Source organism: Panthera leo, chromosome D2 (assembly GCF_018350215.1).
Source record: "Panthera leo isolate Ple1 chromosome D2, P.leo_Ple1_pat1.1, whole genome shotgun sequence".
NCBI lineage: Eukaryota > Metazoa > Chordata > Mammalia > Carnivora > Felidae > Panthera > Panthera leo.
In genome coordinates this window covers 31057605-31199509 of record NC_056689.1, presented here as the reverse complement: position 1 = coordinate 31199509, position 141905 = coordinate 31057605, and the positions used below count along the sequence as shown (strand labels likewise).

The 141905-nt window shown below is 49.4% G+C and overlaps 3 protein-coding genes and 1 long non-coding RNA gene across 20 annotated transcripts; 2 read left to right on the top strand and 2 right to left on the bottom strand.

Annotated features, from left to right (window-relative positions):
* The first annotated feature begins 25179 nt into the window (after positions 1-25179).
* Positions 25180-29833, top strand: PCBD1 (pterin-4 alpha-carbinolamine dehydratase 1). Of its 2 annotated transcripts, none has more exons than XM_042908845.1 (4): positions 25180-25237; positions 27947-28078; positions 28604-28684; positions 29302-29833. In XM_042908845.1, the coding sequence occupies exons 1-4, from the start codon at positions 25235-25237 to the stop codon at positions 29398-29400; spliced, it is 315 nt and encodes a 104-aa protein (XP_042764779.1). In that variant the 5' UTR covers positions 25180-25234; the 3' UTR covers positions 29401-29833. The 2 variants fall into 2 exon arrangements, with proteins under 2 accessions (XP_042764779.1, XP_042764780.1); XM_042908846.1 differs by lacking the exon at positions 25180-25237 and adding an exon at positions 25342-25444.
* A 2634-nt stretch (positions 29834-32467) lies between these two features.
* On the bottom strand, positions 32468-107977 carry SGPL1 (sphingosine-1-phosphate lyase 1). Of its 6 annotated transcripts, none has more exons than XM_042908833.1 (15): positions 107576-107977; positions 90825-90886; positions 66177-66342; positions 59609-59676; positions 55947-56094; positions 52627-52703; positions 50411-50539; positions 43435-43523; positions 41914-42019; positions 40454-40552; positions 39676-39825; positions 38125-38363; positions 36655-36801; positions 35568-35688; positions 32468-35067 (listed from the first exon to the last, which is right to left on the bottom strand). In XM_042908833.1, the coding sequence occupies exons 1-15, from the start codon at positions 107847-107849 to the stop codon at positions 34927-34929; spliced, it is 2016 nt and encodes a 671-aa protein (XP_042764767.1). In that variant the 5' UTR covers positions 107850-107977; the 3' UTR covers positions 32468-34926. The 6 variants fall into 6 exon arrangements, with proteins under 6 accessions (XP_042764767.1, XP_042764763.1, XP_042764765.1 ...); XM_042908829.1 differs by lacking the exon at positions 107576-107977 and adding an exon at positions 91659-91732; XM_042908831.1 differs by lacking the exon at positions 107576-107977 and adding an exon at positions 91662-91724.
* LOC122202460 lies at positions 99306-107380 on the bottom strand. Its single transcript, XR_006194677.1, has 2 exons — positions 106985-107380; positions 99306-99489 (listed from the first exon to the last, which is right to left on the bottom strand). It is a non-coding gene; the product is annotated as an uncharacterized LOC122202460 (long non-coding RNA).
* On the top strand, positions 107493-120177 carry TBATA (thymus, brain and testes associated). 11 transcript variants are annotated; one of them, XM_042908837.1, is made up of 13 exons: positions 107493-107579; positions 108112-108160; positions 109169-109325; positions 109669-109848; positions 110683-110918; positions 111791-111946; positions 112677-112700; positions 112812-112888; positions 114342-114515; positions 116419-116500; positions 117273-117417; positions 118892-118944; positions 119958-120177. In XM_042908837.1, the coding sequence occupies exons 3-13, from the start codon at positions 109276-109278 to the stop codon at positions 120041-120043; spliced, it is 1263 nt and encodes a 420-aa protein (XP_042764771.1). In that variant the 5' UTR covers positions 107493-107579; positions 108112-108160; positions 109169-109275; the 3' UTR covers positions 120044-120177. The 11 variants fall into 11 exon arrangements, with proteins under 11 accessions (XP_042764771.1, XP_042764770.1, XP_042764768.1 ...); XM_042908836.1 differs by having other exon boundaries at positions 114339-114515; XM_042908834.1 differs by having other exon boundaries at positions 114324-114515.
* The last annotated feature ends 21728 nt before the right edge of the window (positions 120178-141905 follow it).

Genomic DNA, 141905 nt, shown 5'->3' with positions numbered 1-141905 from the left:
GGGCCCCTCCCTAGAAGACCATCCTCTACCCATGCTTTCCTTTAGAACCTATCTTAGCTCTCACCTCTAACAGGGAGCCCACCAGGATTTGTCCGCAAGACCTACCAACTGCACAGAACAACGGGAAACCTGTTTTTTAGGTCCGACCCAATGCTAACCTGCTCAGGGACTCAGGCAAGCCATCCCTCTACCCGGGACTCAGTTTCTCCATCTGTCACCCAGGAAGTCGGACAAGAGAGCCTGTGGGCCTCCAGCAGTGAGAACTCTCCTATCATGTGTGGAGGGGGTCAGGTGCCTGGCTGGCCGAGGGCCACGGGGCCATGTGTAGCCCATGCCCCGTGTCCCGCTGCACCCAGAGCCTCGCCCAGGTATTGCCCAGCAACCTGAGAAGGATCAGAGGCCCAGGACCTCGGATTTCTGTAGCTGGAGGAGACTTCAAGGACACTATGGTCCAAACTCTGCCTTTCCCAGATGGGCAATGGCGGCCCAGAGAGGGCAATGACTTGCCCGAGGCTGCGCAGCAAGCCAGCCACAGCCAGGACTCGTGCCTTAGTTGAGAACTTGCTTCGTATGTGGCTCATGGGTGCGAAGGCTATGCTTACTGTCCCATCCTTGCCACTCACAGAGAGTCCCCTGGGGTGATGGGGGGGTCACTGGACCCTGATTCGGGGGCGGGGGGTCCACAGAAAAAAGCAGAAGAGATAGCTCCCATCGGCCAAGAACCTGCAAATAAGACATGAAAAAGAGATTTTAGTGGAGAGTGTACTCTCTCATCTAAGGCTCTCCTATCAGCTTCCCCTTGCCTGTCATTCCACCGAAAGTGAAGTGTCGCCTTGGGTTAAAAACTGCCCTCTTTACAGAGGAAGTTAGAAAGTAATTTTCTAGCATCTCAGTATAAGTGAATTTGTCAGAAGTCCTTCTCTGGGGCAATAGAGGCCCAAGAGCGAATAAAGGACCCGAAGAGAAAGACCTCTGCTTCCTCTTGCGGCGCGGACAAAAGTTCCTAGAATTCTCTCCCCGCCAGCAATCCTGTAGCATCATATGCTCGTTTACAGCTCACCCCAGTGCAGACACACACACACACACACACACACACACACACACACACACACCGTACGGCCAAGGCCAGAGTGAAAGCATCAACCTAGCAAAGACCTTCTCGGTGTCAGAGCAGGCTTTCTCTGATCAGAGCAGGGGTGGGGAGCTGCCTGACGCTGGAGGCATCCAAGCCGCGGCAGTGGAATGATGAGGGGACCTTTCCATCCCAGAGATACCCGGACATCTGGTCACTCACGCTCCTTCTCTTCCTCCTCCATGAGCCCTCAAGTCCTGCCAGCCTCACCACAAGTCCACAACTGTCCTTCCTGCCCCTCCTCTGCCCTGCTGCCGGGGCCCCTGCAGTCCGGGTGCTCTCTGAGTGGCCATTGCAGGGGTGGCCCCTCCCAGGGGCTGCTCACAACGCTCCCGGGCCCCCAGAGCCCCTACTAATCAGGTGGCCGCCCACTCCTCAGTTGCGCCCCCGGGCTTCAGGACCCCTCGTCAGCACTCACGGGGGCATGGGAAGCTGTGGCCTTTGCCCAGGAAAACGACAGCCCCCAGAAACCCTCACTCATATGTCAACCTCCCACGTGCCCTGTGGGGAGTCACCCGCGCGGGGCACAGTAGGGCTCTCCTGTACCTACTTCTCTCCACGTGGTGCCTTTCTACACCTTTGTGCCTTCACGTCCTTCTCTGCCAGCCTCCCTCCAGCTCCCCTACCGTGTGTCCCATCTCCTCTCTTTCGGTCTCTCTCCCTCCTTGTCTCTGTGCCTTCTGCCCTTCATCCCCCGCCTCCTGCTCTCCCTGTCTCCCAGCCGGCCCCTGCCCTACGGAGCCTCACACTGGAGCCAGTGCAGCAATGGTGTTTCTGAGCCCTCCGGGGCCGGGATAGCCCTCACACCGCCCAGCAGAGCCCGCCCGCGGCCTCCTCCCACCACCTCCCCTCCCCTCCCCACCTCCTGGGTGCCAGGCCCTGAGCCAGGCCCGACGGCAGGCAGGGGAGGGGAGAGGCGGCCACCGGCCGGCCCAGGCACTCCCCACACGTTCTTAGGGTCGCCCTTTCCCCATTTTACATACAAGGAAACTGAAGCCCAGAGACACGAAGAGACCAAGCTGCGGGTCTGCCCGACTCCAAAGCCCATGGACTTTCTTCTCTCCGTTTCAATGAGCCCAGACAGCTGGGCTAATGGTGCAGCCAGGATTTGAACCCCTAGCCCTCATGGCACACAGGGACTCATTCTGAGCCAGGAGACACTCACAAGGGGGTAAAGTACCTCAAGGCCCACTGCTGTGGGCCACACCGAGCCGGGGCCCCAAACAAGAAGTCAAGGCTGAGGGCCCGGGGAGGCCCGGAGGTGGGCTCCTTGGGCTGGGGCCAGAGAAGCCTTCTCAGAGGTGGCTGTGTCCCAGCAGGGGAGAGAGCCCTGGGGCAGGAGGAAGGCAGGGAGTAAAGGCTGGAGGTGACCCCAGGAGCCGGCAGGGCCAGCTGGGGCTGGGCTGGGGGGGTCCCCCACAGCGTCAGACAGGAGAGTCCGGGGCTGTGGGCTGGAGAGGCGTGCTGGGCCGCACTGTCCTCCCCAGCTCCATTCCCCCCAGTGCTGGGCCATTAACGGGGGTGGGGGGGTGCGGCCTGGCTGGGGAGACTGCAGCAGGTTCTTAGGGGCAACGGCTGGGAGCCAGCGGCCAGCCGCGTCTCTTGGGGCAGCTTCTCTGGAAGGGAGGCCCGAGTGTGGACCTCCACAGTCGCCACACTGACTTCCAGATACGCCCCACACATAGGAAGGGGTCCCCCGCCCTCACCCCAGCCCCTCCCGGGGCAGCCCCAGCCCACACTCCACACCCCCCTCTCTTTCCCAGGGACGGGACAGCGGTGTTGGCCCAAGAGCAGTGCGGCTGGCTGGGGCTGGGACAGCCGGGTGACCCCAGCCCCACCTTCCCGGGCCTGCCCCGAGCCTCAGGCCGGTGTTCCCGCAGGTCCTCGCAGGGGGCGCCGGCCTCCCAGATGCTGTGGGCCACAAGATGGGCTCTAGTCTCTGCCCGCACCCCCCCCCCCCGCCGTGTGGCTTCCCGCGGTGCACCCGAAGACAGCCTCCTACCTGGGGGCAGCCACCCGGGGTGGGGGTGGGGACGGGCACTGAGAGCGCCCCGGGTTGAATCCGGGTGCTCAGCTGAGGGCTTGGAGATCTGCCCTCTCCTTCTATCGCATGGTTCCCTTTTCCTCCCTGCTGACCTCTTCCTCAGGCGGGTCTTCCCTGACGTGGGCGACAGGCCCCGGGCAGCTCTGAGTGGACGTCACGTCTTCATCCCACCAAGCGGAAAGACCCTCTTTCCTAATCCAGCAAAAACCCAGGAGGGGCTCCCGGTGGCCGGGCCTGGTCACGCGCATGGCCTGAAGCCAGGAGGGGGTCGGGGCCCACAAGGGCAATAAGGACTGAGGTGAGGTGGGTGGGTGAGGAGGGGGACTCAGGAAAATCCACAGGCTGGAAGCCAAAGACGGTGGAGGGGCTCCCGGAAGTCGTCCCCGCAGCCGCCTGACTCACTGGCCGACACCAGCAGCCGGTGGCGGGGACGGAGTGGCACCCAGAGGCTCGTCTAGCAAGATGGGAGGAGAGACCAGAACGAAGTCAGCTTTGCAGCAGGAGGACGTGGTCACCGGGTCAGCTGTGGCCACAAAGCGTCCACAAGATGGGCCACCAGCGGTCACAAGTGACTGACCTGCTGCCACTGAGGGGATGCCATCCTGGACAGGGGTGGGGCCGGGGGTCGGGGGGAGGACTGGGAGGAGGCAGCGGGAGGAGCGGGGCACCCTGACGGAGAGCGGGAGGCAGGGAGGGGACGAGTGGAGCCGAGGAGGAAGGACGGCAGGACAGGATGGGGAGGCAGGGGGAGCTGGGGGAGGGCCCAGGGAGCAGAGAGGACCCAGGAGCAAAAGACGAAGGAAAGGAGAGAGGAGAAACCATTGCCACGGAGCCCTTCCTCCCCTCCCCCAACGCTGAAAGTTAAAAATAGGTTGTGTGATGCAAGAGAGACAGAATGAGAGCAGGCGGCTGAAGCAAGCCGTCCGAAGCCGGACCAGGAGGAGTGTCCCCGCAGGCCTCAGCCAGGATGAGGCCGCGGTGCAGCCGTTCGGTTGGCTCGGAGCCAGGGACTGGGCACCCAGACCTGGCAGGGTGGTAGTTCCAACCCCACTGTACAGATGGGGAAACTGAGACTCAAGAGAGCCATCTCACAGGCCTGACTCCTGGGCACCACCGAGAGGACCTGGCCCCAGAGAGGACAGACGCCCTGTGGGAGGCCCCAGGCTCGGAATTAAAGATGCGGGGCCCCCCTCCGGCTGAGTGCCCTCCCTGTGGCAGCGCCCAGCTTCAAGGAGGGCAGAGAGACCAGTCGAAGGCGATCTGGCCTTTCTGCACTGGCAGCTCGGGCGGCAAAACTGAGGCCAGGAAAGGGCCAGCCGTCTGCCCTGGTGCTCACCGCAGCAGCAGAAGCAGGCGCTGAGAACCGGGAGATCTTTCTGTTCCCGGCCCGCCCTGCCCCTGAGCAGCTGGGTGGCCGGGCTGGACCCCCCCCCCCCCCTTCCCAAAGCTCGAGTTCCCTCCCAGCCCCATGCCCTTCCTGCCTACCTCCTGGGCACGCCCGTGGAGGAACTAATTAGCGGCTGGTTCGCAGAGGCAAAGCCCCACATGAACACAGAGGGTTATTAGCCCTCAGAGCCTGAGAGGAAGACCAGCGAGGAGCTGCCGTGCTGACAGGGCTGGTTTCTCTGCCCAACTTTAGGGCGTCATTACTTTTGTTAGCAGACAGCGTGATTATTGGATGTTGTTAATAATCTCTTAGGTTTATAAACAGTCTTTCTTCCAAGGATCCTCAAGCTCTTCCGCACTTAGCTTCGCCTGTAGCCAGGAGGTCGATACCACAGCGTGGAGAAGCATAGATCGCCGTGCTCTTCTGCGGAGGCACAGAGAGGTTAGGCCACCTGCCTAGGGCCACACAGCAAATCAGCGACAGAGCTAGAGTCAGCGCTCCCAGTCTTCTGGGGCCCAGAAAGAACCCAACTTCTGTATACTCACTGATTCTCTCGGTGTCCCTCTAGCCATCTCAGAATAAGCCCACCCCTTATACTTGTCTAGTGTTTCTCCCTTGATCAAGGCAGTGGAATTAATGCTACCATTGTGCAGGGGAGGCTCAGAGAAGCGAAGCAACTTACTAAAGATCACACAGCAATGGGCAGGGAGAGGACTCGAATCCAGGTCTCTGGCCTCCCCATCCAGCGCTCTAACCAGGGCGGGAGCTGAGTTGGGGAGGCTCCGGGGGAACAACGAGGTGGGTTCTACGACAGAGAGGGAGACTTGGTCCTGTTAGTTCCTGCAGGGCGCGGGGGGGAGGGCTGTCCAGCCCTCTCCCTTCCTTGGCCCACAGTTGCTTGTGAAGGAGGAAAAGGAAGAGGAATGAGAGGGCCCAGACGGAAGGGGAGCTCCCCAGTGGCCTGACTGAAGGCAGGTAGCTCCCCTCTTTGTGCCTCCATTTCCACAATTGCCATTTGAGGTTGGGGCTGGACAGGGTGAGCCCCCAGGTTCCCTCTGGTTCCGAGGTCTTGAGGAGCCTGAGGTCAGGCGCCAGAGTCGTGCCGGCCAGAGCCCCTCCGGGATGTTTGGGTGGGGGCGGGGCAAGCCTGGCCTGGCTCCAACATGTCTCGGGGGGGCCCACTGCAGAGGGGAGAACCCAGCCAGTGACGCAGGACCCCTGGCTTTCTATCACAGCTGGCAGTAACCTTGGGCAATTCCCTTACTCTCCGGTCATCTATCTTCTCATCTATCAAATAAGGGACCACGCTGCTGCCCCTTCTGGCCCTGGGGAGGCCACACCTGAGGCTCCCCGGGAGAGCAGCTCATAGTTGGCTGATTTGGGCATGCAGGAGTCTGAATCAGACATCGATAAACATCGGTCACCCAGCTTTCCTGGGTCATCAGGCAACAGACACCAACGAGGCCCTGTTCATCTTCCTCCAAAGCCACTGTCCCCAGAGCTCTGGCCCAGGGTGCCCAGGCCTTGGAGGCTCCTCCCAGGACCCAGCTTCCCACAGCACTAGTGGCCCAAATCCCTGGTTAATGAAGACAGACGGGCTCGTCTGGGCCGCAGGGGAGGTAGGTGTGCGGGGCCGGGACTGTGGCAGCTGTCAGATGGGCAGGGGCTGGAGGGGAGAAGTGATTCACGATCCAGAAAGATGAGGAGAGGGACTAACGCGGGCAGGAAGTCCCCGGGCCTCCTCCAGAGAAACTGCCCCTGGGGCACGCAGGGCTGCAGCTTTGTAGGCTTTCAGGGTGGGAGGGGCCGCATCCCCTGACTTTGGGGAGGGAAGGAACAGCAGAAATGATCTCAGCCACAAGGTCCAGAAGCGACGGGGAACAAAACTGGCCATGACGCCCTCTTCACCGGGCACAGTCCTTCGGTTTGCCAGAATTCCCCGAGACGGTCTCCCTAGAGTCTCCATGAGACAAGACACTTCATTTCACAGCTGAGACACGGAGGCCCAGGAAGGGCCGGAGACCCCTACCGCGTCACCCAGCATGGGCCTGAACTTGGCTGTGGCCTTGCTCCCACCACCTCGGGGCTCCCAATCTGAGCAAGCAGGAGGTCTGTGCTCACCTGCCCCGGACAAAAGGCCGCCCCTCCCCCTGGCTGCTGGCCCTGGGAAGAGGGATGCTTCCCAGAAGAGAAGTGGACAGCCCTCCGGCCCCCGTGTCGATTACAGACGGGAGATTCCGTGGGGTGAAGAATGGGGGGCGGGGAGCACAATCTTCTTCTAAGGATATGTTACAAGGACAATCAAAAGGGACTCTGTCAGCCCCGGCTTGACCAAGCTAGCACAGTGTTAAGTTGGATTCTGACAGATGAGGCCCCCCTGCCTCATTCACATGGAGAATGGGGATCGGCAGTCCGCTTGGGGGACCGGGAGAGGAAAGTAGGGAAAGGGCAGAGTGGGTTGGGATGTGTGGCGTGTCGTTGGTACAGGTTAGCAAAGGGGACCCTTCACCCACCACCAGCACCCGGACTCTCCACGGGCACCCGTGGGAATTGGAAAAGAGACAGCTCCCTCCCCCACCCCTCACCTGCCAGAAGCTCCGCTGACACCCCTGCACCTGAGCCCCCCCCACCCCCGGTTCTGTGGCCCCCATGCCCCAGGAAGGCATTGCCTTCGAGGTGAGGAACCAAGGCTTCGGGAATGATGCTCTCCAATTCAGTCCATCCGAGCCATGGTCTCCAACCTGCAAACAGGAGATAACAAGACGTCCCTCGTGGGCTTTGTGAGGATTAACACGACACGCGTAGCCTCTGGCAGCCGGTAAGCTCTCCACGGCTCCTACCTTTACGGCCTTGCCTTAGCCAAGTTCACGCGCTCATTGCTTTACCCCGGTCTCTCATAAAAGTCTCCTGGCTGATGCCTCGACACCAGCCCCTCGTCCCTCCATTTCGTCCCGCACTCTCCGCCACGGCGAGGATCCTGACACGCTAACCCAAGTCTGGCCATTTCTGGGCTTAAAATTCTGTCAGTCCTGGATAAGGGACGAAATTAAAGAATGACTCTAAACTTTGCTACAGTAGTGCAGTTATGTTTTTGTTTTTAGAGAGTTCTTAACTTTTAGAGATACATACTGAAATATTGATATATGAACTGATAGTGTGATTTGTTTCAAAATAATCTGAGGGTGTGGGTAGAGCTGAAACGAGCTTGGCAAATCATTCATTGTTGAGCCAGGCAGGTGGTGGTCTATGGGGGTTATTACACCAGCTCCCAGCTTTTCTGCGTATTTGAAATTTCCTACAATAAGAAGCTTTTATTTATTTTTTTAAATTTATTTTTGAGACAGAGACAGAGTGTGAGCGGGAGAGGGGCAGAGAGAGAGGGAGACACAGAATCCGAAGCAGGCTCCAGGCTCTGAGCCGTCAGCCCAGAGCCTGACGCGGGGCTCGAACTCATGGACCGCGAGATCATGACCTGGGCCAAAGTCGGACGCTCAACCGACTGAGCCACCCAGGCACCCCAGGAAGCTTTTAAAACGTGGAGGGAGAGTGGATGAAAACGTGGCAGGATGTGATCATTGGCGGTGGGCACAGGGGAGTCATTATACTACACACTTTGGGGTGTATTTGTACATTTTCACGACGAAAAGTTGTTTTCGATCTTGTGTTCTGAAAGGAAATTCTGTCTGCTCCTCCTTGCTGCCCCAGGACGGGGCTCCTTAGCGCGGCTCCAGGGTCCTTCACGAGCTGTCCCTTCAGCCGCACCTGCCACTGTCCCAGCTCTCTGGCCCCTGTACCTACCTGTACCTCACGCTCTGGGATCCAGGACTGCAGTCAGCAGCCAGGCACTCCAGTCTGTGTCTCACCCCCAATGCACCGGGCTCTGTCCCCTCGGTGGCACATCGTGAAACCCCGTCTGCCAAGAGGTCTTGGTTGAACCAAAGAGTGGCCTTCTCTAGGGAGCAGTTCCTACCTCTCCTCTGGCCTCTACCTTGATGGAACTGATCACTGCTTCCCTGCAGCCCCTACCAGCCCTCAGGGACACGGGCTGCAAGGGGCAGGGTTTGTCTTCGTGCACCCAGAGTCTAGCACCAAGCCTGAAGCTCGGTAATTGTCCACTGAGTACGGAGAGGTCTCACCTAACGCGGGTCTTCGTTTGGCTGCCCAAAGCCCGAAGAATGGGGATCATTTCCTGAGGTCGCCCTGCCCCCTGTTGGTGGAAAGTAGCCTTGCAAGGATGCCTGGAAGCAAAACTGGATTCCCCAGGCCCCCAAAGCCTAGGGCTGCCGTTCCACAGAGCTCTGAACCAGGCTCGGAGACGGGGAAGCCCGCCGCGGAAGCATGCACAGCCCATCACCGTCAGCCTCTCCTAACGCCTCGGGGCTCCCAGGTCAGCTCACTGAGGACTCGCCTGAGGAACAGGCCATGCCCTCCCTCAGGCCGGCTGACGTTTGCCAGGCCCCCCCTCCCCCCAACACATACCTTGTCTCTGCCTGGCCAGCTCCCGGGGAATCTTCAAGACCTGCGCCGGTCATGCCTCCATGTGGACGCTACACTGTCACCCACTTACGCTACGTTACTACGTAACGTAGTAGAGTTACGCTGTGTCACTCTACTACGGCCCCACCACATCCCTCTAGGATAGCACTTGTCACGTGTGTTACCGGTATAACTGTCTCCTTCCCTAGACCGGAGGGTCCTTGAGAGAGGACACTGGTCTCAGCATGGCAGAGACCCATTAAGAACTGAATTTGTGGAGCCGCCTGGGTGGCTCGGTCGGTCGAGCTTCCGACTCTTGATTTCAGCTCAGGTCATGATCTCACAGTTCATGGGATCGAGCCCTGCGTCGGGCTCTGTGCTGACAGTGCAGAGCCTGCTTGGGGTTTCTCTCTCCGCCCCACGCCCCGCCCCGCCCCGCCCCTGCCCCGCTTGCACACATGCATTCTGTCTCTCTCTCAAAACAAATTTAAAAATAGTAATAAACTTAAAAAAAAAAATTGAACTGGTGATTTTGGCTTCTACCGCTATTGCCAAAGTTCCCTGCTGTCCTTTGGAAGGAAGGCTGACTCATCAGCCAGGAGGATGTGGTGGTTTTTCTCTCCCTCAGGAAGAAACTGAGACTTTCTATTTCTGATGTCTAGACCTGTGCTGTCCAGGATGGCTGCCACCAGTCCCCAGTCCCACGTGGCCTTCAGACAGTGGAAAGCACCTGACCTACCACTCCCCCATCAGCAAGGACTTCTGCCCAGATGGCTGGAGCCATCCCAGAATGGAGTACGTCTAAGACAGTGAGTGTCCCGTGACTGGAGGCATTGAGCAACCCCAGGGAAATCTCTTCCTAAACACCAGTGGCCACCTCCAAGTGTCTCAGGACTCTTGGGTGGCTCCTAAGCTGTCTTTCAGACCTCATTTCATTCAACAACATTTAATGAGTGCCTATCGGAGCCAGGTGCCAAGCTGAGCATCAGACATGTGATGGGGAGGGACCAAATGATCTCGGCGGGGGGTGGGGGGGGGTGGGGGGCAAAATCATCACCGTCACCACCATCCTGATTGAGAACCACTGTTCCAGACCCTTCTGATAGGTAACCATGCTCCCTGTGAGAGATGAGTGGGAAAGAGCCATTTGTGTTGGGGGTGGAGGTGGGGAGCAGCTGCCCCGCGGGTGGCTCCGTGGGCCTAGGACAGGGCGCAAAGGTGACCAGGTTCAGAATTCCAGCCGGCAGGCCCTGCCATCCTTGCCTACTGGCTCTGAGGCTCTGCACCCCTGGAGAACTGCTGAGAGAGTCCCTGAGGAGCAGCCTCATTTGCTGAGAAAGGGGACACCCCCACTTGGGCCTCAGGGAAGGCCAGTTACCGGAACAGAAGCACAGACAACAGAGCAGGGTCCAGGATGGGAAAGCAGCGCCCCCTGCGGCAAACGTTGAGGCTCAAAGCCCGGAAGAGGAAGCAAGATTCTTCGCTCATGTGAAAACAGGCACGGCGACCAGAATTATGAACTCAGAGAAGCTTAGAACTGGAAGCGCTCTAGGGGCCATGAGTGGAAAGTTTTGCCCCAGGCAGCCCCACGGGGGTCAGTGCATCCAACCAGGTACAACAGAGACCTCCGCTTTGGAGGGGGGCCTGTCCCATGTGGCACAGGCACGGCTGGTTGAGAGTTGTGCTAATCCACAGGAAAACACTAAAACCAAATAGTGCATCGGTGTGGCTGCAGACAAGCTACTATCAAAATTCACACCCACCTGCACACCCAACCATGGCCAATTAGAAATGTAATGGGAAAAATATCCTATGCACAATGGCCAACCGAGACTATAAAATACCGAAGAGTAAACTTAATGAGAAATGTCCAAGTCCCGTACAAGGAACACAATAAAACTTTACTGAAGGACGTAAAGAAGGCCTGTATAAATGGAGTGGTATATCATACTCTGGACAGGAAGCCTCAATAATATGAAGATGTCAATTCTTCCCAAATTAAATCTATAAATTCAACGCATTTCCAATCGGAACCCTCACGGGATTTTTATAGAACTTGACAGAGGCTGGTTTTCAAGCTCGTCTGGAAGAGTAACATTTTGAAAAAAGAAAAAAAAAAGTGACATGAGACTCGACCTACCAAATATCAAAATGCCCTGTAAAGCTAGAGTAATTAAAACAGGGCAGAGTTGCTGCATCAAAGGAATTGAACAAAGACTCCAGAAGCCATGCTACGGGGATTATGGGAACTCGGGGAAAATGCGAGAGCAGCATCCAGATTGGGGGGGGGGGGGGGGCGGGGAAATAGACTAGTTGAGGTCTGAACAAATAGGGTGGGGTTCTTCCTTATCCATTTGGACAACAAACTGGTAAGTATCGCTGTTTTTGTTGATTTTGTTACTAGTATTATTTATTATGTCTCACACGCCACCCGAAAGTAAATTCCAGAGAGATTAATAATCTGAACACTTTACCAGCTGTCAAATATTTTTTCATCTTGGCGCGAGGAAGCCCTTTCTAAGCTAGACATGAGACCCTGCAACCACAAGGGAAGAGTCAGACAGACTTGACCCTCTAAAAATTTAACATTTCGCTGTACCACTAAGCTAAAAGGCAAATGAGATTCCGAGAACATATTTACAGCATCTGTAACAAACGAGGGGCTGTTATCCTACAAATCAACAGGAAAAGGACCATCTTGAATTAAGAAAAACAAAAGATAGCAGGTGGGAAGGTGGGGGAGGAAGGAGAATCAAGGGCATGTGCGTTGAAGAGCAGGACAGCACTGAGGGCAATGGGTTGAATCCGCTGGGGACCCTGAGAGACCCTGTAGAATATGCCAGGATTGCTCCCCCAAGGGGCAAGGAAGCGGACTGTACCCACTAAGTCCTGGTCCACGTTGGTGGGGAACAGGGTATTACCCTCCCTCTACATCTGTCTCTACGGAGCTTGTTCTAGGGGCCCAGAACGTCCTCAGGCAGAGGGAGGCAGATAGCATCAGTGGGCAGACAGACGGTGCAGGTGACCTTCATGTGGGGTTAACAGGACACAGGCACAATGCCAGGCACTTGTCATGGAATAGCCCATTTAGTCGTTGCAAAAACCCTATAAGGCAGCTAATTTTTTTTTTTAATGTTGTATTTATTTTTGAGAGAGAGAAAGAGAGAGCAAGGAAGGGGCAGAGAGAGGGAGACAGAGGATCCAAAGCAGGCTCTGCACTGACAGCAGAGAGCCCAATGCGGGGCTTGAACCCATGAACTACAAGATCATGACCTGAGCTGAGGTCAAGTCAGACGCTTAACTGACTGAGTCACCCAGGAGCCTCTACAAGGCAACTATTATTATTATTATCATTATCATCATCATCATCATCATCATCATCCCCATTTTACAGTTGAGTACACTGAGGCTCCAAAAGGTTAAGTAACTTGCTCAAGATCCCACAATTAGGCTGGGGGAGGAGCCAGACCTCAGCACAGACGCCAGCCCAGTTCCTGCGGTCGCCTCTGCGTGGTGACCCTGGGTGGGTACAAAGCAACGTGGAAAGACGGTTTTCACCCAGTTGTAATATCCACAATCTTTTTGTGATGTTTTGCCGTGTTGTTTGTTTTCTTACTATCAGTATGTGTTCCTTCTATAACTTTAAAAAAAAAAAAAAGGCTGTGTGTGTGACTTGTTCATTCACCATGTGTACGACCTGAAATTAATGTAGCGTCACCAAATGGCAAGTCTACCTCAATAAAAAAATTTTTTTTTAAATTTTTTCAAAGGTTGTGTGGGTTTGCGTTTGTTTTTTGTTTTAACTTCTAGATCCTTAGCCTCGGATCTGGCAAAAAAAAAAAAATTAGCGGTACGTAAATGTTGGTGACAGAGATGTCACCCTGAGAGAGCCCTTCTAGAATAGCTTATATGCTGTTCGGCGGCCATCTCAACCAGCATACGAACAGTACGTGAGCGCAGATCTGGGAAACATTTGTTGAGAGGGTATTAAGTACAGGACGTAGGGTCAGACACCGTGGGGAATTCAGAGATGCCATTTTTTCATCCCTCAGAGCAGGGGAAAGAAAGGAAAGAAGAAAGAGACCAAATAAAGCTCAGTCCGGAAGTGGGTGAAGTCCATGGGGAAGGCCACCTGGCAGGGCTTCATTTACTGGAGCAAACAGATTCTGAGTCTCGGGGCCTTCCCCTCCATGGGACCCATCCAAGGACCAACCCAGATGACGTACGTGTTTTTGTGAAAGTTGCAAAAGAAAGGTATTTGGGGGAGCGCCTGGGTGGCTCAGTTGGTGAAGCATCAGACTCTTGATTTTGGCTCAGGTCATGATCTCAAGTTTCACGGGTTCGGGCCCCATGTCGGGCTCTGCGCTACGGTGCGGAGTCTGCTTGGGATTCTCTCCCTCTCTCTGCCCCTCCCACACCTGCTTGCTCTCTCGCTCGTTCTCTCTCGCTCTCATTCTCTCTCTCTCTCTCTCTCTCAAAATATATAAATAAACTTTAAAAGAATAAAATTTATAAGAAAGATATTTTGGTAGTTTAAACCCAATAGGCTAAGCCCCCTTGTCTTTTGTCTCTCGGACTTTCCCACTTTCCTGGTGTTGCTCACCTCAGGTAGGGTTGTGTTAGACTAGATGTTGATGTGTTTGGGGATCTGGCTACGGGCAAGCTGAGTTAGGAACGCACTTAATTTGGGTTCAGAGGGATAGATACATGTAAGTAATTCTCAGTCACTGCCGTGTCTACGTTAGCTATTGCTGGCCATTCTGGTTGTAGGAACAGCTTCCAGAAATATTCCCGCCTCCTGCTATGCTAACACATCCGGCCAGCAACAGAAAGGTGCGGGGCAGACACTGCATGTGACCTGCATGTGTCTCTTGGACCCTGGCAAAAGGCAGGTGGGCCATATAGGAGGAAAAAGCCTCCCTAGGTACAGAGCCAGCACCGAACGTCTGGAAAATTCTTCCAGTTGTCAGTTGTGTAACATTTGTAAAACGCGTGTTTTCATTTTCATCAACACCTGGTCAAACAAGACATCTTCTCCTTTGTTAGCGAAATCCTCAATAATGTAACATATTCAGTTATTAATTATTAATTAATATTAACATATTCACTGCTGGTTTTTTTCCGTTTGTAGTGCACAGACAGAATGTATCAGCATTTCATCATCAGATCCAGATTGTACTGGCAAGCACGGATGTGTGAAGTCAGTTTATGCCTCGAAATTCTCAACAAAATAATCCTTTCTTTCTTTCTTCTAGCGTAGTTATCGAAATGAATCTTCCTATGCTCTCCTTACAAAAGGCTAATGAAAAACTACCATCATAGGAAGAGGTGATCAAAATGTAGATGAAATCGTAGGAAATAAATACTATTATAGGTGGCATGTCAGGCCCCCAATTAAAATATTATATTATTTCTCTGAACTCTGTGATGTTTATAGCAGTTCGTTTAAACTTGCAATTTGTTGCAACTGCCTTTCTCCTTCTGAGTAAATATTCGCGTTTGAGTTTAAATTTGAGGGAGGAGCCTTTTTCTGTACTTTGTGTTCTTTTTCTTAAAGAAAAGAGGGCTATTGGGGTGCCTGGGTGGCTCAGTGGGTTAAGCGTCTGACTTCAGCTCAGGTCACGATCTCGCGGTCCGTGAGTTCGAGCCCCGCGTCGGGCTCTGGGCTGATGGCTCAGAGCCTGGAGCCTGCTTCCGATTCTGTGTCTCCCTCTCTCTCTGCCCCTCCCCCGTTCATGCTCTGTCTCTCTCTGTCTCAAAAATAAATAAATAAATAAACATTAAAAAAAGAAAGAAAGAAAGAAAGAAAGAAAGAAAGAAAGAAAGAAAAAAGGGCCGCCACGGGGGTGCCTGGGTGGCTCAGTGGGTTAATCCACTGACCCTCGATTTGGGCTCATGTCATGATCTCGCAGTTCATGGGATCAAGCCCCACATCGGGCTCTGTGCTGACAGCATGTGGAGCCTGCCTAGGATTCTTTCTCTCCCTCTCTCTCTCTCTCTCTGCCCCTCCCTGCTGTGTGCAGGCTTGTGCATGTGCGCGTGCTCTCTCAAAATAAACCTTAAAAAAAATACATTAGGCTTATACAAAAATTCTGGATCTGTACCTGCTCCTTGGAAGAGGTCATTAAGTCATTTAATGGAGGGTGACATTTTAGGGGTAGAATGGGATAATCAGAAGATGGCCCAAACAAATCCAGACATTGTGAACCTCTAGACTCACCTAGGGGCCTCAGAAGTTTCCCTTGGGCAGACCGTGCCCCTGGGGCTATCCACATGCCTGACGCCCAGTCCCATGCTGTGCGGCCTAAAGGACAGCCTCTCTTTCCACCTGGGCCGGCATCCAACTTCTCCAGGGGCTCCGTCATAGGGGTCCTTCATGTAACTCATCAGATATTTCCAGCGTCCTTTCCCAGGCACGTGGTAGAATTGCACTTCCCCACTCCCTCTGAAGCTGGGCACAGCCCTGTGAGCTAAAACTTAAGATACAACCCTAATCCAGACGCCTGAGTGGCTCAGTCGGTTAAGCCTCCGACTTCCGCCCGGGTCATGATCTCTCGGTTCACGAGTTCGAGCCCCACGTCGGGCTCTGTGCTCACAGCTCGGAGCCTGGAGCCTGCCTCGGATTCGGTGTCTCCCTCTCCCTCTGCCCCTCCCCCCACCTCAAAAATAAATAAACATTTTTTAAAAATTCTTTGAAAGAAGATCCAACGTTAATCTACCACATCCCCATCCCAGCTTTGTAGTGATGGTGGAAACACAGAAGACATGGAATGTCCATTGGCCTAGGTCCCTGTGCAACAACAGTGGGTAGAAGTCACCTGTCAACATGCATTGGATATGTTGTGAGAGAAAGAAACTCTCGTTATGTTGAGCCGCTGAGGCTTGGGGGGTTACTTGTTTCTGCAGCGTAACCCCATCCTGACAGACAGAGGCATTAAATGGAGCAGTTGAGGCCGCTTAGCCCGATGTGAGGCCCCCAGACCCCTGGTTCGTTCATCTGTTCGTACTCCACCACAGAGAACATGGCTCATGAGTCAAAGCTTGCCCCACTGGGGAGAAAGGGGTGACAGGGAAATGACGCTTCCTATAGGAAGATGATAAGTCCTTTTCACTTTCACCAGAATATGGTTCTGCTTCAAACTTGCCCTCTTACCACCAGGGTTGTGGGATCGAGCCCCGCATCGGTCTCCACACCGAGCGTGGAGCCTGCTTGAGATTCTGTCTTCCTCTGCCCCTCTCCACTGCTCATGCTCACTTGCTCTCTCTCTCTCTCTTTCTCTCTCTCTAAAAATGGTGGTGGGGTGGGGGGGACAAAGAAGGGGCACGTGGTAGTCAGTGGGCCTTAGCAATTCTGAAATACATCACGGTATGATCATAGATCACATGATCCTGGATCCAGTCCTGCCCCTGGGAGTAAATCTTCATATCTATTGGCTTAGAACACTGAGTTCTTCTCTCTGAAATGAGGCTTTTTCTTCTTGATAAGAAATGCTCCGGGGCGCCTGGGTGGCGCAGTCGGTTAAGCGTCCGACTTCAGCCAGGTCACGATCTCACGGTCCGTGAGTTCGAGCCCCGCGTCAGGCTCTGGGCTGATGGCTCAGAGCCTGGAGCCTGTTTCCGATTCTGTGTCTCCCTCTCTCTCTGTCCCTCCCCCGTTCATGCTCTGTCTCTCTCTGTCCCAAAAATAAATAAACGTTGAAAAAAAAAAAAAAAAAAAAAAAAAAGAAATGCTCCTGTTTGAAGTGCAATAGCTTTTTCTGTCGGAATCCTACTCCTAGAAGGTAGGAAGTACAGTAGACTCTTTTCCTTGTGAATTGTCTCTATCTTTTCATTCCAAGTTGGTAGTGCTATTACCAATACAATTCTTTTAAAAAACATTTTTGAGGTTCCTATGAATCTTATGGAGGTTTATTCTATTAGACAAAAATTCCAGCCACAAATGTGCTCGAGAGAGGCCCCTCTCTACCTTGGCTGTGAGTCAGGGAACTGCAGAATAATGTCCTTAAGATTGTTAACAGCGATCTTGCTTGGTAAAGTTGTTCTAAGAGCCACATCCTAAAGATTTTTCTAGAAGACTGTTGTCTACCTGAAAGTTTCTATGAGACGCAGCCCAAATCTAAGGTCATAACAGAGAGTCTCACAATGACAGCCCTGACTTGATCTTTACTGTGAAGGCATGTCTTACTTTGAGAACCTTTTGCTAACTGGAAAAACTGTCCTGACTCCTCTCTGTTTCATCTAAATTCTGCTCAAAAAAACGAACAGCTCAGTGTGCCTGGCTGGCTCAGTTGGTAGAGCACGTGACTCTTGATCTCAGGGTCGTGAGTTCAAGCCCCACACTGGGTGGAGAGATTTCTTAAAACAAACCAACCAACCAACCCAACAGCTCACTGCCAGCTCACCATTCCCTCTTTTCTCAATGTCATCATAGACAGCTAGGAGCTAAGCACAAGTTCATTAGGTAGCCCCTTCTCTCTTGCAGGTGACTTGAAGAGACAATCTTCCTAATTGTTCTTAAGTCCTCTTTTTTTTCCAATAAGAATCTCATCACTGTCTTTTAAACGTTTCTTACTGAAGTATAATATACACCTAAAACAGTTCATAATTCATAGATGTATAGCTTGACGACTTTTCACCGACATACCCGCAAAGCCAACACGCAGGCTAAGATACAAAGCATTACCAGAAGCCCACTTGCCATCTTTCTGAACCTAACTATCCAATGGTTATGACTGTCCTGAGATTTCATACCCTAAATTTGTTTTTTAATTCAAGGTTACTGAGTTATAATTTACATTTTCATACTTTTTGGCGAAGGCATCCAGTCATTTGACACATCACAATCAGAATTCAAAATATTTTAATTGCCACCCCCAAAATTCCCTTGCACCCCTCTGGAGCCAGGTCCTTCCCCTCCAGCCCCTTGCAGTCAATCACTAATCTTTTCTCTGCGTAGAATAATGTATTTTTCAGAATATTATATAAATAATAATACAGTACAATTTGGGCTGCTGTCACTTAGCATAATGCATTTGGGATTCAGCCATTACATTGAATGAGCCCACAGCCCATTTTTTTACATTGCTGAGTAGTATTCCAATGTATGAATGCATATGTGTTTATTCATTCATCTGTTGATAGACATTTGGATTATTTCCAGATATAGCTGCTATGCACATTTGCACATAGGTTTTTGCATGGACCTATTTTCATTCTCTTGGAGTGAGATTGCCGATCTATAAGGCAAGTGTATGTGTAACTTCATAAAAAGTTGCCAAATTGCTTTCCAAAGTGGCTGAATTATTTTGGATTTCTACCGGCAATGTGTGAGAGCTCCAGCGGGCCCACATCCTCATCAACAGGTAGCTGACGTCTAAAAGTATTGGTATAGGATCCGGGCTCGGAACAGTTTCCTGCACCAAACCTGAGGGGCAGAGGGATTTTTTTTCTCCTACTGGAAATAAAGCCACGGTGGGTCTTTATCTGGGCTCTGGAAGTGAGAGTGTGTGGGTCCTCTCCGAGTGACTGAGGCTTTTGCTCCTTGGCGACCAGGGTCTGGAGGAGGGCGGGGTTTGGCACTTTCCCCACAGTAGCAGCCAATCCCCTCTGGTCCCTGCCCCGCTGAGGGGTCTCCCTCCCATCTTTCACCTCTGCACCTGCTGGAGTTCGGAAGGCAAACTGTCCCCGAGTCTGTGGCCCCAGCTCTTCTGGGCTGCTATTCCGGCATGCGCCCTGGCTCCCAACTACTTGTTAAGGTTTTAGCTGATTTCTTCTTGCCCACTGTTAGGGAAGCTGTGTGTGTCCCCCACCTCCCTCCTAAGTGCCAGAGCCAGTCTGCATTCCTCCCTTGGACTTCAGGCTCCTCGCCCTGAAAGCTCAGCTTCATGGCCAACAGAAGAAAAGTGATGATTTTGTAGTATATCCAGACTTCCCCATGGTAGTGTGGGAGCAACACTCTTTGTAGCTTTCTACCTCCTGAGTGCGAGGGCACCTTCCTTACTGTCTTTGCAGCCTTCCTTCTGCCTTCTCCCCACCCACCATTCCCAGGCAGCTGGTTTTTAGCACTCCACTTCCAGGTACTAAGTTTTGTTCGGGAATCTATGTGTCCTGTTCCCTATATTGCTGGATGGCAAGCCACCCCCAAATCTGGTGGCTTAAAATGAAAACGTACTACTAGTTTTCATAATTCCATGGGTTGACTGGTCTCTGCTGGGCAGTGTTCTTACCTGGGGTCTCACCTGGGACTGCAGGCAGATGTCTGCTGGGGCTGAAGTCATCTGAAGGTCTGGACGGCCACGGAGCCCCAGTCCCACACTGGCAGATGATGAGCAGAAGCCACGAGGCATGAACTCAGACAGTCAAGGTCCATTGGATGTGGTCTTTGGAGACTAGCTAACATCCTGCCTAACACTGCATATAAAAGGGGACCCTTTACATTTAGGTCTTACATTTATCTAACCATAGAGTTAACAAAAGAAAAGGAAGAATATTGTCATGGCAGGGAAATTATCAGATAAATCTTCAAAGGCACAAAGTTATAAGGCAGAGAAAAAAAAAAGAGATAAGCCTAGTACACCAAAACACAAAATTTCTCCCAACAAAGGACACCACGGAAGAAGTTAGTATGTCGATGGCCAAACGGGAGGACATATTTGCAATATCGAAAGTGGACAAAGCGATTAGTGTCTAGATATAAACTCTTGCAAATCAACTAAAAAAAAAGAGAGAGAGAACACTGTAAACTCTTTTAAAAATGGGAAGACTATTAAAAGGTAATTTACGGGGGGGGGGGGGGGGCCTGGCTGGCTCAGTCTGTGGAGCATGAGACTCTTGATCTCCGGGTTGTGAGTTTGAGATCCACGTTGGTGTAGAGATTACTTAAAGATAAAAAAAAAAAAAAATCTTTAAAATAAAAAAAAAAAAAAGGTAATTGACAAGCCATAAGCCCCAAGTGCTAACAAACATATGAAGAGGGGCTCAGAATCCTTAGTAATCAGAAAAACACAAAGTAAAGCAGTGAGCTATCGGCTTATATTTATTCACTTGGCAGAAATTAAAAAGCTGGAGAATGTCCAGTGTAGCCTTAGGTGTGATAGGAACCCTCACACGATGCGTGTGACATAAGGACCAGCATGGCCATTGTCCAGAGCATCGGAAGCTATTTTGCGATACGTACCCATGAGGGGATTGCTGGATTTATAGGCTACATATTTATATATTTATATTTATATATGTATATATATTTACATATTTATATATTTACATTGATATTTAAGTTGCCTGACTAACTTCCCAGAAGCCGGGGAGCCATAGGGTTGGAAGAGGTGCCGACTGCGACATCATTCTTTGTTGTTTTGCTATGTGTGTGTTGCACACTCACATGCTGGGGGGGGGGGGGGCGGGTGGTAGTGGTGGTGGTGGGAGCAGGGAGCTGGAAGCTACCTGAGTGTCCCTCCCTGGAGGAAGGATAACTTGGGACACTCAGCAGCAGTTAGAAGCTACAGACCAAGTACACAGATAGCAGACATGGGTGAAAGAAACTGAATGAGATACGGCACAGTGATCCATTTACAAAAATTAAAAATACCTACAGTTGGGGGCGCCTGGGTGGCTCAGTCGGTTGAGCACCCGACTGCGGCTCAGGTCACGATCTCACTGTTCGTGGGTTCAAGCCCCGTGTCGGGCTCTGTGCTGACAGCTCAGAGCCTGGAGACGGCTGCGGATTCTGTGTCTCCCTCTCTCTCTGTTCCTCTCCCACACATACCCAGTGTCTCTGTCTCTCAAAAATGAATAAATGTTAAAAAAATCATTTTTTTAAAAGATGGACAAACAGATCAATGGAACAGGATAGAGTCCACACGTATAGGTCAGTTATAAGTAAACCACACATATACCTTCAATTGAGGTTTTACAAAGGTATAAAAGCAATTCTGTGGAGAAAGGAAGAATTGAATATTCATATGCAAAAAGTGAATTCGGATTTATAACTCAAAGCACAGGAAAAATCAACTCGAAATGGATCACAGACCTAAATGCAAAACCAAAAACTATAAAACATGGGAGAAAACATCACAAAAAGGAAACATAACAGAAAAATCTTTGTGACATTGGGTTAGGTAAAGATTTCTTAGTTGCAGCACCAAAAAAACTAATCCATAAGAGAAACATTTGATAAATTGGAATTCATCAAAATTAAGAGCATTTTCTCTTTGAAAGACAGTGTGGAGCGCAAATTAAAAACTGGCATATCCGCAAAACATTCAATATGATTCATCACATCAACAGAAAGGACAAGAACCAGACGATCCTTTCAGTAGATGCAGAGAAAGCATTTGAGAAAATATAGCATCCTTTCTTGATAAAAACCTTCAAGAAAGTAGGGATAGAAAGATCATACCTCAAGATCATAAAAGTCATATATGAAAGACCCAATGTTAATGTCATCCTCAAAGGGGAAAAACCTGAGAGCTTTCCCCCTAAGGTCAGGAACACGACAGGGATGTCCACTCTCGTCACTGTTATTCAACGTAGTATTGGAAGTCCTAGCCTCAGCAATCAGACAACACAAAGGAATAAAAGGCATCCAAATCGACCAGAAGGAAGTCAGACTTTCACTCTTCACAGATGACATGATACTCTATATGGAAAACCCAAAAAATTCCACCAAAAAACTGCTAGAACTGATCCATGATTTCAGCTAAGTCGCAGGATATAGACTCAATGCACAGAAATTGGTTGCATTCCTATACACCAATAATGAAGTGACAGAAAGAGAAATCAAGGAATCTATCCCATTTACAATTGCACCAAAACCCATCAAATACCTAGGAATAAATCTAACCAAAGAGGTGAAAAAATCTATACACTGAAAACTATAGAAAGCTTATGAAAGAATGGAAAAACATTCCATGCTCCTGGATAGGAAGAAGAAATATTGTTAAAATATGAATACTACCCAAAGCAATCTACATATTCAATGCAATACCTATCAAAATAACACCAGCATTCTTCACATAACTAGAACAATCCTAAAATTTGTTTGGGAACAGAAAAGATCCTGAATAGCCAAAGCAACCTTGAAAAAGAAAACCAAAGCTGGAAGCATCACAATCCCAGACTTCAAGCTGTATTACAAAGCTGTATTCATCAAGACAGTACGGTACTGGCACAAAAACAGCCGCTCAGATCAATGGAACAAAATAGAGAACCCAGAAATGGACTCACAAACGTATGGCCAACTAATCTTTGACAAAGCAGGAAAGAATATTCAGTGGAATACAGACAGTCTCTTCAGCAAATGGTGCTGGGAAAACTGGACAGCGACATGCAGAAGAATGAACCTGGACCACTTTCTTACACCATACACAAAAGTAAACTCAAAATGGATGAAAGACCTCAATGTAAGACGGGAAGCCATCAAAATCCTCGAGGAGAAAGCAGGCAAAAACCTCTTTGACCTTGGCTGCAGCAACTTCTTACTCAACACATCTCTGGAGGCAAGGGAAACAAAAGCAAAAATGAACTATTGGGACCTCATCAAGATAAAAAGCTTCTGCACAGCGAAGGAAACAATCAACAAAACTAAAAGGCAATCTACAGAATGGGAGAAGATATTTGCAAATGACATATCAGATAAAGTGTTAGTATCCAAAATCTATAAAGAACTTATCAAACTCAACACCCAAAAAACAAATAATCCAGTGAAGAAATGGGCAAAAGACATGAATAGACACTTCTCCAAAGAAGACATCCAGATGGCCAACTGACACATGAAAAAATGCTCAACATCACTCATCATCACGGAAACACAAATCAAAACTACAATGAGATACCACCTCACACCTGTCAGAATGGCTAACATGAACAACTCAGGCAACAACAGATGTTGGCAAGGATGCAGAGAAAGAGGATCTCTTCTGCACTGCTGATGGGAATGCAAACTGGTGCAGCCACTTACTGGAGGGGTTGTGGGAGGGGGGATGGGCTAAATGGGTAAAGGGCATTGAGGAATCTACTCCTGAAATCATTGGTGCACTATATGCTAACATGGATGTAAATTTAAAAATAAACAATTTTTTTAAAAAATATGGTTAGTATATTAGACTGGGCATTTAAAATAATTGAATACACACTATGTTCCCTTAGAAAAAAGTTAAAAAGAAAGCACAAAAGTAGGTAGATTAAAATAGTTGTCGTTAGTTCTGGGAATCGGCATATGACCATGTACTTGTATTAGGACCATCTCCGGGTTTACATAACATGTTTGTATTATATAGATAATAAAAACATATATAACATTTTTAAAAAATGGCGAGCCAGATCTCTGATAAAGTGTTCGTATCCAGAATAAAGAACCCTCAAAACCCAATGAGAAAACAAACAGCTCAAAAACAAACAAACAAACAAATAAACAAAAAGGGCAAGAAATTTGAACAGGCAATTCACCAGATTTACCGATGGCAAATAAACACATGAAAAGGTGTTCAATATCATTAGCCATTACAGAAACTCAAAGGAAAACCACAGTGAGATACCATTACACACCAGTTAGAATGACTAAAATGAACAACATTGACCACTGGGGCTCCTGCGTGGCTCAGTCAGTTAAGTGCCTGACTCTTGATCTCGACTCAGGTCAGGATCTTGCAGTCCTGAGGTCAAGGCTCGGGATAGGCTCCACGCTGAGCTTGCCTGCCTGGGATTCTTTCTCTCTCTCTTTCTCTGCCCCTCCCCCGCTCATGAGTGTGCAAATGCTCTCTCTCCCTCTGTCTCTCTGTAAAAATGAATAAATAAGCTTAAAAAAAAAAAAAAAAGATTGACCATAATAAGCATTGGGGCATCTGCGAGGGTTTGTGAGCAAACAGCTAAGAAAGAATTCTTGAGACATCTTTGGTGCAAAAAGGTGATTTTATTACAGCACAGGGACAGGACCGACAGGACCCGGGGGGGCAGAAAGAGCTGCACTGGGGTTGTGAGGAGTGACTGCTTATATACTCTTAGGTTAGTGGGGCTTAGGGATAGTGTAAGTCTCTAAGGAATTTGGAAGCAAGGCTTTCAGGACCTTGAGGGGCTGGCTGCTATTAAGATAAGGTTACTTTTGGTCTTTAATCAAACAACATCAATGCAGTAAGGCAGCCATGAGTGCCTTGAGCAACGTCACACTCTGCATGTTTCAGGTGTCTCTCCGTGGGCTGCAAGCTGTACGCAGACGTAATTTAAGCTGCATTTCTCTTGCCTTTGTTTTCCTCATCATAGGGAAACTAGAACTCTCAGACACTGCTGGTGGGACATAAAACAGTACAACCGCTTTGGAAAGCAGTCTGGCAGTTTCCTAACAAGCTTATGAACACGTCTGCCATATGACCTAGTCATTCCACTCCTGGGCATTTACTCAAGAAAAATGAAAGCATGCATGTATACAGACTTGGATGGAAAAGTTCACAGCAGCTTTATTCGTTATAGTGAAAAACTGCCCACAACCCAAATCCCATCAACAAGAGAACGGATGAACAAATTGTGGTATATCCATACGATATCATACGATAAAATTTATTTTATCTTGGCCATAGAAAGGAAGAAACTATTGATACACGCAACCACATGGGTGAACCTCAAAGTAATTATGCTGAGAGATAAGAAGCCAGACACAAGTGTATGTACTGTATGATTTCCATTCACATAAAATTCTAGGAAATGCAACCTAACATATTGTGACCAGAAGCATATCAATGGCTGAGAAAGGGGGAAACTTGTAGGCATGATGTATATATGTTCATGAACTTGGTTGCAGCGATGCTTGCACGAGAGCACACATACCTCAAAACGCAGCAAACTGTACCCTTTGGTTACGTGCAGTTTCTTGTAGGTCAATACCTCAATCAGTTGTCTTTAAAAAAGGAAGAGGTAATCTCGCGCCCAGAGTGACAGGGCTGGTTAAGTGGCACAGAGCGATCCAGACGCAGAAGTCCGCACCTAGAGCCCCACGTTCTCAGTCCCTGAGCTCCCGGTGACTAGAGCCCTGAAGAAAGTGCTGGAACGGGGCAGAGGCCCAGCGCGGATCTAGGCCGAGTTAACGATTACCGGTGGGCGGGCCCTCGCGGTCCCGCCCCGCCCGCTGCCCCGAGCGCCCGGCGCCGCCCTGTCGCCCCGCCGCCACCTGCCGCTCGGCCGCGTCCGCACCTGCGTCGCGCCCGCCATGGTGAGGGGGGTCGCGCGCCCGCCGCCCGTGGGGGCCGGGGCGCGCGGGAGGGCGGAGGAGAGGAAAGGGTCCGACCGCGGGGGCGCGGCGGGGGGCGACGAGGGTGGAGTACGGTGCCTGCGAGCTCTGCGCCCGCTGGCCGCGCGCGGGCTCGGAGAGCCGGGGTCTCCGCCCCGCGGCCACCCGCACCCCTGGTAGTATCCCAGGGTGAGCCGAGACCGGGAGAGGGGCGGTGGCGGGTCCGTGTGACAGCGAGGCGGGAGCCCAGGCCTGGTCCTGCTCCCAGGCCCGTATAACCCGGCCCCCTCGCTGCCGCGGGCGGGGCGTGGGCGGTGGGCCCAGGGCGGTCAGGGGAGTGGGGAGAGGCATCTAGTGAGCCCGCAGACCTCTTCCCCCTCGGTCGCCAGTCCTCTTCCGTATTGAGGGAAGGGGGAGTGTGAGTGTGAGAAGGAGGGAGGCTGGTTCTGTGTTCTGCGCGCCTGTTTACCGCCTTTCTCTCCTGCACTTTTGGCACAGGGTCCGGCCAAGTCCTCTGTGGACCCTGTGCTGCCCCCTGGCCTCAGAGCCAGCCCCTGGTGCCTAGCTCCAGGACTGTGCTCAGCAATAGGGACCTGATTGCTCAGGATCAGCCCTCCTCCAGGCTGGGTTTCCCCCCAGGAGGGCCCTGGCCCTGTGCTCAGCTCTTGGGCAGGTGAAGGTGGGCCCTGGCAGGGGAGGAGAGCCTAGCCTGGGGAAGCTTTACTAAACAGCCCCTTTGTGGTCCCAAAGCCTCCGGAGCAGGGGGGACTGTGGTAACAGCTGAGAGGGCATTTGGAAAGCTGTGGCTTGGAGGGAGGGGCGGTGGGGAGTGAGGCTGATTGTGTGGTGCACTGAGGCCCCAAAGATGCAGGGCAGGGCGGGTAATCAGTAACCCGACAGCACACTCCCCCACAAGGCAGAGGCCAGGCCTGACCTGTGATTTACCGAGCAAACACTGCCCCTTCCCCCCACCCAATCCCAGATCTGGGAGCAGCTTGTCATTTCAGCCCCAGGCTGTGACACTTGGGGGTCCCCAGAAGACTCTCGAGGAAGGGGTGCCTCCCAGGGGACAAGGGTACCCATCCACTTATTTCTGGGCCAAAGAACTAAGCAGTGGGTTCTGATGCCTGGGCTGACATCAGTTAATCCAGTTGCCTGGATACGTGGACCAGGCTTATCAGCCACTGAGAAAGGGCCAGCTCTGGGAAGGGAGCAGGGGTGGGGCACTGGATGCAGACCTCTCAGAGCTGAGGAAAGGAGCCTGACGAAGCCAGGTCAGTCCAGAGAAAACAAGTGTTTTCAGGAGGCAGAAAAAGATGGACCTCGAGGAGGCTGCAATCCTTTTCCAGATCTACCCCCACACCGGAGAGGCCCATCAGGCCCGCCAGCCCCAGGGGCCTCCTTTTATAAATGCAGGTGCCGTGCCCTTGGTAACAGTGGAGTCTACTAAAAGTGTCCCACTGGCTCCTCTTGCTGATCTGACAGTGGAAGTTCTTGGCCCCTTCTGCCCTTGAAGCCAAGGGAGGTGAGGGCCACAGGGTCGCCTGGCTGGAGGATGGCAGGACTGGGGCTTGAACCGGCCCTGCCAACTCGGCCCACGCCTACCGGCTGCCTCAGGAAAGCTAAACTAACCTCCCTCACGTTCTCTCCCCTGATCTCATTGATTCACTTCTCCTTTAGCACTCTGTATTCTGTCCTGGGGGAGTGCTTTTCAGAAGTCTCGATTCTGGGATCCCTGGTGCCAGGCCTGGATCCTCCTAGGGAGTGGAACTGACCTTGGCTTCCTTCTGTCTCTGAGGGTTCCACCCATGGCTGTGCCAGTTTGGGCTGCCTTGAGGGCACTTTGCACAATAGGTAAATAGGATGAGGCCCAAGGTTTGCCAGTCGCCCTTGGCCAAGTTACTTCCACTTTGGGACTGAGCTCTGTTGGCTCAGACTCCCCAAGCTGACAGAATAGAAAAGAAGGTGGGAGTCTGAAACCCCTAGGCCCGGCAGCCAGTACTCAGAGGCTACATGGGACCACGATGAATACCCACTGGGAGGTAGGGCCAGTGGATGTCAACTGTGCTGTGGCTAAGAGTCATCTGGAAGGTGTTTTAGGTGCTGGCTCCTCTGCCCAGCCCCAGGAGGCAGACTCAGAACCCCTTTGAGAACAATGCCTGTGTTCTCTTGGACCGAGGGGAAAGTAGGGGGAGGAGCACAGTGGTCATTTTGCCTTTCTAGGCCTCAGGTTCCTTGAGTAACAACAGCACTGGCATAGGGTGAACTAGATGAAGTCCAGAACAGAAAAAGGTTGGAGAATCCTGGGTACTCTTTTTCTGAAAGGTGGTGTACATTCGAATCTGGGCTTGATCTGTCTCATTAACTTAAGAGACCTATTTGGTGTGTGTGCGGGGGGGAGGGGGGAATCTGTCAGGCTTTGGGGTGGGGTGAGGGGGGAGTATTGCTCAACCCCAGGGACTTGCATCACACCTCAGGATTTTCTGTTCTTAGAGAGAAGTGTCCAAATCTAAGAAAGGATCAGTGCCTGAGCCAGGGTCCCACCTCCAGGGCAGGGCGCCACCCTCAACACCTCCCTGTCAATTGCTTTAGAACAGCCCTCCCAGGCTGGCTACATTTATTTCCCCAGGGATGGGGCACTCTCCTGGATCGCAAAAAGAAATGCCCTTGGGCCTCGATTTCCTCTCCTAGGCTGGCAAAGCACACAGGCTAAGTGCCGAGGAGAGGGACCAGCTGCTGCCAAACCTGAGGGCCGTGGGGTGGAATGAGCTGGAAGGCCGCGATGCCATCTTCAAGCAGTTCCACTTCAAAGACTTCAATCGGGTATGGCACCGGGTGGGACAGAGTGTCTGAGACTGGGGCGACGGGGTCCCATTCCGGGACCTGTTGTCTCCCTTAAAGCCCTCCTACCCGAGACCCTCAGACACTACCCTGGTCCGGATGACTTGGGAGTGTCATCCTTGGGGACTGGAGAGGGGGGGAGATGGGTCTTGGGCCCTCCATACCTGGAACTTTTAGAAACAATCCTTAGAGGAAACGGGTCAAGTAGGAAACAAGACATCTCAGTAGATAACCAAGTTAAGACTGGCCAGAACTAAATAGCTCTGTGGTGTTTCCACCTAGTTAGGTAGGGGCCCTAGGAACCAGACTTTCTTCCCACTTCGGAAGGACCGCCTCAAACTCCGGCGCAGAACCAGCCGCAGGGTGCCAGGGGGGTGACTAAAGCTGGACGGGTCTCCTTGTGGGGAGCCGGTCCATCCTGCACCTAGGTCTCACACCAGCTCGAAAAGGGGCCTAGCAGCCCTCTGTCTCTCAGAGCACTAACTCGGGTCTCACTTCACTACATAGGCTTTTGGCTTCATGACGAGGGTGGCCCTACAGGCGGAGAAACTGGACCACCACCCCGAATGGTTTAACGTGTACAACAAGGTGAGCGATGCCTGCCTGCTGGGTCCAGCCCAGCCTGTTCTGAAGGCCCTTCCCTGGGCTTCCTTAGGGGCCTCACCACCCAGAGGCTGCCTGTCCACTCCTCCTGGTCCTTTCAGCTCGTTCCTGGAATCAGCGTGAACACCCCTGCAAAACAGTCAGTCTCACTACAAATTAAAGAAGGTGCAAATTAAAACACTCGTGAGACAACTTGCGGTTGAGGTAGAGAGTAAGGAGACATTAAGGCGGCAAAACCCACAAAAGGCAAGACTGTGGGAATCGGGAGTAGTCATTGCTAATAGCTCCAAATGACTTAAATCCTCCTGGAGGTGTGGAGGAATGAAAAAGTAGTAACTTGAGCTAAGAATACCCACGCACAGCAAACAGATCAGCCTGCCTGCCGAACAAACGCGGTCATTCAGTGCCCGCCTTGTGCCGAGTGGCGGGTTTACACTGTTGCTAGAGACTCTCAGGCAGGCAAGGCAGCCCCCAGGAGAGATTGTAGTGCCTGGCCGCTGTTCTGGAATCCTTGGTGTGGCTGAGCCCCGTAGCCGCGACCCTCTCCTGCTCTTGGCGAAGGCAGCAGATGAGCTGGGCCCTAATCGCTGGTTTTGTTTCAGGTCCACATCACCCTGAGCACCCATGAGTGTGCAGGCCTTTCAGAACGGGACATAAACCTGGCCAGCTTCATCGAACAAGTAGCAGTGTCCATGACATAGGCCCTGCCCTTCCTCGTGGAAGTCTTTGGGGGAAGTGGAGGGACTGATTTGGGAATCCAGGGAGGGAGCTGGGGAGCCCTGAGATGTTCTACAGCCAGAATTGCCAAGTGGACTCCGCTGCCTCCATTTAGGGGAGAGTCCTTGCTGTGGTAAGAGGAGGTGCCAGCCTCACTGCCGACCACTCTTTATCCCCAGCGCTCTGGCACACGTATGCTAATCGAGTACTATCTTCCCCTTCTGTGCGACTTCCCAACAACAGTAATGGTCTTCTTGCCAGGCTGTGTCTTGCTCCTTTTCGGATTCATTTCCCAAGAAGCTGTGTCTAAGATGCCACAGTCTTAACTTAGAAGCCAGGACCCTAAAGTCAACCCCATCGTATGTGACAGAAACACGTGTGCTTTTATGCCTCAAATAAAACTACTGTTTCACTTGGCCTCAAGCTCTGGAACATGGTTTTTTCCACAGGTCAGTCCAAACTGGAGTCAAGAGGCATTTAGAGCACTTACTCAATGAAGGCACCGGAGGAAAAGCAGGACCGAGCCACCCTGTCTGCATGGAGTTCATGGTCATGTAGGGGAATTAAGCAGGAAGCAGTTAACTATCACTAGGCAGGATGAATGAAGTCAGTGCTAGAGGAGAGGATAAGAAATGAGCTAAGGAAACATGAGGCGATTGACAAGGGTGACTCTGGAGGCTTCATTTAAATTATGCTTCGAAGACCTGAATGGAATTCTTGAGGCAGAGATGGCTGAGGGGGCACCATGAATACAAGTAAAGGTGTGTAGGACACTGTGTTTATCCGTGGTGGGACCTGTGACTAGGAAGGCAGTCTGCGTGGGGCGCCTGGGTGGCTCAGTTGGTTAAGTGTCCAACTCTTGATCCTGGCTCAGGTCATGCTCTCACCATTTGTGGGATCAAGCCCCATGTCGGGCTCTGTGCTGACTTGAGGCTGCTTGGGATTCTCTCTCTCTCGCTCTCTCTCTCTCTCTCTCTCTCTCTGCCCCTCCCCCACTGACACTTGCACTAAAATTAAAAAAAAAAAAGGCAGTCTTAGGCTGTATGATCTGTCTGGTCTACATCCCATGGGGAGATTTGTTTTTAATGTTTTTAATGTTTATTTTTGAGAGCAAGCATGAGTGGGGCGGTGGGGGAGAGGGAGGGAGAGAGAGAGAGAGAAACAGAATCTGAAGCAGGTTCCAGGCTCTGAGCTGTCAGCACAGAGCCCAACACGGGGCTCAAACTCACGAACTGCTAGATCATGACTTGAGCCAAAGTCGGACGCTTAATGAAGCCACCCAGGTGCCCCATCCCATGGGGAGATTTCTAATCCTCAAGGATTACTTGCTTTTACTACATAAGGGAGAGGACAAAAATCCTAGCTTAAGGAGGTGATGGGCTATTTTACCACCTGAGCAGCTAAGGAGCCAATTCCTACAGACCAGTTCTCCAACCTAGTGACTCTAGGGTAGAATATTCCCATAATGTGCTGTGTCTGGGAGAAGTGGGAGCCACAGAGCAAAGTATCCTCTCTCCCCAGCGCATGCCACATGGATGTCCTTTTGCGGATGCCATTATGCAAGATTTGGGGAAGCCCTTCTCCCTCACCTATGACCCCCTAGCCTGAAGGTGCCGGCATACTAAGCTGACTTGCAAATGCCACAGTCCCTTGGAACAGGGTGTCACAACCCAGTTACCCTGGATGAGTTGGTCCTGCAACAAGGGCCAGAAAAGAGACAGAGGTTGGTGGCTGAGAAGTCAGCATACTGTTGGTAAGAGGTACTAGCAGGATCTAAAGATAACAATACCTAGGTCAAGAGCAAGTTCTTAGCAAAGCTTAATATCAAAACCAATGAGATTCAGATGCTCTCCCGTCTGCCCCACTTCTGACTTAACTTTTCCTAAGTGGGCTCTGATCTGATGACTGCGGATTAGGGGACAGAAGCCACCAGACATGAAGTATGGAGCACACGTTACGTCACCTTCCTGCCTCTGCTTTCTCAGGGGTCAGGGGTTGAAAACACCATCCTGGAGGACACTACAGTCATATGAAGGACTTTTCTGTGGGACAAAGACCTATAAGCAATACTTTTTCCAAAATAAATGTTCTAAAATTCATGCAAATAACTGAAGTTATATGGGAAGATGTTAAGGAGAGATTATGAAAAAGCAAGCCCAAGAAAAAGGCAATTAAGACTCCCAACTCAAGAAAGGTTCTCAAACAGCTGACTCTTGCTTAGCCAGGCTGTAGCCGGTGGCTATCAAATCCGGCCTCCATCATCACTTCTGTCACTGCCAGGTCTAGTGAAAAGTGGCTCGTTGCTACCAAGAACCCACAGGGAAGGCAAAAGGGTTCACAGAGTAAGTAGCAGGAGTAAGCATTCAAACAGCAACTCTTGGATGGACCGGGTCCCCTAACCAAGCATATCCTGGCCTCTTATTCTCTAGGGTTTACCCAGAGCAAGTAGGTGCTCAGGAAACCAAGTCATTTAGCAGAAAACTATAGCAAAGACCGCATTCCTTGGCTTGATTCTGACAAAGTCCAAATGGAATTGAGAAACTGGGTTACCTGAAGGACAGCCTCCAAGACCCGAATAACCCTTTGGAAAGACTGCTCACTTGTTATTCGTAACGGAACAAGGTGTCCAGTGGTTACATGTGCAGAGCTATTCTGAGGGGTTCCACCAACTCCCAAATCAAATGCGGGCCTCGAAGCCAGTGCCCAGCTGGCTGGGGCCCACCTCAGAGGGCTCAATCCATCATTAAGGTATCAGCAGAAGTAATGATGAAGATGACAGAAAACACAAGGCAGGGCCCAGGTCCTGGGGAGCTAAAGACCTAAGTTCTAGAACTCCTTAAAACCGGTATGACCACCACTCTTGGAGAAGCCACTTGCAAAGGTGCTCTCGCCCAGGGCTACGGCCCTGAGTATCAGCGGCCACACACAACTGTTTCACCACAAGGGGGCGATGTCCCACCAGCAGCCCGTTCTAGAACTGCCCCAGCCCGACCCCCTCCCCCTGGATCAACCACCTGCATCCAAATCATTGAATACAACCATCCACATTAGTTAAGATTTGGGACATTTAATTAATTGCTTTTTAAGATATTATTGCTGCAGTTAGGAAGGGAGCACTGAGATGGGAAGAAGGAGGTTAAATACAGAAAAGATTTAGAAGAGGCAAGTACCATTTTCCAAGTATAAAACTGGTAATATTAAAAGTGACACGGCAGTATATTCACGCGAGTACTTAATGTAGAAACAAGACAGTACGGTTTCTGCAGAGGCCAATGTGACATCTGCTAGCAACATGACATCGTGAAGACTTCTGCCCACCTCTGCCAGACTAGGTGTTACTAGGTGCACAGATACACAGAGAATGGAAAGCCCACAAGTGTTGAGTCAAACTAAGGCTCATGATCATAAAGTGGCTACAGTAGGTCCCTTTAAAAAATGCCACTGCCCCCGGGGCAGCAGTGCTGTCACGGAAGAGGGGGGCCTGCAGACACTGGAAGCAACAGCTTGCTCTGCAGGGCATGTGCTTCTCCAGTTTAGCAGCTAACAGACCACAGTGGTGCCTGCTGGGTGGTTTGTCCAGCACCACGAATGCACCGGAGACCCAAGAGACAGTTCACACAGAGCCCCTCTCGGGGGGGTGCCCACCAGTTCGGTAACTGGAGGGAACGCGACCCCCGGGTCCAAAGGATCCTAGCCTCTCCCTCTAACACACACACACACACACACACACACACACACACACACACACACCCCAACCTCTCCTGGAACCCACAATGGACAGGAGGAACACATACCACACCAGCCCTGCAGTGACACAGCCAGTAATCACAGTTATTGTGGAGGAAGTACAGTGCTAAAGGCCTGGGGGCGGGGGAAGTCTGGTCGTCTTGGCTCTCCTGGCCAGCATTCCCAGTGAGGGAGGCCAGAGGATACCAGCCTCAAGAGGCTGAATGGTTCAGGAGTCCCTGAGAAGGGTAATGGAACAGAGGAGATTTTCTCCTGACTCATCCTAAAGTACTCCCCTACCCAAACAAAAATCTCAAAGACTGCTGCACCTCCCCCAGGGCCTGGGTCAGGAATAGCCCACCACTGCTCACTGTGAGGAAAAAGGCACACAATATGTCGTCTTCAGAGGAAGACAGTGGCTCCACCTAGATCAGGGCCCCATGCAAGGGAGAAGGGGGTAGGAAGTGGGTGCAGGGTTTGGTCCTGTCCCTGCACCACCCTGAGCAACTAGTCTTAGGAAGGAATCCCAGGCCCTAGGCCGCAACTGACGGTTGCCGTCATGCTTTCCTATCCTAACAAGTTTGTCTCATTCTAGCCAGGGCCGAGAAGTGTCCAGTACCTGAGGCTAAACTGCCATAGTACCTTTGCGAGATGAATATAGGGAAAGAGGCAGGACGAACACACTAACGGGGAGAAAATTTTCCTTGCCGTGGGGGCTCTCTCTCACACCCTACTGGCACCCACCTAGGGTAAGTCAAGGCAACTCGTGAAGGTGCTCTGAGCTGTTCCTTCAAGTGAACGTACTCGTACATGATGGCTTACAACGGTGGGGGGTGGGGAGGGGAGGACCACCAACTCTGGCGACAGAGATGTGACTCTGGGCACTCATCCTGCTCTGACACTCAGAGACGCAGGGAAAGGGCCCTGGTTTCCGATCATCACCAGCCTGGGAGGGGGTACAGGTGTGCTCCGAACACTGCCAATTCAGACAGGCAGCACGAGGGCCGGAAAGTCCTGGGTTCTCTAGAAACCACGTTCTCTTAATCCAGGGGAACAACAGCAAACCAATGAGAGCATGACTTCAAACATGTATCTCCAAAGACGGCAGCAACCAAGTATCAGACCAGGGCCTGGAGCACGAAAGAGGGCCGTTCCAGAGCCTGCCTTGATAGACTGAGCAGATCTGCTCGGCCACTCCAATCCTGCAAACCAGGAACAGCGGCCTGCCCAGCTGTGTCCTGGAAAAATACAGTGAGGTGTGCTGAAAGCGACTCTAAGACGGACGACTCACCTACTCAAAGAGGAGGGCCGAGAAGGCCGCGTGCTTAGAGTACACCTAACACCCACCCGGGGAGACGCGTGTCACACGGATGCTTCCGAGCTGCCTCGCCCAGCTGCCTGAGAGAACAAAGAAAACCCTCTCGTATCGCATAAACCATACCCCAGTCTCCCTAAGGAATCAGGACAGGTCAGAGCTGTCACACAATGATGAAGTGAAGTGGAAAGCTAGAAGGTTAGAGAAGGAAATGGCTAAAACGATTCCTAGGGTAACATTTGAGAGCAAGGGCAAAATAATTAGGTAATGGACTCCTCTGGGAACTCCACATTCAAAACCACAAAAGGATGATAGGAGGAACAAGAATCCTGAGGATCAAGCCATCTCGTGGTCCATCTCGTCGTGATCTACGGAGCAAGACCAGATGTTCGAACTGTGCGCGGCCTGTTCCACACCCCCAGAACCTTCTGAAGGCCAGGAGCCCCTCGGGGCAACGAAGGGTCCAGACTCAGCGGGGTTTCGAAGAACCGTTCATCTGGCTGCTCGGAGTTACAGCGTCAGTGCTGAAAAGGCTGTCCAAGAAGACTGAGGTCAATTCTGCCACCAGGTTCCTGTCGACGGTCGTCTGGGCCATGCCGTAGATCGCACCCTACAAATCCAGTCACAGATCATTACTGGCAATGAGGGGGACAGGGATGGAGATGAAGCTGTGGCTCTGATCTCCCCCTCCTCCCATCCCTGACTTCCATGTCCCTCTTCTCCCCACTCTATGCCCACCCAGACAGTTTTTCACAGGTACTTCCCAGTCTGCCTTTCTGCCCAAAGGAACCAGCCTATGGGATTTGCTGTAGAAAATTCCAGAAAAGGCAGGCTATTGCCTTTCCTGTGTCAAAACTTTCTTTTCAAAGGGACAGGACCACCACCTGCCTTTGTATGGCACTTTTAAATTTACAAGGTGCTTTCTACATAGCATACTTCATCTGAGACCAAACACCTTGGACACGGGTGAGGCAGAGATTATCAGCTTGGAGTGATAAGGTTTGTGGAGACATAACAGAGGCAGGAACAGACTCGAGGTCATTTGGTTCTTCCAACCCCCCCAGGATACCTAAACGTCCACAGGAAGAAAAAAATCCCAAGTGTCCCTACCATTCCTGTGGTCTTTGCTTTAGGATTCTTCATGATCTGAGTGACAGACTCCCGGATGTCCTTTAGGAACTGTATGGCTACTCGCTTCCGAGTGTGTACCAGCGTGATGCAGAAATGAATACTACGGGAGAAGACAGACACAGACAGAGATGAACCGCGGGGGAAAAAAGTTCTAAAATAAAGCAGCCCCCACACAGGAATTTATCGCTGGCTTCTTCATGTGATTTGTGACGAGTGTTCCCAGTCCTGGGAATCAGGGAGACCAATACATGGGCTGTCGAGCATGGGCTGACACGAGGGCTTCATGCCTCAGCATGATCGAGAACATCCTGACAGAATGAATACAGCTGCCAGCTCTGTCCCACCCCTCCCCTCCAAAACGGTCAACTGCTAGGCCTTGAGCCACGTGACCACCAAGGGGAGGCTTTCACCTTAGATGATACACCTTCATGGGGACAGGGCCACAGGGCTGGGGTCTTGAAGGACTTCAAGGCAAAGAAGAAACTCTAACTCCCCCTGGAGGGAGACTGAGGAACAGAGGGATAGTGAAGAGGAATAAACTGAGTCCACACAGGACTGGCAGTGGCACCACGAAGTCAAAGGGATCGGGGTACGTAGAAGACACAGGAGAGACCTCTGCCGTTGGGGTGGAGTGTTTATTTATTTGTAAGCATCATGGAAGGTTAGATTACAAAGGCATATTAAAGGAGAGAGCAGCGGGCCTGAACGATTAGAGGCCCTAAGGGAGGTTTTGAGGGAAGCAGTCAGTTTGTAGGCACCATGTGATGGCGGTACACAAGACGGGTAGAGAGAGCACAGCCTAGAAAGACGGCAGGGGCGGTGGGGAGGCGTCTCGTGACCGGCCACTGGTCTCAAGAGGCTGCCACCTAATTTTGCTAGTTTTAAAGCTAATCGTCTTGTTCTGGATACAGAGTAATTCCAGATGGCAAGACGCAATCCTACAGCTACTACAGTTGCCACTGCGGTGCCCGGCCTCATAGCCGATCTCTATGCTTCGGGTCACCTTGCCACCCGAGTTCTTTGGCAGCCACGGCGCGCAGGAAGGGAAGAGGCTCCTCCAGCTTACCTGGGTGGGAACTGCAGGTGGTTCAGGTTCCATCCCTTGGCAGTCATCAGGTTAAACAGTCGGTAGATGTCAAAATCTCGGGAGCCCAGAGCTATGACTGACAACTGAGGATTCCCAAAAACAAAGATGCCTTTGATATTTTCCAGCCTGAAAACAAAAAAAGGAACAGAAAGGAAGTTCAGCCACATATACTCCTCGGGCCATCACCTCTCTAATCATTCAATGTCTCCCCTATAACACAATCTAATCTTTTAGGGCCTCAGCTCTCTCACCTTCTAAAATCAGGTGGCTAGACTGAGAGCAGTGGTCCCCAAACATTACAAGTATTCAAAGGCCCAAATCCCACCAAGCTCCAATGAGTCAGAATCATCGGCTCTTACCCTATCTGCCCAACTCCCAAATTCTGATATGCCTGAGAGGCATCTGAGGCATAAAAGATGCACGTTAAGGGGCGCCTGGGTGGTTCAGTCAGTTGAGTGTCCGATAGCTCAGGCGATGATCTCGGGCCTCGTGGGTTCGAGCCCCACGTCAGGCTCTGTGCTGATAGCTCAGAGCCTGGAGCCTACTTCGGATTCTGTCTCCCTCTCTCTGCCCCTCCCCCACTCGCACTTTTTTTCTCTCTCCCTCTCTCTCAACAATAAGTAAACATTTAAAAAATTAAAAAAAAAAAAAAAAAAAGATGTACAGAAAAGAAAATCCTGGCAAAATCATCGATCTCCACAGTTTAAAGTCCTACATGTCATGCCTAATGCATGAAATGGTACAGCAGCTCTCAACACACGGGTCTACCAGCTGGGTATATGCAGGCTTCTTTCAAATGAGACAGGCCTAACTGGCCACTTTCATTCACCTTCAGGACTCTGCAAAAGCCTGCCCAGCCCGGGTGAGCCACAGAGACAGGCGGGTAATATGTGCACAGGTAAGCCAGCCAGCACGCAGCCTAGTTCCAGCCTTAGCTCAGCCCTGGATTTCCTCACTTGCCCCGCCCCCATTCATTCCGCCTCATCCCCGATTCTTTTCCTACACTAGCGATTCTCCCTCCACGTGTGATTCCTAGACTGGCAGCTTCGGTTCCCACTGGGAACTTCCTAGAGACGCACACCCTCAGACTCCCTTTCCAGATCTACTGAATGAGAATTCTGCATTTTAAACACATCCTCCAGATGGTTAGGACACATGCTCAAGTTCGCACTGAACTGTCAGCCCTTGGTAAGAGCTGCCGGTTGCTGACACGTCCTTCGAGACACGATGGCTAAAGACGAAGCCTGGATCTGACCCTCCGAGTCACAGCAGACCAAGGGAACTTATCCTCTCGGGCCGGCACCACACGCCTGAGCTGCTGTCCTAAACCCCCGGTCTCCAGAGGACGGTAAACGGGCTGGGAGTACGGGTGCTTGGCCAGGCAGACGCCTCGAACCTACGAGCAGACAAAGCAAGAGACGAGGCAGAATCCCGATCTTGCACACATACTCTGACTTGAGGAAGCGAGTGGTTTTGATGATCTGTTTGGTAGCTTCAACATAGCCACTCTCACCGAAGTACATCAAGGCAGCCCAACAGGCCGCGCTAATGCCTCCAGGCCGTGAGCCCGCGATGGTCGGGGAAGCGTAGATACCACCCTGCCAATCGGTAGCAACGAAGAACTGATGGCTCCTGTACTTCTTGTCACTGTACAGCACCACGGACGAGCCTTTGGGGGCATAGCCATACTGAGGGGGAGAAGCACAGGTGAGTCCACGGTTCTGCCGGGCACGCCTGCCCCACAAACTCAGCCCGCAAACCTCTCTCACACGCGCCCGCTTCTCTCTGCTTCCCGCCCACGTGAAACATTCAAAGTCAGGGGGCGCCCGGCGGGCTCAGTCGGGTGAGCGTCCGACTGCAGCTCAGGCCACGATCTCACAGTTCGGGAGTTCAAGCCCCGCCGTGGGCTCACCGCTGTCAGCGCAGAGCCCACGTCGCAGCCTCTGTCTCCCTCTCTCTCTGCTCTCACCCTCTCTCTCAAAAATAAATAAACTTGAAAAATTAAAAAAAAGAATTCAAAGTCAGAAGGTTAAAGGCTGGAGGGAACTCTCTTTGAGCGGAGAAGGGTGGAATTCGTGTCACTCGGAACAACTCAAATCACGAGCTGACTCCCTTCCCGTTATTTTTATTGGTATTATACTTCCTTTTAAAAAAATCACAGTGCTCAGAGTCCAGAAGCTACTTGATGCAGCTGAAAAATAAACTGTGTGCTTGGTTTCCTTATAGAAAACGTGCCCTCCTAACGAACTGTCCCTGCAGCTCACGTGGAGCTAAGTTCACTCCCTGACAGACACCGGGAGAGACGGTAAGGAAGGGGGCACAGGGGTTGCTGGGGGCCGAGGTGAAATCGGATCAGATCCTGACGGAAGATCCGTACACATTATTCAGAGTCTGAGAACCAGGTCCCCACTACACTGGAAATTAAAATGAACTCTGCCGGTGCAGCCAAGACAAAGCACGCAGCCCGAGGCCGCTATTCCGTCTCCACATCCGGATGCCGTTTAAGAGCGTTCCTGACCAACCTACACTCGGTCTCAGTCCCCCAGGGGCGGCAGCATCCGAACATTCCCAAGCACCTAAGCTCTTCCCTTTTTCCACAGGACTCTCCCGTTAGCCCCAACGGTCGCTCAGGGCAGGAGCCCCAGGAGCGCGGAGCTACAGCACTAGCATACACCCTCTTAGGAGTTCTATCATCGACCTCACCCCAAAGGATCCGAAAGCTTCAGGAAGCTTTGCTCTGGGGGCCACATGCCTAGGTCCTAGCATGTCCCAGTCACATGCCGTCAGCGGGCACAGAAATTCTCTTAGCCACATGCCGCCAAGATAATGGGTCTCTTTTCACTATTACTTGTCACCTGAACCAGCTACCCTGGTGAGAGCAAAGAGCCGGACTTAATTTTACATTTCTGGCAGACGCTAACGCTCCAACCAATTTATTTTGTTGATAGTAATCGAAATAATCAAATGACTACTTTAACATTCGGTCCTTCCCCGCCTCACCTTGTGGGTATCAGCTGAAATGCTGGTCACGCCTTTCACCCGGAAATCAAACGGCTGCTCCAGCGGGTATCCTGCTTTCTCCATAAAGACGATGAGGAAGCCCCCCAGACAAGCGTCCACATGAAGAGGTATTTTGTATCTGACAGCCAGCTAGTTCCAAAAGAGACCGCAAGAGAATTTCATTTATAGCCATATAACAAAAACTTTGTAAGACACAGGTGGAAAGGTGTGCTGTACTCCCAAGGCCGTCATGCACGATGGCTTTCATGTTTTAAAAAACTGGCTAGTTTTGACATTCCTAATAAAGCTCATCTTCCAAATGTATTTAGCCTTCAAAATAATTCATCTGAAATGTGGCATTTTATATCTAAATACTGCAGGGCCCCAAACGCAATGCAAAGCCGAACAGGACACAAGCAGCGCTCTGATTTAGGGGGGGAAAGGTGCTGCTTTAGTAACGGCGGGGCGGGGAGCCTGAGGGACACGGCCCCCTGCGAGGCACACCCTTAACAAGCAGCCCATCTCCCGGCTGAATGGAAACAGCGGCGCTCTTTCAGAGTATCCAGAGTATCCAGCTTCAACAAAGGCTCTACCTTGTGTCATCCCTCCCCTACAGCAGAGGCTCCGAAGGGAGCTGGACGGCTTCCTCTGCGGCTCCTGGGATTTGTGCACAAACCTGAACTCGCACTTGCTTCTCCTTGCCGAGTCCCGCACCATTAGATTCTATTATAAAATCTCAACCTGACTGCCTAGCAAGCGGCCCATTTCTCCCACGTACCTTGGCCACTTCAGGGACAGGATCTAGGATACCGTGAGGAAACTGGGGGGTAGAACAGACGAGCATGGCAGTGTTCCTGGAGATGGCTCTCCTCATCGCCTAGGGGTTAAAGTCGAAAGGAAAATGAGAAGCCACGTCAACATTACTCTCTGTCGCTATTGGCTCAGGGTCTGCGCTCCTCCAGTGCCGCTGCCTCCACCTCTCCAACCCGAGAGAAGACCGCCCCTGCCATGGGGGCAGCACAGAAAACCAGGCCAGAGGGGTCCATCTGGGAAAAACAGCCTGAGGCCACAATACAGCAAATCACTGTGGGAGGAAACAGCATCGGGCGAAGATGCCGCGGAGCATGTCCCGGCCCCACTGACTAGCGCTGAAACCGGAGGTAAACTACTTAACCGCCCCGGTCTGTTTCCTCACCTGTGCGCTGCAAAAATACTAACAGCTTCTACAACTTCCCTGGGCTGTCATAAAGCTCAGATGCAATTTGTATAGCACTCTAGAAACTAGAAAGTTCTCCACAAAGGCAAGGCATAAAAATAAAGGACTACAATTCAGTCTTAAAAAAAGAAAGCCTGCCATTTATGACAACAGGGATGAATCTGGAAGGCATACTGCTAAGCAGGCCAGGAACAGAAAGATAAATACTGCATGATCTCACATACGGCAGGTACAGCAGTCAATCTCAGAAGCAGAGAGTGGAATGCTGCCTGCTGGGGGCTGGGGGATGAGGGGCACCGAGTTTCAGTGATGTCTAACAGCAAGTTCTGGACGGCTAGTGGATGGCCATGTGACCACGAAACAACAATACTGCACTGTATGCTTGAAATCAGCTGGAGGTCGAAGAGGGAGTCTTAAGTATGCCAACCAAGGAGGAAAAAAAAAAAGAAAGAAAACAGTAACTATTTGAGGAGATGGGTATGTTCAATAGTATGACTGTGGGGATTATTTTGCAGTGTATACACATCTCAAAACATCAAGCTGGCACCTTAAATATATTTTTTATTTGTCAACTCATTAATTTGTCAGTTAATAAATCAGTAAAGATGGCAGGCAGAAATAACGCCAGTGCTAATAACTTGGGTAGTTTGGTTCTGAATAAATATTGTTACTATTCTGTTGCCAAGGATACCGATTCAGGCCAATAAAAACCACAAGAAGAGTCTGGGGGCAGGTGAGTCCATGCTCACGGTACAAAGACAAAGGGGAAAGTGATGTTGCTGAAGCAAAATCAAGGTCTGCGAAGTCTCAAGTCAGGGACTAGATAGATCATCTTGCTATCAGACCTCTGAATTTATGAAAACACTCAATCACCACTGCCAGCAGCAGCTCGTCGGCTCTGGCCGCTACAGTCCAAGGCCTCTGGAGCCCACGTGTGCACGACGTTGCAAAAAGTCAGCCGGTCGGGTACATTCCTGCACCTCACAGTCCCCAGCAGGAAATGGCCCTTCAGGGGAACTCACCCGAACATCCACCTCCATCATTTTGTTCAGTGGAACCCGTATAATCTTCATCCCAAAATAATTGGCTGCTTTGTCAAATGCAGCATGGGCACTCTGGGGGGCCACACTAAATGATAGAGAAGAGGAAAATAATGAAATTCAGATAAAAGCAGGGTTCAAGAGAGAGCCTCATTAGCAGCTCATCTAAATCCCCAAGAGCAAACTTCTAATTATTTTTCCTCACATTTTTACAAGTGTTTATGTTGTTTTTCTTTTTAACCACAAATAAAAAGAGGTCAAATGATTTTCTATAGAAAATTTCTCCCTGTGATTTAGCAAATCCGAAGCATAAATGAGGGCTGACAGGTAAAAGATGAGGGATTGGGAATTTGGATCAGACCAGCATCTGGCAGAGCCTTTTTGTGTTGGCCATCCAAAGCCGGGAGACCCTGGTGGGAACGTGCTGCCTGACACAATACACAGCCAAGCAGGAACCCAAGACCGCTTGGCTGGGGTGTTCTACCAAGTCAGTGGTTCCTTCCATCTCTGAAAGCCCACAGCCTGTGAGAAACGAAAATTCCCATTGTTCCTGTAAACTTGGAAGCAGCATTTCCAATAGCACTGAAATGGGGGGCGCCTGGCTGGCTCCGTTGGTAGAGTATGTGACTCTTGATCTCAGGGTCATGAGTTCAAGCCCCACGCTGGGCACAGAGCTTACTTAAAAAAAAAAAAAAAAAAAAAAAAGACAAATAGCACTGAAAAGGAGACTGAGCCATGGTTATGTATTTGCTTTCAGACTTCTCTCAATTACTACACTCTCAAAATCAATCTGTTCCCCTTAAGGAAGGAAAGTCTCGATTACTGAGTAAGTACCAGGCACTAAGATTTATGTGTGAGAAAGATGGCACCGTGATTTATTCTCTCAGGCTTGAGATCACCTGCAACAAAACCCTTAGTGACATTTGCAGGAAAACAGTAACCCAGAGGATGCAGTATAAACACACCGGATAAGGAGAGGGTCTAGAGAAAAAAATGCAGCCAACTATCAAAATTATGCCCATGGGGTGCCATTATGGATGAATCTCAAAAAAATTTTTTAAAGTTTTCCTCCCAAAAAACAGCCCTCAGGCTGAAATCTTCTCAGGAAGCACCCCGAGGCAGCCTATAATATTTAAGTAACTTTCACTGAACTAGGTAATTAGAGTTTTCCTTAGGCTCCAGATTACTTATAATAAAATCACAGAATTCAAAGATGTAGTCCCGTCACTCTGTCACTTTTAGAAAAAGGATCTCATTCTTGCTATCCGTATATGCCGTGTACAAACTTGCGAGCTGGGAAAGGGAATGACCTTTAAAATTAACTGGCTGATCCACCCAGGACATTGCAGAATGTGAAGGGATGAGGGTCAAGGGCAAAGGAAAGGAAGAATGAGGACTGGAACTGCCAGAGGAAGAGGGAAGACAAGAAGCAGAAAACAGATGGTCAGGCTGTTTGCAACAGCGGTACTCCAAACAGATAATCTAAAGGCCACACATACATACATTTCTGGAGTTCTGATGCCGTTCGCAAAGGCCAGGTCCCGATAAGCTTTGCAGGCCATCAGTATGCTTTCTGTCCCCCCAGAGGTCACCTGTAATAAAGAAGAGACGACATCCATGGAGTGGAGTGAGGGACAACGATCAGCAAGCACATCGATGCCACCTTGATCTTGATGGTGGTCTGATGCAGAAGCAGATAAGGTCTCGAATGCATTCTGCAGAGCAGACACTGCTATGTCTTCCGGAAGGAAATCTGGCTTTATCAGCTAAGCCCAATCTTGGTTCCCAACACTCAGAGGGCCTGTCATGAGCCCGATCTCCCTCACTGGACTACAAACTCATGAAGGTGGGGACCGATCTGCTCATGACAATATTCTGAGCACTTAGCCTAATAGCTGACACCTAATACAACCTCAACTAACACTATTCAAAGCCTGATGTGACTCTCATAAACCATGACCAACACAGGCATGTCATACCCATTAGGCTATCTTCTTAGATAGCATCTAAGAATGAATCATTTCAAAACAAACAAACAATCAAACAAAAAGCCACAGCACTGAGCTAGGTGGTTATTTTCTTAGACTTCTCATCTCTGAAGATTCATACAAGCTTAGATAACTTCCTCATTGTACAGCTGAGAAGCCCCGAAGGCTAAAATATTTCACCCAATGCCATCCATTAGCATCTGTTGCTGAGAAGTAAAACTTTCTACATTTGTTCATTTAGTACAGCTTAACAGGAGATGGAATGAGAGACGGTAATTTCTGAAATTTCCTAAAGTAACCACATATAGGACAAAAATACCATTGGCTACAAAATCCCAGTGGTCAGCAGTTACATGGAAGATTAGCTGAGAGAAGTCAGTCACATTTTGATTCAGGAAGTCTTCGTGAAACATGTGACCATCACCCACAAGGTAATGCACTGAACTTGGGCAAGGGAGACCGGTTTACAAATCCCGGCACTTCTGTGCTGGAGACAATGAAAATGCTTACAGAGGAGGTCAGCTCTGCAAACCAGCAGCACGTCCTGTGGTCTAGCATAAGACCTCAGAATGTGACATGAGGAGCCAAACCAGCTGTGAAGAAAGTCAGGAAAGAACCAGCAACGTCCAAGTCTCCAGTGCGTCAGTCTCTTACTAAGGTCCCGTGATGACCTAAGCAAAAGTATTTCCAAACCCCTAGTCACCCAGCGCACACACCCTATTTTTAGTCCAATAACGAATCAAATCAACATCATTATTTGTTGGGCAAACAACAGTGCACTTTGACTGTAAAGGCAGGAATATCTACATTCTACTTCTGATTTTTATTGCTGATCCCCCAATTTCTATGTTTATTTATTTTTGTTTAATTTTTATTCGGTAGGCTCCATGCCCAACATGGGGCTTGAACTCACAACCCTGAGACCAAGAGTAGCATGCTCTTCCACCTGAGCCAGTCAGGCACTCCAATTCTGCGTTTAACTATGCTGCTAATCTCCCACTGCCCTGTGTGCCCAAAGAAAAAAATGGAAATTTAATGGTGAAGTGAGAAAAGCCTCAATAACTACTTGTAATGTTAGTCAACTTCTTCCAACATTATAACAACTCTCGCTGTTAATATGTAAGTACGTCAGAGAACAAGAGTAGAACATGGCCTACTTGGAGAATTTTCTTTCAGATGCTGTTTGTAGCCAAAGGCATTTGCGCAAGCCAAGACTGTTCTCCGTGGCAACAGAATTTCTTTTAGTATACGAGATAACCTCTCATCCGTTCTGAGGCAAGTGAAGTTAATAGAAGGAAAAACAGCTTAAGTTGAAGAACAAAGAACAAAAAGAGCTAAGATCTTAGTTGGGAGCATGCTACACACAGCCCAGCCATGAGGCTCTGTCGTCTTCTTTCCCATCTCTGAACCCCGAACTGTTTTCACCAAAAGCAGCAGAGACAGACACATGTGAGAGAGAGACAGAGAGATGTGAGAGAGAGACAGAGATATAAGAGAGAGACAGAAATAGAGAAGGGTGAGAGAAACAGAGAAACTGAAATAATCCCAGAGGTAATTAGTTCTCTTATAAAATTTTATGTAATAGAAAAGACTGGAGATCTCAGACTCCATCCTTCTCCTGATCCCTGACACAGCCACTAAAAAAGATCAAAATGGAAGAGGCATGGTTTAACTGTAGCAACGCAAAAACAAAACACAAAACAAAAACAAAAACCAGGGTTGGACTTCTGGATTAAGATGGAAGGCTGAAACCGCTCCACAACTACCTTCTCTCCCCCAGGACCTAGAAGAAGGAAGAAAAGAAGCAGCAGAAACCTGCAGTAACAATCACCGAACAAAGAGACAGATACTCGGAAGCAATATACTTCAAATAGTGGCAAGGAAAAAGGAGAAGTTTCTGAAGTACAGCAGACAGCAGAATACAGTTCCTAATCCCCCCTCCAGGCCCTGAAAACTGTCCTGTGGGCCGGCAAAATCCTGAGAATGCTCATTAAAGCCCCCAAATCTTCAGAGAAACAATGGAGGGGGTGTCGTTATCTTCAGATCAGTGAGTGGTAGCCCTGGCAGCTAAGGAGAAACCAGCAAAATGAGAAGAGAATGTGGGGACCGACCCCTGAAGTCAGGGCTTCAGGGATATAGAACGGGTTAAAGAAACAATCAAAGCCCAAGGGTGTTATTCTCTTCCAGCTAGGCAGAGTGAACTCTAAGAGATAACTCTTAACAAAATCTCAGACGAGACCCACCAAACCCAACACAGGTGCAACAAAGCGGCGCTCAACCAAATGCTCTCACATGAGAGATCGGCCACCATGCAGCAGAACAAACTCGAATGTTCCGAGGAGCATGAGCCATGATGAAAGAAAATGGCCCGGTAACCATGCAAAGATTCAAAAAGAAAAAAAAAAAAAAAAAAGCAGCACGCAAAACAAAAGCCGAACTCAAAAAATGGTAACAGCCTAAGGAGAAGGGAAATCCACGCACCTGTTGGTCACTATAGGACAATATGATAAGAACGTGGATTCAAAAAAAAAAAAAAAAAACCAAACGTGGATTCAAGAGAACAAGCGCTGAATGACTGGACACCAAAAACAAGATGATGAGACCACAGACCCCAAAGCACAAAGTACCAAACGATCCCAACACAGAATTAAGGCATAGGAAACAGAATAAGCCCTGCCGAGAACAAAAACAATGACTTGGAGGAAAGGTTGAGGCAAGTGTAGCGAACCAGATTAGCAAACGACAGACTGAAAGACGGACGCCGCTCCGCACATGGAGAGCTGCGTCCTCCTGGCTAGACACGGGGAACCAAACGGGGTTCCAACAAGAAACACAGGGACGGTCGCAAATCTGGGAAATCCTATTCTCCAAGGAAGAGCTGAGCAACCTAGGACAAAGCGGGGAAGAGAAAATCCAGAGGGAAAGAGGCTGCGAAGTGCGCACGGTCACATGGGGAAACAACCACCCCGGAACCCCATCTCCGGCAACACTGACCGTACAGCTGGGCCTCCCGCGAGAGACGACCGAAAGCCTGAGGAAACAGTAACAGTTTTTTACACCCGCCACTGAGCTAACACGAAGGAGTAAACTGAACCCGGACAAAGCGACGTTGAGAATCCTACAGATACAGGAGGGCCAGAGCCGGCCTCGGCCGTGAGGGCTGCTGCCGCCCCCGGACACCAAACTCCCGTTGTGACAACTGACAGGAGATCAACTCAGGGCCTGCCCCCGGGAAGGACTCTGACAGCACACGGCTGAAGACCTGGGACCCGCACCCACATTCTCAGGGGAACGAGAAATACCCCAGTGGTGCAGAAGAGGGCAGCAAGAAAACTGCTTTCTCGGCTCTGACGGGCAGGTGAAGAAAAACAAAGAACTCTCAGGAACGGATAACGAGACCGCTTTCACATGAGTCTGTGGTGTGAACTCACGCCACCGCCGTAGCACGAAACTGCAAGCTGAGCATCGGACGCAGATCGCTTCCCAGCGACTCCCCTGCATCTGGCAGGAGCTGCTGCACATCTTCTCTGCCAGACCTTCATTTCCATCTAGGCCTCAAAGATAGGTTCCCGGGAAGACGAGTGGCTCACAGTTGAAACAACAACGAAGTCACAAATATGACAACACAAGACAACATGAGTGAAACCGGCAGAGACAGGTTGAGGCTCAGAAGTGGTGGAATTAGACACAGAATAGAAAATAATCACGTGCAATATATTTAAAGAAACAAAATATACGCCAAGCAAAGGAACGATAAAGAACTGCCATGCAGGGGTGCCTAGCTGGCTCAGTGCGTACAGCATGTGACGCCTGACCCCAGGGTTGGGAGTTCAAGACCCACATCAGGCACAGAGCTTACTTTAAAAATTAACTCATTGATCAATTACTTGAATCAATGAAAGCTCTGTAATTATCTCCTGGCTCCAATGATTATCACCTCACAGCCCATCTTCCCTCTACCCACAGACACCCCAGCCACTGCTGCTACGGAGAACATCGCTGCTCTAACAGCTACGCCTGTCCAAGTTCCCCTTGTCTCCTGGGTAATTAACCACCTGTCAGATGTGTGTCAGCCCTTCTCACTCTAGCCTCATGGCTCTCAACCTCTTCTGTGCCTTCTATTTGTCTCTCTGGATTTTATTCTGGCTGAGTTTTTATCTGTCTTGTTCCGTAAGTTTGACTCACAAACCATGTAAGTATTTTACAGAGTTCTAAATGAGACCGGGCTCTTTGGACAAGTGGCTGAATCAGGGTCTGGAAGCATGCAAGGTCAACCTGGAATATTTCATCAAATAAAAGTATTTTCTCAAAAAAAAGGGAAAAAGAAAGGAAGCTTTCAAAGACTACATGAGTCACACAAAAGGACCCAAGAGCCAAAACTAAGAGGCTCCCACTGGTCAAAATGGGCCAATTTGAGCATTAATCGGAGCAGCAGCTCCAATGGACTGAAGCAAATTACAATGTTCCACCGCACTACTGACATTCTACAATGTTCCACCGCACTACTGACAGCCACTGGTTACTGCCAGTTTGCAGTTACCATGGACAGTGCTGCTATGAGTATACATCCATCCTGATACACACATGTACCAGTTTTCCTAGGGTACGCCCTGAGTAGTGACATTTCAGGGTCATGAGATACGTGTATCCTTGACTTGACCACACAAGGCCAAACGATGCTCCGGTTGCTTCACTGATGGCCTCTTAGAAGTCCACAGAGTCTGTGGCACAGGAGAATACCCACATACTCTAAGTATATTGGCCTCTCCCACCATGCCACCTGTTCATATAAATGCCATAAAGGAACCCATTGCTGGATTATGGTTGGCTCAGTTTTTAACAGCTTTGGAATGCTGGGGGGGAACGAATGCCAGGAATACCATTCTGTTAGATACAGAATATACGAATGTGTTGATTTTTCATGGTGCCAACATAAAGTAAAACAACTACTGCTTATTGGAAAAAACAAAAAACTATAAAATGTTCTTGCCTTTGGACAGGCCCTTCAATAGTTAAATTTGCAGAGGGGCGCCTGGGTGGCTCAGTCGGTTAAGCGTCCGACTTCGGCTCAGGTCACGATCTCACGATCCGTGAGTTCGAGCCCCACGTCGGGCTCTGTGCTGACAGCTCAGAGCCTGGAGCCCGTTTCAGATTCTGTGTCTCCCTCTCTCTCTGCCCCTCCCCTGTTCATGCTCTGTCTCTGTCTCAAAAATAAATAAACGTTAAAAAAAAATTTTTTTTAATAAAAAAAAATAAATTTGTAGATATTATAATGATTATAAAAGTATCTGATAGGCTTAGTGCCTCTAGGTTACCACTACAGCATGCTGAGTTAAATCTAACTACCCTGCATAAGCAGAGATTGAGAGACCTGAGTTTCTTCTAGAGAAAGCAAGTATCGGTCTGTAGTAACAAATCTAAACAGACGTTTATCAATCACAGTTTAGGAAAATGAACAAACATCTACTAGAAAGAACAGCTGAAACAAAAAATCCTTACATGTGTCTTTAAATATAATGATAACTTCCCCTTCTTTTATTCCTAAACCAACTAAAAGAGATTTGATTTATAGCAAAATAATAAACTTCCAGCTCGAGTACAATGAGAAGTATATCAAAAACACTATGATGGCTTGACAAAATTATATAGACCAATGGGTAGGCAGTGGGTGTGTCAGTGGATGGAGGAAAGAGGGAGGGAGAGAAAGAAAAGAATAGACAGAGCAGATGTGCACAACATTTACATTTAGCGAATCCACGGTGTTCTCTAAACTGTTATAGGAACTCATATAAAGTTTAAAATTTTTCAAAATAAAAACCTGAAATGAAAAAAAAATCTTTAAAAATGTACAATAAGGGGTGCCTGGGTAGCTCAGTCGGTTAACCGTCTGACTTTGGCTCAAGTCATGATCTCACAGTTTGTGAGTTCAATCCCCACGTCGGGCTCTGTGCTGCCGGCTCGGAGCCTGGAGCCTGGAGCCTGCTTTGGATTCTGTGTCTCCCTCTCTCTCTGCCCCTTCCCTGCTCGCACTCTGTCTCTCTCTCTCTCTCAAAAATAAATAAACATGAAAAATTTTTTTTAAAAATGTACAATAAAATGTCGATGTTCTAAAAACTGTAAAAGTTGGGGCACCTGGGTGTCTCGGTGAGTTAAGCTCCTAACTCTTGGTTTCGGCTCAGGTCATGATCTCACAGATTGTGAGATCGAGCCCCATGTGGGGCTCTGTGCTGACAGTGTGAAGCCAGCTTGGGAATTCTCTCCCTCCCTCTCTCTATCTGCCCCTCCCCTGCTCCTGCTCTCTTTCTCTCTCAAAATAAATAAACTTAAAAACAAAGTTTTTTTTAATTGCAAAAGTTAACATTTTTACATTGCTGTTAAAATGGATCTTCCTACAATAATCACATATTATCTGTATAATAAAATGTTTTCAACAAACTCTTCTATTTTAAGCTAACAAAATAAGATAGTTGGAGGCCCCTGCATATACTTACACATCCACAGGAATCCGGTCCCCCATTGAACAGGGAACAAGCTATTCTTACAATCTCTGCCTCGATCTTTCGCAGTCCTGGGAAGATATCTGGATGCAATGGATTACTCCACGCAAAATTTCCATAAGCCTGCAAAGAAATGCAAGCAGATATGAAGTATGATAAATACACCGCATGGGACAAAGAACCATGCACTACACAAAAGTTTCTAAGTATCAGGCACAACACTAGAAACCGGAAAAATGGTAAGATGTGTTCTCCAACATAAAGAAGATCAACATATAGTGGAGGAAACAGACATGCAAATAAATTATTTTACAGCATGGTGAGAAAGGAAGCATAGATGTGGTTAAAAGCACATACTAAAACACCAAACAGGGGCGCCAGGGTGGCTCAGTCGGTGGAGCGGCCGACTTCGGTTCAGGTCATGATCTTGCAGTGCGTGAGTTCGAGCCCCACGTCGGGCTCTGTGCTGACAGCTCAGAGCCTGGAGCCTGTTTCAGATTCTGTGTCTCTCTCTCTCTCTGCCCCTCCCCTATTCACTCTCTGTCTCTCTCTGTCTCAAAAATAAATAAACGTTAAAAAAAAAATTAATTAAAAAAAATAAATAAAAAATAAAATAAAACAACAAACAGACCCATTTTGCAATCTTAGCTTCACCTGTTACCTCTAGTTGTGTAATCTTAGGTCAAATAACCTCTCTGAGGCTGTTTCCTCATATGCTCAAGGGGATAATTATGGTCCCTACCTGCTAGGGTTCTAGCGATGAGTAAATAACATAACACGCATGCAAAGCACTTAGGAGGGGATCCAGCACAAACCAGCTATTGTGGTCAGTGCAGTACCAGAAGCATGCAAGCGAAGGAAGGGGCCCTAAGGGGGGAATAACAAACATCCCCAGGGGTCTGAGGTGTCTGTAGAGTGGAATTACTAGGAATGTGACAGATCAATAGGAATTCATCATTTAGAACAGGCGGAGTGAAGGGGAGGAAAACATGGTATGAGTGAGCTATGTGCCTGCCGCAAAGAGAAAAGGCGAAAGTTTAAGTTTATGTGGGAAAGTAACAAAGTGGTTAAAAATACAGGTAGAAAGCTGGCTCATGACGGGGCTTACATCTTCTGCTACAAAAGCAGCTCGGGTTTTATCCTGTAGGTAGTGGGGAGCCACTGAAAGTTTTTTTATTTTTTTATTTTTTTGTGGTTTTGTTTTTGTTTTGTGTGTTTGATTTGGGGAGAGGAAGGAAGGGGGAGAGAGGGAGAGAGAGAGAGAGAGAGAGAGAAAATCCCAAGTAGGCTCCACACTCAGCATGGAGCCCAAAGTAGGGCTTGGTCTCATGGTGGTGAGATCATGACCTGAGCCAAAACCAAGAGTCAGACACTTAATTGACTGAGCCACGCAGGCACCTCTCCACTGAAAGATTTTTAAGCAGAGAATAAGATCAGAGCACTATGTCAAGACATAGCAGAGCAAAACCTGTAATATTTAGTAAGGTATGAGGAGTTTCATAGTTATTATAATCAAACACAAAGACCTTAGAGACTATAAGGCCCATGCCAATTTTACATGACAAAGCAGAGTTTAAGAAATAAATGTGATTAGAAAAGGAAGAAGCTATAGGCAACTCTAAAGTCAACAGAAAACAAGAATTATCTGAATCATGAGTGAGCCTACTGCTCATTCTCAGATCATCTGATTTGAGATGTGGGTAGTATAGGAAATGATGACCAAATTTCTGTTCCTCATCCCTTCTTAGCAAACAAAATATGTCTGGTCATTAATAACCTCAAATGATGGGGGACTACCTTCCCTAGTAATCTGCCTTCTACACAGGGCATGTATAAGCCTAAAAACATAGGTCATATTGTACTTTTTTACAGACTGAAGAGATCTCTAACAGTACGATTCATATTCACCTATGTGTGGGTAAAGAGAGACTCTCTGAAGTTATTTTTAACAATAAGCTTTCCTTAAGTATCTTTTTAATGTTTATTTATTTTTCAGAGAGAAAGTGCATGAACAGGGGAGGGGCAGAGAGAGAGGGAGGCACAGAATCTGAAGCAGGCTCCAGGCTCTGAGCTGTCAGCACAGAGCCCCAACGCAAGGCTCAAACCCACGAACCATGAGATCATGGTTAGCCAACTGAGCCACCCAGGCGCCCCTACGTAATATTTTATTTTAATTACCCAACTAAGGAGAGAAACTGACTGGCACTCACCTTCACGAGGAGTTCAGTGAGCTCTTCCTCCCCACTGTACACAGCTCCGGACGCCTTCCCTTCTTGCCAGAAGACATCTGTAGAGAAAGTTAAGACCAGTGAGTCAGTAAACAGGAACTTTTGGGAAGACACTTAGGTTCTTTTTTTTTTTATTTAAAAAAAATTTTTTTTTAATATTTATTTATTTTTGACAGAGAGAGAGCACAAGCGGGGTAGGGGCAGAGAGAGAGGGAGACACAGAATCTGAAGCAGGCTCCAGGCTCTGAGCTGTCAGCACAGAGCCCGACGTGGGGCTTGAACTCACAGACTGTGAGATCATGACCTGAGCCGAAGTCCGATGCTCAACCGACTGAGCCACCCAGGTGCCCCTACACTCAGGTTCTAATAAGGAAGAAATAAGAAGTTAACCCCACTGGTACAAAAGAAACCCCAAAGTCTGAGTGGAAACTCAAAGGTGTTCTTATAAATCAAGAAAAAGCATTCCAATAAAGAGCTAGCGCAGCAAAATAAAGATGAAAGATCTTCCGTTACTATCAACAACAGTGTGAAAAGATATTCACAGCACCCAGGTATAATACAGATAGTCCAGGGGCACCTGGGTGGCTCGGTCGGTTGAGCATCTGACTATGGCCCAGGTCATGATATCAGTTTGTGGGTTCGAGTCCTGCATCCAGCTCTGGTGCTGACAGCGCAGTGTGTGGAACCTGCTTCGAGTTCTGTGTCTCCCTTCCCTTTGCCCCTCCCCTTGTACATGCTCTCTCTCAAAAATAAATAAACATTAAAAAAATATATAGTCCAACGAAGACGCTGTCATCAGCCCCAACTATCTTCTAAAGGAGAAAAATTTTGGGGCGCCTGGGTGGCTCAGTCGGTTAAGCGTCCGACTTCGGCTCAGGTCACGATCTCGCGGTCCGTGAGTTCGAGCCCCGCGTCGGGCTCTGGGCTGATGGCTCAGAGCCTGGAGCCTGCTTCCGATTCTGTGTCTCCCTCTCTCTCTGACCCTCCCCCGTTCATGCTCTGTCTCTCTCTGTCTCAAAAATAAATAAACTTAAAAAAAAAATTAAAAAAAATAAATAAATAAAATAAAGGAGAAAAACTTTCCTTTACTTCTACTCATTTTCTGGTCTCTGTATGACTAACTTGACTTTTTTCTGCAAGAGGTTCCTTCTTCTCTCCCTTCCTACCCAGTCAAAGAAGTGTCAGGAGCATTACGAGCAGAGTTGGCAGAAAGTATGAACTGGCAGTACACTCTCATCAGAGTTGGAGTCCGGGAACTGAATCCCTGACCAGACAAACCATGACGATGCATGTACCATCGGCCCCTGGTCTCAGTGTCCCCTCCTTCGCATGAGCCTGGAACCCACTCCCCCAACAATTAGCCACATCCTTCTGGCAACACATGTAGTAGCACTCAGCATCAGGAACGCGGTCAACACCGGGATCAAGCTCAGAAGAAAGGTTCCTGACCAGAACGTGAGGTCTAACTTTCCACTTCCTGTCTGTCGTGCTTCTCCAAAGGCAGCCTACATTGTTATCAACAAATCTGCCGGCGTGGCTATCCCAGGTCCTTTTGCTACAGGACGGCTGTGCCCTACTGAAAGTGCACAGTGAGAAGGCAATTACAGAGAGGCACGGACTGAAAACTGTAGCCACGGGCTCTATCAAGCCAAGATCTTCAGCTCCCACAAGAGAGAAGACTGAGCAGTGAACGTCCTCACTCTCAGCTCATCTGCCAAACTCTGGCTTGCTGCCAGTGTGACTTTCCCTCTTCCTTAAAGGACACTGGACTGACTGTATTATGCGTGTCTTCAGATTAGAGGCCACCAGCCTTTCGAAAATAGGATACATGGTTTCATTTCCTGTCATTTTACCTGTGGTACAGAATATGGCAGTGGACAATGAGTAAAAAATGGAAAGGAAGGAAATACAGTGGCAGCAATCTGCCCTCATAATCATGGAAACTTTTAATACAAAGGTCTCAGAGTGCCGATCCCTGCTTTCCATCACCTATAAATCCTGGACTGCATCTAATTTTATACAATCTGATGTCAAAAACTCAACACGTCATGTAGAAAATTTTAAGTGTGTTTGTTGAAATGCAATGTGGTATCCTGGACACTAGAGGAAAAGCTGGTGAAACAGGAACAGAATTTGCAGTTTAGTTAACTACTGTTTTAACCAGTGTTAACGTGGTGAGTTTAGGTGTTAACATCAGGAGAAGCAGGGTGAGGGGCATATGGGAAATCTCTGTATGTATGACATTTGCAAGTTCTCTTTAAATCTAAAATGATGACAAACCAGAAAGCTTATTTTTTAAAATATTTGTAATATGATCTTAATCTGTAACAAACATGTATTTGTATTCGTAAGTTAACATTTATTGAGTACTTAACTATATGCCAGTTACTATACATTTACCTGTATCATCCTGTTTGAGCTCTATGATTATTCAAGTAAGTTCTATTATCATGATCCCTACTGTAGAAGGACAGAGACTGAGACACAGGCCAAGTAACGCACCCAAGACCATATTTAAGTGGCCTAACCAGAGTGGGAATCCAGGCTGACTCCGTGGGCTACACTCTTAAACATTGAGCTACTCGGTATATTCATCCTTCCCTTATACACTCATGCGTGTACATGTATGTGTACATGTGTTTGTGTTACACAAAAACACTGACACCTCTGACTTATATGTGGATCTCATCTGTGTTTATCTTGGATGATAGAATTAGAGTCACTTTTTATTTTCTTTTGTGCCTTTGTGCAGATTTCACAATTTCTATAATGGATCCGTATTTCATTTTCATTGCTTTTTTTAAAAGACAAATGTACTTATTTTATTCAGGCTTACCAAAGGAAATGGGACCAAGTTCCACTGTCTCAGGAGACTGTTTTGCTTTATGGATGAAGGATGAATTTACATATAATTTTTTAAAAAAAGAAATTCAGGGGCACCTGGGTGGCTCAGTCAGTTGAGTGTCTGACTCCGGCTCAGGTCGTGATCTCGCAGTCCGTGAGTTCGAGCCCCGCATCGGGCTCTGTGCTGACAGCTCAGAGCCTGGAGCCTGCTTTGGATTCTGTGTCTCCCTCTCTCTCTCTGCCCCTCCCCCACTCATGCTCTGTCTCTCTCTCTGTCAAAAAAAAAAAAAATAAACTTTAAAAAAAAAAAAGAAAGAAAGAAATTCAGCCTCTGAGACGGGGCCTCACGAGCATCTAAGTTCCAAGGGTGAACTGTTCTTAACCTGTACAATCATGAAACGATGACCAGACCAGCCACGTTAAGGAAGTCAACAGCTCGCATTTGCCGAGAATCGTACCCATAGAGCTGTATTCCTTGAGTTTCTCCAGAACCGCCGATGAGCTCAGACCTTGAACGGGCAGGGCTTTCACGTAGTCTTTGTCCACTTTCAGGAACGACATATTCTTGCTAATATCATCCTTGGTCTTGTTCAAGTTATCTTGGATCTCCAAAGATAAGGGAGAGAAAGTTAACACGGAGATGGAAGGATACAGTGTGGTGAGCAGAGACCAAGTCAGCCGCTCAAGGCCGGGCATGACACGAGCGTGCAAAACGGGGACGACGGCATCTTGTTCTTAACAAGATATGGTGACACTCTACCTGCTGTTTTCTGGAATGTCTCTTAGAAGACTAAACGTCATCTTTCTCTCTGAAAGTCAAAGATGCATCCAATTCCCCACACCTTTCCTCTGCCGTGCTCACCTCACCACTGCTTTACGTGGCGAGCGCGTAAACGTGAACGCTTTGCGTTTGCCAGGGTCGGCACCTCTCTGAGAGCAGTACTTGGACCTTATTCCTGTCCTGGCAACACCTACAATGTGTGTGCTAAAGAAACAGAGGCAGAGTCACAAACAGCCACCAGAAAATAAGCCAAGCGGTAAGAGGGATCCTAGTACTCGAGGAGGTGATGAGCTCCTTGAACAGACAGACACACGCAGGGCACACCCAGAACCCGGAGGCCCTCCACAACTTCTCATGTGCGTGCACAAGACATCCCTGGTAGAATGCCAGGGGGACTGCGCTCTACCTCCTCAGGTTGTCCACCGCCTGTCCTGTTTGGCCCTCGAGTGCTAGGAGGGGCTGGGGTCCTTTCTGCTACAGTTCATCAACTATGGCTATTTTCTCTTCATCCTCACCACAACAGCCTGTGAACTACTTTGTTGAACTACTACTATGGGCCAGGGATACGCAGTGGACAAAATAAGGGAGGCAGTACAAGTGAAAATAACTCCTGTTCTCATGAGGCTTATCTTTAGCAGCAGAGACCGAAAATGAAGGTCAGGTAGTGAAAAGTGCTGGGGGCGTGCTGAGAGGTGGGGAGGAGAAACAGGGTTTAAAAAAACAAAACAAAACAGAGCAGGGGCTGCTATCTGTGCTAAGAGACTGTCGGGCGCTAGATCTGGAAAAAGGGCTACATGTCACAATTTGTGTGTGTGACAGCGAGAAGGTTTCAGCAACACACTGGTGAAAGTGTCAGGCCCACGATCTGACTGCAAACATTTAGATTTTCCCATCTGTAGCCTCGGATGATTCCAACACAAGAGCACCTCCTTAGACGTGGCCCCCAGTGAAACCACAGGGAAAGCCGCACCTTTGAAACACGCCTGCGACCGCCTCGCGAGCGAGCGCCGGCAGACAGCAGAGGCCACATTCTCGGGCACGTGATGGACGCGAGGCGTGTGACGGAAGCGAAAATATTTTTAAAGATGTACGTGAAGAATTATGCCGCATAAATGGAGAGCGTGCAACAGGAGCAAACTATGAAAGCTGAGCCTTGGGGGCGCTTGGGCGGCTCAGTCGGTTCCGTGTCTGACTCTTGATTTCAGCTCAGGGCATGATCTCACAGCTCGTGAGTTCGAGCCCTGAGTCGGGCTCTTGTGCTGACAGCGTGGAGCCCGCCTGAGATTCTGTCTCCCTCTCTCTCTGCCCCTCCCCCACTTGTGTTTTCTCTCTATAAATAAATAAATAAACATGAAAAAAAAAAGCTGAGTTTCCACGCACAGACTATGCTGTTGTAATAAGAGAGACAAAAAATGATAATGAGTTATATTAGAAAGCACCCCCCCCCCCAATTCCTGCCTCAGAACCTCTATTACATTTTAATTTCTTCACAACATTTATTTCAAAATGAAATTCTTGGGGTGCCTAGCTGGCTCAGTTGGTTAAGCATCTGACTCTTGGTTTCGGCTCAGGTCGTAATGTCGAGGTTTCGTGAGCTCGAGTCCTGTGTTGGGCTCTGTGCTGATAGCATCGAGCCTGCCTGGGATCCTGTCTGTCTGTCTGTCTCTCTCTCTGCGCCTCCCCCACTTGCACTGTCTCTTTCAAAATAAATAAACTTTTTTAAAAAATGAAATTCTTATGTGTTTACCTATTTTCTGATTTTCCTACAAAAATATAAGCTCCACAGAGCAAGGACTTGGTCTTGTTCCCCTCTATATCCCCAGCATCCAGAGTAGTATCTGACGGAGCATGTGCTCACTAATTGTATGTTGAGTAAGTGAATTTACGGGAATGAATGACACAAGGATACACACGCTCACTCGAAACAAAGAACTTTTGCCTCTGAGCCTCAAAATCTGGTTCTAAAAAACGAAAGGTGATTATATGGGTTTTAAGTGCCTTCCGATTGCTATTTTATGAATTTAATAATAGTGTCTGGAATTTATTTGTCTCAAAATCTGAAACTGAAGGAGAAATGTGTGAAGAAAAAGAGCAGACAAATCCAGGGAGTGAGAAGGGAAAATGCTAGTATCCTTCGAGATCCAGTCCACCCTCCCCCTATCCCTTAACTCTAGCAGGACTCAAGGAGATTTCCTTTTAGGGCTTACGGTGATTTGGAGTCAAATCAAAGCCTATCCACTCCCATTCCCCTTTTCTACCTCCAATAACTGCTTCTACTTCCCCTATAGGAAATGCACCTGAAAATAAATACACAGTTATGGGAGAGTTAGCACAGGGGTCTGAATGAATTTTGGTCAGGAGAGGGGAAAAGGGAAAGGGAATTGAGAGGGGAAAAGGGAAAGGGAACTGAGAGCCAAAAGTGAAAGGAAGCTTGAAGGAAAGCTGAGGGGCAGGCAGGACCCTGGGAGAGATGACGACATTCGGGACTCATGTGCCTTCTTCCGAGCATGCCCAGGGCCTGCACTGTTATCTTCTTCTGTGATAAGGAACCTGAGGGAAGGGTGCAGAGGTGACAGTCTTTATCCTCAGCGTGGGTGAGGGGAGAGAGGACACAGTGAAGGGAACATACTATATCGCAGACAGGTACAAAGAGCAAGAGAACAGTGCTAAGTTTCTAACCCTGTCAGCAAATTACAGCCCAAATCTGACCCCGGCCTGTTTCGTCAAGATAGTTTCACTGGAACACAGCCAAGCTCATCCCTTTACCCATCACCCTGTGCTGCTTTCCCGCTGCAGGGGCGGACTTGAAGAGTTCGGAAAGACACGGGATGGCCTGCAAAGTCTAGACCTCTCCTATCTATCTAGTCCTTTATGGAGAAAGTCTGCCAACCGTGGTCTAAACCAAGTAAGCACCCCACCCCAGATATATACCTAAAGTCAGCACGGCCAGATATTGCTCTATAGCCACGTCTGTCAGGTTCTCTAATTTCAAGTTCTTCCTTAACAGACATGGCCTTTCTCCTTTGGTCAATATGCTCGAGAAAGGGTTAAGTCGGATTTCTGAACCTCGGCACTTCTGACATTTGGAGCAGATAATTTTCTGTGGGGGACTGTAGGATATTTAGCAGCACCCCCGGCCACTCTCCACTACATGCCAATAGCACTCCCCTCCAGCTGTGATAACCAGAAAGGTCTTCAAACATTGTCAGATGTTCCTTGGAGGTGGGGAACGGAATCACCCTCACCCTTGGGAATTCACACTAGGTTCGGGAAATAGAAGAAAGAGGAAATGATTATGGGGTGGCGGTAGGGGAGAAGATCTGTACAGATTCCACTTACCTTGCGACCAATAATAGGCATCTTCCTGATGAGCTTAAAACATCTCTTTTTAAACCTTGACCACAAACCTAAAAGATACAATTGGCTCCGTTACCCACCTAAGTTTGCATGGATGAAACCTGCTAGCCATAATATATGAACTGTTCCGCGTGCCTTCTGTGATCTCACCTGCCTTCCGATTGTAAATGTAGTTTCTTTCCTTTGTAAAAAAAAAAAAAGCTCTGACATTTAAATTTTCAAATAAGTAATATAATTTACATGGTTCAAAAAGTTATTTAAATTAACAAACACACACAGAGTTAAAAGTTTCCCTCTTATCGGTTCCCTAGACTTTCATCCTACCCTCAGGGAAACACCATTACTATTCATTTCTACAATACCTACCTAGAGTTTTTTTCTTTTTTTTCTTTCTTTATGCTTATACAAGCAATAATAAAAATAAAATCTTATTTGTCTCACCTTTTAAACAGAAGGTAGCATACTCTAGTAACTGTATTAGACCTTGTTTTTCTACTTAGGAATATTCTCTTAAAGCTCAGAGCTTCCTCACTCATTTTTGTAGCTCTAAAATATTCCACCATATGGATGTATCATAACTGATTTAACCTGCTCCTTCCTGGTGGACAGTTAGGTTATTTCTAGTATTTCCTATGACCAACCACAGTGAAACAAGAACTTTGCAACAGGTACTGCACACCTCAGCGCGTGCCTAGAGCATAAATTCCCAGAAACAGAATGCTGGGTCGAATAACATCATTTCAGAGCTGGTGACCTTCCCGAGGTTTCAGATGCCCAAAAGCTCTCTTCCCTTCCCCAAAACAAATGACCAAGCCACGCTTTTTCTTCAGGATCTATGCTCCAGTCTCTCATTCAACATACACCCTGACAGCATTTCAACATTTTTTGGACCTAAAAAGGGCTTCAGTATCACGGACACCAATCGGACTCCCTGTCAGGCAGAGTACAGGACAAATAGGGAATTCTGATCCTGTCCGTTATAATAACTGTAAGTGCATGGCATCTAAACAGACCATCATAACTTTTAATGAATTCAGATTCAATACAGAAAGCATTGCCTACCATCCAAAGGCAACTAAGGATCAAGCATTAATAACTTGCTCAAGGCCACAGATCACATCAGTGATGGAGCACGGACTTCAACTGAAGCAAGGGGCACATGGGTGGCTTAGTCGATTAAGTGTCCAACTTTGGCTCAGGTCATGATCTCACGTTTCGTGAGTTCGAGCCCCACATCGGGCTCTGTGCTGACAGCTCAGAGCCTGGAGCCTGCTTCAGATTCTGGGTCTCCCTCTCTCTCTGCCCCTCCCCTGCTCACACTCTGCCTCTGTCTCTCTCTCTCAAAAATAAACATTAAAAAATAAATAAATACACTGAAGCCTCAATTTTCCTAGCCCTAGACACCCAGGACTCTATGCAGAGCAGGAATTCTCAGGTATCCCAAATGAGTCTCTAAGGAACCTAGACCTAGCTTCTGTGCAGGCTGGAAATGAATATGAACTTCTGCTACATTTCTAGATGTGGGCATTCCAACTTCCCCGGCCAGGGGAACTCTCTCCGACAAGCATAGACTACATCTGTGCCTTCTGTCAGCACTGATGACAGGACACCTTGCATCTTTACTAGTTGTTTTGCTTGGGTTGCAGGCCTGTCTTTCCACCTTGCCCTCTGTGGCCCAGGACTGGAGCCAATACTCTGTCAATGCCTGGAGCAAAGCAGGTAACTGAGTCTGAGACTGAATAAGAAGACAAAGGGATTGAAATCACTTGTTTGTAGTTGCTATTTTGTTTACACTTTGGAAGACAGTAAAACCTTGGATTGCAAGTAACTTGTTCTGCGAGTGTTCCACAAGACGAGCAAACATTTCTAATCAATTTTAACTTGACAAACAAGCGATGTCTTGCAATACGAGCAGTACATGATGCCCAACGTCACATGATCACAAGTGAACCAATGGTTCTTTCCTCTCTCTTTCTCTCTCTGCAGGATTGTGGGTAATCATCTCCCATGCTCGGATGCACGGTCTCAGGCCGCAGTGTTTGGCAGAAATCGGTGATTTTTCAGACCATTCAAAGGTGCCCACAACTGGCACTAGTGTATTTTTTGTCACTTCAAAGCACCAATGGACGGCCCTTTGCTTTTCCCTACAAGAGTGAGCTTAGGAATGCTCTGCTTTATTCTAGGTCATTGCAGAGGTTCCTTGTTAAAATTGCACAAAAAGAAAGATTCCATTGAGTCAACAGATAGCAGTGATCTGTTAGTGATAGTGAAAGCTGTCCTACACAATAACCCTCCTCTCTCTTATCTCCCACACACCAGTCACGAAGGTTTTCTAACGTGCAGGCTGCTTATTTTTCTATTTTGTATTATATTACAGTACTATACTCATTTTTATATGAATATTTTTGGATTGTGGAACGAATCATCTGAGCTTCCATTATTTCTTATGGGGAAATTCACTTTGATATACAAGTGCTTTGGATTACAAGCATGCTTCTGGAACAAATTATGCTCGCACACCAAGGTTTTACTGTACTTCCTTCCACTCTTAAGTTCTACACACTGAAGTACACAGCTGTGATCCTAGAGCATGTACAACGCCGTGCCCTCTTCTCGATTACAGAATTTTCTACGTGAAGAACGCTTCCTAAACATAGTTTTAAATACTACCGTAACAGCCCATCAAATGCATGTAAATTTAGCATTGGACGTTTAAGCTGCTTGTTATTTGATATTTCTAACTGTATTAAAGCTGTAAAAATTCAGAACAATTCCCTTATTTAACAGATGAAATAAATAACTAATGGGGCAGAAAGAGGTCTAAAACTCAGCAAAAAGGAGTCCCTTGAGCAGAAGTACAGTAATGTGGCTGGGTCGGGGAGGACAGAGTCAACTCTGCGTGCGATTTAACAGTACAGGTAGAAAGAACAGAAGTGTAAGATCGGAGATGGAGAAATTAGAAATGAAAAGATCATGTGGTCATGACCTGAAAAGATAATCTCAAAAGTAAAAGTCCCCAGAGGTACATAAAGAAAAGTAATTATAGTGTTTTAAGGTAATAAAATAGTAAGTGCCAATGCAAGGAAAACAATGTATGGTTCCTTGCAGCTTACAGATTCCTTTCAAATTATGCCTCTCGATACTCATATTACCCTATGACTAAGGAAGGCGGGTAGTACTTCTGCCCATTTTACTGTGAGGAAACAGGCTGAGAGAGCTTATGGGTGTTAGTTAAGGTGCCAAGGCTAGAAACTGGGAGTGTTATGACCTCCTCCCACCACATAACTCTGATTCCTAGTCATGAACTATGGACAACCCCACAGTTAAATCAACATCAAGTTATAGCGATATGAGCTGATAATCACAGAGCAGAATTAGGGAAGAGATAACACCGTAGAGGGCTGCTGACCCCTGCCCACACTCCCACCCCCATCTTCCTACAGCCTCCTGTTCTTATCTGTAGCAGCGTCCATCCTGTGTTCCAGAATTATCCTCTCCTCTCAGAAGTGTATTCAGAGTTTGAAGATCAGCAGAATTTATCTCTAGTCCAGACTTTAGACTCCTCTGGGGCAATATGCTAAAAATAACTCGACTGTTCAGTGGTAAGCACAATTCCCCTACATGAGCAAGGTACTGAAAAAACGTCAATTTTATCAAGACTATCTCCAACCTCTAGAGAGAAGACATTTTGATCTGTGTCTAAAATTCAAGTTAGAAGTTACAAAATAAAAAGTGTGTTGTGTGTGAAACTATATGAAATTGTTGACATTCAAAACTTTTGACCTACAAAAGAGATTTTGTATGGTTCAACTGGATTTAAATGTAGAAAAAGACATATGTCGGGGCGCCTGGGTGGCGCAGTCGGTTAAGCGTCCGACTTCAGCCAGGTCACGATCTCGCGGTCCGTGAGTTCGAGCCCCGCGTCAGGCTCTGGGCTGATGGCTCAGAGCCTGGAGCCTGTTTCCGATTCTGTGTCTCCCTCTCTCTCTCTGCCCCTCCCCCGTTCATGCTCTGTCTCTCTCTGTCCCAAAAATAAAATAAAAAAATGTTGAAAAAAAAAAATTTAAAAAAAAGAAAAAGACATATGTAAATAGTGGGTAGCTCTAGGAAGCAAGATTTTCATTTTATTCTCATGGCTTATCGGTATTGCCTACTTTTCTGCAGTGGACATGTACTACTTTCATAATAAGAAAAACATGTTATTAAAAACGACTTATGGGGTGCCTGAGTGGCTCAGATGGTTAAGTGTCTGACTTCAGCTCAGGTCATGATCTCATGGTCTGTGAGTTCGAGCCCCACGTCGGGCTCTGTGCTGACAGCTCAGAGCCTGGAGCCTGCTTCCATTGTGTCTCCCTCTCTCTCTGCCCCTCCCCCACTCATGCTCGCTCCCTCTCTCTCTCTCTGTCAAAAATAAACATTAAAAAAAATTCAAATAAATAAATAAACATTAAAAAGTATATAAATAAAGTTTAAAAAAATGACTTAAGGGGTACCTGGGTATCTTGGTCAGTGGAGCATGTGACTCTTGATCTCAGGGTTGTGAGTTCAAGCCCCACCTTGGGCATGGAGCCTACTTAAATTTTTTTAAAAATAACTTAAATAATGTGGAGTTGGGCTTACAAAGATTTACATGGCACATACCACAAACACACCGCTACTAGTAATTTTCTCACAGAGTGCACAGAGGCCAGCATATTCTGTTTGCGACATTAAAGGCAGGTAAGTACCAGGACCTAAGACGGCCATGCTTCTCCCACCAGGTGAGCAAAATGCAAGTAGGCACCGTGGCCCGCAGAAGTAAAGCCGGAAGTCAATGCCTGAAGCTCATACTCATCAGAGCAAAGAAATATAAATCTCAAAGAAATATAAATCTCCAGACTTCTAACCTTATGTTGCTTTATACAAATGCACCACCTTAAAAGGAGAAGTACTTAGAGTGGCGGCTGGTACGAGCTGGGGGGAAGCATGCTAATGGGGGCTTATCATTTAATGGGGCCAGGGTTTCAGTTCAGGGTACTGAGAAAGTTTTGGAGATGGATGGCAGGAGCGGTTGTGCCACAAACTGAATGTACTTGAAAATGCACAGAATAGTAAATTTTACGTCACATACATTTTAATCACAATAAAAAAGAAAGAAAGGGAAGTATATTTATTGCTACTCCTTAGAGTCCTCTGCAACAGACTGCTTCACCTGGAAGGACAAGATGGTGGGCACCACTGAACAGAATGCTTCCCTGGACAGGCTAAGCCTGAGAAAGACACAGGGCCTTGTGTCTCTGCGTGTCCCCTTCCAAGCCACTGTGGCAGAAGGGTTAGCCAGTCCCATACATCAGAGTTTAAGGGAAAATCTTACAAGGACCAGGAGCCGAAACTGAGGGCAGGGTTTTGAAAGCTGGAGTGAACTACAATTCAGACAGGGCAATCAACCCTCGTTTCCACTTTAAGTGCAATGTTTACTACGCCATAACCCTTTATTGTTACTGGAACAGCTCAGTGGCTCTCTGCAGGGTAAGCAGGTAAGACAGAATGTGGCTTCTACGTCAACTCTCCCGGGGAAACGAGAGGAAAGCAGACAAAGTACAGTGAAGGAGCCCCTTGAAACAGATGTTATCAGGGAGGCAAAGGGTCCTGGAAATTTTAAACAAGTGAGAAATGACAAGCAGTCCTCTTCAATGTTATTGGGTTTTTTCATCCCATTAATTCAGGCGCCCGCTGCTACGGGTGGGGACGGGGCGCAGAGGAGTGTTACAGAAACACCCACCACTCCTATTTCACTCACCAAGCACAACCTGCAGGAGGAAACAATCCACAAGGAGGGAACGCGCAACCAGGTTTGGCCGGGGAGGAAGGGTGGGTGCGACCCTAGGAAGGATGGCGGACCTGCAAACACGTCACTTCTCACCTTTCCTGCACTCCCGAGAAGGGACCTCCTCTTCACTATGTCCCTCAGGCTCCCTGAGTCACCACCCGGGAAGCTCAAAGTGTGCTGTCTGCCCCCTGACATCAGAAGTTCAACTCCAAGAGGACAGGGACCCTGTATAACCTGTGTCGCTATCCCCGGACTCCAGCACGGTGCCCGGCACACAGCAGACATTCAAATGGTCACTGCAACAGGGCTGTCCCAATTTCACACAGTCTGTAGTGAAAGGATGGCCTAAAATGAAAGTAATAAATTCTTGCTTGGGGAACTCTGGGCAATACAATTATGTTCCAGGCAAGAAACTAAACATGAGAAAGGCTTAAGCCATACTTTGAGATACCTGTGGATCCTTACAACAACTGATTTCTCAGGACTTTTTATGTAAGCTGCAGATCCAGAAAAATCAACAAAAGTAGTAACAGTTACATTCGAGTAGCTATTATAACTTTATGTAGACAAACTTATTATAATTTTACAGTGAGAAGACAATGCCCCACTTCCTATCTAAACAGATTTTAAAAATCAGAACCAAACCAAAGGCAAGAAATTAGTCCAATCCATCAGCCATGAGTTCTAAAGCTGGTGAAACTCCACTCTACCTTTCCAGACGGGAGGGGGCGGTATACTTACTCTCTGGCTGGAAGACGAAGCCATATACCCAGACTATCAGCAGGGTGCTCACGACACTGCAGGCAATCAGCTGCCAGGGCTCATACTTAGTACAATGTCCATTTACATAATTCTTGGCCTTTGTGGAATATACTTCCAAGATCTCAAGGTAGGGCTCAAAAGCCTTCTAGAAATACAAGGGGAAAAAAAGGAACATTACATTCAGAGAGAGAAGGGACTTCTGTTCTGCGGCCCTCCTTCTTCAAGGGCAAAGCCATTCATGACCTGGCCCCACCCCGGCAATACTCTTATCATGCTCTACAGTCCTCAAAGCTCTGCTTCCGAGTCAGGTGGACTTTGACAAGGGTTTTGATCTTCTGCCTTGTCTATAAAATAAATGGTTCAGCTGCATCATTTCAGCTCTAAAGCTTCACTACGACTGCAGTGCTCATTGCCCCACTCTCTTGACTCAAACGAATCCGCTGGATATGAAGGGCTCTCTCTTCCTCTCTACTTTATTGGAATCTCTCCCATCTGCTAACGCAGGGGGTGGGCAGATGGTTCTGTAAAAGGAAACAGTTCGGGTGTCACAGGTCAGCCAGTCTCTGTTACAACTACTCCATTCTGCCGTTGGTAGCACAGACACCACCATGGAGGGCGGGAAATGAGTGACCACGGCTGTTCCAGCAAGAGTTCGTTACAGATGCTAAAACTGGAATTGCATATCCTTTCACAGATCACAAAATATTCTTTTTGTAAAAACAATTTTTAAAATGTAAAATGTCATTCTTAGCTCACGGACTGTACCAAAACAGGCGGCAGGCCCGATTTGGCCCACAGGCCACAGTCTGCCAATCTCTGCTCTCAAGCCCAACTTGACTACAAAAGTCTCTTTTCATAACTTTTTAAAAAAAATTTTTAAAGGTTTAGTTACTTCGAGAAAGAGAGAGATAGAGAAGGGGGGGGTGGGGAGGGAGAATCTCAAGCAGGCTCTGTGCTATCAGCATGGAGCCCAAAGTGGGACTCGATCCGACAAACCATGAGATCATGACCTGAGCTGAAATCAAGAGTCAGACATTTAACTGACAGAGCCACCCGGGTGCCCCTTGATTACGAAACTCTTAAATTCTTATCATTATGTGTATCCCTCACAATATCTGGCACAAGCAAGAATAAAGTCCTCTCATCTGGACTCCTGAAAATTTCATGACCCACTCATGAAAATTCATCTCTCCCATTAAATTCTCCTCAGGTAGTCACTTGTGACTCCACACAGAGCTTATCACACTGTGCCCTGCAGTCAGTCTACTCATCTGTTTTTTATCTCTCTGACTACGTGGTTGGGTCCTTGAAGGCTGATCAGATCTTAATCATATTTATAAGCCCCCACAGTGCCCTGTACAAAACAAGTTCATCTGATAGTTTTTCATTCACTTATTCAACATTTGCAAAGGATCATCAGTATTTAAGGCATTAAGCTGGGGAAGCATTATGGTAACCATTACAAGGTCTTGCCCTCACTAAGCTTACAATCTAATGGGAAAGAGGTGTGTGTGTGTGTGTGTGTGTGTGCATATATATGTACACACACGCAAACATACACAGGCTGACGCATACATGAACAAATCATTCAAACTCATTAGGATCAATACTACAGAAAGGATATAAGTAAAGTGCTAAGAGAGACCACTAAGGAAGGCCTATCGAACTCACCTAAGAGGAGGTGGGGAAAATGTGGTTCAAAGGGTTTAAAAGATCTATCAAAGAAAATTCTCTTGGCAAAAAAGTTAAAAGGAAAAAAAAAAAAGAAGTCATACCAGGAAGAGAGAGCGACAGCTGCAAAAGCATTAAAAAAAAGTCTAGGGATGGCAAAAAACATTCGGCATGGTCTAAGAGCAGAGATGAGGACAGGGACCCATCTGTCTCAGCACGTCTAGGTCCGCAACACAGAGCAGAGTGCCCAGCGCACAGGCCACACCACACAGCACTTGGATAGTGGCTGACCAGGACCAAGTGCATGAGTGAACATGTCAGTTGGAGAACGGAGACTGGGAAAAGTACACTAGGTCCAGATTAGAAAGATTAGAAATGGTCTTAAAAACAAAAGACAAACAAACAAACAAAAAAAACCATGTACAGTGGGAATATAAATTGACAGGCAATTTTTGTAAAGTGATTTGTCACTGCCTATTAACGTTTTAAACATACTTACTTTGACCCAGATACTCCCCTTTTTGATATCTACATATCAAAGAGACAGGTCCAAGGACATTCACTTCAGTATTCTTTATAACAATGAAATTTAATATCCCAAATGTCCATTCATGGAGGAATGTTTAAATAATCTATAATACACACACTTTATGTATTCATACTATGCAGCATTTAAAAAAAAAGATCTGAATAAACCACATTAAAAATTCTCCAGAACATAATGTTGAGTGTAAAAAAAAAGGCAAATTGCAGAACAGCAGGAAACAAAAGGCATGGGTTGTTAATCAGGAGAGCAATTTTTTTTTTTTTTAAACAACCTGATGGGAGACGAGGAGAAGGAAGCCAGAGGTCAGAGACACAAATTTTCGTTAAGAGGAGCTGAAGCAGTCTAGGGGAGAAATAAACTGGGTTTGCAGTCATGACATTGGGGCTAAAAAGCAGCACAGATTTAAAAATGCTTTTTGGAGGTAGTACAAACAGGGTTTTCTAATTTCACAGATACAGGAAGTAAGTAGGGCATATAGAAGTAAGGAGTGGGAAGAATATAGGTAATTCCAATTTTTCAAGTTCATGTTTGAGAGACTGGGCAAGTGGTGTCACCATTAAACCATGGTAGACTAGACGAGAAAGGGAAGCTGAAGAAGGTAAAGGAGATTTTGAGATAAAGATAATGATACTAGTTTGAGTTATGCGCCTGTTAGAGATCTACATGCAATGTTCTAGTAGGAGTGTGAAAGCTTAGGAGGAGGACAGGTGCTCGACAAATGTTTACTGAAAACACTCCTATCCTTGGCAATTAGATTTCGGTATAAGGTCATTAACATCAGGCAAGTGCTGGCTTCCCTAGAGGGCTATCCATGGAAACACAGCTTATCTGCAACTCCTTCATAGCTCCTGGCCATTCCCCAGAGCCCACTGTTGCTATCAACAACCTCAATCCTGCACAGCAGTGACCGTGCTGGTCAGGACCTGAGGAGGACCAGAGGACTCTACCATCATCAAAGATGTATCATGATTTCCATCATCATAAAGAATCTTCTGGTGTTAACGCTATGATCTAACCAGATGGTTAAATAGTTATATGGGACACCTGGCTGACTTATGCGGAAGTGCCTGCAACTGTTTTAGGGTCAGGAGTTCAAGCCCCACATTGGGCATGGGTCCTACTCAAAAAATAATAAATAAATAGAGTGATAGATAGATAGTGTGTATGAATGGGATGATGGAAGAAATAATCACGCAGATCAGCTTTTCCTCTGGTGATACTAGTTCCTAATTAACCCAGAAAATAGAGGTTACCTATGTCAAAAGATGCCCGTAGATATTCTCAACTTTTCTTAGCACTTAACAAAGAGTAATATAATTAGCATTAGGGAGAGAGCAAAGAATCAGCAAATGCAAACTATGTCAATTTTCAAAAAGCCTATTAAGATATGAAGGCATTCCTCGCTAATATTTATAAAATTACTTTCAGCAAGAATATATGTTCTTGCCAACTGCTATAAGAAGATAATGCGAGTCCTTAGATTCCAAGTCCTTAAACACATCTCCTTAAGAAGAGATATATTTCTATATTCTCCTACTCCAAAGACAGAATGATACTGTATTTGGAAAGGTCCTAGTGAGCTTTTTGAGTAGGCAACTAGTTGGTCACGGAAATTACATCTCCTGGCCTCTCCCAGGTCCTTCTAGGTTACTACAAACAACCTAGGCTCAGTCCCCAACGAATAAGCACCTCACAGCACTAATGGCTCACTGCTTTATAGGGCTCTGTGGGCTAAGGTGTGCTATCTCCTTGGAAAAAAGGATGAGGCAGTCCCTTGGGGCCTTGCAAACAGCACAAACCCCAGGCTGGATCCTGATGCAATACTCCAGCCCTAGGGAAGAATACAATCTAAATGCTGAAGGGAACTTTAGAGATAAAGCCTACAATTTCACTTTATAAAACAGAAGCCCCCAAGTGAAACAGCATGCCCAGGCCCATCCAGACAGGCTTGTCAGAACCCAAGCCTCCTGACTCAGTGTTCAGTATTCCTTCAATTCCTCATTCTAAGTGTTCATGGACAGAGGATCTCTTAACACATTACCCTCCAGTGCTATCCCTAGGGTTTCCTTCTCCTAATTTATGTTCTTGGCAGAATCTACCTTGGATGTACTGCACAGATCATAACAAACTAAAATTGTATGCATGGGTCATGACTACAGGTAAACAGGTCTACATAGAAACAGCACAGAAACTTAATATAGTTATAATTACTATTTCCCACCGTGTCTTTTTGCTTACAGAAGTACATTTTTTGTCTATATACACCTGCATATATATTAATGATTACAATACTCAAGCTTTTGTTTATGTCAACTTAACCTGCATACTGTCTCTGGAAACACAAGAACTCTGAATGGTCATCCACGAAGGCCACTAGCTTGCTGTGCAACGCCAGGCAAATTATTTCACCAAGCTGTGCCTCTACTCTTTATCTAGAAAAAGGGACACAGAATAACAGTCACAGAATAAATAAATTGTGTTTGTGTCTATGCGTATCTGTGGGGGTGTGGGGGGGGTGTGTGGGCATTTATCTCCGACCCCTAAGAGAACGGTGGTTTTGGTAAAAACTCCGCAAGTAGAGTACTCCTTCCTTTCCAGTCTGTCATCAAATTGGGAATGTATTCCTCTAGAGGATAAAAACAAACAGAACACTCTGCCCACCGAATATATGTAAAATGGTGACAAAGAATACCGTAAATTTTTGTAAAGCATAATATTAAAGAAGAAAAGACAAACCTTCGTGGTAGGAGGATTCAAAATATTAACTCTTTTAAGAAGCTACTGTCAAATAAGGACGAGGAAACTACACGGCCTTTCTCTTCTTACTCATTCCATGTCTAATCAAATGGTTTAGGTTTTAGCTGATGCCTGGAAGACATCGAAATAGTACTCAATCATCCTAATCATTGTTAGACAAAAGGAGCTGCAAGAACTCATGGGAGCTTGGTGGCATGCTATTCCCAATCATGTTGAACTCTTTCAACCCCCAAATCACTTCAAGGGAGCAAGACACTTTCCTAAAAGTAACACAGCAATGGAAGTCTACAAATTCTGAAAATCTGAGACATGTTATTTGTTAGACCATGGGATTTCAAACTTTTCCAATACAGACACACAGAAACCATTTTACAACCATCTACACACATAGCAACAGAAAGATATGGAACCAAAACAAAAGTTTCCAGAATAATGTACCTAACGCCTTATTACTTGTGATGCACTTTTTTTTTTTTTCTATGTCTACTTTCTTTCTTTAGATGTTTGACCCATTGAATTGATTCTGCATCCCTCTAAATGGATCCTGACATTCAGGTTTAAAAGCAGTGCCTCAGCGATGGTATTCCCAGCTTCTTTAATTAGAGAAGGCGGTTGTGTAATGCAGTGAAGGCTGTTAACACAGAGGTATTGTGCAGCGTACAAGGTCTCAGCGCTTTTTACACTTATGATTTATTCTCTTCACATTTCTGCGAAGCCAGGATTATGATGTGATGAAACAAGTCAGTCAAAGAGATGCAGAAGTTTCTTCCTTACTGGTACCAGCCCAAGGCGATTCCCAGCAACTGCTAACTCTTCCCGTCCCTAAATGACTTCAAGAGCACAAGATTCCACAAGCAAGTTCCCACCGCGGCACTACCCACACCTCTTCCCCCAAAAAACTCCTTCGAGAACTAGCACTGAACTTGATCAACTGCCAATGAGGCAGGGGTATTTTTTCCACGTCGAATTTCTTCACTGCCAATTTATACCAGAAGAAACACTGAATAGGACCAAGAGAAAAAAACCATCTGGCAGACGTTTCCAGGCCCACAGTGGACGGTGCTTCCCTCCTCGGAGCTAACACAAATAACAACAATCCTCTCTCCAGCACCTCCCAGGGCGGACCGTCTGTACTCGTTTTATTCACGAGCAATGGCATCTCGGGCGGCTGCGGCGGCCCCAGGGCTGCCTCCCACACCCCCACCCGTAAGAGGAGGTCTCTCGGCAGCACATGCCCACGGCTACTGAAGCTCCCCGCCACTCGACAATGATTTTCCGAGCACCTACTGTACACGTGCTATTTTATAAGGATCAGAGATCACTTGTTTGCTTCACTTAGAACTTTCTCTCCCCTGCCAAACTCAAAGATTACGTGACCACCTGATCACAGAGGGACTAAAATTGAGAGAAGGCTAGAGGGGCCATGACAAACATGCAGAAGAAAGAGCGAAGTACTCAGGAGCATTAACTTACTTGTAGAGAACACTTAGTAATATTTATGTAACTTAAAGTTTTCGATGGCTTTCATATTATTTTATTTGTACTTTATAATCTCACACGTCCTCAGGTTAAGAATGAACAGTTTCGGGGCTCCTGGGCAGCTCAGTCCGTGAAATGCCCGACTCTTGATTTCGGCTCAGGTCACGATCTCACGGGTCCATGAGACCAAACCCCGCACAGGGCTCTGCGCTGACAGCGTGTAGCCTGCTTGGGATTCTCTCTCTCCCTGCCCCTCCCCAACTCACGTGTGTGTGTGTGAGTGCATGCTTTCTCACTCTCTCAAAAGTAAACATTCAAAGCAATAATAAATGTAAAATAAAATAGCAATAAAAACTTTAAAAACAATAGAATAAACAGTTTCACATCCTAGGTGGTGCAAAGTGAAATCAGAAAGGTTAAGTTTGCTCTACAGCAAAGTATTCAGTAGCAGAGTCAGAACTAAAACACAGGACTTCACGAGCAGAGTTGAATTCCAAGATGTCTGGAACCATCTCTCAGGGCTCCACAATATTACACACATCTAAACGTTTGCTGGAGGAGTCGGACCTAAAAGAAGAGAACTCAAGAAAACCAAATGCTGTGAGGCCCAGCAGAGGAAGCAACAAGTTATTCCAACATAGGTTCCCCTTCCTGCCCCTCCCACCTCAAAGAAAAGCAGGTTAAAGATCAAAGAAAAACATTCCCACTGTCAGGCTGACGGACTCTACTAATAATTTCCGAACTGCCACAGCGACACAGATTCCTTGCCAAAGAAAATGTGGCAACCGTGTTCAGTTGATTATTACCCAGCACAGAGTCGGCTAAGGTTTTCTGGTCAAAATCAAAGAGCGCGGGAGCTAGTTTCCCCAGCTTCCTTTGGCTCCAGTAACACCCTGTGCCACTCGAAATGCTCGCTTGTGCAAATGAGGGCTGCTGGCCACACGCAGACCAGAGTCCAAGCGTGAGTCTGTCTCTCACGGGAGGAGAAAGGAGAAACTCACAACAGTGACGCCTCACGGTATCACCGTGGAGTCACTGTAAAATCGGGATTCTGGGAAAGCCACTTCTCTGCTAAAGGTTCACCTTCCTATCACAGCACAATGACTTCTTTGCATTTCTACTATGCCAGATATCCAGTATGCCTCCATTCGGGCTATTTCTCAAGAGTCAGTCAGGGCCAAACTGCACTGGCCAACTGCACTGTGAGTTCATCTGTCCCAGCAGCAAAGCATTCAACCCTGGTGGGGGAGAACAGCCAAGTAACTGTTTTCACACGTGACCTCTCTTATGGTACCAAGTGCAGATTAGAATACAAACAACACAATTTTTCTATGTCCTACACTACTTTTAATGTGGTAAGAACCCAACAATTACTCAAATGAAGTAATTACAGTACCGCATCTACTCAGCACTGCTCTGTAAGACCCCAGGGAGGATTCGGCCTCCCCTCTCCTGCATCTCTCCCACTGACTTGAACCTGTGGAGCAGAATCGCTGGTATTTGTAACCAGACTGCACACACCAGCACCGTTCTGATGAGCTCACAAGATACATCGTCTCACAGCCACCAGGGACGACAGGTTAAAGACCAGTACATGACCACTCTCCATCCCTCACAGATGAAGACGCTGAAACCCAAAGGTCACACAGCCTCCCCACCCCTTCTTTTGCAGAAGACTCGCTCAGTAATTGACTTAACATATTACGAAGACTCAGTCACCAAACTCGGCGGCTATCCATCTTTCAGATGAGGGTAAAAAGGCATCCCCAGGCATCCCTGGAAGTGTGAGGGCCCAGTCACGTCAATCCATAAGACCGCTTCACTGCTCCTGGCTAATAACTATTCTTAAGCCAAACACTAATGAAAATCAAAACTTGCCACCACCCTGCAATGCTGCAGAGAAAAAGGGACTTGTTTTTCCTCTTCTGTCCACTTTCTTTACGTCTAGTACAACTACACACTTCACCACTCAACAGTTCTTCCAGAAGAGCCAGAAATCCAAGCTTTAAAGCAGGAATGGGCTGCTAAGTAAAAGAAAAACCTGTTTTACCCAGTTCACCCACTGTCTTAATGTCTTGCGATCAGATGGTACTCTAAAGCCCGGGACTAAGGTTAAGGAGTAAAGTTCAAGGACAGGAGACCCCAAAGAGTTAGTGTAGTCATTCTTACTTCCCTTCTGCCCTAAAAACACAGAAAACAAAGCTAATTAAATGGTTCTCTTTCATATCACATTCTGCAGAATTTCAAAGCGCAAACAGGTAAGAAAACACTATTGTTTTTAGAGCCTTCAAAGGCATTAATGTTTATTAGCAAAACCAGATCACAAGCCTGAAGGAAAAACTCCCTTGGGTCATTAAAGAAGTAAGAACCGAGCAATGAAACCAAATACAGAAATGTTTGAAGGGACTGAATCATCATTTCTTAGGAGGTAAAGGGCAAACCATACACTTCCTCCAAAACTCCACTATGTGAAACAAGAGATCCGGTATCTGAGAAGTTCACCTCAACAAGCTTAACAGTCCACGTTTTCCCTTCCAGCCATGGCTCAAGAGTCAGAGGTACACGCTTGGTACTATTCCACAAACATTTACCAAGTCTAATAACTGCCCTACACTTAGCCCTAGATTATTCAGGCAAAGCACCTTACCATCACGGAGACACAATCTTGGCCTCAGAAAGGAGACTGACATGCCATGTTCTCAAGTCATTAGAAGCGTACTCATGGATGGGGCGCCTGGGTGGCTCAGTCGGTTGAGCGTCCGACTTCAGCTCAGGTCATGATCTCACAGTCTGTGAATTCAAGCCCCGCATCGGGCTCTGTGCTGACAGCTCAGAGCCTGGAGCCTGCTTCAGACTGTGTCTCCCTCTCTCTCTGCCCCTCCCCTGCTCATGCTCTGTCTCTCTCTGTCTCAAAAATAAATAAAAACATTAAAAAAAAAAATTTTTTTTAAAGTGTACTCATGGAAAATCAAAGCTTCTGAGCTCGTAAAAGCTGACAGCCCTAAACCTGCCAAACGGGTGGATCAGTTTTTGATTTATCTACTCATGGTCAGGACAAGGCATCAAGTGAAGACTGGTGTGGTTTCTGTCAACTAAGGATTCTGAGCCCCTGTCTTCTGTAATGCATCAAGAAAGGCACCATGGGGAGCTTAAACTAGGAGCGAATGCTAAATGCAGAAAACCAAGTTCAATAAGCAGAGGAACAGGCTGAGGGATGTTGAGGTAAGAGCAATTACGGGTTTCCTTGCTAAATAGATGGTCACCCAAAGGCAAGGCGGTAAGATGTGGGCAGAAGGTACTACTCAAACTTGATGGCCTTAACTCCCAGTCTCTCGTGGTAAGTAGCCCAGTGTGCACATACACAGAAGTCATCTTCAAATTACAAAAGTTCACTATCCTCTGAGCACTACAAATGGTAACTCCTTAGACTGCAAGCAAGGACCAGCAGAAATAATCCTGTATTCTACACACATAAAGGGGAAGTCTTGACTTCCCTGAGTATACCACAGTTGGGGAAGAAGTCAGAGGGCTTCTCCCTTCCCAGACTTAGTTTACTAAAAGGATTATCTACCTTTGTCCCTGAGTGAAGATACCTAGACTTTCCAGATTATATTTATAGAAATCTCCATTGTCAATAGTCCTGCTGCTGTCAGAGATAAGAAACACTGAGTGTATGCCCAGAAGTGGAACCTAAGTCAGTTGCAAAGTCTACCTCTCTGGAGATTTCGAACATGTAATCTTATTCAAAAGCACAAACCAGAGACCAATCCCTGGGTCTCTGACTGGCCCTCAATTGATGTAAAACACCCTTTGGCAAGTCGGCCTTTAAAATCCAGTCACAAAGGAGCTATTTTTTTAAACTGAGGTAAGACACTCAATTTAAAGTTAACATTTGAAAGAGTTTTAAACTTTTTTGATCGTCAAAAGTGCAGAAGACAGGGGCGCCTGGGTGGCGCAGTCGGTTAAGCGTCCGACTTCAGCCAGGTCACGATCTCACGGTCCGTGAGTTCGAGCCCCGCGTCAGGCTCTGGGCTGATGGCTCAGAGCCTGGAGCCTGTTTCCGATTCTGTGTCTCCCTCTCTCTCTGTCCCTCCCCCATTCATGCTCTGTCTCTCTCTGTCCCAAAAATAAAAATAAAACGTTGAAAAAAAAATTTAAAAAAAAAAAAAAAAAAAAAAAAAAAAAAAAAGTGCAGAAGACAATGTGTGATTTCGATGGAAAATTATACATTGTCTAGGATGTCCCTCTACGCTACCAGAGTCTGATTCTAAGGAAGCTATTTTACAACTCTGGAAGTTGGAAATGATTACAGCAATGCAAACCACTCTTCATCTATAAACACGTAAAACCTGCCACGTGGTAAAGGTTCAAGTGACTTCCCTCTCCACTATGGAAGAAAATAGTTTGGGTGGCATTTGTGTACTCATTTTAATGTTCTTAATCTATAAATGTGTCTGTTCTTCAGGCACATGAAAAGATGCTCAACGTCGCTCCTCATCAGGGAAATACAAATCAAAACCACACTCAGATATCACCTCACGCCAGTCAGAGTGGCCAAAATGAACAAATCAGGAGACTATAGATGCTGGAGAGGATGTGGAGACATGGGAACCCTCTTGCACTGTTGGTGGGAATGCAAATTGGTGCAGCCACTCTGGAAAACAGTGTGGAGGTTCCTCAAAAAATTAAAAATAGATCTACCCTATGACCCAGGAATAGCACTGCTAGGAATTTACCCAAGGGACACAGGAGTACTGATGCATAGAGGCACTTGTACCCCAATGTTTATAGCAGCACTCTCAACAATAGCCAAATTATGGAAAGAGCCTAAATGTCCATCAACTGATGAATGGATAAAGAAAGTGTGGTTTATATACACAATGGAGTACTACGTGGCAATGAGGAAGAATGAAATATGGCCCTTTGTAGCAACGTGGATGGAACTGGAGAGTGTGATGCTAAGTGAAATAAGCCATACAGAGAAAGACAGATACCATATGGTTTCACTCTTATGTGGATCCTGAGAAACTTAACAGAAACCCATGGGGGAGGGGAAAAAAAAAAAAAGAGGTTAGAGTGGGAGAGAGCCAAAGCATAAGAGAACAAACTGAGGGTTGATGGGGGGTGGGAGGGAGGGGAGGGTGGGGGATGGGTATTGAGGAGGGCACCTTTTGGCTTAACTGACTGAGCCACCCAGGCGCCCGAGGAGGGCACCTTTTGGGATGAGCACTGGGTGTTGTATGGAAACCAATTTGACAATAAACTTCATATATTGAAAAAAATAAAGAATAAAAAAATAAATAAAAATGTGTCTGTTCTTTGGACCTTTCTTTCAAACCGGTTAGAACATCTGCCTGGTTTCCTCTTTATAAGCAAAGTAAAATTTTAATGTGTGTTCATTTTGTATTTGTTTCAGTGTCATGATTTTACCTTTTGTGAATTTTTTTTTAAGTAGGCTCCCTGCTTAGCATAGGGCCCAACGTGGGGCTTGAACTCATGATCCTGAGATCAAGACCTGAGCTGAGGGGCGCCTGGGTGGCTCAGTCGGTTAAGCACCTGACTTCAGGTCAGGTCATGATCTCACAACTCGTGAGTTCGAGCCCTGCATCGGGCGCTGTGCTGACAGCTCGGAGCCTGGAGCCTGCTTCACATTCTGAGTCTCCCTCACTGTCTGCCCCTCCCCAGCTCACACACACTTTCTCTCTCTCTCTCTCAAAATTAAATAAAACATTAAAAAAAATTTTTTTCAGCAACAACAAAAAAAGGACCTAGGCTGAGATCAAGAGTCAAAGGCTTAGCCAACTGAATCACCCAGGCACCCTTTGAAAATTATCTTTTAACAAAAGCTAAAAACTCTCAGTCCCCAAACTTCCCCACAAAAAAAATGCTTGGGAACATGAAACCTGAAGATAATTACAAAGGGCTCAGGACATCCTAAAAGCCATCACTGGGGTCCATCTTCCCCAGGTTAATGACCCCCTCTCTAAAACGAATCACAGAAGTATTCTATTATATGTAAAGTAAACCCAAGACTCCCGTGTTCCCTGTAGGAGAAGTAGCATCCATTACTTCAAATTCTCCAGGACAAGCCTCAACACTATAATAAAAAGGAACGACATTCTGATCCATGTTACAACAGGATGACCCCTCAAAACACCATGCTAAGGAAAACAGCTGATCACGAAAGACCAGACACTGTAGAATTCTGTGTGTATGCAGCACTCGGAATAAGGGTATGTGCAGACAACAAGCAGGGTGGCGGCTTCCAGGCCCGGGGACTGCAGCCACATAAGGGAGTAAGTACTACAACTGGGGGGTCTCTTCTGAAAATGTTCTGAGATTGTGGGGATGGCTGCACAACTATGAGAACACGATAAAAAACTGATGAACTGTACACTTTAAAAAAAAAAAAGGGGGGGGGGGCATTATGACCCAGCAATTTCATCTCTGTCTACCAAACGTAGCTAAGACCAACCACCTAAGATCCACAGGCTTTCTTTAAAAACAAAAACAAAAAAAAAACACAAAAAACCCCCCAAAAACCCAAAAGCCTTTCTGAAAACAAGTTGCCATATGGGCCAAAAACCAGCAGAAACTCTGCAATTCCAGAAACACAGAATAAAGCTTTGGACTCCAAATGAAATCAACCCTAGATGTCTAAAACTAACTTAGAAATTATATACAAACTAGACAAAGAGGATCACTATTGTCTTACGGTATGTATTTTTAAGAGTTTATAAACAGAATTATTAACTGCTACATTTTTAGATGAGGTTTTTAAAAAACACTTTCTCCTTTGGCAGCTCATAAACACACACTCCAGCCACTACCCGGGGTATGTGAAAGGGACAGCCACCTCTGAGTGCCGTGCTGAACTGACACTCGTCACGACTTCTGTGGGATCGCCGAGTGGCCTGTTACTAGTGTTCTATAGGCAGCCGTGGTGCCCTGGAAAGTCTGGAATGGTAATCAAAAGCTTCTACTCTAATTTTAGCTCTGTGTGGCCTCTGGCACATTACTAAGTCTCGATGCAGCAGGATTTTGCTCATCTGCAAAAACAGATGCCATTGCTATAATTCAACAAAAAGTTCACCGGACAAAAAGATACCCCCATCTATCTACTCTCAGGGCTGCTGTGAGTATTCAGTGCAGTAAGGTAATAAGAAAGCAACCGCAGATAATAAACACTAAGTATTTGAGGAATCGGAATCTCTGTGAGGAAACATTCCCCTTTCCTTTTCAGTAAGCAGCAAGGACAAGTAACCTTTGCAATGTCTCAAGCAAAGTCCCACAGATAGAGCGGGGAGAGGCTGTAAGTGGTTTGATTCCCATGCCTACATCGTGTTTTCTTGTTTTCTTTTTTTTTTTTAATTTTTTTTAAGGTTTATTCATTTTTCAGAGACAGAGTGTGAGTGGGGAAGGGGCAGAGACATAGGGAGACACAGAATCTGAAACAGGCTCCAGGCTCTGAGCTGTCAGCCCAGAGCCAGACGCAGGGCCCCGAACTCACGGACAGTGAGACCATGACCCAAGCGGAAGTAGGACACTTAACCGATTGAGCCGCCCAGGCACCCCTACATTGTGTTTTCTTACAGAGGATGGTAGGAAGACGCCGGCGACCAGTGAGCTGCTCCTCCATTTAATAAGACACATGTTACATCAACTCTCGGCCTTCCACTATTTAATTCGATCAGAAGATTACAAGTGTCCTCTTACTTACAAAACAAGACTAAACTGGTTACCCACTTATGTTTACAGATCATAAGGCTGATTTCAGGCATCTGGACAGATTGCTGTTGACTGCTATAGTTACGAGTCTTGGGAAAGCATCTGAAATCACAAGCTTATCAAAAAGGGCTGGGCAATATAACCTTAGGCCTTCGTCTGCCCTGGCTGCAATGCAGCTAGCCAAGGAGCAGGTCTCCCATGGCATTCTTGTTTTTGTCCTCTGGTCCTTCCTGTTAGAGTTTGCAAACATTATCTTCTATTTGCCTCACCTGTCCCGGCACCAGTAAGACTGGAACTCAAGACAGAACTGATGTATCCCTTTTTAGATCCGTCAGCCAAAATGCATTTCAAAGGAGTACACTTAAATGCCTTCAGAAAAAGCCTCCAGAAAAAAAGGTCTCCCCAATATGGAGCACAAAGTGTAAACCTACTGTAACAGCTACTTAGACTCCAAGGAGTTCCAGAGCACTATGATTTTACCTTCAAATTATCTGCTACAAATGGGGTTTTGCAAATCTAAACGTCTGCCCTTAACAGAAAACTCTGCTCTCTTTACGTCAAATGTTTATTAATAGTGATGGACGAGGTGAATAAGAATGCAGTAGGCTTTTCCTTTCCGGGGAAATTACAGAAACGGAGGGGTGTTTCACACTTTAAAAGTGCGTAACCTGCTTCAGGAAAGAGTTTTCCATGCTGTCTCCCACACGGAGCATGCAGGTAACAGAAATTTAAGATTTGTTGCTGGAAAGCGAAATGCAAAAGTTACATATTAAGAAAACCTTGTGGGAGTGTAAATCGGACAACCACTCGGGAAACCTGTCTGGCAGTACGCCTCATGACCCGGCAATTCTGTGCTTACCAAAAGACATGTTCAATCAAGAACATAGAAGTGTCATTCAAAACAGCCAACACCAGAAACAGAAATGTTCGTCAACTGTAGAATGAATAAATGGCGGGATTTTATACATTGTGCAACTACACAGCCATGAGTTTTAAAACTACTGCTACCCAGGGGCGCCTGGGTGGCTCAGTCGGTTAAGCGTCCAACTTCAGCTCAGATCATGATCTCATGGCTCGTGAGTTCAAGCCCCGCGTCGGACTCTGCTGACAGCTCAGAGCCTGGAATGTGCTTCGGATTCTGTGACTCCCTCTCTCTCTCTGCCCCTCCCCTGCTCATGCTCTGTCTCGGCATCTCAAAAAATAAACGTTAAAAAATTAAAAAAAAAAAAATACTGCTATATAAGGGCATGGCTGAATCTCACAGATTCAGCAAAAAGGATACTCAGAAAATAACGTGAACTGTATGTTTCCATTTATGCAAAGTTCAAAAATCAGCAAAACTAACCTACAGTGAGAAGAAAGATAACCTTTGGTGGGTACCAAATGCGAGGGAACTTGTTGGGATGCTGGCCATTCTTTGTACCTGGGCAGCGAGTACAGCATACTCATATGCAAATATAACTGACCTGTACCATTAAGATTTGTGCCCTTTACTGTAAGATATACCTCAAAAAAAAGAACCTCTTTTTTTTTATGTTTTTTTAAGTTGACTTATTTTGAGACAGGGAAAGAGAGAGTGCACGAATGGGGGAGGAGCAGAGACAGAGGGAGAAAGAAAATTCTAAGCAGGCTCCGTGCTGTCAGTGCATAGCCCAACACGGAGCTTGAACTCAAGAACTGAGAGATCACGACCTGAGGCGAGATCAAGAGTCGGGCGCTTAACCCACTGAGCCACCCAGGCACCCGAAAACTCTACTTCTTTTGTAATTATTTTTTTTAATGTTTCTTTATTTTTGAGAGAGAGAGACATCGCATGAGCCGAGGAAGGGCAGAGACAGGAGACACAGAATCCGAAGCAGGCTCCAGGCTCTGAGCTGTCAGCACAGAGCCTGATGGGGGACTTGAACCCACGAACTGTGAGATCATGACCTGAGCCAAAGTTGGACGCTTAACTGATTGAGCCACTCAGGCACCCCTCTACTTCATTTTTAAATTCAAAAGTGATTTATGGGAAAGCAAGCTGGTGTACTCTGGAAAACAGTATGGAGGTTCCTCAAAAAACTAAAAATAGAACTACCCTACGACCCAGCAATTGCACTACTAGGCATTTATCCAAGGGACACAGGTGTGCTGTTTCGAAGGGACACATGCATCCCCATGTTTACAGCAGCACTATCAACAACAGCCAAAGTATGGAAAGAGCCCAAATGTCCATCGATGGATGAATGGATAAAGAAGATATGGTGTACATATATACAATGGAGTATTACTCGGCAATCAAAAAGAATGAAATCTTGCCATCTGCAACTACATGGATGGAACTGGAGGGTATTATGCTAAGTGAAATTAGTCAGAGAAAGACAAGTATCATAGGACTTCACTCATAGGAGGACTTTACGAGATACAACAGATGAACATAAGGGAAGGAAGGCAAAAATAATATAAAAAGAGGGGGGGACAAAACAGAAGAGACTCTTAAATATGGAGAAAAAACTGAGGGTTACTGGAGGGGGTATGGGGGGGGATGGGCTAAATGGGTAAGGGGCATTAAGGAATCTACTCCTGAAATCATTGTTGCACAATATGCTATTTGGATGTAAATTAAAAAAAAACAAAATAAAATAAAATAAAATAAAATAAAATAAAATAAAATAAAATAAAATAAAATAAAATAAAATAAAATAAAATAAAATAAATGTGATTTATCCACTTCATGGGATAATAGGACATATAAATAACAATGTGCCATAAAAATGGACTAGGAGGAAGACTGTTCCACAGTTTCTGCCTATGCAACAGGCAAGCCATTCCTTCAAACACTTACAATCTGCCCATTACATGACAAAAAGCTCACACAGCTGTATTATATGAACTCAAAAAAGCACTGTCAGATAAAAAGCACAACCTCCTGGGTAAGATATAACAATTTTAAATCTGTATGCACCTGGTAACAAAATCTCAAAACACATACAGCAAAATCTAATAGAACTACAAGGAGAAACAAATAATTGATAAAGCATAAGGCTGGAAGAGGCCCGCACAAAACAGGAGCTCCAAAGAGTTAACAGACCTTGAAAAGGACACTCACCCTCACTAGTAATTAGGGGAATTCACCTGGAAATCAATTAGACTTCACCCCTACTGGACTGGCAAAAAGTAAAAAAGCCTTGTAAATACCAGGTTTCCCAAGCTGTGTAGGAACAAGAACTCTCATATACTGTTGCTAGAAGTATAAACTGTTGCAGCTTCTTCTGAAAAGTCTGCCATTATCTAGCGAAGTCATAATGCAGCAGTTCCACCAGGAGGACTAAATCCCAGAAAAACTTGCAATTCTGACTCCCTGTCACATACCAGAAAGTTCCTAACGGTAATGTTCAAAAAAGCCTCAAACTGGAAGCCACCCAAGTGCCCATCATGGAACGGATAATCTGTGACAGTCATACGATGAAATATTATGCAACAGTGGGAATCAAGGACCTAAAACCAATAAACTGCACGGACCAACATGGATGAGTCTCACAAACACCGACCAACATGGGAAAACCACAAAAAATACATATAAATCAATTTACAGCAAGTGAAAAAGCAAACAAAACTGAACTTAGGGAACGTATACATGGGGGTAACACTTTTTTTCTTTTTTTTTTTTTCCTTTAACACAGCAAGAGAATAATTATTCCCAAAATCAGGATAGTTCTCCCTAGAGGGAAGGAAAGGAGATGTCATCAGGGATTGGAGGTAAATGTTCTAAAGGGTTTTGTAAATGTTTATTTATTTTTGAGGGAGAAAGAGAGTGAGCATGAGTGGGGGAGGGTCAGAGAGAGAGAGGGACAGAGGATCGGAAGCGGGCTATGCACCGACAGCACAGAGCCCGGTGAAGGGCTCAAACTCACTAACCGTGAGATCATGACCTGGGCTGAAGTCGGACGCTTAACCGACTGAGCCACCCAGGCGCCCCAAATGTTCTATTTTCTAGCCTGGGGGATAGATGTTATGACTGTTTTTATTAAAACGTAGCGATGTGCTTTATACAGTCTTGTGTATGTATGCTAAGTTCCACGTGAAAACACCTTCAACCCAAAAGCAGGGCAAGCCCTTCTTCCTGCCCTTCCTCTTCCTACCTGAGAAAACATGAACCTGACAGCTCAAGCTCAGCACGGCTATCCTGGACCAGGAGGGGACACACCATGTGCGGGGGAACCTCCTCAAAGACCTAGGAATGGCCACGTCAGCCATGAATTGTCTACTCTGGGTTCCTCTTACTTTAGAGAAGTCTTTTTCTACCTTTTAAAAATCGCCATGACTTTAGTTTTTCTCTCATAAGCAGCCAAACCTAACCGGAATGGATGTGTTCAGTGATCTGGACAAATGAAAACCTTTCTGACAATTCAAGCTGTCCAACAATGGCAAGAGCTCCCTGAGAAAGCATCCCACACCCACCCCTGGCAGGGCACTGGGGGAAGGATTTCCACAGAGCAAAGGGAAGCTGGACTGCAGGATTTCTAAAGGCCCTTGAGGCAATTAAGATTCTGAGGCTACCTCTGGAAAAAAGCAGCTCTGGCCTTGCCAAAGCCGTGGCGACACTTTGCCTCTGAATCTATCCTTCTGTTATCGGCGAGAACATTCCTTCTCTAGAACATTCCATCTCCTATCCATTTTACCAGACTCTACTAACAAGCTGTCTTCTCACTTGTGCCTTTCAAAACTAACTTGACCTCAACTTTAGCACACTGGCTATCCTCCCTTGGTTCCTCCACGCCCTCAGCCCAACCTTCCACCTCTATGTGCCTCAACGGGCTGCCCTCCATGAAGTAAATCACCCAGGCTCCCTTTCCGGTTGGGTTTGGCCAGCGAAAGGCTCCAGCATGAGATCAGAGGGTGGGAAAATTTTGACAGAGTCTGAGGTATTTATTCCCCTGGATTCCCTTCCTGCAGGGCTACCGGCTGGCAGTGGCAGAAATCCTATGGGTCACTCTCGCCTACAGCTAACCTCTCAAGGTTCCAGAAACTACTGCACCTTTGCCCCTTCAAGCCTAACAATGCTAACGGCTCTTGGCCTCGAGGTGTTTCGCCAACCCCTACTGGTCTTCCTCGACTCTGCCCAGTTTGTAAATAGTCCTCTCATCTCCTCAGTCCCACTACTGGAGGCTCCCAGGAGATAATCGATATATCCAACCGATGACTCAGCCTGTACTACTCTATCTTCCCAGATGCCTCGTATTTCCTCTTACCCCACAGCATGGTTTTTCTCCCAGTAATTCTGTTCTGCATGTTTCCTGATTCACTATAAATCAATTCCCATAGAAAATTCTTAATCCCACGATGACGGCCAATTGTGCCACCAATGTATGCAAACTATGTAACAGGACATTGGACAAAGCCTAGTTAAGAAGGCAAACGTTACTAAAAGTTCCTGACACCCAGACAGCAAAGCCAAGCCAAAAACTGGGATCTGAGGTTTTTCTATTTATAACCCCTCCTTCCTTTAGACCAACAGCTGGAAAAATTATCAAACTTGCCATTAAAGTTTTACTTTACTAATAAGGCTGGAACAATGCCAAATACAGTACTTATCTTATGAGGGCCATTCAAATTGTCAACAAAATTTTAAAGGTCCTACCAGTCCCAATGAATTTTCCCTTTCTTCTAGACAATCCTACAAATAAGACACCAGATTCAAATACTACAAACGAGCTTTTAGTGTCGATTTTTTGGTTTATTGCTCAAATCCTATCAGACATTCAGAAAGAAAGCCTGCCTGGAAAAGATTCAAGGCTCAAAGATAAAGCTCTAAGGTCTAGAAACATTCCATCTGAACCCAAAACACAAAATGGAGACAGGCTTACTGTTTCCAAATCAAGAGAGTGCTGCAGAAATGTTGCAAAGGAAAACATTTCTTACAATTTTACTGTGTTATGGAAGATTATGCTGTATATTGTCCAATATACATATCCCAAAGCAGGACTTCATCCATGGGCAAAACAACCCTAAGTAACACTGTAAAAGGCCCATTAAACTCTAAAACAAGACTCAGTCCACTACCTGTATGAATGCAAGGACTACCCAGATGCCATTACCTATGGTAAGGAACCCTAGACCAGGGTTTCTCAACCCAAGCACTACGGACATTTTAGGCCAGATAATTCTTGAGAGTGGACGACTGTGTGCATAGTAGGGCCTTTAGTTGCATCCCTGACCACTAGCACCCAAGTATGACAACCAAGAATGTCTCCAGACATTGCCAAATGTTTCGAGGTGGGGGGGGGGGAGGGGGGGAGGGGCAAAATCACACTTATCTGAGAACCTTGGCCCTAGATAAACTATCTCAAACTCTACCCAGCACTGTCATGGTGCATACGATTCACCACACCATTCACAAGAGAAAAGCCACCTAAGGAGAAGACTTGGCTTCATAAAGTATTCTTTCCCTAGCACTAGGAAGGAGGAGAACTTGGATGAAAAGAATGGTTGCCAACGTGGAGAAAAATTCCTAAAAAAATTTCTGGACTTGACATTCTTCTGAAGGCATCGCAAGGGTCCGATGGATACTCTCACCCCTCTTACTCTCTGTGAGACACAGGTGGAAAGTATTACAGGCCGTGACGTGCGGTAAGTAAGCAAGTGGAAGAAGGCAGGCAAACCACCTTATCAAAAGAGGACAAAATTAAGGGCAAGAAAGCGCTGAGGGCTGTTAGCCCAAGCTCTGTAGTCTGGAATACAAGGTCTGTCATGGACAGACCCCAGTTCATCTTCATGCTTTGGGTTCACAGTATCCTGTCCACACAATAGTTTCCAACCCTACCAAACCCAACGCCCTCTCTTTATAACAAATATGTGGTATGCCCCTTTATGATTCTGAAATGAAATTCAAAGACTGCAGCATTACACTTATATGAATATAACTCTTAAGTTTGCAATATAGTGCCCTAACTGCAAGGTGAGAGAAAATAAACAAGACCTGTATAAAAAAATATGTAGGGGTGCCTGGGTGGTTCAGCTGACTGAGCATCTGACTTCGGCTCCGGTCATGATCTCACGGTTCATGAGTTTGAGCCCTGTGTCAGGCTCTGTGCTGACAGCTCGGAACCTGGAGCCTGCTTCAGATTCTGTATCTCCCTCTCTCTCTGCCCCTCCCTCGCTCGCACTCTCTCTCTCTCTCAAAAATAAACATTTAAAAACATTTTTTTAAAAATATGGATTTTCAGACAAGATCGTACTAGAAAACAAAAGCCCCCCACACACTCGCTTCCAAAGTGCTCCCTTAGAGGGCACAGCTATCCTACTCAGCCTGCCCCAGTCCCAGTCCACACAAACCCCCTCCCATCAGTCACAAAGCTCACCAACCTCTTCTGTCCCTTATGGGGAACGTGGCCCAGAGACAGCATTGCAAAGCAGAAAAGGAGGGATTCGAAGTAAGACTTAAGTGTGGTTAAAACTTCATCACTGTGGTACCCTCTCTAAGCCTAGTTTTCCATCTACAAAAGGAGGATGCCAGCATACTTTTCCACGGGTTATTGTGAAAATTAAATAAATATGTAGAGTATCTATTTCTGCACCTAACATGTAATACCTGTTCAATAAATATTAACTATCAGACTTCTGTTATTCCTGGATCCACCGTGTACCATCTCCTAGCTTATGTCCATCTTATTTCCCCAGCAGAAAGGAGGGATGACTAGACATCATTTATCAGAGATGCTCAAAAAAGGATTCATATACAACGTAAGTAAGAAGTTGCATCATATGGCCTCCAAGATTACTTCTAATTCTGAGGTTCTAAGGTTCTACAATACGCTGCCCTGCATGCAGGCTATTTTTTTTAACTAGGGTCCTTTCTTCCCAGTTAAAGGGCCCAGAACAAGTCTCCTGCTTCATACAAAGTAACTAAAGAACACAGATAATGATGGTTCAATGCCCCCATTGAACACCGGGCCCTGGCCATTGATTCTTTAGCACAGCACAGGCAAAGAAAGACAGACAGACAGACAGACAGAAAGAAAGAAAGAAAGAAAGAAAGAGAGAGAGAAAGCAAGAAAGCAAGAAAGCAAGAAAGAAAGAAAGAAAAAGAAAAGTAGGAAGGGGCGCCTGGGTGGCTCGGTTGGTTAAGCGTCCGACTTCAGCTCAGGTCATGATCTCGCGGTCTGTGAGTTCGGGCCCCGGGTCAGGCTCTGTGCTGACTGCTCAGAGCCTGGAGCCTGTTTCAGATTCTGTGTCTCCCTCTCTCTCTGCCCCTCCCCTGTTCATGCTCTGTCTCTCTCTGTCTCAAAAATAAATAAACGTTAAAAAAAAATTTTTTTTAAATAAAAAATTAAAAAAAAAAAAAAGTAGGAATAACAACTTTTCCAGAGAAAGCACCTCAAGGAACAAGTGCCATATCTTTAGAGCATGAGGATTCTTGAGGGCCAGTCATTATCCGTGTGAATTTAATTCTCTACACCAACAAGCAAATCAACACCCTAAATATTCTAGATCATCAAATGAGAAAATGAAAAGTAGTGGTGATTGCTACAGAAATGTTTCAAAACAAAACTGATTCCAAAGTTAACATTCTGAATAAAAGCACTGCTACAGAGAGCCCACGGGCCTTAGAAGTAATAAGCACATCTCTGGGCACGAGGGTATATCCTACTCACACACAGAAATCCTAATTTACATAAAAATGCTGATCTGTAAGAGGAAAAGCAAATTGTCAATAGTTACAAATCATTCTGCATTAACCCTGTAAGGTACTAACGGTAGTTATTTCCGAGTAGTGGAATTATTGGGGGTTGCTTCCTTTTACTTATTTACAGCTCCTAATTTTCCTAACATATGGCTCTTGCACTAAGAATTTAAAATCACATAAGGCTATTTATTATCCACTGACAATCCATGACATCTGAGGCAAGAAACTATTTTAGGGGAACTCTTCACCAGGATCTGTGGATAAACCAAGTATTTACCTGTCTTTAAAATCATCCTTGCCCTCTGCCTCACACCTGAACTAATCACAACTTAGTTTCCCTCTTTACCCTTCCCACAGACCTTATAGGTTTTGCCACTACAGAAAGTCAGCACCGGGTACAAAAAACACCCTCACTACTCACTTTTGCCAAGTTCCCAGTGATGGCTACCAATTCTCTGCGATAGTGAGATTAAAAAAAAAAAAAGGGAAAGGAATGGTTTTTAAATCAATGCTTTTGCACAAAGAGACCTCAGACTCAGAGAAATAGCTTATTAAAAATAAAATGCTTGGGGCGCATGGGTGGCTCAGGCAGTTGGCCGACCGACTTCAGCTCAGGTCATGATCTCATGGTCTGTGGGTTTGAGCCCCGCGTGGGCTCTGTGCTGACAGCTCAGAGCCTGGAGCCTGGAGCCTGCTTCAGATTCTGTGTCTCCCTCTCTCTCTGCCCCTTCCCCACTCATGCTCTCTGTCTCTCTCTCTCTCCCAAAAATGAATAAATGTAAAACAACTAAAAAAAAAAACTTTAAAAAAAAATGAAACGCTCTTTTTCTATATAGCTACTGAAAAACCATAGGCTCCCTGCAATTCTCACAATAAAGAGCCTCTATGGAATCATAAAGGTCCCAAGAATAAAACTTCATTTTGGTAAACATGCATTTGGCAATGCTATTCTCCCTGCTCGGTTATTTAAAAACAAAAAACAAAACAAAACAAAAAAAAAGGCACAGAAAATCTCAAGAGGGAAAAATAGCTTCTACCAAAGCAGGCATATTTCTCAGTCCAACAAAATAACTCAAATTCAAACCAGTTTAACTCAACAAGCATTTGTTAAGCACTTACTATACACAGAGCACCATGACAGCTGTTTATTCCTCTTTTTTTTTTTAATTTTTTTTTAACGTTTTTATTTATTTTTGAGACAGGGAGAGACAGAGCATGAACAGGGGAGGGTCAGAGAGAGGGAGACACAGAATCTGAAACAGGCTCCAGGCTCTGAGCTGTCAGCACAGAGCCCGACGCGGGGCTCCAACTCACGGACCGTGAGATCATGACCTGAGCCGAAGTCGGCCGCTTAACCGACTGACCCACCCAGGTGCCCCTGTTTATTCCTCTTTAAACAAGTAAGACAGGATATCTGCTTTCTGAGGAATCATAACTCTAGTCTGGGAGACACACGCTTATAAACGAATATACGGCAGACCCAAACAAAATTAAATACAAGTTTTAATACTGCTCTGGTAGTACGGGAAGGGAGAGATTAAAATAAGTTGCAAGAATTCTGTAAAAGATTCTTCGCATTCATTAAATACAAATATATTCATATGTTTAGTTCAGTCACTTACCCATCTCAAACATTAAACCCAAAATAAAGGTAGCAGGAAGGCTCAGCTACGAAAAGCAAGCATCAGAAGTGAGAGTTACACACTCAGATCCTCTGGACTAAAAATAAAACTTAAGGGACAAGCGCCTTATGACAAAGGGGATGTTTGGGAAAGCTCACCAACATCAGAAGGTCCGTACTCGGCATCTTCCTCTTCCAGCTGTCCTCACGGAGCCTCCCCTCTGCAAAAGGGAACCAGGTTTGTTTACTTCCAAAGCTTTAAACTGTCGCGTCTGCCCGCCCAGAGTCGCTAGAGCAGTCAAGAAATGGTTCTCTCCCTCCTTTGAGAGCTCAGATTTCACTCCCAGATAGGACACTCCACCCCCAGCACCCGGGCCAGCGAATGAGAACCCTGCTGGCACCGGCCTTCCCTCCCACAGCTGAGCAAACGAATCCAGGCCCAGCCTCCCACGAAGCAAGCCCCCCAGGTAGACACCCCGGGGAAACGCCCAGCCCGCCGCCAACCGGAGCCCGGGGCCCAGCCCACAAACGCAGCGGGGCGAAGAGTCGGACGGGCGCCGGGGGCAGCCCGTCCCAGCGTCCAGCCTCCTGGCCTCGTCCGCGACCCCATCCCTCCCACCCCGGAGCCCTTCCTCTCTTCGCAAGGAGCCGCAGATCCGGGCTGCCCCACGTCCGCTCCTACCTCCGCGGGACTGGGGTTTCGGAGCCCGCTCCCTATCGGCCCCGGCGCTCTCCCGCACCCACTCACGGGCCCCCCGCGCCCAGGCTCAGCGCGCGCCCGCGGGCATCCGCCAGCCCCTCGCTCTGCCCGACCCTCCCTCCTCCCCCGCGCTGCCCGGCCCTGCCCTGCCCAGCCCACCCGGGAGCCCTCGGCCCCAGCTCGACCGTCCCTTTTCCGGAGCCGCAACGGCCCCCCTGCACTCCTTTGCCCGGAGTCCGCCTCCCCGCTCCTCCCCTCAGCCTCTCCCTCTCGCCGGCCCGGCTCCTCCTCACCACGCGACAGACTCGCAGGGCGGCGGAGCGCGGGCTCCCCCTGCAGCCGCTGCCGCCGAGATTGGAGGTCCCACCGCCGGCGGCCCCGCCCCTCCCCGCCCGGAAATGGCTCCCCAGCCCCGGCGTGCGCGGCGCCGGCGTCGGGCGCGCGCACGGCCCGGCCCGGGCCAGAGGCCCGCCTCCCCTCCGGGCCCCCTCGCCCCGCGCGCCGCCTGCTGGCCAGACAGAGGCCAGCACCAGGGCCCTGGGCGGGGGAGGTGCGACCCGCTGGAGGCAGAGGGTCCGCCACTTCTCCTTAAGGCTAGACGTTGGTTATAAAAACGAACTTCCTGGTCACATTTGGTCATTTGGAGGCCCTGGAGAGTCAGCCTGCCGAGCACTGTACAGGTTGATCCAAGGCAACCACCCAAGATGGGTCTCTAGAGAGACCTTTGGGATTTTAATAGGTGACTCAGAGATTTGCCCCTTCTCCCTTCATTTCCAGGTGAAATAGCTAAGTCTCAAACACATTTTGCATGACTTACCCACGACACTAATACAGCAGAATCAAAGGCACCACAGTGACATGTAACTGATAGCGATCAGCATACGGTATTTTTCTGCAACCGATTTTTAGAACGACCCCTAGGCGGAATCTTGGAATTTTAACAAAGATGACACCAATCGAGGGTACCCAATTCCATCCCCTTGCAAATGTCTTCCTGACGCTAACTTAGGGTGGCATCACCGCCATCGTTACTCCTCCAGTGCTCTCAAGGATGAAATCCCTAGGCTGACTTCGGCTCAGGTCATGATCTCGCGGTCTGTGAGTTCGAGTCCCGCGTGGGGCTCTGTGCTGGCAGCTCAGAGCCTGGAGCCTGTGTCTCCTCCCTCTCTCTGTCCCTCCCCCATTCATGCTCTGTCTCTCTCTGTCTCAAAAATAAATAAACGTTAAAAAAAAAAAAAAAAAGGATGAAATCCCTTATCGCCCGGCCCTTCTCTGCACACCCCCTCAGCATTTCCCAAACTCCCAGCCAGAATGGTGAAGCCTCTGAAAGAGTCAAGCAAGTTATCCCTGGGCTTCCTTGCCCTCAGCCCCACCCCATCAGAAGTCCGAGATACGTCTGCCTCTCAGAGCTCCTGCATCAGGCTCTGACACCCCCAGACCCTTACCGCTCTTGCTGCCGTCTCCCAGCAGACTCGCATTCTCAGCGTCGGAGGGTCAGAAAAATGTCCTGGGACCTCCAGCCGATGCCTACTCATCAAGAGTTACTTTGGGATTCCAGGCACGTTCTCCCCACACCCCCACTTCCACCCCTGTGTTTTATTTCTTCTTCACATCCCAGGATCTGCTCTCCCTGGTCTCTTTCTTAGCTGCCACCTCTCATCCTTTACTCTAAAATCTCTGTGCCAGCTGACTGGAGGACAGGGTCCATCTCTGGTTCCTCCCCACACCTCTGTGGTGCGACTTCACTGCTCCTCACGCATCGTGAACGGTCTGTTCATTCTTCCCAGATGAACCAACCAATTCGGCCTCATTGACTAATCCTTATTGTTGTGGACTAAATGTTTGTCCCCCCCCCCCCAAAATTCGTATGTTGAAGCCCTAACCCCCAATGTGGTGGTGAGGCTTCTGGGAAGTCATTGGGTTTAGATGAGATCATGAGGGCAGAGCCCCGGCAATGGGATTAGTGTCCTTCCAAGAAAAGGAAGAGACACCAGAGCTCTCTCGCTCTCCAATCACATACAAAGAGGAGGTCACTTGAGCACATGATGCCATGGCAGCAGTTTGCAAGCCAGAAAGAGGCTCCTCACCCAAAACTGAATCTGCCAGCACCTTTATCTTGCATTGTGTTATAACAGCCCGAGCTGAGTAAGAAACTTATTTTGCCAAGAACTATGATAGGCACCTTCACATCCGGGGCCCTGTTTGTGTCCTAACTTGCCCAGATCAGGTGACTCTCATCATCTCCCAACTTGTAAACGAGGGTGCAAAGGCTCAGAGAAGGTAAGTGATCACTCAGAAGACACACAGAAGCATGGGGTAGAGTTGGATGGCAAGTTAAAGCCCCAGATTTTGTAGGGAGAAACGAAAATATGCTGGTTGATTTATTAAGCTCAAAGAATGTTAGAGGGAGAGGAACCTTCCCCTATTTGCCAGCACAACCCCATAGTATATGTATGAAGAAACCAAGGACCAGAAAGGAACTTGACTCTTGGAAGTTCCTTGCAGAGCACAGAAGTTGTATCTGTGTGTGTGTGTGTGTGTGTGTGTGTGAGAGAGAGAGAGAGAGAGAGACAGAGACAGAGACAGAGAGAGAGAGACTTCAGGCCCCCTGCTCCTCTACCCCACACTCCCCTTAACTATACAATAACATCAGGGATTACAAGAGAAACATCAAGTAGAAAGCTGCCAAAGATAAAAGATGCATGGGGATTAAGGGAGATAATTTCAGCTTTCACAGGGGAATCACATTATACCAAAATGGAACAAAATCCCCACTGCCTATCGACCTCACATGTCCTAGCTATACTGATGGGCCCTTGGGAGAAAGCAAGAGGAGTGAGAACAAAGAAGATACAAATAAAAGAGGGAATTACAGCGCCGAGGGAAGAGGGATAGGAAAAAAGAAGAGGGGGCTCAAGAAGGGACACAGGCAGTTTTGCTTCCCCTCTGCCCCCATCAGACACTCCCACAGTAGGGGCTTCGCTAGGAGAGGCTTCGCTGGCTGGTGGGAGACAGAGGTGGGGTGACTTCCACACCCAGAGTGTGGTTTCCCAAGGAGCACCACTGGCATCACCTGGAAGCTTGCTAGAAATGCTGGATCTTGGAACCCCACTCCAGAAGACTGAATCCGAGGGTACGTTTAAACAAGACCCCCTGGTGATAGACATGCACCAGAAAGTTTGAGAAGTACTTCCCAGGATGCCCTGCTTGCAGAGAAAGCATGGTGTTTTTATTAAGACCGTATGTTTGGGATGGTGTAAGGGGGGTGGTGAATATTTAGAGGGGTGAGGAAGAGAACTAATGCTCCCCACGTTGGCCTTTGGTGGCGTCATGGTGCCTTCCAGGGTAACAAACACTTGGGAGGGACTGGGAATACCTAGGGGGAACCAGGTGAGGGACTGAAATTCATGCTGATGACAGAGGGCTTGGGGTGCCAGGGGGCAGAGTGAGAAGGAATATGGTCTGGGATTTTTTTTTCCCTACGCGGCTTCTTTCAAAACAATTCTTGCCAGCAAATCTGGTGCTGCTTAAAATGACAGCTATCCATGGCCAAGTTAGTGACAGCCTTCCCCCCATCCATGAGGACACATGCCCCACTCTAAAATGCAGGAACATGCTACCCATGACTCCATTCCTGTCCCTGACACCTCCCCTCCCAACTGGGGACCTTCTGTGGAAGCTCACCTCAAGACAGGGCTGTGGGCAGATGTCCTCGTAGCTTCTGAACCCCTCCTGGAAAGGAAGGGCCCACAGGAAAGCCCCCCGCAGGACCTCTGTTCATGGAGTCTAAAATGCCCTCCCCAAGGAGAGGTGGGAAACTAGGCAACAGCAGCAGATTGGGGTGACACAATGGAACCAGCCAACACAAACAGAAGTGGCCTTGAGAAGAAGGAGGGCTAAGGGCCAGCCAGACATGGGAGCACCTGAGGCCGGGAGCATGTGCCCAGAGGCTGCCGCTCTGGGATAGACTGCAAGGTGCAGTGGGCCACTGAGGTACATGTCCCAGGTGCCAAAAGTCAGAGCGGCCGAGCCCTGAGAAACAAGAGTCATTTCCCAAGGAAGCCCGCTTTTCCTGAGGAAGCCACCCATTGCCGTCTAGGCTGCGTGATCACTCCTAGCAAAGCATCAAAACCAGAGTGACTGCTTATCAGAAAGCAAACAAATACAAACTTCCTGGGGCAGAAGGAAACCAGCTGGGGCTGTGCTGACAAAATGGCTTTGAAGGCAGGCAGAGCGGCTTCCACCCAGAGATTACTACTTGGCCTCAGACAACTCAGTCTGCTGGGCTGAGCCTGGGCTTCCTCGGCTGTCAAACAAGGGTTAATAGCATCTACCCCAGGGCTGTGGTGGTACCTCGGGAGGAGAACATGTGTACCCAACACAGGCCCAGACCCACAAGAGGGACCCAAGAACATCAGTTTAATCTGAACCACGCATGTCTAGGATGAGCTCAGTTGAGATCCAAATCTGGGCTCTGTGACTGGCTAAACCAAGCCCAGCCCCCTCACCGTGTTGCTCTTCGTCTCACTTCCTTCCCCACCGGGACCCCATCCTCATGGTTGGTCAGTCTTTCTAAAGTTCCCCTTGCCCCATATGGGCACCCTAGGCCTTATCAAGTCTTGTCCAGGAGCCTCAGATCTATTTGTTCCTACAGGTTTTGTTCTTGGCAGACCAGTACGTCTCAAATCAACCAGACCTCACACTCTCTGGTTATGGGGGTTACAAAATATATTTGTTATAATCAGGGGGTGTACCGACCTACGCATATAATTCTCTCGCAAAGCAGTACAGTGACCTAATTTTAAAAGTGAAAGCCAGGATCATGAAATCACACATGAAGTTGGCAGATACGTAGACTTACAATGGATAAGCAGGTTTTTAAGAGAAAAGAGTAATTATTTGAATATTGTCGCGTTTCCTTTGTTGACATTTGAAAAAAAAAGGGGGGGGCTAAATCAGGATCCTTGTAGAACTACCTACAATCATTGTGACCTGGAAAGCTGCAAATGCACACCAGTACGGAGGTGTTGTCTCAGGGACTCAAATACTATGTTAGTAGCCCTGCCATGGGTGATATGATTTTCCAAAATGGTGGATTAGGAGTTGTAAAGTTTCAGGCAAGGTAGGACAAGTCACATGCAACTTTCCACATGGTGGCTGCACTTCAGGAAGCATGTATAATAAAATCATGGGGGGTTTTTTGGGGGGGGAGGGAGAGAGAGCATGTGAGAGAGAGAGAGAGAGAGAGCATGCATGAGCAAGGGAGGGGCAGAGAAAGAGGAAGAGAGAGAATCCCAAGCAGGCTCCATGCTGTCAGAGTAGAACCCAACATGGGGCTCAATCTCACGAACCGTGAAATCATGACCTGAGGCAAAATCAAGAGTCGGACACTCAACTGACTGAGCCACCCAGGTGCCCCTAATAAAACCATGTTTTCAAAGAAATCTACTCCTCGCATGAAAGTGACATTGGGATTTTGGCTCATGTGACCATGACCTGGTTTTTTACCTACATGAACATTCTGGCAAAATGTCAAAAAGATGTGCAGGACCCAGGGGCAATTCTTCACTGTGAGGGGCTGCCCTTGCAATGTCTGTATGGCAAGATCGCTATCCTCATCATGTGACAAGCAAAATTTTTAAATTTGCAGGATGCCCCCTTGGAAGCTGAGCCGACCCACTGAGACCTGCTACCGTGGACTGAGGCCAGGAATGCACTTGAGCACAAGCCTCATTTTATTATCTGCGGCTGAGTATCTGTCAAGCTAAAAGGGACTTGAGCACCGACCAGGCCCAGCCTCCCCAGGTAGCATTGCATGTCAGCATCTCCAAGAACCTTTTCCAAATCCACATGTCAGGGCTTTCCTGCAGACCCGGTGAATGGGGAGTGGGGCCCAGACATCTGTATTTTGAACACTCCCAGGTGAGAGGTGCCACGTTCTACCCATTCTCATCAGCTTCTATGCCTTGGTCCCACAGCTAGTGGAGACTGAACCTAGAATTCCTGGCATTTCAGCTCCAGGAGCCCAGGCTCTGGAAATGTAATGAAATGTATGGGTTCTTGTGCCAGCTTTGGGACTCGGGCGCTGTGTGGCCTTGGATGAACCGTTTACCCTCTCTGGGTCTCAATGTTCTCACCTCAAAATTGGGTACAGAGGGGAAGCTACAGTCCAACTCTGGCAGTCTAGAATTCTCTACACCTCACTTTGGTTATACTTCCCAGAGGCCTCTGTGTGGGAACTCCACCTCTCTGTCCCCAGGTTCCCGGCAAGGGCCCTCCATCATGCAGTTACTTGGTTGGGGTGGGTGTCTGTCCCAGTCCTGAGCTCAGGGTGAGCAGTGTGGCCAGAATGCCCAAGGAGGCCAGGCCCCCTCCCCCTCTCCCAGCAGTGTTGACACAGATAGGGTGCAATGAAGAGGTCCAGGTAATACAAGTCCGGCGTAAACAGAGGACTAAGGGGGTAATTACGAGCGTTGGCCCGTGGTTACTCCTTTCCTGGCCCCACAGAACCAGCTCCCAGGCTGACTCACTCAGAGGAGCTCTGGATTTACACTGAGCTCAGGGTCAGCGGAGGAGGGGAGAACGTCCATCCCCACCAGCAAATAAAAACCTTGGGGGTTAGAAACAGAGTTAAAGTAATTTTCTCTAGTAGGTTTAAAAAAAAAAAAAAAACTTTATATTTGAGAGAGAGAGAAAGAGAGAGCACAAGCAGGGGCGGAGCAGAGAGGGAGGGAGACAGAGAATCCAAAGCAGGCTCCAGGTTCCAAGCTGTCGGCACAAAGACCTACATGGGGCTCAAACTCACAAACCAAGAAATCATGACCTGAGCCGAAGTCGGATGCCTACCGACTGAGCCACCCAAGCGCCCCTCTCTAGCACGCTTTTAAAAAACTAAGGGCAGTCATTCTCCATGCCCAGGGGGGTTGACCTGGCTGAGGGATCAAGGAGAGCTTGAGCTGAGTGCACAGGATGAACGGGAGTTAACCAGACAGAGAGGAAGAGACAGAGTGTTCTGGCCGAGGACACTGTATGTGCCAAGGCCCAGTGGCAGGGACAAAAAGGCCGGTGTGGCCAGAGAGACAAGAGGAAGAGGGAGGAGAGGGAGAGGCCCGGGGTGCAGGTCAGTAGGGACAGTTGTGTAGGGCAAGTGCACAGCCGCACCTTCAGGGACCCAAGCAGGTGAAGTGACTGCCTCTGGCTCATTCATTCACTCATTCATTCACTCAAATACTAGGTGACAGTATCCTGGGCAGGGGATGTTTCACTGAACGAAACAAAGATCTCTTTCCTAGTATGACTTAGAGTCTAGTGGAAGGAGTCAGACAAATAAATGTAATAAGTAAACTACAACAGTTCGGTAGAAAGTGCCCAGGACGGAGCAAAGAAAATAAATAAATAAAATAAAAGCTGAGTGTGGGAAACCGAAACTGTGGGGCATGAGGCAGGGTGTCATGGGCGCCGCGGTTGTAAGCAGAATGGGAGAATAGGCCCAACGTTTCCATTTTTCAAGGTAAGTTATAAATCCAGAGTTTTTTGGTAAAATCTCTCAATGTTAAAATCGTGATGTCCTGGGAGCCTGCTAGAGTCAGCAGTTACTTTCTTCTCTTTTGCTAGGACTCCTGTAGTGCCTTTAGCACCCAGAGAGACAGAGCCCAGTTACAGGGCCGGTCACTGCCCCAAAGAAGCCACATTCAGAGACTACCAGTGACGCCTTCAGCCTTGTGTGGAGAGCTCTTCCTGTTTTCGCAGGTGCCCAAGCGATTTCGAAGTCCCTGTCCCTTGGGGCAGACACGGAGGAGCTGGCCACAACCTGCTGCTCGCCCAAGTTCTGCCGGGAAGACCGTTGCTCCGGAGAAGCCGCCCTCCCTAGAGCAGAAAGGACGCGCGGTGCTGACACCCAAGCACACTCCTGACCCCTCTGGGCACTGGGGAGACAGATGCAACATACAGATCACTCTTTATTCTCCGTTAGCAACAGGAAACAGCATGAATTCCGGACAAAAGGGGCTCAAAAACGCTGAAGGACCATGTCGTTTTTTCTTGTTGCAATTTCCATAATTCATCTTGTGACCATGATGTAACTTGCTGAATCACCCCGGTTTGTTAATTCCTGCTTTCCTCCCCCTGAGAGAGAGAGAGAGAGAGAGAGAGAGAGAGAGAGGGAGGGAGACAGAATCTGTAGTTGTATGGTGGTTGTCAAGAGATCTAAAAGCCCTTTATAAAGGGGAATGTGACCAAGGAACTCTCAGAACGTTGGGCAACTTATCCAAACGTCTTGAAGTTTTGTCTTTTAATTGAAATATACCCCATGGACACATAAGTCCACAAATCAAAGTCAAGCTTCATGAATCTTCAGGGAGTCAACAGCCATACTCAGCACCTCTACTAAGGAACAGGGCATTGCCAATTCGATTGTTTTTTATTTTTATTTAATTAATTAATTATTTATTTAATGTTTCTTTCTTTTTTTTTATGGGCAGATATACAATATTTATCGGTGGTAATATTCCAAGTTCAAAATATGGTAATTATATCCATATTAACCTACAAATTTAATGCAATTCTAAAAAAAAATTCCAGCATGTAATGTTAATTTATTTCTGAGACAGAGAGAGACAGAGCATGAGCAGAGGAGAGGCAGAGACAGAGGGAGACACAGAATCCGAAGCAGGCTCCAGGCTCTGAGCTGTCAGCACAGAGCCTGACGCGGGGCTTGAACCCACAGACCGCGAGTCCACGACCTGAGCCGAAGTCAGCCGCTCAACCGACCCCGAGCCACCCAGGCGCCCCTCGATTGTTTTTTAAATGAAAGCAACTGAGGGGGCGCCTGGGTGGCTTGGTCGGTTAAGCGTCCAACTTCGGCTCAGGCCACGATCTCACGGTGCGTGAGTTCGAGCCCCGCGTCGGGCTCTGTGCTGACAGCTCAGAGCCTGGAGCCTGTTTCGGATTCTGTGTCTCCCTCTCTCTCTGCTCCTGCCCTGTTCATGCTCTGTCTCTCTCTGTCTCAAAAATAAACGTTAAAAAAAATTAAAAAAAAAAAAAAAAAAGAAAGCAACTGAGGCTGGGGGCAAATGTTCAGCCTCCTGTCTGAGGCCACAGGGCCCCATAGGATGAAGCACTTTTATCTTTATCCAAATATCAGCAAGCAGACATTGAAGTCATTTTAATCAGGGGGCTGGTTGTATCACATTTGGGACTTAAATCAGTCCCTCTGCACTCTTTGGAGAATGGTTAGCTGCAGGTACAAACGGACAGACTAGTTCCAAGGCTTCTGCGTTCATCTAGGCAAGGAGTAGAGCTGATCGGTTCCAGGGAAGGTCAAGGGTTGCTGGGGCCATAGCCCAGGCTATGTGGAAAGCACTTACCTGGTAAGTCTTCCATAAATGGCAGCCCATCGCAATAATCATCTATCAGTAGATGTACTGATCTATCTGTGAGGTTAGATTGTACCTGGAGAAGATGACCTTCTCTTCTAGAGAAGATGGGTGCTTGGACTGATGAGATCATACTGGAGTAGGGTGGGCCCCTAAGCCAGTGTGACAGAGGTCTTTCGAAAGGGGGAGATTTGGACACAGACACGCACATAGGGAGAATGCCACGAAGAAGATGGAGACAGAGGTCGAGATGATGCTTTTCCGACCCAAAGAACACCAAAGATTGCCAGCAAACCACTAGCCGAGGGGAGAGGCATGGGCCAGATTCTTCCTCCCAGCACTCAGAAGGAACCAGTGCTGCTGACAGCTTGATCTCAGATCTCTAAGTCTCCAGAACTACGAGACAGGGTCTGTCATTCAAGCCACCCAGTTTCTGGTCCCGTGGTGCAGCAGCCCTAGCAAATTAATACACTGAGATTCCCAAACTCAACTCAAACTTCGGTGGGTTGACACAGGCGCATGGGAAGGGCGGGGTGACCTATCCATTCCTAGGAACCTCATGTCCCCTCTGAGCCAAGTGTCAGAACAATGGTCGGAGACGGGGAGCCCCCAGTAGCCCTCGGGTCCACTGCTGGCTGGTGGGCAAAAGCAGCCTGAAGCTAATCCTTGAGACGACTGCTACATTTAGCCTTGGGGGCATACAGCAACACCTGCCACTTCCGAATGTCGCAGGAGGCGCTACAAAGGAAACGGCTCGCTCGGACATAGTTCAGATGCCCACTCTGACTGTCTACTCCTCGTGTATCTCAAGAATTGCAAAAATTTAAACTATGTCCATTGGCTGCCCTTCAAACATGTAAGTCAAGGCTACCTGGTTATTGCATCATGGTAGACCCAATTAAGCTCATTTCATTCGAATATTCTTACAAGTCTCTCCAGTACACAAATCATTCCAGTCCTTTGAAGCGAGTTGTTTATCGCTAATAAGCCTACTCTCCACCGGAGTTCGCCCCCTCCAGGGAAGCCTTACAAAGTTTCTAGCTGGGAACGGAAAGCCCTGAGGGGATTTCCCAGTGTTGTCTCAGGACACAACCTTACAACCATAAAAAACAAGTCTAAACCAAGGTCTCCCGGCAGAGAATCAATTACAGTATAGGCGCGAACAAGGGTCCGCCAAGGCTGCCGGGGCCGTAGCCCAGGCTGTGTGGAAAGCACCTGCCCAGTAAGTCTTCCATAAATGGCAGCCCATCGCAATAATCATCTGTCGATAGATGCACTGATCTGCAAGTTAGCTTACCTCTGGAGAAGATGACTTCAAAGGGAAGACACCATACAAAGTTCAGTCAACGGAATGCTTTTCTTGAACTTGGCCCACAAGGCCTCTTATGATCAGTCTCTGCCTCTCTTCACCGTCATCTCCCTCACTTCTACCCCACACTGAGACTTTATTTCCCAGACATCGAGTGCCCACATAGCTTATCATCCAACCCGGGACACTTTTGAGGCCGAGGACACATGAAGGTTTCTGGGACAACAGGTGGAAACTGAACTGTTTGGCCCAATCTGGGCCTTCTGGTCTCATCAGCGGTGTGGAACTACTTAGAGTTCCTGCGACATGCCTCCGGCTCTCGTATCCCCAGACTTTTGCACACGCTCTCCTCTTCTCGGAACATCTCTCCTCCCTGCTCTACTGTCTATAACCCATCCCTCCGTGGAGCCTTCCCCAAGACCCCTAGGTGAGCTTGGGCTCTCCTTCCCTGTGTCTCCACTGTCCCCAGCACTTACCACATTCTATCTCCACTTCCCTGACTCCCCACAAGACCTGTAGACTCCATTTTTTTTTTTTTAATTTTTTTTTTCAACGTTTTTTATTTATTTTTGGGACAGAGAGAGACAAAGCATGAACGGGGGAGGGGCAGAGAGAGAGGGAGACACAGAATCGGAAACAGGCTCCAGGCTCCGAGCCATCAGCCCAGAGCCTGACGCGGGGCTCGAACTCACGGACCGCAAGATCGTGACCTGGCTGAAGTCGGACGCTTAACCAACTACGCCACCCAGGCGCCCCCTCCATTTTTTTTTAAAGTTTATTTGTTTTGAGAGAGAGACAGAGAGAGAGCGTGCACAAGTGGCACATGCATGAGCATGAGCAGGGGGAGGGCAGAGAGAGGGGGTGAGAGAGAATCTCAAGCAGGCTCTGTGCTGTCAGTGCGGGGCCAGATGCGGGGCTCGAACTCATGAACCGTGAGATCACGACCTGAGCTGAAATCGAGAGACGGACGCTTAATCGACTGAGCCTCCCAGGTGCCCCCAAGACCTATAACCTCTTGAAGACATCTTTGTACGCTCTAGTCCATTCCATGCTGTAAGTACTCAATAGGTATCTAGTCAATGATTTTATAATTAGCCTGGACAAGAGGTAGATGTGTCCACTAGCTTCATTTGTCTGGAGGGTTGTGATCACAAGGAAGACCTACGTTTGCTTTATGAGACCCTAAGGGAAGAACAAGAATGCCAACTGGAAGCCTCATGGAAATATACTTCAGCTCAGTATTAAGAAGAGCTTTGCCGCCCAACAGGACTACACAAAATAAACAGGGAGCGTCGAGCAGTAGAGAGCTTTCTGTCACCAGAGCTGTTTTATTGACAAATTCTGGCACACATTTGGTAGGAATCTTGAGGCAAGGATTCGGGCATGTAGTGGGTGAATGGCCTAAATAACTACCTTATGCTCCATGATTCATCCATTCATTTATTCAACTAGTATTTACTGGGCACCAGGGATTGCACCAGGAACCCAGTGAATTCACACAGAACAAACACACCCATGTAACCATCGTGCAGAGTGGCGGCCTATGCGAGCCGATGAACAAGGCAGATTTGGCCTCCGACCCGGCGGCGAAGAAATAGACGTAATTGAATGAGTTATTGGGTGTCAAAAGGGAGTGTGACGGGACAACTTGGGGTGGGAGTCAGAGAGACACTTAGCTTGCAAAAGGATGAATATAGGAAGCTTGTGTGGTTCCATGACCTTAGATGTCTCTAGAGGGCTCAGGCTTCTTTTCTCTTCTGTGATGCCTGCTCTTCCAGTTGGGTGACCTTCCTGAGCGCTGGCTTAGGCCAGTCTATACCTGTCAGCTCCAGAGCTGTGAGTCCTGCTCAGCTGACAGGTAACCAGGTAACTTTGATCATCCCAGGGGAACCATGTGTGGTCTTTAGTTAACACCCCTTCTCTCCTCCCCTCTTCTCTAAAAGACCACCAGAAGGCTAGTCACACAGACTTGGAGACAACAGAGGCACAGGCAATGCCATGGCGGGTGTACCCCAAGAGCCTGGCCGACTCTCCGTTTTCAGGGCAGCCATCAAAGCACCCAGTGGTACTGGCCACAATCCAGAGCTCCACATACGAAAGAGAAAAGACACAGCAGGTGAGCCAAGAGGCACGTGACCCCAGGACTTTCTCCCGCACTGATGGGGGACAGCACTAGGGTAACACAGCAGCTATTCATGAAATGTTCACATGATTTGGGTAAACAATAATCTAAAAAAAATACCATGCCCCAAGTCTTCACTATGGGCCAGGCGCTGTGCTGAGTGATTATAGGTGCGTTATCTTATTTAGGGATTGAACGGCCCCATAAGGGGCAGAATTATTATGTTTACATTACAGAAGAGGAACCTGGGGTCTAGAGGTTGTCAAAACTTATCTGAGATCACATAGCCAGGAGATGCGCCTGCGCCCAAGGGTCTCTGGAGCCTGTGTTTGTGGCCTCTGTTCTGTGGACCTTACGTGGCGATAAATGAAAGCCCAACAAGGCAGAAAGGGTCAAAATGAGCTCTCCTGTTTGAACTCCAGAAGTCAGTGAGTAAGCCCTCAGCAGGACGGGGATCCAAAACTGAGTTCAAGGCCTAGGCAACGTCAAAAGAAAAATAATGAACCAGAAAAAAATGTTTTCTTACTTATGTTACAAAGGGATAACTTCTAATATATAAATGCATATATTCATATGAGGACTAACAAACAGAAGAAGTGGATAAAAGATATGAACAGAAATCACACAAAAAAAGTATCCAAATAGCATTTAGGCATAGGAAAAGATACTCCATCTGACTAGAGAAAATGCAAATTGAAGCCGAACTAAGGCAGCATTCATCTCCTGCAAACTTGAAAAATGTGTGGGATGCAGCTATTGTGGCCTTAAATGTAGCATGGATTTGGAAAGAAGGAAACCGAAGGTCAATGACGTAAGTATCCCTATCAAGAAATTATGAAAGGAACACAAGGCCCAAAGAAAGGAACACAAGGCCCAAAGAAACTCCCTAAAAAATGGAGCTTTTTAAGGAAAAAAAACCTCACAAAAATAATAACCCTTGGCCGGATGAATCAAGGAAAAACAAAAGAGAAAGAAAGAGAGAATGAACAAATCCAGTCCAATATCAGGAATGAAAACGCAGGCCTCACCATACCTCCTGGAGACAATGCAAAGGTACGGCCTATGCTCCAAACTTGAAAATTTCTGGAGAAATTCCTCACAAAACACAATGGAAGCCAACACCACAATGACAGAGATGTTAGAATGATCCGATGAAGATTTTATAGCAGCCATGATAAAAAATATTGTTTCAGTGAGCACTTAGAAACGCATTTACAATAAAGGGGGGTGGGGATAGAAAGCTGCAGCAAAGAAATAGAAGCTATAAAGAACAAAGTGGCAATTTTAGAAATTGTATAAACGTTTGTAGCACCTGTCACTAAGGACTTCTCTGATCATTAATGTCCTCATCTACGGGGCTAACTGAGATAACCCATCTGAAAGGATTGAGCACAGGGCCTGGCACATAGCAAGTGCTCTCTATAAAAGTTTATATTGCTCCTCTTATAACTGAGGCATCCAGGCAGGAGGGCTAAACTTCAAAGCATTTCCAGGCAGACAGACCTTCCTGTGTTGGATGCTCTAAAAAGAAGCCGACTAGAAGCAAGTTTGGTAACAACCTTACCGAACAGTGTATTCCCTGAGGTATTCTCTCCACGCCAGGCAGCTGCAATCTGCCTGCAGGCCTGGTGTTTGGTCCTGAAGAATACAATGGAAGGGGTGGAAGGGGAAGGGGGGCTTTAGATCCCCCAAGTGAGCTGGAAGCAGCAGGGAGGGGCTGGGCAGGAGGGAAGAAAGCTTTGTCTTTTTTTTCAAACACAGTATTGTTTATCGCAATAGTAGCCAGGATTCCCAGGAGGGTGGAAGAGGGGGCTTGCAGAATGGTTTCAAAGGGGTCCCCTCATTCCTGCAGAGACAGGCCCCGGAAAAGCCATACTTATAAGGAGACCATCGTGACCTGTATGGATGGAGAAGTACTGGGGGCAAGGAACAGATCAGGGACTACCCCACCAGTGGTCAGCACCCTCAGCTGGGAGCGGCAGAACTTTTGAAAGAGTCGGGTCTGTCTCTAGCTTTCCTCCTTCCTTTTTTTCCTTGGAAGAAGAAGACTCAGCGTCAGGTACTTTCCCTTAGTTTACCTGTTTGCCCCTGCCACGGTGTCTGATCTCCTCACACCCGTAGGGACTGAGGGATAGCCTCGTCTCATTTTACGGACATCCAAGTTGAGCCTCAGAGCAATCAAGTGAATTACCCAAGGTAGTCCTCAGTCTAAGGACCCATCCCACCTACATACTATCCCTAGGGGCGCCCGGGTGGCTCAGTCAGTTAAGCATCTGCCTCTGGCTCAGGTCACGATCTCACAGTTCGTGAGTTCGGGCCCCGTATCAGGCTCTCTGCTGTCTGTGCGGAGCCCGCTTCAGATCCTCTGACCCCCTCTCTCTGCCCTGCCCCACTCACACACGCGTGTTTTTTGTCTCCCTCAAAAAAAATTCCTATCTCCATCAAGACATAATGATTATTTCTACCATTTTAGAGCACCTCTTGTGTGCCAGGCAGGCATAAGCCTCGATGCATTGCTTCCCTAATCGCGGGAACAGGGGAGGCCACCCCGCCTTATAGGCAAGGAGGTAGGAGCTCTTACTTAGTGCCTAACACTGTCGGAAACACTTCAGTATGCATTGAGTCACTCAGTCTTCCCGACAATCCCATGAGAGTGAGTGGAAGTAGCATCTCCATTTCAGAGATATGGGAAATCGCGGCTCAGAGACATCAGGTAATCTGTCTGAGGCCACACAGCTGAGAAAGAGCACAACAGGTATTCGAACCGAGCCTTCTCACCACCGTTCTGTGTTCCCGGCAGCACAGGAGACTCACCTAAGGTGGGACATCTGACAGAATCAGTCAAAACCCCAACCCAACTGAAGACCAGTCTTTCCACCCAGCTATCCTGCCTAGAGCGGGGCTGGAGGGATGCTCTGGGTCACTTGGGCAGCCTCCTTCCCTCTGGCTAAGAGACAGCTGGTTGCCAATCAATCCCCAGAAACAGCCCGGCACGTGTGGAGGCAGAGCCCGCTATGGTGGCATCAGACCCGGTCGGGCTGACAGAGCAGGGCCCCAGCTCCATCAGCCTTCTCTGCCAGCTTCTCTCTCCCTGCCTGCTGCTTGCTGGCTGAAAGCAACCCCAGACTCTCATCGTCTCCCTGGGCCCCCACTGAAAACACAGTGCCAGGGGGAAAGGGAACTTGGAGGGGTAAGAGGAGCCGGGGTGGTGAGGAGAGGGGCGCTGGGGAGCTTGGTTCTGGAGTTGTGGGGAAGGGGTAACCTAGCAACCACTGGCTCACGTAGTCACAAAGCCCGACAGGCTTGCCCGCAGAATCAGCCAAGCTTCCCTGTTGATGTGCCCTCTTGCTCCTTTCTGCTCAGGCACCAGGGACTTCTCACCCACATGCTGTAGCAGGCACTTACCTCGGTGAGTCCACGGATCTCTCCAGGGGAGGAAGTGGACACCAGAGCCAGACAGGGGCCCAGGGGGAGCTGAGACAGGAAAGGGATGTTCGGTCTCAGGCTTGGTGTGAGCATTCAGACCCCTTGGACTCAGCTGGTTGGGGCCCCAGGCAGAGAGGGAAGCGAGGGCAGAGGCAGACACAGTGGGGCCCGTCCCATCCCGCTCTGGAAAAGCAGGCCTGGCCTGCTCGAGTCCCTGGTGACCTTTCCACAGCAGCTGTGGGTTGTGACCCATCAGTGGCTTATAAAATCAATTTAATGGGTCACAGCTAACATTTACAAAATAAAAAACAAAAAGTGCGATGAAAATATCACTGTGCATCGGATGTAGCAAGGATAAGTGTTGCTTCGGGATGTTCCTGCTTCAGTTTCACATACACAAAAGCATGTGCACACGCACATGTGAATCAGGTCACAATGTAACAATGAGTTTCTTACTATGAGCGCAGTCAAGAGCGTTCGAAAGTCTCCGTTCTAACAAGTACTTTCTCCTGTAGGCAGATGGGTTTAGGGCTTCCAAATGGCCTGTTCTCAAGCCTGCAGCATGTAAGTGCTCTAGATCGCAGCCCCTGTCATCGAGAACATCCACAGCTTCCCTCCAAGGAAGTTCTGCCAACTGTTTTTCTCCTTAAAGGCGTCAAGTCAGGATGTTTGGGTCCTTGCTCTGGGACCTCAAGTCTCTCCTTCCCCAGTCTCAGGCAGTGCTGCCCCCCCCACCCCGAGTTCCACCCTAGCCTGATAAGCGTTTGGCCCTGGGGATTTCTGGGGTCCCTTGCAGATCTTGTGACCGAGAGTTAATTTTCAGAATGCACTGACTTCCTGTCCCAGCTCCCTTCCTAGCACCCGCAATCCCTGCACTTTGGGGACAGATAAATAGATACATCTATGTAAATGTAAATGTAAGTGTATATGCATAGCTGTATAGCTATATTCGGATCTATAGATTTAGACTGATCACAATTCCTCAACAACTATCATCCTTCATCCACTCCACTGATTTAGTTTATTTCATATTATAATGGGCACCAGCAAGTGCGCCTCTCAAACCAAGAACGAGAATATCATCATTAACACACCTTATGTACTCCCTCCCCATTTCAACACCCCAACCCCCAACTTCCCTCGGAAACAGCCACTAGCTGAATCACCGCAGTCAGCATTTTCTTGCCTTTTTCCCCTCATCTGATCACATTTGTGAGACTTTTGCTTGCCTTTATACTTTGTTTTTAAAAAGGATCTCAGGCCGTAAGGTTTTCTGGGATTGCTTGCCTTGACTTTGCAATTGTATTTGTGAGATTCACCCATGTCATTCCGTGTGGCTGTGGTTCGTTTTCACTGCAAGGTGATGTTCAGCTGACCACACAGAGCACAGCTCCATTCTTCCGCCATGGGATGTTTGGTGTTTGCCAATTTGAACAATGTTAGTCTGAACAGTCTCACAGATGGCCCCGGTTGCCCTTCTCTTGGCTGAATGTCTGGGAAGGGAATTGCTGAGCGGTACGGCATACGCAAGTATTCGGTTTTATAAGATGCTGTCCATTCCTCTCCCCCAAGTGTCTGTGCCGGTTTACAACTCCAGGAACCGCCAGTCTGTGAGAGTTCCTGTTATCCAACTTCAACGCTAGGGTTAAGTGCGCCGGCCTTTATCCATTAGAAAGTCTATGATGGCTACAGAGGCGAAGACCCCGTTGGCTGAACATCCACTGATGAGGTAGGACCCCAAGCGCCTGCCCTGCTGACCAAAGGGGTGGGGGGGTGGGGCAGGGGGGGCAGGCGTGGCCTGGGGAACTCACCTGACCTAGGGGCCAAGAGACGCAGTCCTTCCCTCACCCTCTGCTGCCATCCGCCAGGCCCCCCGTGGGTTCTCAGGCCTGAGTTAGCACAGGTCACAGACTGGGTCCCTCCCTGGGGAGGGAAAGGACACAGTGGCAGGGGGTAGAGGCACCGAGTGCAAGAATTCCTGGGGTTTTTAAGGGGTGACTCCCTCTGTCAGTTGGGGTAGGAGAGACCAAGTAACTGCACCTTTCAGAGAAGGTTTGCTTTATTTCTTTAAGTCCCAGATCCCTTAGAGGCCGATGGAGGACGGCACCGAAAACTCAGGGGCCTGGTCAGCGAAATCCTCAGAGGGTCCCGGGGCAGAGCGTCTTGCTTAGCATATCCAGAGTCCGTCTCTTCTCCAGAGGGACTCCCTTCAGCCAGGGCCACCGGGAGAAGGGAATGCAGACAGCGAGAAGGCAGGTGGTCTCACCAGGCCCCAGGTGGAGAGCAACCCCCCTTTGGATCCTTGCTGGACTGACCTTGAGCTCCTCCTCCGGAGGCAGGGCCCAGCATCGTCAGGAGAGGGAAGGGGTGCAGGGTGGAGGACAGACAACCTGAGAAGCTTGTCTCCAGCGAAGCCAAGCAAGAGCTTGACGCTTCCCCGAAGCGTTGCAACTCTGATAGCTGCCCCGTCAGCTCGGCATCTCCTGGGAGCGGCCCCCACCGCAAAGGACTTGCTGACGTGGTCTGGCCTTGTTGTTCCAGCTTTGGCCCTTGGACGCTGAGTCTGGGCCAAGTCTGCGTGGAGGGTACAGGGACGGGGTGGGGGTGGGGTGGGGGGTGGGGGGGTGTTGCCTATAGCTGGCTTCTCCTGGGCTGTCAGTAGTTGGCTTGGGGAGAGGCTCTTTGTCTGCCCCCTGCCCCTGGAGGTGTATACGATGCACCTTTGCTCCAACCCACGTATTTGGATGAGTAGGTGGGTCTATGTCCTTTTTCCGGCTTTAGAGATGGTTTCCGGGAGAAAACGGAGATCTTGGGAGATTCATCTGAGTTTTCTCAAGTAGATCCTAGCTCCCTGTGGAAGCACCTTAGGAAGACAGAAGGCTCCCTGGGACTGGATTGCGCCAGTTGGGAAAGGACCCCGGGGAGGGAGGGGCCTGGCTTTGGGTGCCATGGGGGTGGAAGTGAAATCCTGGAAAGCGACTTCAGCGTGTCTCGGGACTAGACTCCATATAAGCACTGAGCTCTGAGCTTGGGTGGGCACTGCAGCCAGGAGGCTCCATTAGCTTCTCCTTGACCTTCTCCTTCAGTCCAAGGGCTCATCTGAAGCCTGAAAAGAAGTTAGGGCACAGCCCAAGGAGCCACGGGAACGGCAGACCACGGAAAGAACTGATGATCCCAGGGATCGTGGATTTCCAGCTGATCCAAGCGGCGCTGAGGACCCCCAAGGCCCAAAGCCCCGGGGCCTACCGCTTTGGCCGCCTCAGCCACCACTCCTTCTTCTCCCGGCACCACCCCCACCCACAACACGTGACCCACATCCAAGGTAGGCCTGGGGGAGGTCAGGGCCTGGCTGAGGCCCAGAGAGGATGGAGATTTGGGTCACAGAGCTGCCTGGCCACTGGCAAGCACTTGGTCAAGGGAAGACTGGACTTGTGGGGCAGACCTCAAGGGCAGACCGTGTAGCCCTACAGGATTTCCCTCATTGCCAATTCTGCCATTTTAAAAATCAGAGAAACGGATGAATGTTCGGCCCCGGAACTGTACTCCGTTCTCTAACGCAGGCCAATTCATCCACTCAGGTATCTTATTCAGTGGGAACTCTGGGTCAGGCACTTTTTTTAGGCCCCGGGGACACAGCAGGGTAAGACAGTCCCTGCCGTCATGGAGCTGACTCTGACGGGGAAGGATAGGAAATAGATAAGTGTCAGAGTGTGGTAAGTGCCAAGGCTCTAGAGGGGAGGAGACCTGATTAATAGCACGGGATTTGAGCAAAGAACTAAAGCAGAGAGGGCGTGAACCGTGTGGATATTGGGGGAAGAACGTCCCAGCTGGGAACAGCAAGTTCAAAGGCCCTGAGGCAGGTGTCCTGGTTCTGCTGGAGGAACAGCAAGGAAGCCAGTACAGCTGGAACAGAGTAAGGAGGGGTAGAAGGGAGATACACCAGAAAGGAGGTGGGGGGGGGGTCCAGATTGTGTGGGCCTTAGAGGTCACCCCAGTTACCATTAAACCATCTCACTGAGTCAGTGGGAGCCACTGGAAGGTTGAAGACAAAGAAGTGACAGGAGTGACTCTCTTGGCCTGCCTGATGGTGGTGTAGACCAAGGAGGTAGCAGCGGAAGAGTTAGTGGCCCTGCTCTAGAGATAATCAGAGATAAGGCCCAGGCCCTCCTTCCCACAGCCTCTAACCCTTCACAGATTTCACCGGGAAGCCCGTCTGTGTCGTCAGAGACAAGTTCTCTCTGGCCCCGTTGCCTCAAGCCACACTCTTATCCCGCTGTCTGATGGCGATGCCCACCATCCCTGTCCCCATCGGAGACCCGCAGTCCAATCGGGACCCCTGGCTTCCTTATGGTGGGTACTTCGGCAGGTGCCTGGGAAGGAAAGGACCAGTGCTCTTAGGTCAGTGGGGTTCCGTGGGGCACCCTAGAGTTTTCCACATTTCCTCTGACAGCAGAATCTGCGTTTTTCCCCACTGCCCAGGTCCTCAGAAATGTGGCCCCTACTCAGATTTGAGGTGTTTGAGGCGTTATCACAGAGGACGGGCAGATAGTCACGTGATTGACAGCTACAGGCAGGAATGATATTGGAAATATTGAGCAGCTTGTATGTTCAGGCACCAGTCAGTGAGAGCCATCCAGCCAGAGATGGGGCTGGAGCAAAAGCTTTCCGGAGGCCCCTGCCCTGCCCTGCCCTGCCCAGTCTGACCCTTCTGGAAGGGCCAAGGGAAAGCCCGCCGGCGGGGGTGGGGGTGGGGAGAGCCCCCAAGGAGGAGGAACCAGGACAGCCCTGCAGCACAGAGAGGCTTGGGAGGCTTTGCCAGGAACAGTCCAGTATCTGAGTGACTGGCACAGCATAGCAACTGAGCCAACCTCGGTGCCAGCCTCCGGCTCCTAAAAGAGGCCAAGCTAGATTAAACCGCAGGCATCTCGGCCCCTGTAGCCAAGCATCTCCAGCACCTCCCCGGGGAAGCCACAGGCTGGGATATGAACTTCAGCCCCCTCCGGTAGCGACCGCACTCACCTACCAATGGGGGCATTGCCGCTCCTTCCCTCAAGGGCATCGCCTCCCCCTCTCCCTGTAGGACACAGGGCAGAAGGCTGGGGAGGTGAGCAGGCTCTCCCCAAACCCCCACAGCCCTCCCAGTGCGGGTGCCGCAGGGAGGGCAAAGAGGAGGACCCCGGGTATCAGCTGGCAACGTCTTGTCCCCTCGTCCCAGAGGCCTGGAAGAAGGAACTGAAGAACCTGGCTTCTCGGGTGGCCGTCTTCACCGAGAATGAGCTGAAGAGCAAAGAGGTGGGTGCGGAACACAGGAGCTGTCTGGGAAGGGGTGCGACGGGGCCGTCCCTTGGAATCCCTCCCGAGTGGATTCCACCTAATGGGGTGCAGAGACAGCACTCACGAGGGGCGCTCTGTTGGCCCGGGAGGAGGGGCTGTGCGGCACCAGCGGAAGGGGGAGGGTCCATCGTGGCTAGGTGGAGAAGTCCAAGAAGGGTTCATAACAGAGGTGGGATGTTTAAAACCCGACGGGGGAGGCATTCCTCGTGGGGGCAGGCGGCTCAAACGCTCAGAAGCTGGGAAATGCAGGACATCTTTAGAGACCGGGGCTGAGGTCCAGGGAATTGAAGTGGGCAGCCATCGGGGGGAGGGTGGGAAGGGGCCGACTTTGAATGTGGGCAAGAAGAGGCGTTTGTTCCTAGTTTCTCAACTTAGTGTAGTGTCAGATCTCCTAAGGAGCGGAGGACCACTGAAGGATTTCAAACAGGATGGGGTGGCCTCACGGGTGCTATTTGCTGGTAAGCCAGTAAAGGCAATTGGGAGGCAGCTTGAAGGTAGTTGGAATTGGACTTAGGACAGGCCTGGCCCTTGGGGACAGAGTCTGGTCCTGCCCTTGTCTTTTTTTTTTTTTTTTTTTAATGTTTATTTATTTATTTTGAGAGAGAGAGAGCACAACAGCAGGGAAGGGGCAGAGAGAGAGGGAGGAAGAGAATCCCAAGTAGGCTCCATACCACCAGCACAGAGCCCAACATGGGGTGCAGTCGCATGAACCATGAGATCATGACCTGAGCTGAAAGCAACCGACTGAGTCACCCAGGCACCCCCTGCCCTTGTCTTGGGCAGCAGAGTTCTCATCCCTGCTTTGCAGCTAACTCACTGCAATGCTCACTGCAACTCAGCTAAACTGTCTGGGTCTCACTTTTCCTACCTTTAAAATGGGAAGAAAGATACTACCAGTCTCAACTGGGGTTGCAGGGGTAGGAGGTCCCAGGCCTTGTACCCACAGGCCTGGCTCAGAAGGGTTTTCCCAGGGCAAAGAAAGGATGCCAAGCTCTGGGAGAAAGACCTGGGGGCAGCTGAGCTAGGAATTAAGGTAGGCGACGGGGGCCTTGGCCCAGGATACTGCTTTCAAATCTCTGATGGGCTTGGGGGGTTTGGGCAGGGAGCGTCTACCCAGGAGGAAGTATGAGGACTTCAGAGGACCACCAGGGGCTCCAGCATTCAAGAAGTTCCAGGAGGAAGAACTTTGGCTTTAACTGATGGGCTCCCGGCTGGGGAGAGGGGTCCAGAACAGGGTGGGGCTGGCCCGGTCATCCTCCCAGGTCCCTGCAACGCTGTGATGCTGGGATTCCAGGAGGTGATGGTGCCCTGGAGGTGTGACTGGGCCTCCTCCTCTTCTGCTCTGGCTTCTTCCTTGAGCCTTTCTCTGTCTCTCACTGCCTGGAGTCTCTAGCTACTTTGCTCCCAGCAGAAGGAGGAGCCTCCGCGGGAGCAGGGAGCAAAATACTCAGCTGAGACCGGCAGGCTCATCCCCACTGGCACCAGAGCCATTGGCCACCGTCACTCCCGCCAGGACCCACGGATTTATCCCTCTGGTAAAGATGGAGGAGTCCAGACCTTCAAGCTGCTGGATCAGGAGCTGCTGGTGAGGCCCTGGGAAGGCTGGGGGCCACAGGCCCAACCGAGGCCTCGTCTTGAGGGCTGAGAACGTGGTGGTTGCTGCTCCCAGGCTCACAGTAATCCCAACAAGGTGCTTACAAACTGCTTTCAAGTGCGGCCTCTCCCAGGGCCGCTTGTACCCGAGGCTGTGAGACCTGGGAGTCAGGAGCCTGGATCCAATCCCCTGCGGCCTCCAGGTTTCTGTGTGAGCCTTCCCCACCCCCGCTCTTTGAAGGCCTTTCCCATCGGGGCTTTAGTGCCAGGATCTACCCAAGCTGGGAGCAGGAACATGTCTCGAGGGGCTGCTCCAGCCGTGGCACTGGATGAGTTCAGGGAGGGAGTGAGACGCGTGGAGAGCAGGGTCCTGCCGGCCGTGTCCCCAGCCCACGCCCTGGTGTGCTGCAGCCTACAGGCTGCAAGGCCAGTCCCAGCCCGGTCCCCGCACACTCTGGGGGGTTTGGTCTGTACCACATGAAGCAGAAACCCACCTCCTCCGCGTGCAAGTTTCCCATCGAGGCCTGGCATGAGTCCGTGACTGATTCCGCTGGGCTGAGGCAACTTGAGGGTCCCCTGTGACAACGCATACGTATTCTCCAGGAAAGGTTAGACACTGAGCCAGCATCTCGACACCCTCCCCGTGATCAGCACTTCCGAGCACGCGGTCCCTTTGGAGACTTACAACAGTCCCGTGAAGTGGACAGAGCAGACAGGGCCCAGGATCCCCGTTCCACGGATAGGGAGGCTAAGGCCCTGCCAGGTGACATTCTGTGGCCCAGGTCCCCAGAGAGGGAGCAGCATAGCTGGGACTAGAGCAGTACTTTCTCCACCATAGGGCGGCCTCATCTTGCCTGGAATTAGGTTCTCAGGTCCTGTGGGGAGGGGGCACAGGGCAGGTAAGTTGGATGCGGAGAACGGAGAAGGGCCCAGGGGCACACCCAGGGTGGGGGTCACGACAGCAGGCGGGTATCTGGGGATAAGGGGGCACCCTAGCAGGCATAGGCCTGGGAAGAGCCTTGGCCTAGTTCCCACTCTGCCAAGAATGAGACAGACCTGCTGGGGACTGATGGGGCCCCTTCAGGTCATGGGAAGACTGACCGCCAAGCACTAAGGGGACCCCGCTTTCCCAGGACTGCAGGGGCTCCACCTCCCACCGCAGGCCCCAACTCCGGCCGACCATAGGCACAGCCGCCCCCTTAGCCCATCTGACACAGAGCTGGATCTTCCCCCGATGACCAGTGACTGGAGAACACGGGGGAAAGAGGGCCCCGAAGTGGCAAAGATGCCAGAGGCTGAGGAACCAGCTGACAGCAAAGTGTGCACGCTGCTCGGCGGGACGGAGCCCCACGCTGGGCGATCTGCGGCATCAGCCAGCCCTGGCCCTCAGCCCGCCCATTGGGATCACCCCACCTCTTTGCTGGCATCTCTAGACCCTGGGAACTCCAGGGTGGGGAGGCCTGTGTGGTCCCTGAAACCCCCACACCAAGGATTCGGTGCGTCTCCAAGGAGCTGACTGGCCAGCTCTGCCTTTGCCTCCCCAGTGAGGGACTTTGGGGTAAAATCAGCCCACGCAGGCTTCACAAATGAGGGGCCCACGTACCTGATTCAGAGGCTGCGTTCTGCCACACTGTCCCTGCTAGGTGTCCTTTCAAGGCCTCAGATTCCTCATCTGGCCAGTGAGGAGGTTAGGAATGTCCCTCCAGGACTGGCGGGAGAGAAAGCACTCCATAAAGTGTGAAGTCACAGGGAAGGGGACCATTGGGGGGGCAGGGTCCATCGCGGGGACCATTTTAGCCAAGCGTGTGGCTGTGGGAGCGGGAGGGGGGCCTGCGCTGCTGGCTGGCACGTGCCATCCGGGCACCCTGACCCAAGGCCTGTCCTCCTGCCCACAGATCCTGGAGCTCCTCTGCCAAATCCTGCAGACAGACTCCTTGAGCGCTATCCAGTTCTGGCTACTATATGCTCCCCCGAAAGGTGAGGACGTAGCCCGTGCCCACGTCTTTCTCGAAGTGGAGAGCCTTGTTCTCTGCTTCTGCAGGACTTGGGTGTCATTCGGCTCCCGCCCAGGGCCTTCCGCCTGGGCCCCCTCTCCTTTTCTGGAGCCCCAAACTAACCTTTCCCAGCTGCACCACGCCCCTGCACCCTCCTCCTCCGTCCTCAGTGGGATTGCCCCGACCCTGCTTCTCGGAGGTGCCTCTGCGCTGACCACTGGCCATGGCACCTGGGAGGGCGGGGTCCAAAGGTGTACTCAGCAGACACACCCCCTCACCCACCGCCGTGGGGCACACGCACACACAGACGCAACACGTGCACATAAGCACACAGGCGCATGCTCGCGAACACGGGAATGACGTGCGCGCGCGCACACTGGCACACAGGCCGGAAGGTGTATCCCAGCAGGGGCCGAGCAGAGAGAGGGGAGGCGGGGCGGGGGAGGGGCAGAAGGCAGGGGAGGAGGCAGGACCGGTGGGCTGGTGGGTGGGCTGGTGGGTGGGCCACAGGGGGCCAAGAACAAGGTGTACACATATGAAAGAGTAGTGACAGAAAGGGAGGGGGGGGCCGGGGGGGGGGGCGGGAGGGCCGCGTGCCCACAGGGGCCACGACAGAAGAGGGAGCTGGAGGCAGAAAGCTGCTTGGGCCAGGCTGGGCAGGAGAGCTGGAGGCCCCTCTTCCAGCCCGTCCCTTGTGGGGACAGGACAGGGTGGGTGTAGCCACTGAGGACTGCACCCCCTGGCTGTGCTTGCAGAGAAAGATTTGGCCCTGGGGCTCCTGCAGACAGCGGTGGCGCAGCTCCTTCCTCAGCCCCTAGACTCCATCCCAGTAGAAAAACTTCTGGATCAGCTCCAGGAAGGCCAAGAGCCATCTCAAGAGAGGAAACAGCCACCCTGCAGGTGAGCTTTGCACCCCTCCCCGCAGTTCCCAGAACCGTTCCCTCGCATTCAGCCTCCTGTCCTCCCAGGTGAGGCCAAGGGTGGTCCAGAAAAGGCATCCCGGCGCTGGCCGCCGCCTGGGCTGCCGGAGCCGATGCTGGGGAAGCGGGAGCAGGCCCGGGCCCTTCCTCAGGGACCCTCCAGTCCAGCCGGTGTTGCATGAAGGCCCCTCTGCCAGACCGGACCTTGGCGGCTGGCTGTGGGGGATGCCCAAGGGGTGACCTGTGTCAGCTATAAACAAGGCAGGGCTGGAGAAGCCGCATCTACCCCTCCAGATGCTCTCGGTCTTTGAGAAGACAAGTAGAGGAGGAAAGCTAACACAGGCAAGCAGAGATACCTTAATGCCGGGGTTAAGCGCCTTGAATGGCTGGAGGAGACTGGGAAAGGGAAGCCCTCACGAAGCAGGTGAGGAGGGCCTGGGCGTCAGCAACGGAACTAGCAATAGCGGGTGCCCACCGTGCCTGCCTGGCATGTCCAGACAGACACTTTACACGTCTGTGGTCCATACAACCGCCTGCATTTTATAGATGAGAGACCTAAGGCTCGAGAACAGTTGATTCGGCCTTGGGCTGGTCTAACTTCTGAGCCCAGCCGCACGCAGATTTGCCGGAGACCTTGTTAAAAATGCGAATACCTAGAGATTCCAACACAGCAGGTTGGGGACGAACCGGGGGATGCGTGATTTGGACAATCTCCGGAGCTTTTCTGATAGAGCTTGGGGAACACTACTGACGTAGGGAGGATTTGCAGGAGCAGATGAGAGCGTGGGGGCAGTCAGGAAGGGAAGGCAGGAACGTGCTCGCTCCAGGGGACACGTGTGGGGTGGCTGCAGCATGGGCAGGGGGGAAGGAGGCAGGTGTTCGTGCTCATTAACCAGAAGGCCTGGCTTCTTGCTCTGGCCCGGAACGGGATGCTCTTTTCCACTTTGAGAGACCACGGGAGGCACAGAAGGAAGGCAGGCTTCACTATGACCTGGGGCAAGCCACCGCCCATCTGGTGGCCTCCGTTTCACGTCTCAAAACCCCTCGCCCAGACCCCTAGGGAAGAAAATTACACTGGGTGCGTAAAAAGGTTTGCTTTGGTGCAAAGCTGAAGCCCTCTATCAGGGCAGCAGAAATTCTGTTTTCTCCACTCACGGGGGAAGGCTTCCTCTCTGCGAGAAGCAGGGACCAAGTGAGGGCTGGGGTGGGCTGGTGCGGGGGCCTCCCTTACCGCTCCTGGGGCAGAAGGGCCTTGGCTCCTTGGGGCCACAGCAGGCAATGGAGTCACAGTTGTCTGTCGGGGTCCCGCTTGGGTGGTGCCAGCCAGGGACAGATACTTTGGGGCTCTCCAGGAGGGGGGGCTCTTGCGTCTCCCCGGAGCACTTCCCTGCCTCCACTCTGCAGCAGAGGGCTCAGGCCTCGCCTTCCCAGATTTGTCTTTGTGTCGGTTATAGCCAATCCTTGAAGAAGACGAAGACACCGCCTCTACCCAAAGGCGACAAACCGGGTAAGATTCCACGCAGCAGATCATCCCAGGGGCTCCTCGAGGCCCACCCTGGCTGTACTCCTCAGGTGGGGGGGGGGGTCAAGGACCCCAGAGATGAGTCCCAGTCCTAGGGAAGCTGCCCATTCCATCCATTCATCTATTCACTCATTCATTTGAGAGAGGCTTGCTTAGCGGCTGTGAGTGGGGCTCTGGGGAAGATTCCAGACAAGTTCCTGCTGCTATAGAGCTTCTAGCCCCGTGAGGAGGAGTGCAGACAACAAATAAAAACACCTGAGGGGACAGATGCCAGAGGAAAATAAAGCAGGGTAAAATGAGGGACAGTAAGAAGGACTGGCAGGGTCGGGGGAGGGCTCCTTGGGCTGAACGACAGGCAGGATCCAGCCCTGTGCAGGTCTGGGGAGAGCCCAGAAGTAGGGCCCTCACCTGCCTGGTGTGTGCGTGAGAGCACGAGCAGGCATAAGCAGGCCAGGGTGGCCAGGGCCTTGTGGGGCAGGACAGTAGTAAGAAGGGAAATGGGCCAGGTGGGCAGGGCCGGCCCATGGTCTCATGCAGAGGGCATAGGTGTGCACTGGAGGGTTATATGCAGGGCATGGGGGACCCCTCTGTCTGCTGAGTAGAAAATGGACTGTTGGGGGCAGGCGGGGATGAGGGGAGACCGGGGAGGAGGCTGCTACATGGTTCTGGTGCCTTAGGCCAGGGCAGGGGGAGAGAAGAGGACAGATATCCAGCATGTACACGATTCTCCCTCACTAGACTGTAAGGGGTCCCAGGGGCCCGACTGAGTGTTTGGCACAGAGTAGGCACTCCTTGGGTATTTGTTCCCTGGGTGTAGACAGAAGAGGCAGTGGTGAAGCTCAGGGAGGGGAGTCGGCCCCTCCCGAGTCACCAGCGGAGCCCAGAGCAGAAGCGGGGCTTGACCCACGTCTTGGTCCACCTGGGTCTCCCGAGCAGCTCCCAAGTTGGGGCCTGTCCCCTCCCTGTCCTCTCCTGACCGATGTCTTCCCTTCTCCCAGAGTATTTCGGGAAAGCCCAAGTCCTCCGAATGCATTCAAGCCAGAACGCAGCAGAGAAACCGTCAAAGCCAGAGGCAGAATGCTGAGGAGTCTGAGCCACTTTGCCCGCCCTGCTCAAGAGCAGCCCCCAGGTTCAAGGTTGTTCCCAGCCCTACGGCCTCAACAGCAACCCCGACTTTCCTATCACAGGGAGCCTATTAAAAACCTGCCTTCCCTTTAAGAGGACAATTCCATGCCTACTCTCGGTAGTAGGCCTGTGCCCCACTCCCTTGAAGAAAGCCCAAGTGGAATCGCTCACGCGGGGCTCAGCTGGTTCTGTGTTCCTGAGAGCTGAAAGGCAGCCTGAGAACGAGGCTCTGTCCTTCCCGAGCCAACACACACAGGACTCTGGGTAGGTCAGAGCGGAGGTCAAGAACCCACAGCCCTCCATAAAGTAATACCAATACCTCCATCACTACCAGCTTCTCCCAGAAGCTCTCCTAATATCATCGCTCCCATTTTCTAGATGAATAAATCAGGGCTCAAACCATCTGTCCAAATCCACACTGCAAGTGGCGGATCCAGGACCCAAATCCAGCACGTCTGGCTCGGGAACCCCCCCGCTCTTCCCCGCTGTGCTCTACTGCCTTGCGGACAGCAACCCTCACCAAAGGTTGTGGCTGCAATGCAAAAGGCGTGAGCGTTAACAAAAACGGTGGTCGGCAAGATCAAGGAGGGGACGTGGCGGAAATGTGACCCAGCTGGGGTTTCGCTCCCCTTTACGATCTAGAGAAGATGGGCTTTGACCCTCTGGGGAGTTCAGCGTGAGCCTTGGGATTTCTGCAGATTCCCTGGGAAGCCGGGGCGCGGAGATATGGGAGGCGCTGAGGATCTACAGTGTCATGGTCGCCTGTGGCTCTGAGCTCCTGCTTCCACTGAATTAGGTCCGTGGATCACCGCTCCGTCCTCTTCTGGCCACTCGATTCGGCCCCACCTCACGGGCACCTCAGACCGATTGCGTCCCTCCGGGTTTCCTCAAATACCCCGTTCACGCAAACCTTGTGTGTGCCGCAGGCTTCGGTCCAGATCAGGGGCTGGACGGGGATTGGCTGTGGATCCAGCCAACAGCTTCACGTCCGTATGAGATCGCCTTGTTTTTTTAAAGTCCCCTCTCCCACGGAGGACGTCCCCCTGGCGGCAGCATCTTTTATAACCACGCCCCTTGCCATCTTGCTGGCTTCGTCCTCCCCCGTCTGCACCCCTACCACGCGTTCGCCTCCAGAAAGCCCACGTTCGTTGTACTTTCATTGTTCTCCATACTTTTAATCTTGCTAAAATCCACATAGCATAGACCTTGCCACTCTACCCACATTTCAGGTGTATACAGTTCGGTGATTAAGTACACTCACGTTGTTGTACAAACATCACCAACCATCTGTCCACAGAACTCTCTTCACCTTGCAAAACTGAATGTGTGTGCCCATCAAACACTTGTTCCGCGTTCCCCCTCTTTGCCCCCAGCACCCCCCTAGGAACTGGACTGCCCTAGGTACCTCGTATCAGTGGAGTCACAAAGTATTTATCCTTTGGTGACTGGCTTATTTCACTCAGTACGATGTCCTCCAGGCTCATCCATGTTGTAGCCCGTGTAGGAATTTTCTCTCATTTAATAGTTTTGCCGATTCAATAGTTCAGCTCCACCCCCCCCCCAGTCCCCGTTCCCTGGCTCTCCAGCCCCTCCCTTGGGCTGTCCAGCCCCGTCAACGGGCTGACCTAGAGGTCTGTTCCTGGACCAGGGCCCTTGCCCCTTGGCAATTGTAGTTATGACAATCTCTCCCTCCTCCCTTAGGAATAATTTTTAGCCATCCACACAGTAGAACATCCTAGAAGGTATCTGCTTCCAGAATAAATCATACTTGTTGTCACAGAACACCTGGCTGTTTCAGTAAGCCTCCTACCTCCCCTTTAACTGTTCGGGAAGTATTACCAAGAGGTTAATATTTGCCACTGCAGATTCTCGTCATTGTCTTATTCCAGAGAGTATCCCTCTCTCCAGAGCTGCTGAGCTGGTCCTTGAGATTTATTTATCTATTTTGCTTTTGCAACTCCCTGCAAAATGCCTGTGTCACCGCCTGGCCTTTGCACCCTTTATCACTGCGCTTAAAAGACAGGGTGTTCTGGGCCTGGCTTCTTACACATATATTTGGAGGGTAGATGGCCAACAGATCTTTCTCCGCAGCCCTGCGGTCTATCGGGAGAAAGAAAGATAAAGGGTCTGAGCTGAACAACGCACACAGAAAAACACTGTGGAAGAGAACACTAATCTCTACCAATGGGAAACTGTTACCTTGCAGGGACGTGGAGGACCGAGCTGGGCTCGTACGGATACCCTGACCCCATTGGGCGCCCAAGACAACCTGTAAGGCAGGCGTCATGACCACATTTTACAGGTGGAAAACCCGAGGCTTAGAGCATAAGCAACAGTAACACATCAGAGTTCACACAGCCAATAAATAGTGGATCAGACGCAGGGCTGCGGGGCTCCTCAGTCAGTGCTCTTTCCTTCTACGCCGCCTTCTTGCGGGCCACCCACCCTTGGCCTGCTGCTTTCTCATTCCCAGCCACTTCACCCACCTTCCTCCTGCTTCCTCTTCCCCCATCTCTCAGATACGGAGCAAGTCGGGCTTTGTTGTCACTCCCTGACTCTCTTCAAAGTCCCTCAACTGGCCCGCGTCCTATCTCCAGGTTTTAAGGGAATCACCGCTAACCCCCACGGGGACAGGCAGCAGAGGGCACTCGGAGGTTCCAGACATATCACAAAGCACTGGTCAGAGTTGTCACTGGCCTTCTTGGAAATGCCAGTGGCATCCAGCCTGCCTTCCTCGTCACCTGTGCCCTCAGATCCTATGTTGTTTGGAGGCCAGGCTGGCTCCTAAGGGCTCTGCAGTCTCTATGCTTAGCAGCGCCCCCTGTCTGCGGTGACTATGCACCCACTTGGACATCATGGTGCCAGGACACTGGCCACTTCTAGGTCACTCTTAGGTTTCCCCTGGCTCCAGACCCTGAAGTTTCTCCCTACCGTTTGCCTCTCTGCCTGAAGCATGAAGGTAGACTGTCCTTTCCAACCTTCTCCCCTATGGCTCTGGGTCTTTCTTGGGATCCAGTCTCCTTAGCCACTGTGGTAGCCGCTGTTTGTGCCTGCCCAAGGTGTCCTCCACCCTCCTTCCAGGGTGGGACTGAAACTAGTTCCATCCAACCACAGCCCCCAATCCCTGGGCACAGGGACTGGTTCAGGGGTAGGATGAGCATGTGACCCAAGCTGGGCCAATCACAGACTGTCCTTGGATTTGGGGGGAGGAGGGGAATATTGGCTTTTGAGGGGATGCCATCACTGGAAAGCGTCGGTCACACCTGAAGCCCCTGACTGTCCCCCATCGTTCCCCATTATATGAGTCCATAAAATTACTTCTTATAGTTGATTTCTATGCATTTTTAACGTAAAACTCACCACCTTACCCATCGTCAAGTGTATAGTCCAGTAATAACACATGCATGTTGTGCGACCATCACCACATCTACCCCCGGAACTCTCTCCATCTTGCAGAACTGAAACTCTGCACCCGTTGAACACGAACTCCCCCTCCCGTCCCCACAGCCCTGGGCAACCATCCTTCTCCTTTCTGTCTCTATAGATTTGACCCTTCCGGGTCCCTCGAGTAAGTGGAGCCATTCAGTAGCTGTCCTTTTTGCGACTGGTTGATTTCACTGGGCGTGGCGTCCTCAAGATTCATCCGTGTTGCAGCCCACATCAGAATTCCCTTCCCTTTTTAAGCTGAATAACATTCCGTCGAATGTGTGCATCACGTTTTGTTGCTCCATTCATCCATCGACGGACCTTTGGGTTGTGAACAGGGTTGCTAAGGAGATGAGTGTGCAAAAGTATTGATTTTTATGCCACATGATGAAAGGGATCCCGGATCATCTAAGGCCATGCAACTGGTAAGTGAAGCCTCCAGAATTAGAATCCAGGTTTGTCAGACTCCGAAGTCACTGACAAGAGCCCTGGGTTCCCAAACTTGAGCCCTTCTGATGCCCCCATCGCGAATGTGTTATGATGCTTCACTCTCTGTGCTATTCCTAAGGTTTCTTTAAAGGTACTTTTCTTAGTTTTTTTACTTAAATATTGTTTTGATCTAAGCAATAATGCCCATGGCATCATGCTTTCGATGCGTTCTTTATAAAAGTTCCTCGAACACATGACGATAAATAGCAGTGTATCAACACTCCTCCTCCTTGGGCCACGTAAGTTCATCATCGCACCCCCCAGAGTTATGTCGCCCACACCTCGGGTGATATTGACTAGAACATATGGCAGTTTAAAGATGAGACACTTGGGACTCTAGCTGAAGGACACACGTGGGGGTCAGCTTCTTCCGGCCCAGCGTGCTGGCTCAACAACCGCCCCTCCCCTACCCCACTCCCCATAAATAGAGGAGAATAGGCGGGAGACCCATTTGCAGCAAAGGCAGGGGAGGTTGTATCCTCACTGGTAGCACCTTAGAATCCCATGGCTGGATACCCCTCAGAAGCTCTCTAACAACCTTCCCAGCCCATGGGTAACCTTCGCTGGACCACCCGTGACGTGGTATCCGACTTCACCTTGGAGCTACAGTAACAGAGATGTCACTACCTTTCCTGGCTTCTCAAACCTTAGTTCTGTCCCCAGCCACCGAGATCAAGTCTTTCCTTCTTCCTCTGGCTACCTAATCTTGTGCTTGTCAATACTCTCTTGTAAGTCTCAATCAGACCACACCTACCTCCCTTCTAATAATACCTTTCTTCTTGTCTGATTCCACTAGCTAATACTTCCAGGGACTAATGTTAAATAGGAATGATGACAGTGAGCATTTTAATATTATGTAATGGGGATGCTTCTCATTTGTCATCAGTATGCACGTTACTTATGAAGTTCACATGAGCTGAAACAATCACATACTCATTAAGTTATGTCAAGAAGTATCCGTCGGTTCTTAAGTGTTTAATCCACACTGGAAACTTACAAAGTCTGTATGACTGCTGTTAGGACAATTTTACAGATAAGGGGCTGAAGAAAGAAGTAAGTCGGTCAAGGTTATACGCGTAATAAGAATGAGACTCAGGATTTAAATCCTGAGCAGCTTGAATGGGCAGAGCCCATCCTCTTGAGCCTGCACACCCCAGAACTTTGTGTAGCAGATATTGTTATTAGCACGACTTCATGGATGAGAAATCAGAGGAGAGGTGAAACAGCTTGCTGGTGTATCTTTCCCATGGGAGGATTGGCGGTCTCCGAGTTTACCTCTACTGCACATTGGGTTAATTTCTGCCCCAGGCTGTGTGACTTTTCTCAAATCTGTCTTCCATTTTGCTATCGTGTCAATTATACCCTTGATCTGACTCTACTATAACCATTCGCAGTGCGGTGTTATTTTTGTCCTTGGTTTCTTTTCTTAGTCCCCACAACGTCCTTGTCAACTCATTCTATTGCCTCGTCTTGACTTGAATGTCTCGTTTCAGATAATTCAAGTCATCTCTAATTTCTTGAGAACGCAAAACATTTGTCTGTTTTCTCCAATTCCTGGGGGTGTCTTCTTCCAGAATGGATGCTTCATCTTTCCCTTGTAGGCTCTCCTTCCTCTCTCTCGTTTCTTTCTTCTTTGATTCCTTCCTCCCTTTTTTCCTGTGGAAGTCTTGTCTAGGCACCACGTCCGTTTTTTGCCTTTGCTTACATTGGATCTGGAACATTTATAGCCAACCCTCCCATTTGCTTTTGTTTATCTGGGCCCTGCTTGCATCCTCCCCTCTGAACATTAGCTTGAGGGCTGAGTGTCACTGGTTTATATGTCCCCTATTGCCCTCTTCAAGCTGCCTGGGATAGAGGGATTGGAAAAGACTGGGTCCTGGGAAGCCAGGAAATCAGTCTGGTCTCTGTTCACTTCATCTGTAAGTTTTTTAAAAATAAGAGATTAATCTTAGAACCGTTTCAGGTTTACAGACAATTTGTGAAAATAGTTCAGAGAGTTCCCTCACCCAGTTTCCCCCACTATTATTTTTATATGACAGCTTTATTGAAATCCAATTCACAGACTACAAAATCCACCCGTTTAAAGTACAAAATTCAAGGGTTTTTAGAATTCACAGAGTCGTGCAATATAGCCCATCCCGGAACATCTTCATCACTCCAAAGAGAAACTGCTGTACTCTCCTTTTCCCTCAGCACTCCCTCTGCCCTATGCCGCCACCACACACACGTGCACACACACACACACACACACACACACACACACACACACACACACAAAGCCTATTCTGGGCTTTTCATATAAATGGAATCATATAACATGTGCTTTCGTGCCTGACTTCTTTCACTTAGCATAACATTTTCAAGATTCATCCATGTTGTAACGTGTGTCAGTATTTCATTCCTTTTATGGCCAAGTAATATTCCATTCTATGGACACAGCACGTTTGTTTATCCATTCATCAGCTGATGGACAGTTGGATTGCTTCTGCCTTTTGGCTTTTGTGAATAATATTGCTAGGAACCGTCATGTACAAGTTTTTGTGTGCGTACACGTTTCAACTCTGCGGGGTAGCTCTCTAGGAGTGGAATTGCTGGGTCATCGGATTACTCCCTTTGAGGACGGTTTTCCAAAGCAAGTACACCATCTTGCATTCCCAGCAGCAGCGTATGAGGGTGTGAATTTCTCCACATCCTGTCAACGCTTGATATCTGTCTTTTTAAAAATTATAACCATCTTAGTGAGCGTGAAGTGATATCTTACTGTGGTTTTTATTCTTTTATTTAAACATTTTTTAATGTTTATTTTTGAGAGAGAGAGAGAGAGAGCAGGGGAGGGGCAGAGAGAGGGAGTCACAGAATCTGAAGCAGTCTCTAGGCTCTGTGCGGACAGCTCGGGGCTCGAACTCACGAACTGCAAGGTCATGACCTGAGCTGAAGTCGGACGCTTAACGGACTGAGCCACCCAGGCACCCCTCTTACTGTGGTTTTTAATGTGAGTTTCCCTGATGCCTCATGATTTTGGGCATCTTTTCGTGTGCTTATCCCGTTTGTGCATCTGCTTTGGAAAAAAATGTCTGCTCAGATGTAATGTTGTTTGTAAGACAACAAAGGTCCTATTTTGTGTATGGGGATACTCCATCCTGTCTGGGACTTTCCTAGTTCTACGGGGATTGCCGTGCAGAAGCCCCCCAGCCCCCTAGGTTCGCGGGGCTCAAGTTTTTGTATGCTCTTGGGCTGGCCCAGCATTTGGTTAATTCCACCCAGCTAAGCCTTTTTTTTGCCATCAGAGATTATTAACACAGGGTACCCACTGTTTGCATATTTTCTCCCTCCCACCTGGGAGGGGAAAGTGCCTGGGAAAGTGCCATCCTTCCATCTCTATCTGGGATGCTCTTTATCCTTCACGGGAGGCAAATAGCAGGTGTTTTGACGCTATCTCGGCACCTACAAATCCACAGTCCGTTTTCCACCAAACTGGGGGAACCATGAGTTTTTGAGACTTCTCTTTGCCCAACTCCTATCATTGCACCACTTTCACAAAACAAGGCACGAATCTATTCCTGGAATGTTCGTTCACTCTGGCCCAAATCGTGGCATAGTCTCTAGGGTAATCTTCATGAGGCAAGTGGTTTTGGTCAAGACCCTTGCTGAGTGCCTAGTGACCCATTCCTTACTACTTGTGTTCCCTTTGGGCCATTTCAATATGCAAAAGGAAATTAAAATAGCAACAGAGATGCCGTGGTGCTAATTGTGTTTTAATTTTCGCTGACTTGGCCGAGGAATAAAAACACCCCCCGAATAGGATTAAAAGTGTGAAAATCACCTCCGACTGAAAACAAAAGCAGTCCTGCCATGCATCAGGCTGGGGGACAGACACAGATGAAACCAAGCTGCAACATTAACAGGAAATGCTGGTTTGCCCAAGGTCAAGCAACGGTTGTAAAATGCCGTACTCGCCCCGTCTTTGAGTGACGATCACTCTCTTACCAATGAGCCCCCCAGATCTGTGTTGCTATTTTGATTTATTCCTGGGGATACTCAGTTGTTAAGTCACCCTTGCCTCCAGAGAGCACCCTGTCCCCCTGGTTAATCCCTCATCCTGCCTCAGAAACAGTCACCAATCCAGAAATGACCCCTATTTCCCTTGGACCCTTCCAGAATTCTCCAGTAGAAACCCAAACCTTAGAAAAGGCACTCCCTCTGCCTCTTGGCATATAGCATTCCGCACCTGCTCACTGCACCAAGTCAATAAATTTGATTTTATCGGACCACAGGCTTGTCCTGTGCAATCTGTGGCTGCTTAGACTATAAGAGTTGGTATTAAATTGCTATAGCCCAGCTCTGGTTTTTTCCATTCAGCTCATCTTTTATTTGCCATTGGAGATAATTGACCCAGGGTAATGGTGGCTTAAATTCTTTCTTCCTGCCAGTAGAAAGGGGGAAAATGGTGCCTATTAGCTGCTCTCCTAGATCTGTTCACTTCTGCTAAGATGGGGGTGGGCCCCCAAACATGGCTGCCCACGCAGAAAGGTGGGCAATCAGCGAGCCCCAAGCATAGACAGCATGGAAGGGCCGGCGATCAGGACGACCCAGGGGCCTGCCAGGGGACAACCAAGGAGGCACTTGGCCTTGCCCCCAACTGGCGACCTCTCCCAGGGGAAGTCCCTCCTCTCTTTGAGCCTCTGTTCACCCCTCCACTCACCACGCCCCCCTCTTCCCGCTTGGACAGTCTATGATGATTCTAAGTTCAAACTAGAGAATAAGTGGGGTTCCCAGTGATAAAAATCACCAACAGGCTCTCCTTGTAGGGTCCCGACCCTTGAAAGTAATCTGACCTAGAACTGCACGCACTGCACTAGGAGAGAAAACAAAGGAGGACAGGAGGGGCTTCGAGAAAAGGTGCTGGTGGCTCTGGAAGGGTCCAGCCCAGCCCCCCTTTGCCAGCTCAGCAGACCAGAGATGGCACGTGGCCAAAGGAGCAAACCCAGACCATCGGTAGGTGCGTTTGATCTTTGGAGTATATGTCTTGCGACAACTTAAAAAATCAAGATTTGGAGTGTCTTCCGGAAACATCAGAAGCTATGGAAACAGTGGATCCCTGTTCTGCCTGGCATGGGTCCCCACCCACCATAGTGCCTACGTTCGGTTACAAGATTTGCCCTGAGGCTGGGAGCCCTGCTCCAGCACACATGTTGTCCATTATGGGCTGTTCTGCTTCTTCTGGCCCCTCCACCCCTCACTGTCCAGCTCGCCACCCCCTTCTGCTCCACATGGACATAGCAGTGGCCTCAAGGCCCTGAGACAACCCGGCACGCTTATGGCCGGAACAATTGCTGAGTGAGCTTTTAGTTCAATTGCTGAGCCCTGGAGAATGGAAGGTTTCACCCACAGGTCAGGGAAGTTCTGCGTGAAGTATATTTTGTTGCATTTCCTTCTAAGTTACAGAAAACGAGCAGCAGGAGATCTAATTCCATTCGTTGCAAAAAGCGTCGATTGACTGCCTGGTTTTAGCTAGCGGCTGGGACTGTCGTGCCCCGACCATGTTCCAGGTCTGCCGTCGCTTGGTGTGGCGGAAGGACAGATTTGGTGGCTTCACAGCGGGGCTCAGCCGTTCATCGTGTGACACTCCTCAGTTCCTTCGTTACTCTCTCAGCTTCCGCTTCGGTAGAACTGTTCCCAGCCAGAGCATTAGATTAATCAGTAAGTGGGTTATCTGAGATCGAGCCCTTTTAGTGAACACTGTCACTTACTGGATGACACAGGCTGTCCCACATACAGAATCCCAGGCTTGTGTTTTGTCAACTGCATGGCCTCTCTTCGACTGCTTATGTGGAGACTGTGTCTACTGTTTGCTAGCTGTGTGGCTTTAGGCAAGTGAGTCAACCTCTCTGAGCCTCAGTTCTTCATCTGTGAAGTGGGGATAAGAGCAACACCAACTTCGTAGGGTTGTCGTAAGGATTTAGTGAGATATTAGGTGAAGGGCGTAGCACAGTGCCTGGCACGTAGTATGTGTTCAATAAATGTTAGCAATATATACCCCTACACTCAAGCACCCATTTCCAAACATTCATCTAGAATGCAAACCACATTACTGTTACCATACCTATTTTCTGGGCGACTCATTACACAAGGAACAGGCTAACACAAAAACTTCTCCTGGCCACTCTCCCACACCATCTTCACAACGGCCCCATGAAAGGATCGGGCCAGAGATGTTTTTCGCTGTCTTGCAGGTGACGGGTGACAGGTGGTCCGACGTGAAGACAGGCAGAGTCGGACTAGAACCTGGGTATCCTGCCTCCTCGACCAGTATTCTGTCCCCCTCTATCCTGCTGACCGCTTAGCAAGATGAGGTCAGCTGTGGTGGTGATCCAGAAGGCCCCTCAAATGCGCTAGGCTTCTGGGAACATCGCTATGAATGCCAAGTTCTTGCCGTGCAGACAGTAAATTCAAAAAGTTCTGGCAATGTCATCCATTTGGATGCCTAAGACTTCCCTAAGAGTTCTGAGAGAAGATGATGAAAATCCAAATTTAGAATGTTTGGGCTACAGTCCTATTATACCATTGGAGAGACTAAAATCTGAACAGCCTTTCTGGAACACTCTTTCCCAATTGCCTTAATCGGGAAATATACGTTCAGGGCCCTCCGACTGTGGTTTGGGTACATTTTTCGCTCAGATTCACTTCTGGATATGTCTCCTAAGAAAAACCAGGTAAGTGGAAACAGACTTACCCTATGTCATTGTTTATGATAGCAAAATTTTAAAACAATGTAAATTTCCAGTACCAGAGGATTTGGTTAGATAAATGATCATCTAGCCATATAATGGGGTATTATGTGTCATTAAGGATGAAAAGGCGGCTTGACATGTTTCAGATTGGCAAGCTGTCCCTCTTACATCGCCGCAGGGGCGGAGGGGGAGGGAGGCCTATTTCTGATGGCATGCACGATAGCGTCCAGGCGCGTGTGAGTATGCGTGCACGTGCACACACGCATGCACATACGTGCACATATCTGCATGTGTCTAGAAGGATAACCAAATGGGTAACAGTGATTACTGCTAAGTAGGAATATGGATTTTTTTTCTCATCTGGTTTCCAGATTTTTTTTTTCAATAATGAGCATATAATTTCTTGTATAATTTCTTAAAGAAGAAAAGACTTGAGGTGGAGGCCCTGGGATTTTCTAGGCAGTGGAAGCGGGGTCGCTGGGCACTGTCCCAGCCATAATGCCCCTCTTCTCTCCCCTATGGTCACATCCCCAGCCACACCTCTGCCTTTCCCCAAGCCCTTGGGCACCTGAAGTGAGGCAGGGAGTAGGTGTCCCTCAGAACGGCCCTTGGAGTCACTTGTGTCTCTCCGGTCCAGGGGACTTAGACAAATCCTTTCCCTCCTGGCCTGAAAGGGACAGAGCCCCACCTGCACCTGGGTGCCCATTCCAGCTCCAAACACCTTCCCTTTACTGGTCCCTTTACTTCTCAGGACATCGACGTCCACACGTATAAAGTGGGAGAATAAAACAGAACAAAATCATTTAGTGACAGCACCTCGCAAACTGACAAGCTGCCAACGTCAGACCCAAGTTCAGTATTAACACACGTGGCAGAAAACAGCATTCCAGGCTCCTGGTCCAGAGCCCCTGCCCAGTATTTAGTCCCGTGTGGCTCTGGGACGCTCCACCCCCTGCCGTGGCATTCCAGGAACCTTCCCAATTTCCCTAGCCTACAGATTCCCGGAGCTCCTGCAGACGGCATCTCGGGCCCCTCGGCCTCTGCCCCCTGCTGCGCCCTTCACGTTAACCCAGATGCAGAATTGGACTCCTACACCAACTGCAACGGGGAATCCAATCATGATGTGCATTTGGGATCTCTGGAGATGTGTGGGTCCCAGGGAAGAGCTGTGCTGTCAGCCCCTGCCATTCTACCAAGGGTCCCCTCCCGCCCGCCTCCCCATCAGCTCTGCAGAAGCCCCTAGATATCACCCCTCGCACTTCAACAGCACCTCGCAGGCTTTGGCAGTCCTAGTGCTGGTGGACCCTGCCTTGTATCAATGTCCTCCCAAGTGGCATAGCCAAGGCCTCTTAAGAGGCCCCTCCCTCCATCTAACTGCTCAGACACAGGTAAAACAATCCCCCGAGCTCCTTTCCCCCCAGGATTTGCCCCTGGGCTGGGACCTTGACACCCCTAGAGGGCAGCCCACTCAGAATCCTTGCAGAGCCCTCCTTCTACCCTCTCGGCCTCCAACGCATGCCCTCGTCCCGGGTCTCACCTACCCCCCCGCCCCAGCCCCTTCTTGGTGGGCACCTCCACCTCTGCTCGGTCAGAGGCCCCCCTGGCCACACTCGGGGTTCCCGGACTTTCCCAGCCCGGAGCAGGGCACGCTGCTGGAGTCTGTGGCTGCCCCGGACACTCGGGAGCACCTGCGGAGAAGTGGCCTCTGTTAGTAGGAGGTGAGCCAGGCCATGTCGCTGCCCCCGGCAGGCACAGGAACATCCGTCTCCCTGGAACTATGCCCCTCGTCCTGCACCGAGCAGAGCCAGGGACGTCGTTGCGGGACGGCCAGGGCCAGGGCCACCCTGTGCGGTTCCGCACCAGCTAGTCACGGACCTCATAGGGCCCAGCCCCGCCCTGGCTCTCGGCATCTGCTGCTTTCCCTTCTGGCTCCTTCCTCTTTCCCTGGACTTCCCCCATCTACCCAGCCCGTCTTCCTTCTCGGTGGCTTTTCTCCACTCAGCATATGGCTCACTTCAGAACCGCTCTTCAGTGTGTCAGGGGTGGAAAGGCCCAGAGAGGGCACGTGATTTGCCCAAGGTCACACAGTGCCCTCAGCCTCAGCAAGTTCACAGTTTTCTGGGAAGCTGGCATGTGACTTTTTTTTTTTTTTTCCTTTCTGAATTTCTTGGCCAGTTTGCTACTTTGCTAGAGCCACCATAACAAAATACCACCAACTAGGTGACTTGAACAACAGAAATTTCTTGTCTCCCAGTTCTGGAGGCCAGCAGTCTGAGAACCAGGTGTCGGTGGGGTGGGGTGCCTGCTGAGGGCTGCGAGGGAGAGTCGGATCCGGGCCGTTCCCCTAGCCTCTGGCGGTTTGGCAACAATTGTCAGCCTTCCTTGGCTTAGAGATCCTCCTCGGATTTCTATTTCTGCCTTTATGGTCACATGACCTCTCCCTGTGTGCGTGTCTCTGGGTCCAAATTTCCCCTTTTAGGGCGACACCAGTCACGTTGGATTAGAGGCCCACCCTGCTCTGGTTTGACCTCATATTGTCTAATCACACCTACGATGATGCTATTTCCAAATAAAGACACATTCTGAGGTACTGGGGTTGGGTGCTCAGCACATGAGTGGGAGAGGGGACACAATTCAACCTGTAACACATGCCTGAAGGTCTCCCTAGGCCCATCTGGCCCTTGCTGTCATCTCGTGGCCAGCAGGGTCCTGCACCGGGCGAACACACACTGCTTAGGCGCCTGATTTTTTTTTTTTTTTTTAACGTTTATTTATTTTTGAGACAGAGAGAGACAGAGCATGAACGGGGGAGGGGCAGAGAGAGAGAGGGAGACACAGAATCAGAAGCAGGCTCCAGGCTCTGAGCCATCAGCCCAGAGCCCGATGCAGGGCTCGAACTCACGGACCGCGAGATCGTGACCTGAGCTGAAGTCGGACGCTTAACCGACTGAGCCACCCAGGCGCCCCAGGCGCCTGATTTTTAACCGTCAGAGACTCACCGGGCTCCTGCCCGGGCCGTCCGCTCACCCCTGACGGCTCTTTCCCGGTGGCCATCCTTCCAGCATCCTGCTGTCAGATACCCCTAATAAGCTGAGAACCCCCACACCTACCTGTCTAGCCCTCCCCTCTGCCCCCGAGCTCCTGCCTCTCAACAGGGCTCCCTCCAGGGCTCCCCCACACCTTAGTCCTAGCACATCATGACCCAGCTGTTCCAGCATGATGCCTCATTTGCCCAAGGGCATCACCCTTGACCCCACAGCCAATCCCTCCCCAACATCTGACTCTCATTTCCTTCCTCCTCCTCTGCTACCCCCTGGTCCAGGCCACCACCGTTTCTGGGCTAACGGCAGCGTCTTTGCTCCTGACTTCCTCTTCGTTCCCTGCGAAGAAGACTTCAAAACCGTGTTCCATCATACTCTTGCGCAACACCCTGCCCTGGCCACAGGCCCCGCTGTTGCTGCCATCTCATTCTTTGTGAGGCCCTCCCTTGGTCCTCACTCAGACAATACATGGGTTTTCTGACAGGCCACGGAGCCATGGACCCATTCATGCTGTTCCCAGCGGTGACGACGCTCTTCCAGCCCTTGCCTGCCGCTCCTTCCCATCCCCGGGTCTCAGCACAGCTACCGCTCCCTCTGAGAGGCCCCCGACCATCCTACCCAAGGACAGCTGACCCCTTTCTTCTCCACCCTGTTGTCCGGTGTGGCTCCTCCTAGCCCTTCCGTGATCTGTAAAGATCTTCCTCACTTCATTCCTGACTCGTTCGTTATCTGCCTCCCCCTCAAACTATAAGCTCCCCGTGGGGACGGACCACATCTGTCTCGTTCACCTCTCTGTGGTCCCGGTGTACCCAGTAGGTACTCAATAAGTGTTTGCTGATTGAATGACTGCGTAATAAAAAATTGGCCCCCGCCCTCAAGGAGCCCCAGCCCAGGGGAGGGGATAGTCAGGTGAAACTCATGAGACCATGAGGGACGTGAAGGCAGGGGATGCAGACAGCTTCAGATGCACACAGACAGTGCCACTAACTCACCCGTGCTTCCTAGGGAGGTGACACCTGGTCCCAGTCTTGAAAGAAGAGTAAAGAAAAAGCAGGGGAACTGCATGAGCCCAGGCCTGCGGGGGGGGGGGGGGGGGGGGGGGGACCACCCGAGCTCCCCCTGGCTCCCACAGGCCCCCACACTGCAGTCAGGGCTGCATGGCAGTGAGGAGTGTGCAGGCCAGCTGGGCCTAGATGTGTCCGTTCAGGTGGATGTGAGCCTTTGGGCACAGAAACCGAAAACCCGGGCGAGGGAGGGAGAGATTCCGAGCCTGGTCCCTGAGGTTGGGATGGAGGGCCTGAGCCCCCCGATGAATGGGTGTTCCTCAGACCTGTCCCCACATGGGTGGTGGGGTTCCAGGACTTCTATTAGCTTCCTCTCAGCAAGTGCTTGGCCAAGGTAGGGTGTGGGGCCCTGATTATCTGCCTAATGGCTCCCTGTGAGTGAGCAGGAACCCTACAATGGGAGACATCCCCTGCCAGGGCTGCCCCGGAAGTGGATTTCCAGGTCTCTGTGCATACCATTCAGGGGGGTGCTGAGCCGACAGCCCAGCTGGACGTGAAGGTCACCCACCGCCTTGGACGTGACCCCGGCAGCACGGGCGGGCCGGCCCCGTGCGACCGTGTCTGCAGCTGCAGGACGGGGGGAGACGTCCTTCAGGTAAGAGGGGGAGCCCCCAGGCCAGAGCCCTTTGTCCAGACTAGGGTCTGATGGGAAACTCCCCCAGAGTTGTCCACTCGGTGCTTCCTGCCTCCGCCCACGATTCAATAAGCATTTACTGTGTGCCAGCTGTGTGCCAGGCTCTGAGCTGTCAGCCCCTGCTCTTGGGGGTTCTCAGGTTATCAGTAGAGATGGATAGGTCACACCCAAACAGATGCCCTGGGTGCTACAGCACCACAGAGACAGGGCAGCTGAGGCAGCTGGGGGCTCCCGAGGGGAGTGACAGAGGCTTGAATGGTAAACAGCAAGGCAAGGCTTTAGGCGGGAGTACACTTTCTTTGTTTATAATTTATGTATTTATTTTTGAGAGAAAGAGTGTGTGCGTCTGTGTGCACGAGCAGGGGAGCAGCAGAGAGGGAGAGGGAGAGAGAGAGAATCCCAAGCGGGTTCCATGCTGGCAGCGCAGAGCCCGACTTGGGGCTCGATCTCGTGAACAGGGAGCTCATGACCTGAGCCCAAACCGAGAATCAGACGCTTAACTGACGAAGCCACCCAGGCGCCTCTGGCCAACAATACCTTCTCTCTTCTTTCCCGAGGAACTCTGGGATGGAAAGAAATACATGTAACAACCCTGTTCTAACGTAGGGCTTGTGCTGGACACAGAAAGGCAAGCAGGCCAGGCTGGCTGCCTTGGCGCTCTCCAGGCCATCAAGTCCGCCTTGGGAGGATAGGGCGAGGGCTTCATGGAGGCAGAAGCCCTGGGAGATGCTAACCGTTCCCAGTCCTGCGAAGTCCGATCTTATTCGACCCCCCCCACCCTCAGCTCTACGAGGGGAGCCTGAGGCTCAGAGAAGGGGCTCCAGCACATAGCTAATGGGCTCGGATTTGGCCCCAACAGTGGCTCCAAAGACCATGCTCTCGCCGCCAACAGCACAGCCCCTCTGAACGGATGGGGCTGCTGACGACTGCAACAGGAGGCTCCTTCTGGCAATAGCCTGAGGAAAGACCAGAAGTAGGAAGGAAAGGCGGGCCAAAGCAGAGTCCTTTCTGACAAGACAATCAGGTCTGGGGGGCGGGGGCGTGGTAGGGAGAGTTCTGGAGGCGACACTGACAAGGAAATCAGGGAGACATTGTTACGGAAAGGAGAGGGACCAAGACTGGGAGGGAGGCAAGGGCCCCGGGGGAAGTCGGGCCTCTGCCGGTGGGTTCAGGGTGCCGCTTCCTGTAGCCCCGCTTCTCTCTGCCCACTGACCAGGGCAGGGTGTGGCCCTCCCACTGGCTGAGCCACCTTGTCCCTTGCTCCCCTTCATCAGGAGGTCTCTACTGGGTCCATGACACCTCCCTGGCAGTGCTCCACTGCGCGTCCGGGGCACAGGGCCTGTCTTCAGGGCCACCGGCCCCTCCTCCTGCACCAGGACCGTGTGGATGTGCGCCAGCACCGCATGCAGGCCGAGGCCCTTCCATGGGCCCTGGGACGCGCTGGGCCCTCACCGCTGAGCTCCCAGAGTCATGCAAAGAGCTGTGGACTGGGAGACAGAGCCCGGGGAGGGTCTCGTGAGAAGACAAGGCCCCGGGGGACCTTGCAGGGAGGCAGAGAACCCACCATCTCCCTGTGTCACCGTGTATCCTGCAAGTACTCCATTTATCGAGAGAAAGTGCCGCCCGCAAGGGACGCCCGGTCTGGGGGGCAGACGCGCCTTCTGCGGCAACCAGAGATCAACTCACCAGCACGCCGAGGGCTCTGAAGAAGAGGTTGGAGAAAGGTGGCCTGGGGAAAACCAGCATCGCGCCAGCCAGGGCCAGGGAAGCAGGGAGCCCAGAAGCCCAGCTGGTGCCTCTGGGGGTCAAGGGACGAGAAGAGAAAAATACAAATACAAAAAGAACCATGCTACCCTTCTGGTAGCCTGCAGCCTCCGTGGGCAGAGCCAACTATGCTGTAATTATAAGGAATAATGATTACTTCTGGAGCCAGACACAGCACTCAGTACCTGACATACGATCAGCAATCTGATAGGTAAGAATTATGCCCATTTTACAGATGAGAGAATCTAAGTCTCAGAGAGGTAAAGTGACTTTCCCAGATCTAAGTATTTACCCATACGGTGATGCTGGGGATCAGGTAAATCCCTAATTGGGGGAGGAAAGATGTTTTCCTCTAGGGAAACACCGCAGCGTGTTCTAAGAGGTCCTGGGGGGGGGGACCAAGCATCCTCCACTACTTTGGTTATTTGATTTAAATTTGGCGGGGGGGGGGGGGGGGGCGATGCCTGGATGGCTCAGTCAGTTGAAAGTCCTACTGTTGGGGCGCCTGGGTGGCTCAGTCGGTTGAGCGTCTGACTTCGGCTCAGGTCACGATCTCGCAGTCCGTGAGTTCGAGCCCCACGTCAGGCTCTGGGCTGATGGCTCAGAGCCTGGAGCCTGCTTCCGATTCTGTGTCTCCCTCTCTCTCTGCCCCTCCCCCGTTCATGCTCTGTCTCTCTCTGTCTCAAAAATAAATAAATGTTAAAAAAATTAAAAAAAAAAAAAAAAAAAAAGAAAGAAAGAAAGTCCTACTGTTGATTTTGGCCACGGTCCTGATCCCAGGGGCCTGGGATTGAGCCTCGCATCCGGCTCTGTGCGGAGCCCACAGCCTGCTTAAGATTTTCTTCTCCCTCTCCCTCTGCCCTTCTCCCCACTTTTACTCCTTCTCTAAAATTAAAAAAAAAATTTAATGTTTCTAAAAAATCATTGTTTTTTAACCGAGGCAAGGTTTTGCACACAAGAAAATTCATTCTAAACTGTGTGACAAACGTGTGCAACCACCAACACATCAAGATCGAGAGTATCCCTATCGCTCCAAAAAGTTCCCTTGTGCCCCTTCCCAGCCCACCTTCTCTGCCACCCCCAGCCCTGGCAACCAGTGATGTTTTCTGTCCTTATAGTCTTGTCTTTTCCAAACTATCCTATGAATGGAATCACCTAATGTTCAGGCTTTTGAGTCTGACTTCTTTCACGAAGCACAACGCTTTTTAGTTCCAGCCAAAAGGGTGCATGCATGTACACACGAGGGGTTTATGCTTTTTTACTGCTCAGTGGCATTCTACCGCACGGATGCATCACAATTTACTTATCCAGTCCCTGTCGGATACACATTTGGGTTGTTTCCAGTGGGAGTCTATTTCAAATAAAGTCACCGTGGACATTCGTGTCCAGATCGTTTCATGGGCAAATGTTTTCATTCCCCTCTTGTGGATACAGAGGGGAGGCATCACTAGGTTGAGGAGAAGCGTATGTTTCTTATCAAGATCTGCCCACATCGGGGCGCCTGGGTGGCTCAGTCGGTTAAGCATCCGACTTCGGCTCAGGTCATGATCTCACGGTTCGTGGGTTCAAGCCCCGCGTCGGGCTCTGTGCTGACAGCTGAGAGTCTGGAGCCTGGTTCGACTGAACCACCCAGGTGCCCCTCACTGGGCTCTTAATTTGCATTTCATTAAAGACTCACGATGTGGGGCACTCTCTTCATGTGTGTACGTGTCATTGGACGTCTCCTCTAGTAAAGTGCACAGATTTTATTGGGTGGTTTGAGAGTCTGTGAGGTCTTTCGGATACGGTTCAATTCCAGATAGATGATATGAGAAGATTTCCTCTCCTCTCGTGTTTTCTCTTTCTTGCCACCGTCTTTTGAGGAATACTTCTTCGTTTTAGGATGCCTAGGCTCAGTCGGCTATGAGTCTGGCTCTTGATTTCTGCTCAGGTCATGATCTCACAGTTTGTGAGACTGAGCCCTGTGTCGGGCTCTGCACAGACAGCACGGAGTCTGCTTGGGATTCTCTCTCTCCCTCTCTCTCCCTCTCTCTCTGCCCCACTCCTGCTCATGCCCTCACTCTCAATAAACTTAAAAAAAATAAAAATAAAAAAGTTCCCATTTTTGACCCCGTCTAGCTTGTCCACCCCTTCTTTTGTGGCGAGTGCTTTCTGTGCCATCTTTTGACCCAAAGTCACAAAGGTATTTTTTGTTCATGTTTTCTTCTAGAAGTGTTATAATTTCAGTTCATGCCTTTAAGTTGATGGCTTGGACTGAGTCCATCTTTGTATATGACGTGAGAGCTGGGGGTTTACTTTTGTCCATCCGGAGCCTCCGATTTTCTGGCATCATCTATTGAATCACCTCAGCACTACGGCCACGTGGGTCGATTTCTGGATTCTCCGTTGTGCCCCACTGTTACGTATGCTGATTCTTACACCAGTCATACTGGCTTGATTACTGCTGGTTCTCACAGTAAGCCTGAAATCAGTGTATATTCTGCCACTCGGTGCCTTTTCAGAATTGTTTTGGCTGTTCTAAATCCTCTTTATGCCCATAGAGATTTTATAATGACTTTGTCAACTTCTAAAACAAACAAAAAACAGTCTGCTGGATTTTTGATTGGAATGCCCTTGCGTTTACAGGTCACTGGGGGGAGAATTGACATCTTAACCCCGAGTCTTGGGATTCATAAACAGTCTACCATTAGATACTCTTAGGGTTTTCTGCGGAGAGGTAGTTTGTGTCCCCGATGCGCTGTGAATGTGTATTGCTTTCTTAATTTGCACTCTGCAACTTGGCTGGAGCCCCGAGGGGTGATCTCACGGGCCTACTGTCCTCCTCTAGATCTTTCTCTCATGCATCCAGCAGAGGCCCGTGGACAAGAGCTGATGAGTAAATACAGCCCCCCACCCCACCCCACCCCGCCTTGTGCCTGGGGTGCGTCATGATTCCAAACCGTCACGCTAACCTTTAAAGTTTTTTCAAACTTGGTATTTTCTCACCTGCTTACATGTGGACCACTTCGTCCCGTGATCTGCCGAAGCGAAAATAGCCTATGGACCCTCTCTCCTGACACGGGCTTGTCACTCTTTGCAATTGAGTTTACCTGCTTGCCTGACCACCTCACCCCTCTGATAAGCTAAAAAAAAAAAAAAAAAAAAAACAGTCCCACTTTGTAGACTACTAGGCTTTTTTCTTACAGTTTTCTGCAGTTTTCTACCTCCTAAGCAGGATGTGGGTAACGTTTAGTCAGGGCTGTGGCTTGGGCTTCCCAAGGCCCTGGCCAGCAGTCCCTGCAGGGTGAAAGGGTCACAGGGGGACTGGAGCAGGGGTAGGACTGCTCAGGTGGAGGTCTGGGGGCTTTTTCAGGAACCCAAACTCTGACTGTGGCCCACTCCGGTGGCAGACCCAACAGCTCATCTGGTCCCGCTAGCTGAGCGGGCCCCCTAGGCCCCCACTCCAGGAATACCCCAGGGGCAATGTCACCCCCGGGAGGCACCCACATCGTCGTCTCTTGCATTTTCTGATCATGTTGTTTCCAGAGGTAGGCACGGCAAACGCTTTCACTGCCGTTTTCCAGAGGGGCAGAGGGGGCCGTGCCCCTCAGAATCTCAGGGCCCAAAGGCTCCCCAGAGCGGTGTCGACCCCATGCTAGACTCTGTGGGGACGTAATGGTGGGTGGAGGGTCCTCGGGGCTGGTTTCTGGGTCCCTCTCCCTCGAGCACTGCAGGCCCGCTTTGAGATACCGCCCTTCGGTCTGGGAGGACTGATCACAGGTTCCCAATGGTGGGACATTTTAAATTACCTCTCCAGCCCCACAGCGCTGCTCCCAGACCCGGCGATGGCGCCTACACGAAGGGCTCCCGCGGTAGCCGGGCTCAGCGCAGCGACAGACTGGCAATGTCCCCCGTGGCACAAGATAGGGGCACATCAGCACGCATGCCCAGGTGGTATCCTTGCCCCACGAAGTGTGCGCGGTCCTCCGTCAGAGCCAGGGGTGCTGGGGCTCTTAGAGGACCCCACTCTGCCCACCGTACAAAAGGCACTTGCCCCCCCCACCCCCCGCCCGCCCCGGGGCCCGAGGACCCTGCTCTTTGCAAGCCATGTGTACCTTGGCCTGCAGAATTCCCTGCCTGAGGTCACGAGTGCGATCTGAGGGCCCGTGCCAGCATCTCCCAGGTTGGCAGGGACGTCACTGTGTGCACCCCTGGGCTCCAGTGGTAGTTGTCCAGAATGGGTGGTTCCCAGGGGGAGGCTGTTCGGTGGAGGGATATAAACGGAGTTTGGCCTTGAGGCTAGATGGTCCACACACAGGCATGTGAGGTTCGGAGCGGACCTCTGTGCCCCGTCCTGAGCCCCACGGCTGGCAGGGAAGGGCCTGGGGTACACTCCTTAAAAGCGTGCGATGGTGGATTAGTGATGTCTGACACGAGCAAGGTGTGAAGCACGGATGGCTGGTTTTTTAAATGATTTTTTAATGTTTATTTTGAGAGAGAGAGAGCGTGCGCGCACACGCACACACACGAGCAGGGGAGGGGCGGGGGGGGGGGGAAGGGGAGAATCCCACACTGTCAGCACGGAGCCCAAATCAGGGCTTGAACTCACGAGCCGCGAGATCATAACCTGAGCCGACATCAAGAGTCGGAGGCCTAACCAACCGAGCCACCCAGGCGCCCCCACGGATGGGTG

Excerpts from the sequence above, each read along its gene's own strand:
- TBATA (XM_042908834.1), top strand. The coding sequence starts at position 109,276 with ATGATGGCTACAGAGGCGAAGACCCCGTTGGCTGAACATCCACTGATG. Across the intron at positions 110,919-111,790 it reads ACACGTGACCCACATCCAAG|ATTTCACCGGGAAGCCCGTC; the intron begins GTAGGCCTGGGG and ends AACCCTTCACAG. Across the intron at positions 118,945-119,957 it reads ACCCAAAGGCGACAAACCGG|AGTATTTCGGGAAAGCCCAA; the intron begins GTAAGATTCCAC and ends CCCTTCTCCCAG.
- PCBD1 (XM_042908845.1), top strand. Across the intron at positions 28,079-28,603 it reads ACTTCAAAGACTTCAATCGG|GCTTTTGGCTTCATGACGAG; the intron begins GTATGGCACCGG and ends TTCACTACATAG. Across the intron at positions 28,685-29,301 it reads GGTTTAACGTGTACAACAAG|GTCCACATCACCCTGAGCAC; the intron begins GTGAGCGATGCC and ends GTTTTGTTTCAG.
- SGPL1 (XM_042908833.1), bottom strand. The coding sequence starts at position 107,849 with ATGGGTCACAACCCACAGCTGCTGTGGAAAGGTCACCAGGGACTCGAG. Across the intron at positions 40,553-41,913 it reads TGATGGAGGTGGATGTTCGG|GCGATGAGGAGAGCCATCTC; the intron begins GTGAGTTCCCCT and ends TTTAACCCCTAG. Across the intron at positions 35,689-36,654 it reads CACCTGCAGTTCCCACCCAG|TATTCATTTCTGCATCACGC; the intron begins GTAAGCTGGAGG and ends CTTCTCCCGTAG.